This window comes from Primulina tabacum, chromosome 4 (assembly GCF_025594145.1).
Source record: "Primulina tabacum isolate GXHZ01 chromosome 4, ASM2559414v2, whole genome shotgun sequence".
Lineage (NCBI taxonomy): Eukaryota > Viridiplantae > Streptophyta > Magnoliopsida > Lamiales > Gesneriaceae > Primulina > Primulina tabacum.
This window is the reverse complement of record NC_134553.1, coordinates 6981931-7126109: the sequence shown is the minus strand read 5'-3', so window position 1 is coordinate 7126109 and position 144179 is coordinate 6981931. Positions and strand designations below refer to the sequence as shown.

General features: G+C 35.0%; 12 protein-coding genes and 4 pseudogenes across 16 annotated transcripts in view; 4 read left to right on the top strand and 12 right to left on the bottom strand.

Moving 5' to 3' along the window:
- LOC142542878 (tubulin beta-2 chain-like) overlaps positions 1-2315 on the bottom strand; it is a 2683-nt gene extending 368 nt beyond the window's left edge. Inside the window, exons 1-3 of the mRNA XM_075649761.1 lie at positions 1853-2315; positions 1382-1651; positions 1-474 (exon numbers count right to left, since the gene is read on the bottom strand). The exon at positions 1-474 is cut by the window's left edge and continues 368 nt beyond it. Coding sequence (XP_075505876.1) covers positions 1-474; positions 1382-1651; positions 1853-2246 — 1138 coding nt within the window. The 5' untranslated portion in view covers positions 2247-2315. The remainder of the gene's footprint in view (positions 475-1381; positions 1652-1852) is intronic.
- A 17300-nt stretch (positions 2316-19615) lies between these two features.
- LOC142542877 (RNA-binding NOB1-like protein) lies at positions 19616-22803 on the top strand. Its single transcript, XM_075649760.1, is given in 7 exon segments — positions 19616-20048; positions 20273-20745; positions 20747-20911; positions 20913-21361; positions 21596-21764; positions 22133-22249; positions 22365-22803. Coding segments are annotated over 7 exon segments (1872 nt in total). The 5' UTR covers positions 19616-19696; the 3' UTR covers positions 22512-22803.
- Positions 22804-23494: 691 nt separating this feature from the next.
- On the bottom strand, positions 23495-29067 carry LOC142542876 (putative LRR receptor-like serine/threonine-protein kinase At1g63430). Of its 2 annotated transcripts, none has more exons than XM_075649759.1 (13): positions 28536-29067; positions 28132-28270; positions 27898-27969; positions 27663-27806; positions 27409-27558; positions 26259-26339; positions 26102-26166; positions 25190-25441; positions 24901-25106; positions 24668-24800; positions 24408-24565; positions 24084-24299; positions 23495-23992 (listed from the first exon to the last, which is right to left on the bottom strand). In XM_075649759.1, the coding sequence occupies exons 1-13, from the start codon at positions 28621-28623 to the stop codon at positions 23750-23752; spliced, it is 1947 nt and encodes a 648-aa protein (XP_075505874.1). In that variant the 5' UTR covers positions 28624-29067; the 3' UTR covers positions 23495-23749. The 2 variants fall into 2 exon arrangements, with proteins under 2 accessions (XP_075505874.1, XP_075505873.1); XM_075649758.1 differs by having other exon boundaries at positions 26259-26375; positions 28536-29066.
- An 11352-nt stretch (positions 29068-40419) lies between these two features.
- LOC142541508 (protein LURP-one-related 11-like) lies at positions 40420-41279 on the top strand. The gene is made up of 3 exons (XM_075648034.1): positions 40420-40698; positions 40777-41010; positions 41106-41279. Exons 1-3 carry the CDS (start codon positions 40474-40476, stop codon positions 41235-41237), a joined length of 591 nt encoding a protein of 196 aa, XP_075504149.1. The 5' UTR covers positions 40420-40473; the 3' UTR covers positions 41238-41279.
- Positions 41280-44186: 2907 nt separating this feature from the next.
- LOC142542875 (uncharacterized) lies at positions 44187-49632 on the bottom strand. Of its 2 annotated transcripts, none has more exons than XM_075649757.1 (9): positions 49096-49632; positions 48399-48599; positions 48186-48308; positions 47828-47868; positions 47316-47376; positions 45178-47202; positions 44936-45091; positions 44674-44783; positions 44187-44601 (listed from the first exon to the last, which is right to left on the bottom strand). In XM_075649757.1, exons 1-9 carry the CDS (start codon positions 49171-49173, stop codon positions 44334-44336), a joined length of 3063 nt encoding a protein of 1020 aa, XP_075505872.1. In that variant the 5' UTR covers positions 49174-49632; the 3' UTR covers positions 44187-44333. The 2 variants fall into 2 exon arrangements, with proteins under 2 accessions (XP_075505872.1, XP_075505871.1); XM_075649756.1 differs by having other exon boundaries at positions 47316-47424; positions 49096-49631.
- A 28521-nt stretch (positions 49633-78153) lies between these two features.
- Positions 78154-82925, bottom strand: LOC142542873 (DEAD-box ATP-dependent RNA helicase 8-like). 3 transcript variants are annotated; one of them, XM_075649754.1, is made up of 10 exons: positions 82546-82925; positions 82200-82260; positions 80985-81219; positions 80035-80273; positions 79586-79837; positions 79323-79503; positions 79099-79187; positions 78916-78989; positions 78665-78765; positions 78154-78558 (listed from the first exon to the last, which is right to left on the bottom strand). In XM_075649754.1, the coding sequence occupies exons 1-9, from the start codon at positions 82797-82799 to the stop codon at positions 78687-78689; spliced, it is 1464 nt and encodes a 487-aa protein (XP_075505869.1). In that variant the 5' UTR covers positions 82800-82925; the 3' UTR covers positions 78154-78558; positions 78665-78686. The 3 variants fall into 3 exon arrangements, with proteins under 3 accessions (XP_075505869.1, XP_075505868.1, XP_075505870.1); XM_075649753.1 differs by having other exon boundaries at positions 78669-78765; XM_075649755.1 differs by having other exon boundaries at positions 78154-78492; positions 78669-78765.
- A 1994-nt stretch (positions 82926-84919) lies between these two features.
- LOC142541507 (LIM domain-containing protein WLIM2b-like) lies at positions 84920-87791 on the bottom strand (annotated as a pseudogene).
- A 1228-nt stretch (positions 87792-89019) lies between these two features.
- LOC142542872 (signal recognition particle 14 kDa protein) lies at positions 89020-92339 on the bottom strand. Its single transcript, XM_075649752.1, has 4 exons — positions 92189-92339; positions 90406-90499; positions 90172-90281; positions 89020-89338 (listed from the first exon to the last, which is right to left on the bottom strand). Exons 1-4 carry the CDS (start codon positions 92201-92203, stop codon positions 89174-89176), a joined length of 384 nt encoding a protein of 127 aa, XP_075505867.1. The 5' UTR covers positions 92204-92339; the 3' UTR covers positions 89020-89173.
- Positions 92340-93911: 1572 nt separating this feature from the next.
- On the bottom strand, positions 93912-95748 carry LOC142541506 (thaumatin-like protein). The gene is made up of 2 exons (XM_075648033.1): positions 95413-95748; positions 93912-94551 (listed from the first exon to the last, which is right to left on the bottom strand). Exons 1-2 carry the CDS (start codon positions 95651-95653, stop codon positions 94118-94120), a joined length of 675 nt encoding a protein of 224 aa, XP_075504148.1. The 5' UTR covers positions 95654-95748; the 3' UTR covers positions 93912-94117.
- A 12615-nt stretch (positions 95749-108363) lies between these two features.
- Positions 108364-109311, bottom strand: LOC142542871 (protein P21-like). Its single transcript, XM_075649751.1, has one exon. The coding sequence runs from the start codon at positions 109247-109249 to the stop codon at positions 108569-108571; it is 681 nt and encodes a 226-aa protein (XP_075505866.1). The 5' UTR covers positions 109250-109311; the 3' UTR covers positions 108364-108568.
- A 2481-nt stretch (positions 109312-111792) lies between these two features.
- On the bottom strand, positions 111793-112638 carry LOC142541505 (thaumatin-like protein; annotated as a pseudogene).
- A 4549-nt stretch (positions 112639-117187) lies between these two features.
- LOC142542870 (uncharacterized) lies at positions 117188-123967 on the top strand (annotated as a pseudogene).
- Positions 123968-127498: 3531 nt separating this feature from the next.
- LOC142541778 (uncharacterized) lies at positions 127499-129130 on the bottom strand. The gene is made up of 3 exons (XM_075648242.1): positions 129036-129130; positions 127666-128992; positions 127499-127549 (listed from the first exon to the last, which is right to left on the bottom strand). Exons 1-3 carry the CDS (start codon positions 129128-129130, stop codon positions 127499-127501), a joined length of 1473 nt encoding a protein of 490 aa, XP_075504357.1.
- Positions 129131-130709: 1579 nt separating this feature from the next.
- LOC142542869 (CASP-like protein 4A4) lies at positions 130710-132449 on the top strand. The gene is made up of 3 exons (XM_075649750.1): positions 130710-131199; positions 131535-131670; positions 132228-132449. The coding sequence occupies exons 1-3, from the start codon at positions 130952-130954 to the stop codon at positions 132411-132413; spliced, it is 570 nt and encodes a 189-aa protein (XP_075505865.1). The 5' UTR covers positions 130710-130951; the 3' UTR covers positions 132414-132449.
- Positions 131613-134935, bottom strand: LOC142542868 (DEAD-box ATP-dependent RNA helicase 47A-like; annotated as a pseudogene).
- A 1713-nt stretch (positions 134936-136648) lies between these two features.
- On the bottom strand, positions 136649-139032 carry LOC142542866 (pentatricopeptide repeat-containing protein At5g46580, chloroplastic-like). The gene has a single exon (XM_075649749.1). It carries the CDS (start codon positions 138903-138905, stop codon positions 136788-136790), a length of 2118 nt encoding a protein of 705 aa, XP_075505864.1. The 5' UTR covers positions 138906-139032; the 3' UTR covers positions 136649-136787.
- Between the last annotated feature and the right edge of the window lie 5147 nt (positions 139033-144179).

Here is a 144179-nt window from a genome sequence, read left to right as displayed (position 1 = left end):
TTCGGAACATCTCCTGAATTGATGTTGAGTTGCCAATAAACGTTGATGCCATCTTAAGACCAGTGGGTGGAATGTCACACACTGTAGACTTCACATTGTTCGGTATCCACTCGACAAAGTATGACGAGTTCTTGTTCTGGACATTGATCATCTGTTCATCGACTTCCTTAGTGCTCATCTTGCCACGGAACACGGCTGATGCAGTGAGGTATCGACCATGTCGAGGATCAGCAGCGCACATCATGTTTTTAGCATCCCACATTTGCTGGGTGAGTTCAGGGACAGTAAGAGCACGATATTGCTGAGATCCACGAGAAGTAAGTGGGGCAAATCCAACCATGAAGAAGTGGAGTCGCGGGAAGGGAATAAGATTGACTGCCAACTTTCGAAGGTCTGAGTTGAGCTGTCCTGGGAAGCGAAGGCAGCAAGTGACACCACTCATGGTGGCAGATATCAAATGGTTCAAGTCCCCAACTAGTGGAAAAAAGAAAAAGGTTAAAAACAAGTCACCCACCTCAGGAACACTGTAATCGTACATGGAAGAAACAATTAAAAGCTCTGCGTTGCAATTGCTTGATTTAGCTTATCAAATACAAAGAAACATGCGAGAAACCGGTCATTCAATTTGTATATGGTTGAATTAAAAATTAAAAGAGAGCCTAAACCAAATTCATTGATGCAAATTAAAGCATTCATTTTTTAACAAACATGTGAATGGAATAATTAAGAATAAATGACAAATGATTAGCCCACAAATACATGTATACTGTATTGAGGGGCCATGACAGTAGGTATATAACCATGCGTGAGAGAGGCACACCATCACAAGCCTCTCGGAATTTAGGTTTTAGTCAACCTAATACATGTATTCTAATTAACTATAAAGTTGATTCATAAGGAATTGTACTGGTGAGTGGGTATGTATGAGAGAGAATCAGGGTCATGGAATGGGCTGGTTGAGATGGAAGCACACAGAAATAATGTGCATTTTGCTATCTTACTGTTCAGACTTCACAGAATGGCAATACTTGTGGCCTGTGGGGTTAGTTAAGGGCCTAGAACAAGGAACCCCGTCAGTTGTACACGAGACATAAAATATCATATAATGCTTGACATCAGTACGGGTAAGAATCTAACAGCTTTATCATGATACCACAAAACTAGGTAGGATGCTAAAAAATGGATGCGTACTACAAATCATAAAACCTCCAATCCTTGGGCCAAAAGGCAAGCTCTTGTAACTCAGTACGGATAACAATCTAAAAGCTTTATCATGATGCCAAAACAAAGTATAAAAGGACAACAAAACAGAAATCACGATGCATGCTATTCCATTAATATACAAGGTTCATATTAACAAATCAAGGATACGAAGACTTACAACTGGGAGTTGTGAGCTTCAGAGTGCGGAAACAGATGTCATAAAGTGCCTCGTTATCGAGAACCATACACTCATCAGCATTCTCAACAAGTTGGTGTACTGAAAGTGTCGCATTGTAGGGCTCCACCACAGTGTCAGACACCTTTGGAGAAGGGAAAACGGAGAATGTCAACATCATTCGGTCAGGGTATTCCTCCCTTATCTTGGAGATCAGCAGAGTTCCCATCCCAGATCCTGTGCCACCACCCAAAGAGTGGCATACTTGGAATCCTGAATAACAGCACATAGAAATTTAAGTAAATCACATCACGGCCACTCACCAGCCACAAGTACCAAGCAGAAAAACAAACAAAAACGAATGCCATCGCAACTCAGAATGCTGCAACTAAGTTAAGGCAAAATGGCCAAAGTTACATAAATAGACCCACCGCAAACAACTGACATAGAAAGCACATAAGAAGTCCATTTCACCTTGGAGGCAGTCGCAGTTTTCCGCTTCCTTCCTAACGACATCAAGCACGGAGTCAATAAGTTCAGCTCCTTCCGTATAATGCCCTTTCGCCCAGTTGTTACCCGCCCCGGACTGACCGAAGACAAAGTTATCCGGCCGAAAGATCTGACCGAAAGGCCCGGAACGGACGCTGTCCATGGTTCCCGGCTCGAGATCCATGAGGACTGCTCGGGGTACGAAGCGCCCGCAGCTGGCTTCGTTGTAATAGACATTGACACGTTCGAGCTGCAGATCGGAGTCCCCTTGGTAGCGGCCGGTCGGGTCAATTCCGTGTTCGGTGCATACCACCTCCCAGAACTTGGCGCCGATCTGGTTGCCGCATTGGCCGCCCTGGATGTGTAGGATCTCACGCATTTTCGCTGGATTCTTCGTGCGTGCGTGCGTGCGTGTGTGTTTTAGGGTATCTCGGTGATGAAATGGGAATGGGAGGGACAAGTGAGAGGGAAAAGGTTACACTTTTTGAAATTGGGTTATGCTTCGGTGCATCAGGAATTGGCTGCGAAGTTTGAACCTGAATACGTGGCCTCAGTATAATCAAATCTTAAGATTATTATGCATTATTTTATACTTATTTTATTTGGGTTATATGTTAACCTTCACGTTATAAATTATAATAATAACAATAGACCACGAGGTATTTATTTTATTATTATTATTATAAAATTAGAGTAGATCTTTTGTGAGACGGGTCAACCTTACCGATATTCGCAATAAAAAATAATACTCTTAGCATAAAAAGTAATACTTTTTCATGGATGACCCAAATAAGATATTCATCACACAAGATACGACCCGTGAAATCGTCTCACTTGAGTTTTTACCATAAAATTAAATAACAAAATATTGTATCTAAATTTCGGGTCTTTTTTACTATATGTAGATGTTGGATTAAAGGTAGGCTTTTAGGCTTATGGGCTTTCCATGTGAGTGAATGAAAATTTGGAAATGTGGGTTTGTCCCACATTGAAAAAATAAAGTGGTATAGATAAGTTTATATTGTGTTACAATTTATGGAGGTATAACAATGATTGGTCAAGAGGTTCTCTCTCGCGCGCGCAGGCGCAGGGGGGTGCAAATCATGGGCCCGATTTGCAGTGGAATAAGGCTTAACTTGTGTGCAAGCGTACGAGAGCGACCTAGGTGCGTCGAATGTCGGACCGATCAAGGCAAAAAATCGCCTAGCAGTCTATGCCATCTTTTGTTAATTTTTTTCAGTTGAGACCTTTCACATGCCCTTGAGACCTTTCGCATGGCATGACTGTTGGTGCTTCATCTTCCCAACTGTTGGTGCTTCATCTACCATCTTAAAGGCATCTTTATGACAACCTTTGGTCTTTCGTATGGCTTGTATAGGTTTGTATAAATAGGAGATGTGCCAAAGTCAGAAAAAGAGACCGAAAAAATCCACTTTCTCCTACTGCTACAGTTCTTTTGCTTCAGTACTGCTGCTCGCTCTGCTACAGTACTTCGTTCTGCTACAGTACTGCTGCTCGTTCTGCTACAATACTTCTGCTTGTTCTGCTGCAGTACTGCTTCTGCTTCTGCTGCTACAGTTCTGCTTCTGCTGCTACAGTACTGCTTCTGCTTGTTCTGCTGCAGCTCCGTTCACTGATAAAGTTTAGGTACTGCTTTTGTTCGCTAGCATAGTGCTTTGTGCTGCAACTCTGCTGTTTTAAGGAAACTGTACAAGCTACAGGTCCTCGGTTTGATTTAATTAAGCATTATACTACTGTTTTGATTCACTATACTGATTTGTTGGTTTTACACATAGCTATCTGTCCTGTTTTTCCATATATTTTGAACAACAAACTTAAAACAAATTTACTCATTACGTGGTTAAAGTTCAGATATGACTACTGAATCCAGCGTGCAAAGGAAACTGGTCATGTTGTCCCTACTGTGCCTGCTCAAGTTGTCTCATGTGCTGCTGCGGTTACTGTCCCTTCCAGCCATGGTGAAAAGCCTGAGAAGTTCACTGGTGTGGATTTCAAGAGGTGGCAACATAAAATTTTGTTTTATTTGACAACACTGAACCTGGCTAGATTCCTATTCGAGGATGCTCCTAACCTGAAAGAGGGTAAGGGAGATGTTGAATCCGTCAGTGCACTGGAGGTTTGGAATCATTCTGATTTCCTATGCCGAAATTATGTGCTGAATGGATTGGCAAACTCGCTGTGTACTGTGAAAAGAAGACAGCCAAAGAGCTATAGGAATCCCTTGACAGAAAGTACAAAATCGAGGATGCCGGGGCCAAGAAATTTCTTGTAGGCCGCTTTCTGGATTTTAAAATGGTGGATTCTAAGCCGTTTATCAGTCAAGTTCAAGAAATCCAAGTGATTCTTCACGAGATTCACGCCGAGGGGATGACGTTGAGCGAATCTTTCCAAGTGGCTGCTATAGTTGAGAAGCTACCACCAGCTTGGAAGGATTTCAAAAACTACTTGAAACACAAGCGAAAGGAGATGAACGTTGAAGAACTCATTGTTAGACTTCTCATCGAGGAAGACAACAAGAGTTTGGAAAGACGATTGTTTTCTCCTATTGCCACTAAGGCAAATGTTGTCGAGCATGGCCAAAGCTCGAAAAAGAGAAACTTCTCTCCCTCCAACAAGAAGTTGAACCTCAGACCCAAAGGAGGTGTTTCAAAGAAGAAGTTCTCTGGAAAATGCTATAACTGTGATAGCATGGGTCACAAGGCATCTGAATGTAAGAAGACAAAGAGAAACCGAGATGTGAATATGGTGGAGAACATATCTCAAGAGGTTTCGAACATGAATATCTGTGCTGTAATATCAGAAGTTAATCTGGTGGGTTCTAACCCAAGGGAGTGGTGGAATCGACACTGGTGCCACTCGCCATGTTTGCTCCGACAAGGAGATGTTTGCTACTCTTGAGGAATCTATGAATGGTGAAAAGCTATTCATGGAAAATTCCGCCACTTCCGAGATCAAGGGTCAAGGGAAAGTTGTCTTAAAGATGACATCTGGAAAAGAACTGACTTTGAACAATGTATTGTATGTGCCTGACATCTGCAAGAACTTGGTGTCAGGGTCGCTTCTTAACAAGCATGGTTTCCGCATTGTATTCGAGTCAGATAAGGTGGTTTTGTTAAAAAGTAGAATGTTTGTTGGCAAATGTTATGTTTGTAATGGGTTATTCAAACTCAATGTTATGGCTGTTAAGCCTCTGATGAATAAAGTTAATACTTTTGCTTACTTGCTTGAGTCTTCTTGTTTATGGCATGGTAGACTTGGACACGTTAATTACGATACAATTCGTAGACTAATTAACATGAAAAATATTCCTGCATTCCAAATTGATAAACAACACAAATGTGAAACTTGTGTTGAGGCAAAACTAACAAGATCATCTTTTCGAACTATTGAAAGAAATAGTGAACAACTTGATCTAATTCACAGTGATATATGTGATCTAAAAAGTGTGTAAACTCGTGGTGGAAATAAATACTTCATCACTTTTGTTGACGATAGCACAAAATTTTGTTATGTGTATCTCCTCAAAAGTAAGGATGAAGCTATTGACAAATTTATCCAAGATAAGAGTGAAGTTGAAAACCAACTTAGCAAGAAAATTAAGGTGCTAAGAAGTGATCGTGGAGGTGAATATGAATCACCATTTGCTAAGTTTTGTGCTCAACACGGTATCAAACACGAAAGAACTGCACCTTATTCTCCTCAGCAAAATGGCATCGCAGAGAGAAAGAATCGCACATTGAAAGAAATGATGAATGCGTTGTTATTAAGTTCTGGTTTACCACAGAACTTATGGGGGGAAGCTGTTCTAACAGCAAACTACCTTTTAAATAAGGTGTCCCGAAAGAAGCAAGATAAAAGTCCATACGAGTTATGGAAAGATAGAAGTCCTTCCTACCAATATTTTCGAGTGTGGGGGTGTCTTGCTAAGGTAGCAATACCCACTCCAAAGAAAGTAAAGATAGGACCAAAAACTGTTGATTGCATATTTATTGGATATGCTCAAAACAGTAGCGCTTATCGTTTTCTTGTACACGGATCTCAAATACCTGATATTCACAAGAATACGATAATGGAATCAAGAAATGCTTCGTTCTTTGAACACATGTTTCCAGGCAAATCTAAGGAAGAACCAAGTTCATCCAAAAGATTATATGAAACAATTGATGAAGAACAAGAGCTTGATCAAGACATTGAACCTAGACGTAGCAAGAGAGCTAGGACTGAGAAACCCTTTGGTCCGGATTTCATCACTTTCATGATGGAAAGTGAACCTCAAAGCTTCAAGGAAGCAATGAGTTCATCTGAGGGACCTCTATGGAAAGAGGCTTAAATTCCGAAATGGAATCCATTTTACAAAACCATACGTGGGAATTAGTAAATCTTCCTCCGGGAAGCAAACCACTAGGTTGTAAATGGGTTTTTAAAAGGAAAATGAAATCAGATGGAACCATAGATAAGTATAAAGCCAGATTGGTAATTAAATGTTACCAGCAACGAGAAGGGCTTGATTACTTTGACACATATTCTCCTGTATCGAGAATAACCTCTATTCGTGTGATATTTGCGATTGCCGCCTTGCGGAATCTTGAAGTACATCAAATGGATGTAAAAATAGCTTTTCTAAATGGAGATTTAGAAGAGGAAATTTACATGGAACAACCTGAGGGATTTTCTGCGATTGGGCAAGAAAATAAGGTTTGTAAACTGGTGAAGTCTCTATATGGCTTAAAACAAGCACCAAGGCAATGACATGAAAAATTTGATAAAGCCATGATGCAAAGTGGATTTAAATTCAGTGAATGTGACAAATGTGTATACATAAAAAACACTGAAAATGGATATGTCATTTTATGTCTTTACGTAGATGACATACTTATCATTGGTAGTAATGATAAGATGATCAAATCCATCAAGAAGTTATTGAACTCAAGATTTGACCTGAAAGATTTGGGCTTAGCCGATGTAATCTTTGGAATTAAAATCCATAGAATATCAGAAGGGCTAGTCCTAAGTCAGTCACATTATGTTGACAAAATACTTGAGAAATTCAATAATGATGACTCTGCATTGGCTAAAACTCCGATAGATACCAGTCAGCATCTATCAAGGAATCGAGGTGAAAGTATGTCTCAATTAAAATACTCTCGAGTCATTGGAAGTCTGATGTACTTAATGAGTTGTACAAGACCAGACATAGCTTATGCAGTGACCAAATTGAGTAGATTCACGAGTAATCCAGTAATTGAACACTGGAAAGCAATTATCAGATTGCTAAGATACTTAAGGTACACTCGTGATCATAGGCTGCATTATACCAGATATCCTGCTGTTATTGAAGGATACAGTGATGCAAATTGGATATCTGATATGAAAGACTCAAAATCTACAAGTGGATTTGTATTCACTTTAGGAGGTGCAGCAATTGCGTGGAAATCTTCTAAACAAACTGTAATAGCCAGATCCACAATAGAATCTGAGTTTATAGCTCTTGACAAGAGTGCTGAAGAGGCTGAATGGCTGCGTCACTTCTTATAAGATGTGTCAGGATGGGAAAAATCAGCGTCGGCCATATGCATACATTGTGATAGCCAATCTGCGATTGGAAGGGCACAAAATAAAATGTATAATGGTAAGTCTAGGCATATACGTCGTAGACATAATACCATTAGACAACTACTCTCAATTGGAGTTATCTCTGTTGACTATGTAAAGTCAAAGGATAATATAGCGGATCCACTGACCAATGGGTTAAACAGAGAGTTAATTGCGAAATCGTCAAGGGGAATGAGGCTCAAGCCTATAGAATAAATTGGTGCGAAGAAAAACCCAACCTACGCTGACTGGAGATCCCAAGAACTAGGTTCAATGGGACAACCTAATCACACTAATTTGGAGAAGCACTGTGGGGGTTATCCCTAGTCCATTCCTATTATGAAACAGTGAATGTTGAGGATAAACTTACTGCTTTTAATGATTCTGATAAGAAGCAATATAGAATCACCTATGTGAGAGAGAAGTGGGGCCGCTTCGAAGGAATTGAAGGGCTCAATTCTAGACCCTCTTGCAGAACCTAGACGTGTGTTCATGGCCAAAAAGAACACAATTATGAGAACTTAATAGTATCAGGGAGAGTCTTGTGTGAAGTATATCACAATTCACACAAACGGATGTACAGTTCAAAGACAACACGTCTACTGTCAACCAGTGAATTAATATGCTTTCACAAAGAAATGTTCAAAGGGTAACACCTACCTATCATATGCAAGACTCAATTGTTGAACTTTATTAGTGGAATCCTTTCGTATAACTTTAAATTCCCATTCATGTGGGGGATTGTTGGATTAAAGGTGGGCTTTTAGGCTTATGGGCTTTTCATGTGAGTGAATGGAAATTTGGAAAGGTAGGTTTGTCACACATTGAAAAAATGAAGTGGTATATATAAGTTTATATTGTGTTATACTTGATGGAGGTGTAACAATGATTGGTCAAGAGGCTCTCTCTCGCGCACACATGCGCAGGGGGTGCAAATCATGGGCCCGATTTGCAGTGGAAAAAGGCTTGACTTGTGTGCAAGCGTACGAGCGCGACCTGGGTGCGTCGAATATCGGACCGATCAAGGCAAAAAATCGCCTAGCAGTCTATGCCATCTTTTGTTAATTTTTTTCAGTTGAGACCTTTCACATTCCCTTGAGACCTTTCGCAGGGCATGACTGTTGGTGCTTCATCTCCCCAACTGTTGGTGCTTCATCTACCATCTTAAAGGCATCTTTATGACAACTTTTGGCCTTTCGTATGGCTTGTATAGGTTTGTATAAATAGGAGATGTGCCAAGGCCAGAAAAAGAGACCGAAAAAATCAACTTTCTCTTACTGCTACAGTTCTTCTGCTTCTTCTGCTATAGTACTGCTGCTCGTTCTGCTACAGTACTGCTGCTTGTTCTGCTGCAGTACTGCTTCTGCTTGTTCTGCTACAGCTCCGTTCACTGATAAAGTTCAGGTACTGCTTTTGTTCGCTAGCATAGTGCTTTGTGCTGCAACTCTGCTGGTTTGCCCGTTGTATCCTGGGAAACAGACGTCCGCTGAATCCTTGGAGCATATACCGGAGGGGGCGAATCTGTTTTAAGAAAACTGTACAAGCTACAGGCCTCGATTTGATTTAATTAAGCATTATACTACTGTTTTGATTCACTATACTGATTTGCTGGTTTTACACATAGCTATCTGTCCTGTTTTTCCATATATTTTGAATAACAGTAGATTCTAGACTAAATGATAATGAATTTAATATTAAATTTTCGAGGTTTTGCATCATTTTTTTTATTATTGAATTAATGAATGTGGGCAGTTCGGGATTATTACATTATATAGAATTTAGTGTAGGTCTCGTATGTACTCGTCTTATATATCTATGTTTTTAAGATGAATCGATCGTATTAAAAATAATAATTTTGATATGAAAATAATATATTTCACTTAAATAAACATATATTTTACAATATTTATCAATAAAATATTTAACAAAAGTTATACTTTTACAATAAAAATGAATTAATATTTTTCATGTATCGGATTGAATTGGAGATCAATTTCACAAAATTTACTCATACGAGAATATTACATGAGTTTTGGCGTAAATTTTATTTATAATTAAAGTTTGATTGATTGTCATGCGATCGAATTGAACACTATTTTCTGATATCACATCAGTATTTTAACCGAAATTTATTAGATGAATTAATAAATTATTAAAATAATATAAATCCTAGTAGCACAAATTCGGTGGGTCTTTTATCAAATTATAGCACTTTTAATTTTCTATTAACAATCTACCGTACTTTTCAAAAATTTATTAAAATATGGTAAAAAAAATTTTAAAAAAAATAAATAAAACTTTTACACCCCCCCTCCCCCCCGGCGGGGGAGAGAGAAATTAATTTAAATTCTCTCCCGCCTTTACGACAGGCGGGGGAGAGTTATTTTTTTTTAAAATATTTCCCGTCTCTGCAGGAGGTGGGGCAGAAAAATTAATTTTAAATTTTACCCGCTTATTGCATAGGCGGGGGAATATATATTTAAATTATAAAATTTAAAATGTTTGCCCCCGCCTATTGCATCGGCGGGCAAATTTAAATATTTTTAAAGTAGAATTCTTTTGTTTTTTTATGACGTGTTCGTTTATGTTTTAGATATAATAATTTTGTTTTTTTGTGTAATTATTGGCGGGTAATGGAAAACGACGAAATTAATATATTTTATTTTATCTAAAAAGATGATTTAACGTTACTATACAAAAAGATGGATTTGAGCTCACGTGAAGAGATCATTATTATTGTCCATCTATATCAATTGATATTTTTACACACTTATTGATGTATATTTGATTGATAAGTTTGGCTGTATCTTATCATATCTTTTAATGTCGGCATGAATTTGTGTCGAATAATTAATGTTTTTGTATTTATTTGAATCACGAGTTGTCTTTAATTTTTTTTTAAATATAGGCAATAAAGAATTCATGTATTGTTTCTCTATATATGTCTGAAGTTATTTTTCTTGTTTTGCATATGATAATAAGTATTCTTTCCCGAGTTATTGTTCCGTCGGTGAATTTAAGGAGTGAAGAAATATTTGGCATCAATCAGTCCTGATTGAGGTATATCGCTAATTTTTCAAATATGATATATCAATTTTTGTTTTGAAAATTACGTCGATCTAAAAAATAATTTTCATACAAATAATTTATATTCATAATTATTTTTTGTTGTAGATTGTTCGACGAACGAAAGATTTGTTCACGATAAAGGACATCTTTTTCGAGATATATATCATAATTAAATAATTTAAATCTTATTAGATAAATACTTCTATTATTTTTTATTGAACGAACCTAATTATATATTCCAAAAATATTTATGATAATTGATAAACATTTTTTTTATATCTTGTTTATTAAATATATGTGTGCGTAATATTTATGTATATTAAATCATGATGTATACACAAATTATTATATATATTACACACACACACACACACACACACACACACACATATATATATATATATATATATATTATATTGTTAGTATTTATAAATCATCGTTTTTTTTTCTGGTTTATATCTCATAAAATTTATGAATTTCAATGTTATGAAGTACAAATCGTTCATTATTATTTTTGTGGTAGATTGTACGATACGAATTTAGACATATGAATTTTATTTGAAATGTTAATACTAGAAATGTTTTTCTTTAAATTGAAAATTTATTTTTAGATAAATTTAAATGCAGGTATGGATACAATTTCAGCCATTTTATATATTGGCGGTGATGTTATCGTAAGTCATGGAACAGTCAATTATAGTAATAAAAGGGTGAAGTTAATTCGTATATCTAGATCTATGTCATTATGCGATTTGATTGAAATAGTTCATCGGAAGTTAGATATCGATCCCAGAAAATATAGGTTGAACCTTTCAACCAAATATTCGTATATGGACAAATCGCGTTCAGTAGAAGTTCATGTTGTCCTTGACGATGATACTTTACAATTTATGTTTGGTTCTGGTTCCGATGTGCAGTGCATAGAGTTGTATATTGAATGTGAGGCCATTGAAGATAATGTAGTAACAAATGTTGTTGAGTCGTACATTTCATGTATTACCCAAGGTCTAAGTATGATAGGATTTGATCAGTCAGGTGGCACCTCGTCTGCTACTTACAATGAAAATGTTGATCCACCTTATTCTTCCATGGACAATAATATTGGGGACTGGGATCAATATATTATTGGATGCGCAGATAAAGATAATAATTGTTGGCCGAACGTGAATTCTAATGCATCAAGTTTGGCTCATGTAGTCGCTGCAGTGGCAACAGATGATGAAACATCACGTCAAATGTTTGCTGGCCGCACCACCCTTAAAGTTCTATTCAAATTGTTTTTTGAAATGACACTTGATATATGAGTTTCTTGTCTATATAAAACACTACCATCTATTGGTCCAGCGTTAAATTTCATCTGTATTTCATATATAAAAAATTACCAGTTAGAAATAAATACATATTTATATATAATTTCATTGTAATTTAATTGATATAAATTTAATTATTATAGTCCATCTTAAGACACTATTTTTTAAAATATTCTTGTTTGTTAAAGATTTTATAATATAGCATTGCATTATTTTATAATCTTCAACTACATTTTTCACTATTACAACTCAGTGAATTATTTTTGATCAAAAAACATTTGACCCATTTTATTCCCTAAAATTTTTCGAATAATAATTGAAATAAATATATTATATTACGTGATCATTAATTTAACACTAAAAAATAATAAACATATAAAAGTTTATCTCGATGATTAAATTCATGTCTAATAAATTTTTTAGATTTTATTTTATTATTTATGTCTAATATTTTAATTAAATGATACTACTAAATCATAATTTTTTCTCCTACATTTTACAAATTATTAATATTACAAAATATTAGATCTAATCTTAAAAAAAAACGCTACTACATACAAAGTAATAAATTTAATACGAAATATTACAAAATATTAGATCTAAATTTTAAATTCTTAAAGAATAGTTTGAATAGAATTGTGAAAATGATTATTTATATTAACAACGGTATTCATAAAAACAATGTAAAAAGCTAATTAACATATTTAGCAATTAACATAATTAATATGTTAGTTTGATTAGTTATTTAATCTAATACCAAATTTAATTATGATGATAATAGGAAATAATCCCTCTTATTTGACTTAATTTAACATGTTTTGTGTCATTATGAAAATGATTCAAAGGATATAATTGGAATTTAATTTAATTAAGTGCTAGTTTTAAAAACTAACTTAAAGTTAAATTTGATCATAAACATACACGTGTAGAAGGTCATTTTAAAATCCTTCTAAACAAATATATCATTTTTACGTAAACATAATAAATAAAAACACTTCAATAATATTTATGATAACAAATTAACAAATAAATATATCATAACAAAAATTAAGATAATAATTTTAACGAATTAAGATTAAAAATTTCTAAACATAAATTAAAATTAATATAATACAACCATCAAATAAATTAATTGAATACAAATAATTTTATCAACACTTAGAAATATTATTTACCTTTTAATAAGATAGACACGATAATATCAATATCTACACTTCCTGAAATAAATCAAGAGACAGAAGGTATAAAATTATTAGAATTCAAAATTTTATTAAAAAAATTTGAGACGAAAAATAAATCAAATCCATACCGACAAATTTTTGAACAACCTTTGAATACAAAATGCAAGTGAACTTCTGTGAACACAATACAAGTGAAAAATCTTTGAATACAAAATGCAAGTCTCGTGTATATATATAGAAGAATTCTATTTAAAAATATTTAAATTTGCCCGCCACTGCAATAGGCGGGCAAGCGAAATTTGAGAATTTAACTTAATTTCTCCCTCCCCCGCCTCCCCTACAGGCGGGGGAGGTGAAATAATTTGCTCCCCCCATTTGGAAGGGCGGGGGAGTAAAAGATTTATTTTTTTTTTAATTTTTTTTTACAATATTTTAATAAATTTTAGAAAAGTACGGTAGATTGTTAATAGATAATAAAAAATATTATAATTTGATAAAAGACCCCAAATTCGGTAATACACTCTTTTAAAAAAGCAAAACCAAAGTCGGTGCAACCGCATATGGCAACAACCATGTTACTTAATGTTAAAATTTGACTCCCACATGTTATCAGTACCATCTATTTTCGGACTAACAACTATGGTTTAACGAATCAATTTTTCGAGACATATATTTTATTTTAATTATGTATTTTTCATGGAAAAAATATTATTTTTATTGTATATATAAACAGTGTTGACTCGTCCCACGAATAAATATAATTAAAATCGTCTCATTAAAGACCTACTTTTTGTTGTAATACATATGTTAATTTGATTTTCATATATAAGATGTTTTATGTAGATTTTTTTTCGCTAACGAGATTATGATAATGCAAAAAAAAAAAATCTTTTTGGTAATCTAAATTTGTATGTATATTTAGTATTAATAATTATAAACTATAAATTTACTACTTGTATTTTCTCTAACCAAAAGTAAGAGGATGAGAGACTTGGAGTGGTCATCAAGTGCAGATTCCAGTGATAAGCTCAGACTTTACCATCACAGCAACCACAGCTTTAATTTAGACCAAAGCAAACCCCTTCTACTGTGCGGACTTGATCGGGTCGATTTTGAAGAATGAACTTGTCACCCACTACTTTGAAGTTGCCCTTTTTGTCTGGTTCGTTTTGGGTGAATTTATTGACAAGTTATCTCAGAATATCGAAGGAAGAGTAACATTGTATCTTGAGAAGGTCTTTTGTGAGACTGATCTCACGAATCTTTGTCTGTTAGACGGGTCAATTCTACCGATATTCACAATAAAAAGTAATATTTGTTCATGGATGACACAAATAAGATATCTATCTCATAAAATACGACTCGTGAGACCGTCTCACATAAGTTTTTATCTTGTATCTTTTAACTTATTTGAACATTATGTCTAATGGATAACATTGTCACGTATAAGCATGGGAAGTATACCATTTCCACATCGTTTGGTGTTATTGTGTGTGACGACTAAATATAATAATTTATATATTGTATCTGCATAAATTGATTAAAAATTAGAAATTCTTTCAAACTCATATATCATTAGTCATTTTATGGTTTGGGGTACGTTCAATCTATCTTATCTATTAGACACCACAATACAATAAGTTATTTTATCCATCAAATTTTTTTTAATCATCCATACTATATATATCGACATATTTACATCATCCCTTCCCATATCAGGCATCACTAGCATTTTCAAAAAAAATATATGCAAAAACAGTATCATAATGAATACGAAACACATAATGAATACATGTTAAAAGGGTGTTAGAACGATACTTTACTCGAGCATATTGTTCAATTATAATTTTATTGTAAACAATAGAATAATATAGCAAATCTTAAATAAATATCTTACTTATTTACACATTAGTTACACACTTATTTACATATTAGTTACACAAATTATGATGAATTGCAAATGTCATAATTATCAAGTGAATCTGAAATTCATCGTAATTAATATGAAATGCTACAAGTATACAAAATTAAATTTAAAATTTATGATTTTACTTATATAAAACAAAAAATATATATTTAAATAAATTTGAAATTAATCGATTTGTAGTTTCAATTGCAACTGTACACTCGATCGTCGCTTTTGCAATTTCTGTTAGGAAAAATGCTAACAACAGAAGCGTAGAAACAAACTCGTAATGATAAAATAGTAATCAAAACAAGTGTGTTGTCTACATTATGATTATTGTGCAAAGGAAAACAAAACCAAACCGAGGCCTGTAGTATGTACAGTTTCCTTAAAACAGATTCGCCCCCTCTGGTATGTGCTTCGAGGTTTCAGCGGACGTCTGTTTCCCAGGATACAACGGGCAGACCAGCAGTGATGTCGTACAAACCACTATGCTAGCGAACAGAACAGTACCTGAACTTTATCAATGGACGGAGTAGGAGCAGAAGTGCAGCAAAACGAGCATAAGCAAAAGCACAGCGAAATGAGCAGAAGCAAAACGCAGAGTAGTAGGAGAAAGTGGATTTCGGTGTGTCTTTCTTGGCTAGGCATATCCCTATATATACATGTCAATATCATCCATACGAAAGGCCAAAGGTTGCCTCAAAGATGGTAGATGAACCACCAAGAGTTGGGGAGACGAAGCACCAAAAGCCAAGCCATGTGAAAGGTCTCCAGGGCATGTGAAAGGTCTCAACCGAAAAAAAATAACAAAAGATGACATATACTGCTAGGCGATTTTTGCCTTGATCGGTCCGACATTCGACGCACCCAGGTCGCGCTCTCGTACGCTTGCACACACAAGTAAAGTCAAGCATTTTTCCACTGCAAATCGGACCCATGATTTGCATCACATGCGTCGGCGTACGCGAGAGAGAGCCTCTTGACCAATCATTGTTACACCTCCATAAAGTGTAATACAATATAAACTTAAGTATACAATTTTATTTTTCCGACGTGGGACAAACCCACCTTTCCAAATTTCAATTCACTTAGTTAGTTAGATTTTATTTTTAAAAAAAATTATTTTTTAAATGGTCTCGTCTCCCGGTTTCAGGGTTTCATTCTAGCTATTTTTGTGTTCCTCACAGCAATTCAAAACAAAATATAATCAAATATCATTTGAAAGTTTGAAGATTTGTGAAAGAAGTAAGTATATACTCGTAATGCTATTACTATTATCGTAATATTGTAGCAACTAGATTTGTTTCACTTTAGGTTTGGTCGTTCTTGGTTATAATTTTTGTGGGTGGAGTTAGTGTGAGTATTTACGGTAGAGCAATGTGATGTGGGTTGAGTGTGCTAAGTGTGTGAGTCGAGCAGGTGGGTGGAGTGTGCTCAGTGTGTGGGTCGTGTCCTAAGATGTCGGTTGAGTGTGCTAAGTGTGTGGGTCGAGCAGGTAGTGTGGGTTGAGCGTGGTGTGGGTCGAGCATGTGAGTGGAGTGTTCTAATTGTGTGGGTCATGTGTGCTGATATATGTTAGTATTGCCACATGTGATCCAGAGAAGACGTGGAAGAGAAAAAACAAAACAGATTTCCTTCTATTGAAGGATTTGGTAGAAGAAAGAGTTGAATGATATGTAATTTGTTTGAATTTAAAGACAATCAATTTTATTAATGTGTTTGTATTTTTCTTGACAAAGATTGTAATGTATTTGTGGTAAATTTTTTACTTTGTGATTTTTAAGTTTAGGTCGAGTGGCTGGTGAGTGGGTCGATTTTGGGTCAAGTGGGTGGAGTTTGGGGTTTGGTTTACGATTTTGTTTAGGGTTTGGGTCGAGTTTGGGTCGATTTTTTGGGTCGAGTTGGTGGATTTTGAGTTTCGATAATGTTGTAATATATCATTGATATTTATGATGATGAATTTAAATATAATTATAATGTATGAAGTATATAAAAAATTTATAATTATGTAACATTTTAATATGATTTACGTATTATAATTTAAGTGTGTTGTTAAAAAATTCATAACAATAGTGGAACCTAATGTTAAGAATGTATCATTTAGTCGAGCCATATGAGTTGAATATCCATTCCACTGAATGTTTAATGTATCTAAAATTCATAACAAATTTCATAACAATGGTGGAACCTAACAAATTCATAACAAATTTCACTCCAACATGTTCACTAGACTAAATATTTAATGTATCTCAATGGGTCGAGCAATATGAGTTGAATATTTAATATATCTCAATGGGTCGAGCCTCCATGTTTATTTTCTGGAGAAGTAAATCTGCAAAAAAAAATGTTACTAATTGTCAAAATTTAAAATTAAGTAGTGTTGTAGTAAAATATTGGGTGGAGTCACTGAAATTTGGGTGTAATAACAATAACTCGACCCAAATCTCGCCCCTCAACCCAAACATCAAACCCTCGACCCACAGGTGGGTCGAGTGTGAAAAGCTCGACCCACCTGGGTCGAGGTGAGCTCTTCACACCTGGGCGAGCTCGACCCAAGCTCTTCACACCTTTGCATATTTCAAATGATTGAGCCGTGGGTTGAGTGGGTCGAGCATGTTGCATATGTTAGTATTGGTTCATGTGATCAAGAGAAGACGCGAAAGGAAAAAATAAAAAAAATTTCCTTCTATTGGAGAATTTGATAGAAGATCCGGTTGAATGATATGTAAGCTGTTTGAATTTAAAGAAAACCAATTTTATTAATGTGTTAAGTTTTTGTTTTTTTCTCGACAGAGATTTTAATGTGTTTATGGTGGAGTGGGTCGAGTAGATTGAGTTTGGGAGGAGTGAAGTATTGTAATGTGTTTGTGGTGGAGTTTGGATGGAGTATGGGTATAGTAGGTGGAGTTTGGGTAGAGTGAGTTATTATATTGTATTTGTGGTGGAGTGGGTCGAGCAAGTGGAGTTTTGGTGGAGTTTGGATGGAGTAGATGCATTTTGGGTGGAGTGAACTATTGTAATGTGTTTGTGGTGGAGTTTGGATGGAGTGTGTGTAGAGTAGGTGGAGTTTGGGTAGAGTGAGTTATTATATTGTATTTGTGGTGGAGTGGGTCGAATAAGTGAAGTTTTGGTGGAGTTTGGATGGAGTAGATGCATTTTGGGTGGAGCTTGGGTTGAGTTGGTGCATTTTGGGTGGAGTGAAACTCTACCCAAAATATACCAACTCAACGCAAACTCCATCCAAATTCCATTTACTCGACCCACTCCACCACAAACAGAATACAATAATTCATTCTACCCAAACTCCACCCAAACATCAAGCCTCGACCCAACACTTGGGTCTTGTGTCGAGCTCGACTTAGATGTTGGGTCGAGTTCTTTACAAGCTCGACCCAGTGTGAAGTTTCTACCCAAAATTCGTTGTCTGTGTGCTGTGTCGAAATCGATCTATTTAGGATGAGCAACATGTCGAACAAGAACCCAACAAATAGATCTATACTCGAAGAACAATGAGTAGAGCTCGACCCAAACAAAAATTTAGTGGTAAAAATCAAAATAATAAGTTGATTGTCTCGTTGGATTTCTTCCGAATCAATATCTTGTAGACATATTGTTATACCGTGTACAGTGAGAAACCAAACAAATGCAACAAAAATAGTGATGAGAAGAATGGTACAAAAGAAATAAGAAAGATTGAGAATATCTTAGTGAGATGTTAGTAGTAGGTATTTTAAAATTTTAAATTTAATTTAATTTTAAGTTTTATTATAAATAAAATTAAAATTTAAATATGCTAATAGCCAAAATTAGATTTTAATACATTCCACCCCCTTTTGTTAATAAACATTTCCAATGACTTCCGATTTTCACATTTTCCCCCCATATATTACGAAACATCATGAATAAGTCAGCTCATCAAAATATTTAATTTTTAAAAAATATATATACACATTAATCTATTATCAAAATTTTGATTTATTGTCAGACTTGTATTGAAGAAACACAACTTGTTTATAATATTTTTAGCGAGAGTCGTAAAATTATTCGAATAGACAAATTTATAAATAAATTTCTTATTTTATTCTTAAAAAATGGTGAGATATATTAGGGAAAAAATATTATTAAATATAGAAATCGATATATGAAAAGAGTAGATCTCTTGTGATACGGTCTCACATATTTTTATTTATGAGATGGGTCAACCTTACCGATATTCACAATAAAAAGTAATACTATTAGCATAAAAAATAATATTTTTTCATGGATGACCCAAATAAAATATCTGTCTCACAAATACGACTCATGCGACCGTCTCACACAAATTTTTGCCATGAAAAAATAAGAAATTCTATATAATTGAGCTGAATGTATTAATTATTTACCGCTAATACAACGTAGAGTAGGTCTCTTGTGAGACAGTCTCACGAATCTTTATATGTGAGACAAGTCAACCATGCCGATATTCACAATAAAAAGTAATACTTTTAGGCGTTTAGGTTGAGAGCACAATTTATCTTGAATTATCGAGTTTATTTCGTTCTAGTCAAAAAATTACGTGAGACGGTCTAACGCGTCGTATTTTGTGACTCGATAATTCAAGATAAATTGTGCTCCCAACCTATACGCTGTCGTTTTTCAGTATTGGTTTGTTTGGAGGATCGTTTTTCATTTTTCAATATACATATTCCGTTTCCTCTTGTAGGGTTTTATATTCCCACTCTTGTTTCTCCATACAAGCACCACTGCCATGGAGGTAAAACCGCAGCCCACTGCTCCACTGTGTTGGAGCAACATCCTAAAGCAGCAACCAGAAAAACTACAGCATAGTTCCAGACTCGGCCTCCAATGCGCCGATGCGAATAACCAACAGAGCGGCGTTTTGGTTGGCAGCTGTAAGTCGTCGAAGGGCATAGCAGTGGCGGTGGTCGATGCCAATGCCATAATACAGGGCGAAGAGCGCCTTTCTCACGCGGCCGATCGCCTCGTTTCAGTCGCTGACGTAATTGATGAAATCCGCGACCCCTCCTCCCGCCGCTTTCTAAACTTCTTGCCCTTCCCTGTGGATACTCTGGAACCATCTCCTGAAGCCCTTAAGAAAGGTATTTTAACGCATTTTTCTGGTTTAACTCTTGTGTGTTATCTTACTTGGTATTTTAATTCATTAAAGAAAAGTTTGTGTCTTTGTTGTGCAATAAATTCATTTTTCCGATCTTACTCCCACTTTTACATGTTCATCGTGGAACTAGTAATGTTACATTTACTCGCAATAATGTTATTAGCTCAACTTTGATCTTAAATGAGTTGAATGTCCCGCGATTTGCAGTTATCAACTTTGCCAGAGCAACTGGTGACTTACAAACACTTTCGGATGTGGATCTTAAGCTCATTGCTTTGACTTATACATTAGAAGCACAGATACATGGGACTCAGCATCTCAGAGACAGCCCTCCTCCTATTCAAACAGTCAATGTCAAAAGGCTTCCTGAGAAAGACTTACCTGGATGGGGTTCGAATGTCCCTAATCTCGATGAGTGGGAAGCCCTGGGGCATGAGTTTGACAGTGTGTCAAATTTCAGTTCAAAAATTTTACCCGTCAAAGATTTGAACCTTGGGCTAAACTCAGCCGATCAACTTAGTATAGAAAATGCTCCAAGTCAAGATGGCAGTGTCTCACACTTTGAGAGTCAGGAGGTTGGTGATGATGGTGTTAGGAAACCTAGGAGATACTTTCCAAAGAAGATTGAAGTAAAAATTGAGGGGAAAAAGATGGTGGTGGATGGTATTGATGCATCACAGGGGACAATTTGATGATAATTCTGGCGATTGGCGACCCGCTGTGAGCCGGAGCACTCACAGAAGATATATCAGGAGGAAAGCCAGACGGGAAATGAGTGATTCACTTGACACATCCAGTAACGTGGAAAATGAAAACCTTGATGATTCTGAATGTCCAGAGCTGCTGACTGGAAGAAAGTTACGAGCAAGGGACAGATGGTAACTCTAAAGATGTTAAGGCCCACAACAAGAACAATGGAGATGTAGACATCTCTACAGATTTTAATATAATGAAACTGGAAGAGGAATCCTTGATATCTTTTCAGGACTGCAACGAACTGAGCAATCCTAGTGAGGGTTTTGGATCCAATAGTATCAAGCTGATAGATGCTGCACAGGAAGATGTTTCTATCATCGATGAAGACCTGCAGAACTTGGAGATAAGAAGCCAGATTAGTGAAATGGTTGATACATCGCATATGGATGATATAAGCAGTGAACAGAGCTGGACTCTCAGATCATTGTCAGAATCCAGTGTAGCTTGTATAACTAGTGACTTTGCAATGCAAAATGTGCTTCTACAGATGGGTCTACGACTTCTTGCACCTGGTGGGATACAAATTCGCGAGCTTCACAGGTACATGTGCAATTCTTAGGAGCATCTCCACGAGCAACCCTGATAATGATCTTGACTGTTTCTTGTTTTGTTATGTTTGTGTTGGACTATTTTATTCACATTGGTCTAGCTCTTTATCTGTTGTTATTTGTCTCCTTTATTTCAAGTCATCGAGTAAGATGTTTGGGTAATAACGATGTAACTTTGCAGTTTGATTTTTTAAGTGATTTCAGTGGTTTAATATTTTTTCTGTAGGTGGGTTCTGAAATGCCATGCTTGTTTTAAGGTGACCACCGACATTGGCAGAATTTTCTGTCCAAAATGCGGCAATGGCGGCACACTACGTAAAGTAGCTGTGACAGTTAATGAAAATGGTATCGTGTTGGCTGGTCGTCGACCTCGCATATCCTTGCGTGGAACAAAGGCAAGTATAGTTCATCTGTTGCTAACTTTGGAAGTAACAATGGAAGCTTTTGGGTTATTATTCTATTTTCCTTGGTCACTATCAATATCTGGGATCTAGTTTGTAATTTTTCTCCTGTGATATGCTTTCTTTCTCGTGATATTTTACTTCAAATTAGCTTGGTTTTGACTAGAGATGTTCTTGCTGAGGTCAATCTCCAAATGATTCACCTTTCTTTTACGTGTACCATTGTTTGCCAACGTGTTTGCCGAGCTTTTGAAAGTTTACGGAGCTTTTGAAAGTTCACGTACAACCAATTGTGTATGTCAGTTAATGAACGTTTTATCCAAAAAGGGTTGCTTAGCTCTGGTAAATGGTCCCTTTTGCAGTTCTCGTTACCTTTACCCCAAGGTGGTCGAGATGCGGTTACAAAGAACCCCATTTTACGTGAGGATCAGCTACCTCAGAAGTTTCTGCACCCGAAAATAAAGAAGAAAAATAAGCAGGTCGATTGCAATTATCTACAAAATTTATAATCAATACTTTTTGATGTTATTTCTTCATCCTGTAAATTACCCTGTATTAATATTCTACCCATGTTTTGAATTGTTTGTTTTGTAGGATGACGACTTCGTTGTGCCGGATGATATCTTCCGCCATCACACAGATAAGAAAGCTCCTCTCCAACCTCCAGTGAGGAAAGCTTTGGCCGTCTTCAGTGGAAAGAGGAATCCTAATGACAATCATTTTTCACGCCCTAAATGTTAAACAATTCATTTTGCTTCAAGATTCATACAAATGGTGGCGCATTAATTTCGTGATGGCCCTATTAGACGAGTTCTGATGTGATGAAACCAGGAAATTTTCATTTTTGCTTCCGAGTTATGATCCAGGATGATCTGTATATTTTTGTTTTCCCTTGCGGATGACTTACAAGGACTTTGAACAATTCGGTTTTAGGATGTTACTATTATGGAGTTAAATGGTACAAAGTGAAGGAGAACGTCGAGATTTAATTATAATTGGAAATGAAAGTTTATTGTTCTGGTTGGATCTTCAACTCGTTTTACTTTAGAAGTGCTGATTTTAAAATATGGTTCTTGCGATGACAAAATTCTAAGATATGATATTGAAATGTGTTTATCTCGACTATACTAGAAAATTCTTAGCTTAGGCTTAAGTTAATGTATTTCAAGTTTTACAATCAGTGAAACAATTTCAATTTATATCAAATTGACAATTTCAATGATAATTATAATAAATTTAAATATACTTGAATATCATCTAAAATTCTTGTTCAAAATCAAATATCTTACTATCAATCCATTTCAAAGTCAAATCTCTTCGATTAGATAAAACCAATCAATCCAGACCAATATAAAATCCTATGAACTTTGATCTCTGCTCATTTTTCATCGCACCTGGACATCAAATCAATCAGCCCACTTTAGTTTTTCAAGATTTTAATAAATTGTCTTTTCCAACTTATACCATTTACATGAAAAAGTCAGTAAAAAAGACAACAGCTTTATCTGCCCTTTGACACCATTTCCATGCAAAGTTCGAAATGCCAACTTGTAAAATTGTAGTTCAATTTAAAAGATAAATAGGTACTTTCGTGCAAAATGTAGAACACCCAACTCAGGGAATCTGTCCGAATATCAAAATCTGTCCAAGTAATCTCGAGTGAGGTCGATTTGATTTTGGCTGCTTGGTTTCTGGTTTTTGTTGCAAACTCTAGATAATTCGCAGAAGCGACAAATTTTCCCCCTTGAATTAACCCGCTCAACCTGTACTACCTACCACAACCTTAAAAAGGTGAAGATCGTACAAAGAATCGAGAGATTTGCCTAACCCACGATTCTTACAACACGCAAGATTTACGAGAACTTCGACGCCTCAACAAGATCATGAGAGATCAAAGAACATAAAAAAATGGGTAACGAAAAACATATTGCTACTCTACATTTATGATTATGATTTATGTTGTAGAGTTTGAATTGACATCAAGATAGAGTGAGCTCAGCCCAAGCCAAAGAAGACACCTTGAGCTCTGCAGATATAGATGTATCGATCCCGGTTTCAAGCATCGAGCATAGATCTTGCATCGATGTCCTGGTGCTGGAATTGGGACGGATGCATAGATTTGCCACTTCACAAATCACCTTCAAGTCATCCGAACTGAAATGTTTCAGCTCGGGGTCGACCACGTACGACATAACATCAGGCGATTCCAAGAATTCTTTAGCCTGCATGAGTTCAATTTTAAATAAAACAATTTCCCTTTCAAGAATCAAGATAATAATAAAGGAAAAGTTTAAAAAGTTGATAAATCCTTACCCAATCAACTAAGCACCCTTTATCTTTGCAGTATGGAGGTCTACCACTGACGAGTTCGAGTAAAAGAATCCCAAATGCGTATATGTTTCCCTGGGTATCAAGACAGCGTCTTTCTAAAGAACTTGGAAGGATACAAACATCACCTTCGTTACTTATCGAGCCCGAGCTCTTCTCAGATCTGGATAGAATCGTCTTCCAGCACTCAAAATCAACTAGCTGCAAGAAAATATAAGAGTAATCTAATAAGAAACGAATAATGGGATTTGGAAGTAGAAGAACAGACCTTTTTAATATTCATATGACCGAACACTGATCTATAGTCACCTTGGGAGAAAATTCATCGGTCAGATAGATAGAACCCGAGTTTAATTCAGATAAAGAAAATGGCGGATTAAGTTCCGTGTGCAGATACTTAAGCCCCCGGGCGATGCCGATAATGATTTTCATACGTCTAGTCCAAGAGAACTGGCATCCTTCTCCATCTGCGAGTTACCAGAAATAGTGTGATTTCTCGTCAGGCTGTTTAAAAAATATAAGAAGTTCCATAAAAACAGAGGAAAAAAATACATCAGAAATTAACTTACATTGAAGGTGCTCGTAAAGAGTCCCGTTCGACGCATATTCAAACACCAGCATCCTCGTAAATGGACTGCTTTCTCGACAATATCCAAGAAGTTTTCCCACATTCTCGTTATTTAACCTTGCCAAATCTGCCACCTGAACAATTAATAACATGACTCCAAAATCTTATTATCCACATGAAAAAGTCGAGAAAAAATCCATAAGTTGCTATTTACCAAAGAATATGATCGAATACCTCGTTCTGGAAATAAAGCTCGAGATAGCCTGCCCAATTCTCTTCTTTGATACAAAGGGATATCACAGCAATTTCAGATCCACCTTTCAAAGTGCCTTTGTAAACCACACTATCCGGAGATGATCCAATGATGTTGCTGAAATCTTCACAGGCTAACTCCAGTTCTTGTCTGCTATATTTTGGTACATCTTTCAGAGCTTCAGAATCTGTTAGCAAACATTTCATTCAGCCTTGGCACCAGCGAAAAATGACAACAAGATAATAAAATATACAGAGACACCTCATTCACCTATGTAAATTGTCATGTACTCCTTCGTACTTGAAGATTTCTTCCAGGGCATAATGATAGAAGGTTTGCTCTTCCATTTCTGAATGGCAGCTAAAAGAGCCATGACAAAGAGAAAACCTACCATTACTCCGGTGACTATTTCAAGAGCCAAGAGCCATACAGGTTTTGATGCATTAGCTATATGTTTTGTTCTGTCTTCAGTAGGCATGTGTGTTGTGTTAAGTCTTGGACGTGATTTGGAAGTTAGACGGCCTGCAATGAAAGTTTCATCAATACTAGCCACAACACTGAACATATAGTGACACAAACTCATGGCATTTTTAATTGATTTTCCTGGAAACATATCCATATCATTTTCAAATTTTTACCAAAAATATAAATTTATCCCACTTTCACGCTCCTCTATGTAATTATTATTAATTTAACTCATCACTCATAAAAGAAAATTCTATAATTATATGATATTTTAAGACAAAACATTATGTTTCAAATTCTAAAAGATTCACTTAACAATAATTATCAAAGAAATAAATAACCAACATATTAACATGATAAGTTATGAAATGGCATCTATTAGAAAATGACATTTTGGGAAATATGACCAAACGTAAACCACATTTCCAATATATCTTCCAGAAATATATTTCAGTAAACATTTTCTGCAAACAATGGAAACATATTCAAACATATACCTCCACCATTGCGCAAGAATTTTAAAGGATCACATGCAACAAAAACTCATGACACCTGCATTAAGAAATGCCGATGCAGAATTACGAGACTCTATGTAGTCATTTCATCTATATTTTTCGTTCTTCACCAAAAAGATCATTGAACTGTCACTATCTATATGTTTCCTCAATGGCAAAGCTAACATAGATTACAGTAACATTAATAAACAGGGTCACCTACCACATTGCGCAGGAGGCCTCTGTTTGGAATCCTTATCTTGAAGGCAATTCCCCCGAAAGCTTGATCTATATTGAAAGTAAGAATATAAAGTACCTCACATGAAGGGCAAGGGCAATAAGAAACTGATTAAGGGGGGAATGTAAAAAACACAAAGTACCTCGAAAGATATACCAAGCATTTGGGTATGGTTCCGATCAAAAAGTTATAAGAAAAGTCGGCCACTTTTAGCTGGGACGAACTACACAAACCCATAGGGTTGCCATTTAGAGCATACCTGGAATTATTTCGAAGAGGCAACACAAAGAAACAAGTTCTTAGATTGAGTATACTAGGTATTCATCGAAAGTGTACATGGTGAAGCAATCAGATAACAGTCTTCGAAAGTGTACATAGTGAAGCAATCAGATAACAGTCCAACACAGATACGAGTCCACAAATTCTTCATAGATAAATGAGGGGATTCTACAATCCTATAAAAAGAGATCCTTATGTAGACTTCATTAGGATAAGCTGACTTTTGGCAATAAACAAGTCACTACTACTAGGAGGAATCACAATAAGAATATAAGATCGCAGGTCAAGACAGCGAATTTCATGATACAAATATCGCCAGGAAAAAGTAATCAAGGGCTAGGAAGCTGCCTAAGCGCCTCCTAGGCGCTAGGCGTCGCCCGACCGCACCGAAAAGGTGCTAGGCGGTTAGATTTTTTTTGGAAATTTTTTTTTGGACTTTTAATTTTTGAAAGCTTAATTAAACCAAAACATGACATAAAAAGAATTATAGGTTTCTTCTTTTATTTTTTTGGGATTGAAAGCTCAGTTAAAACCATGATTTGTTGGCTTCCACTTATTCTAACACATTACTCTCTTCTTCTTTGTCTGCTTTCTTCTGCACTTATAAGAAATCGAAATAGGCCATAAAGGTAATTTTTCTCTTTATTTTGATTTCTTTTGCATTGTCTATTATCCTTACCAGCCTTAAGCTGAACAAGCATGACGAGTGAACCAAGTGTAAACTGGATTTTAGCAAAATTTGAGCTGAAATTTATTCTAACAACCATTATAAATATCTTGATAACGTGAAATCCGTTTAGCGGTGCCTAGGCGGTCTAAGCTCTAGGCATTGGATGTGGCATCCTACTAGCACCTAGCGAATTTTAGAACCTTGACACAAACATAAAGATTTTAGAACCTTGACACAAACATAAAGAAAATACAAGATAATTTACACAAGGAAATCAAATTCAATTTGAGTAGGACAGAGTATTCAAAAGTTCAAGAAGTCTGTGAGAGTATTTTCTACTTACGTCCCCTGCATAGTAGATGAAGATGCTGGGCCATTACTAGCAGGGATAGATCCCAAAAGCTTATTCCTATCGAGTCGAAGTTCCTCAAGGTATTTCAAGTTACCTAATTCAGAAGGTATCTTTCCAGTCAATCCATTGGAGCCAAGATTTCTGTAAAAGCAGAATATAACAGTTAATTAACAGTAAGAAAATGAATAAAAAATAGTATAAAACTCCATGAATGAGTTTCGATATCTAGAACTCAATCCACGAACATTTTCACTACGGCAGTTAAGCTTCCGATCTCAGGTGGAATCGTTCCGGTTAGCTGGTTTGAACTTAAATCCAACACCTTGAGTTCTTTTAAAATGCCGATTTCCTTTGGTATTGTACCGATCAATGAATTCCCACGCAGAATTCTATAAATGAAAGACAGAAACAACCAGTCAATATGACCCCAGCTTAACAATTATAAAAAAAATCCAATTTGATCGCACAATAAGAGCTTACAACTCTTGCAAAGCTGAGAGCTGGTACAGCTCTGGAGCAACAAAACCCTTCAATGATGTCCCGGATATGTTGCTGCAGTTTGAGTGATGTCACAAATGAGAGTTTAATTTGACAATAACATCATACTGCTATACACTCCCACATTCTCGCCATCAATCTCATTAATTGAAGTGCATAAATTCTTGCATCGGTGGCCACAAGTTTCTATTAAATAGAATCAATGGAAAAGCTTACATCTTTATTACATTATCCCCAGCCATAGAACAAGAAATGCAAGACCAATCACAAGGATCCGAATCTAGAGAATTCCAATTCGACAGAATCAGCAGCGGGTCCTCAATAATAGCTCTCTTAAAGGAAGTTAAGGCTTCAACTGAACAAACCAAAAAATTTCTGGTAAGAAAGTTTTCAAATATGAATTCTACTCAACAATTTGCAATAGCCACATTCTTAAATTCACTTGCCACGTTTCTCAACACCAAAATCCAAGATGTTTATACAATTACGTCAGATAATAGCTCCGAAAAAAATGATTATGTGTCCATCACATTACTTAAAAGGATAAAAAAAACAATGCTTCTGAAGTAGCAAGAATCAAGATCTGTGGGATAAAATACAAGTGAAGGGGTAAAACTCGCCTTCATTCTTCGGAAATGCAGCAACACAATCAGCAAGAAAGAGCCCTAAACTCAGCAAAAGAACTTGACATGAAGTAAAACATTCCATCTTTTTCCAAGATTTCACACACAGAAACACTCAACAGCTTGACGAACCACCCATCTACAACAGATTAACATAAGTCTTGGAAAGAAACAAAGAAAAGATTCTAAAGAGTTAAAAAGGAAGTGGGTCAAGAATTGGAGAAGTTAAAAAGAAATCTAAAAAACCAGAAGAGGATAAGCAAGATTCCCTCTTTCTTTCTTGGTGAAATGAAAAGGATTTAAGTAACCAAAGCGAGCAAACTTAACAGAAATCTGGGATAAAAGAATCAGCAACAACCCGTGAAAGCAAAACCACTGAAAAATGGGAGTGGATTTAAAAAAGGAACCCACGAAGAAGAGGAAGACTTTAATCCAAAGAGAGGTTTGGTGTCAGAAACAGAAGGAGACAGGCGGTGAAAGCAAAAGAAAAATGGATAAAATGATGAAAAAACCCTTGCAAATTGGAGTCGCGGAAAGAGCTGGATAGACTGTGACGGTCATGAATTTGTCTGTTTGTGTTTAAAGAGAGTAAATTTGACAGTTATTATTTGTTTACTCGCCTGTCGTTTTTGGTGGGGAATGCAAGGTCGGAGCACGAAAATGGTAGTGGTTTAGGGGAATAACAGCTTTAACATTAAATTCTAACTAATCTTTGATCAAATAAATTTATTTTATTTTTAACTCCTACATTTTTCCCAAAAAATTTTGGATTTTCAATAATCATTATGCTTTCCATTCCAAATCATAAATATTAAAATTTTATTAAAAAAAAGGGATTATTAAGGAGTTTAAAAAAATTGTAACTCTTTAGAAAAGAATGTGACTCTGCGAAGTTAATATGGTTATTATAGTCAAAACATATATTTAATTATGGTTTAAGTTAGAGAATTTCTAAAATCTTTAAGAATAATGTCTAGTAAGCTCGTAAATTTTCGAGGAGTAGATATCTTGTGAGACGGTCACACGAATCTTTATCTGTGAGACGGCTCAACCCTATCGATATTCACAATAAAAAGTAATACTTTTTATGGATGACCCAAATAAGATATCTGTCTCATGAAATACGACCCGTGAGACCATCTCACACAAATTTTTATCATTTTCGAGAAGTAAACGGACTATTAATCGATCTAGTTTTGTAGATAATCTAATTAGAATAAAATAAAAATATTTGCAATATATGATAAAAATAATTATGATATGTAAGTGTCTTTGAATGAGTGTGATAATTCGAGTTTGAAGTAGAATGACTAGATCAATGAAAACATATATTTGATTATACTCACATGAAAAATCACTCAATATAAAGTCGGACATTTTTTCCCCCTAAAAATACATATCTTGTACTTATCAGAAAATTCACAGAAACTTTTGTGAGATGATCTTATGAGTCTATTTTGTAAGACGAGTTTTCTATTAGTCGTCCATTTAAAAGTATAATTTTATGTAAAAAAATATTACTTTTTATTGTAAATATGAGCATGGTTGACTCAACTCATTGATAAAAATTTGTGAGATCGTTTCATAAGAAACATAATCTAAACAATTTTGTTTAATGGTTTTCTCAAAACAAAGAGAAACATACATTCTATTTGTATTGAACGGTGTTCTAATTATTGTGTTTTTTTTTTCATTGGCTCAATTATTGCCTTTTATTTGAACTTGATGTATCATTTTGCACTAGATAAACACAAACATACGATATGCAAGATTCTCGTAGGAAAATAGGTTGACCAAAAACAGGTCGATATTCATTAATCACACATAAAAAAATACCGATAAATGTTTTTTTTTTTAAAAAAAAATTCCAGTTTTATAATCTATCTTGCTAGCCCTAATTTCACATAACTCTAAAATTCAATGAAACAATATTTTTTAAATTTTTTTGTGAATTTCAATATGTTTTCTCTTTATCTAATCATCTATTTGAATTTATAAAAAAAAATGCTAATAATATATCGAGTAGGTCTCTCGTAACTCAAGTAAAATAATCGTCTCATAAAATTAAAATATGAGATTATCTCAAACGAGTTTTTTGATAATATATTGTCGTAATATATTATAATGCACAAAGAAGACGTTATATTGTTTAAGCTTGAGGGGTCCTCATGACAGTGCTTCCAAGCAAGACATAACAAGATTCATTATTATGAGTTTGAAATTATTTAATTTCATTAATTATATACTCCTAATTTCCAAGCTTCCTATCATGATTTTAAAGAACGACATCCGGATAATGTGTCGATCATTGATAGGTTTTGATAAAAGAAAAATTGTGCTTTAGTTTTAGAAGAATAAATTAAATTTTCTTTCTATCTAGTCTCTTCCCAAAAAAAATATTGTTGAAATAACAATAATAATGCATTTCGTTATGCAAGTTATAAGGATCTCATCATGTTGCCATTTTTACCGAAATAATCTTTGATAAAAACTTGTATGAGACTGGTCTCACGGATCATATTTTGTGAGATTGATATCTTATTTGAGTCATCCATGGAAAAATATTACTTTTTATGTTTAAGAGTATTACTTTTTATTTGTGAATATCGGTAGGATTGACCTGTCTCACATATAAAGATTCGTGAGACCGTATCACAAGAGACCTACTCATAATCTTTACATTTTTATACTTTAGAGTCTAATCTTTTTAATTTTTTTTAAAAACACTAATGATGTTTAGTTTACACTATAATTAATTCAAAATGGATACTTTGTAATTATTATTATTATTTTTGAATGAATTGCATTGGCAGCTGGAAAACATTAAAGGTTGTTCTTCTATTGGGCCCTTTGATCTTAATTTTGTTTTCAACAGATAAGAACTCAACAAACCATAAATTATCTTCCAACATTATGAAGTATTTTATTCAGTGTTCTAAAAGGTGATCGTCTAAGACCGCTTATATGGTTGTTTATCGTCTTGATTTTCAAAAAGACGATGTTTTTTAGCTCTGTCGATAGCTGCTTAATCTAATAGATGTTTTTTGTTTTATTTATTTTTTTTAAATCTGTCTGGGATATTTTTTAATCAATTTATTGTATAAGATAAATTAAAGATGATAGATATGTCATTGATTTTGAGTTTGAATATAATATAGCAGAATTATCGGAGAAATATGAAGATAAAAAAATATTAAATATTTAAGTAAAAAAGCCCTCTATGCACTATAAGATGCGTTGTCGTCTGTATATCGTGTTTTAGAATATTGATTTTATGAAACAAACTCAAAAAATTGGTAATTACAAGTGTGAAATTTGTAAACATTTTTATAAAAACCGAATCTAAATTTATTATTAATTTTATATAATATTGACAAAGGCTATACTTATTCGATAGAGCCAAATATTTCAGAGAACTTAACAACGAAAAATTATCAAGCATGCATGTTCTCTGATTATTCCATCATTTCTTAATGTAATCCCAATAACCTAATTTCTGCTGTTTCTTTTCCATGCTAAGTCAAGAACACACGAAGAAATCAAGAATAAAATAAATTAAATTAAAATCACATGGTTTAAAAAATCACTCACTTAATAATGTAATTATGGAATTTTAACGAGAAAGACTAAAAGCCACATATCTTTCCAGCTAAGGAATGAGAAATCTTTCAACTGTTACATGAATATAGTTTTCATTTCATCCGGGAAAAGCCGTCTTGTTTTTTTTAACAATGTCTTTATTGCGCGTAAAATCTTTTTGTAGAAATTTTGAACTAAGTACATTATTCCCCTGATTGATTTGGTTATGAATCCACAACTTCCAAGTATAGCACATCCCGAGAGTGTGACCCAGACGTTTGTGGTAAGGGCAGTAGTTTAGGTTGTCCGTCGTGTTCGCTGATCATCGAAACATAATTTCAGAATTATAATTATATTGATTAAAAGAAAAATATAAAATTAAAAATATTACAACCAATACATACATAATTAAAAATGGATATTTTGCTTAAACTAAAATGACTTGATGTCTAGATTTGAGAAATTTGCGGGTAAAGAACAAAAAGCGCAAGATATATTTAATGGTTGAGTCCAAGAAAACGTGCATTAGAAGGCTGGATTGGCAACATTTGTTTCCACGCTTTTTCTAGGGCAAAAGTCTAATCATCGACCACTTACTTATATATCATCCATATTTATTGTATTACAGTTTTCATGCTTTACATATGACATAAATTATATATCGAATTAAAATTTATTGATACTCGAAGCTCTTAAATTTATGTCACGATTTTAACGATATGTATCTATTTGAACTCAAAAAATACCGTGAAGATGAAATGATACAAACATGTCGGGTGGAGGAGCTCAAACCTAATTTTTCTAGCAAGTGGATTGAATCTGAAGTTATGTTTAATGCCTCGGACTGAATTCCAAGTTCTCTTATCACTAAATCACAAGATTCAAAAGAGATCGGGCTTCGGCCTAAGTGATCAGACCTATTTTCACCCTGTAAGTGGCTGAAGTTCGAGACCTTCCCACCCCATAGTTTAGGAAATATTAAAAAAAAAATACAAGATTCTAAATGTATATTTAACATTTTTTCCAAAAATAATTAAATATCAATAATTTATTCTATAATTTTCCTAATATTATGAATTAGGATATATCCGGAATATTAAATCGGTATGTCTTTAATGATATTTATACTTCATTTTGTGTATCTACACTTTATTTCATATGTAAAATATGTATCAAATTTATTCACAAATAGAGTGCAAAATAAAAAAAAATAGATCGTTTGAAAAATTCTCATTTTACACGGGTCGGATCCACCCCTAGATCTTCTGGGTTTACTTCAACAAGTGAGTCTCCCGTGGGCCGTGTCCATAACTCAACAAACCAGAAGCAACTGGGCTCATATGTGAACAGATAACATGAAATGGGCCACATTTAATATTTTTTTGTTGGGCCGAGCCGAGATCAAGTCGTATTGAACCTACGGCTGCGAGCTAGTGTTGGCTTACGAGGAGAGAAGATTGAGTCAAATTTTAAACCAGAGTTACATTAAACGCACGTTTTGTAAATAATAAAATCCATATAAAATAATTAATAAAAAATAGAATAATGTCCTAATGAGATCATAACAATCTAGACATAATTAATGGAGATATAATATTTATGTACGTATGATGATAACAACAAAACCAGTTCCTCCAATTGAGTTGACGGATATTGGCTAAGTACATACATTTGAAATATTGTGCTGATTAAAGCTTAAATAATTAACGATTTAGTTAAATAAAATGACAAAAACTTGTGTGAGACGGTCTTACAAGTCGTATTTTGTGAGACATATATCTTATTTGGGTTTGCATCCATGGAAAAATATTACTTTTTATTGTGAAAATCGGTAGAGATATTACATTTTATGCTAATAATATTATTTTTTATTGTAAATATCGATAGGGTTGACCTGTCTCACAGATAAAGATTCGTGAGATTGTCTCACGAGAGACCTACTCAAAAAAAAATATGTCCTAATATACCACGAAGCTGCAAAATGGTCCAAACTATAAATTATTTGCTTGTGTATATAATAATTTAATCACTCTAGCAGTAATTTCATTCTTGATAATAATTAATTATTATGTATAGATATATTCCACATGCACCTGTAAATTAAACAATCGAAGAAAATTACCCACGCAATGTTTATTTTGGTCATCGCACATACTTTAAGAAAACATTTCCTCAGTTTCAATAATGCAATATCAATAATTAATGCACAACTTATATTAAAATCTACTTGAGTTAGTTGATTATACTTTCACAAAAACTCACATGAATCAGTCTTACGGGACAATTTGTGAAATAAATATGTATCTCGACTCAATTCATGAACAGATGTTACTTCTATGTTAAAGATATTACTTTTCATTTTTATTATGTATCATGTTGACTAATCTCATGGAAATAGATACGTGAGACCGTATTAGAAAAAAACTACTCTTATATTTTTATAGACCATAGAAATATTAGTTTGTGGCATGATAAATAATTTAATATAATGGATTTCTATGGTGCATAACTTAATTAATTTTACAATCGCTTGCTATTCACCATGTTATTTCATGTATATAGGGATGTTTTCATGCTTGTAACCTGAAATCGGCGATGGTTTAGGCTTGCTAAGTCAAAAAAGATTTTTAAACTCAGACTGAACCGTCGACTCGTGAGATTTAACGGCTCGACTCGTTTATACCCGTTTGTCGACAAGATGGAGTGTCGGCATCCAAACCTATAATCTTCATCTTGCTTGCGATATTGTTTAATTTTCTATTATAATATATTTCACAGGAAACTTCTCAATAATACTCATTTCCAATGTGCTTAATGATCATAAAAATTTAGGTCAAAACTTGCTTCGTATATGACAAAATATTTTTATGCGATTAAAAAAAATCCATAATAATTACGGTGACGATAATATTGGAATATTTATTAGCACCAATTGCACGCATGTGTATTACCAATTGTATGGTTGTTTTTTTGTTGGTTAGTTAGATTAGTTAGCTGGTTTTATCTTAGAGTTAATTAGTTAGAGTTGGTTAATTACTTCGTTAGATATAAGTCCTCGATTAGCATATATATACTGATTGTACAGACTCAGGAGTTTTGATGAATGAGAATATAGAATCTCATCTTCACGGGAAGTCTTTCTCCCATGATTCAATATGGTATCAGAGCAAAATCTCGCTCCGCTCAATCAATAATTGATGCTTCGATTCAGAGCTTCATCACCAGCACATTCTGGAAATCGGTGTGCAATTTTTCATTGATTCGATTGGATCTCACGGATTGAGGATAAGCTGGATCTCACTGATTGAAATTGACGGTAATAATCTGATCGATATCTTCATCTCCAGTAATGGCACCAGTGACCAATGCATCTGAAGATTCCATGAGTCCCTACTACATACATCACTCCGATAGCCCAGGGCTTGTTCTTGTTTCTCAACTGCTAACCGGCGACAATTTTACGTCTTGGCACCGAGCTATGATTATAGCCCTATCGGTAAAGAACAAACTAGGCTTTGTTGATGGATCAATTCCGAAACCAGATGATCCAGTACTGTTAAACTCATGGAAACGCAACAATGGAATTGTGACATCGTGGATTCTCAATTCGGTCTCAAAGGAAACATCAGCAAGCATAATTTTCACAGACTCTGCTCTGGACATTTGGCAAGATCTCAAGGAACGATTTCAACAGAGCAATGGTCCAAGGATTTTCCAGTTGAGACGTGAACTGATCAATCACCGACAAGGACAAATGACGGTAAGCACATATTTTACAAAACTTAAAACTATCTGGGAGGAACTCAATAATTTCAGGCCTCAATGTATATGTGGAAACTGTTGCGAAGGAGTTAAGAAACTTGAATCACATCATCAAATCGATTACGTGCTCACATTCTTGATGGGGCTCAATGAGTCATTCTCTCAAGTTAGAAGTCAGATTTTGTTAATTGATCCTTTGCCTTCAATCAATAAAGTGTTTGCCATGATAATTCAAGAAGAAAGACACCGTCAACTTGGTTTGCAATGTGCGACCACTGAATCAGCTGATGGAATGGCATTTACAGTTAAAGGTGAGGCCACCAAGTTTTCACCCGCACTCAGAGGCGAAGTCACCAAGATTTCATCTGGAGGCATGGGATCTGTACTCAGAAATCAGCCAAGTACATCCTCTGGTAGGCCTCGTTTCAATCCAAGGACTTACCCGAAAGAACGTCCTTTTTGTTCTGCTTGCAACATGAATGGGCACACCGTGGATACATGTTACAAGATACATGGGTATCCACCAGGTTTCAAGTTCAAATCTCGCAACCAATTTTCGACTCAATCCAACTCAATCAATCAAGTTTCAAATAAGTCCGATATATCTGATGGTGCGATTGATGATGTTGGAAACAAGGCTGGACAATTTTTTCAAAGTCTAGATAAGAATCAATATAGTCAACTCATGAACATGTTCGCTAATCATATGTCTTCTACCATCTCCAAAGCACACGAAGAATCTGGATCATCACATGCTTCAGGTACATGTTTTTCCATATCTACACCACATCTCTTACTGTCTTCATTGTGTTGGATAATGGACTCAGGAGCATCACGTCATATCTGTTCGAATATTAAAGATTTTATTTCCTTGAGACCTGTGCAACACTCAGTGGTCACATTGCCAAATCATACACAAGTAAATGTTAAGTCATGTGGGGATGTCAAGATAAACGACAGATTGATCATTCGAGATGTTTTATTTGTCCCGGAATTCAAATTCAATCTATTCTCTGTGGGATCTTTTCTTGCTGATACTGAGATGCTTGTGAGCTTATCCCAGGACCAATTTACGATCCACGATCCCAAGCTCAGGAGGACAATTGGCAAGGGTAGACGTGTGGATAATCTATACGTCCTCGAAGCTGTCATTCCATCAGAATTTCCAACAAACACTATTTCTGTGCAAGTGTGGCATGACCGTCTCGGACATCCTTCTAACAAGGTTCTGGAATGTATGCAAGATCAACTCCACTGCCAAAAAGTTAATATGGATAACAATAATCCATGTTGTATATGCCCTCTAGCTAAACAGAAACGATTATCTTTTGTCTCGAATCGTAATATGTCTTTACTTCCCTTCGAGTTGATACACTGTGATATATGGGGACCTTTTGCTACCCCCACCGTACATAATCAAAGATTTTTTCTTACCCTTGTGGATGATTGCACGCGTTTTACTTGGGTGTTTCTTATTCAAAACAAATCTGATGCATCACAACTCTTTTCACGGTTCTATGCTATGGTAGAGACACAATTTAATACCAAAATCAAAGCCATAAGGACTGACAATGCCCGTGAGTTAGCATTCACAGATTTAGTGCATGCTAAAGGAATGATACATCAACACTCTTGTGTTCAAAGACCGGAGCAGAATTCTGTGGTTGAAAGAAAGCATCAACATTTGTTGAATGTTGCAAGATCACTGTATTTTCAATCGAGAGTGCCTATTCATTTTTGGGGAGAATGTGTTTTGACAGCGGCATTTTTGATCAATAGAATTCCTTCTACTTGGCTCAAGAACAAAACGCCATTTGAGTTGCTGTACAAGCATTCTTTTGATTATTCAACACTTAAAGTGTTTGGTTGTTTGGGATTTGCTTCCACACTCCCAGCTTCAAGGGATAAGTTCCAACCGCGAGCAAGGATGTGTGTTTTCATGGGATATCCTCCTGGTATGAAGGGTTATAAGATGTATGATCTCAGTAATTCAGAGGTATTTGTGTCAAGAGATGTGATATTTCATGAAAGTATATTTCCCTTTCATTCGGTCAACACATCAGAATCATTTGTGGATGTTTTTCATGATCTTGTGCTGCCCACACCAGTTAGTGATCCCACACCGGCTCCTGGAACCATTTCTTCTTTGAATGATCATGTTCTTAGTCCTATTGCGGTTGAGGAGGTAGACACTCGAGCCACCCAATCTGTATCTCCATCCACACAAGATGTTGTACTAGTTCGAAGATCATCTTCCAGGATTCCTCATCCTCCATCATATCTTCGAGATTATCACTGTAACTTGTTGACAACACACTCCTCTCCTGAAGTTTCAATCACATATCCATTAAGTGAATACTTATCGTATGACATCCTGTCTCCACAACACAGAGCCTTTGTTCTTAACATATCAACGCAATTTGAACCAACATACTATCATGAGGCTATCAAATACTCACATTGGAAAGAGGCTATGAACGATGAACTCTCGGCTCTGGAAGAAAATTGCACGTGGTCCATTGTACCATTGCCTCCAGGCAAGCATACCATTGGATGTCGTTGGGTATATAAAATCAAATATACCTCAGATGGCTCAGTTGATCGTTATAAGGCTCGGCTAGTGGCTAAGGGATACACTCAACAAGAAGGCGTTGATTTTTTTGAAACATTTTCCCCGGTTGCAAAACTTGCTACGGTTAAGATTCTCTTGGCCCTTGCTGCTGTCAACAATTGGTGTTTAGTTCAGCTAGACGTTAATAATGCCTTTCTCAATGGAGACTTACTCGAAGAAGTCTACATGGACTTGCCTCTCGGATATTCAACAGCAGTGTCGAAGTCTATGGTTTGTAAGCTTCATAAGTCCTTATATGGACTCAAACAATCATCCCGACAATGGTACTCTAAGTTTTCTCATTCCCTCCTTGAATTTGGCTTTGTCCAATCAAAGTCCGATTACACATTGTTCACTAAAGAATTCGGCTCATCTTTTATTGCATTACTGGTATATGTCGATGACATAATCATTGTAGGCCCGTCTCAGACAACAATTGATTCCATTAAGGTCTTTCTCAAGACTCAATTCAAGCTAAAAGATTTGGGACACTTGAAGTACTTTCTAGGCCTGGAAATTGCTCGGTCTAAGGCCGGAATTTCCCTTTGTCAGCGTCAATATGCGTTGCAGCTCTTAGAAGACACGGGCTTCCTTGCTGGAAAGCCAACCACTACTCCTATGGATCCAACACATAAGTTAGCAGCTGATGATGGAGTTCCTCTTGAGGATGCTTCTGTCTATAGGCGTCTTATTGGTCGTCTATTGTATCTCACCATTTCACGACCCGATATCACTTATGCTGTCCATAAGTTGAGTCAATTCGTTGCTCACCCTCGCTCCTCACACCTGACAGCTGCTCATCATCTCCTTCGATACCTCAAATCATCACCGGGACAAGGAATTTATTTTTCAGCTCAGTCCTCATTACAGATCAAGGCATTCGCTGATGCTGATTGGGCGTCATGCCCTGATACTCGACGCTCCGTCACGGGCTTTTGCATCTTTCTAGGTGATTCCCTTATCTCCTGGAAGGCCAAGAAACAAACCATCACATCTCGCTCCTCTGCTGAAGCAGAGTACAGAGCTCTTGCCGGAACCACCAGTGAGTTGGTTTGGATTTTACAGCTGTTGAAAGACTTTCAGGTCCACATATCTACTCCAGCAATCATATTTTGTGACAATCAAGCAGCCATCCATATTGCCAATAACCCGACATTTCACGAACGAACCAAACATATTGAAATCGATTGTCATTTTGTACGAGAAAAGATCGTTGCTGGCCTCATCAAACTTCTTCCTATACGTTCGCATTTACAGCTTGCTGACATGTTCACAAAACCACTCCCTTCTTCCTCCTTGTCCGTGCTCATGTCCAAGATGGCCATCAAAAACATTTTCTGTCCATCTTGAGGGGGGCGTATTAGCACCAATTGCACGCATGTGTATTACCAATTGTATGGTTGTTTTTTTGTTGGTTAGTTAGATTAGTTAGCTGGTTTTATCTTAGAGTTAATTAGTTAGAGTTGGTTAATTACTTCGTTAGATATAAGTCCTCGATTAGCATATATATACTGATTGTACAGACTCAGGAGTTTTGATGAATGAGAATATAGAATCTCATCTTCACGGGAAGTCTTTCTCCCATGATTCAATAATATTTTTTTATATGTGCGGACAATTTACTTTAAATTAAATATTCCACGCCTGTTCTCTTCAACCAGCGGTAGCCAGTGAAGTTGTGGGCTTCATATATAGATAACCACAGTTTAAGCACTATTGCAAAACGTGAGCACTCTTTATTCAATAAATATAATAATACTGATGACAAAATTCAATAATTCAGAACTGATTAATAATTAAATAACTATATAATATAAAAATGTTCTGATCTAATCAAAATTACCTACTCACTGAACATGCATGTTTGTGTGTTTGTATATATATATATATATATATATATATATATATACATCCTTATCGGTTCTTTGAACTCTCAAACATTTAGAATCAAGAGTTTTCAGTAGTTGTCCACTGTTGTTCAAAATGGCAAAAATACACCCTAAAGTAGAGCAAATTACAAATAATCTATCGGAAAAAGAAACATACACTATATGGATGAAATCCCTTATGTTTCATGGAAATGGTTGCACTATTTTCAATTCCAAAGGTGAAATCGCGTTTCGGGTTGACAATTACCAGCAAAGATGCAGTACCAAAGTGTTTTTGATGGATTCCGAAGGCCAAGTTTTGTTTTCTTTAACTAGAAAGGTAAGCACGTACGTTTCAAATATACAACAATCACTCGTGTTTGGTGTTATTTAGTTGGAATCGGTTCAAAATTTGCAGAAACTACGAATTTTCCCACGTTGGGAAGGCTTCAAATGGATTTGTTCAAAGGGAAAAACTGAGAGACTACCATGGTTTCAAGTTAGAAGAAATCACATTATTTTATGCCGCGATACGTCTTTCCAAGTTAGTTTCAAGTGTGATGAAAAGATTGGAAGTTGCTACAAGATTTTAGGGTTGGAAGGGAAATCCATACTCAAGATTATAGACTTCTCAGGCCAAGTTTTGGCAGAGGTCAGCCTTGTTAGTTTACATACACACAGTAACATAAATATAGAAACTAAATTCTTGAAGATATAGTGATCAATATCTTTGCATGATGCATGCAGGCAATACAAAAACAGACATCAGGAGTTGCCTTCGGAGACGATGTGTTGACTTTAATGGTGGAAGCCCATGCAGATCAGTCACTTGTAATGGCTCTAATCACAGTCTATGGTTTAATCAACAAGAAACTGTAGTTTATTATCCAATGTAAAAAAGATCTTTGATAGACAATTTAATATTTTTGTGTACTGCTGCAAATTTTTGGATCTGACATCTGAGCTGTTGTTGCCTGTATATGCACTTCAAAAGTTTTCGTGCAAAAAAAGTCAAATCTGAATTCTAGAAACATCTAATATAAATAATTTGAAAGTAGGACTATTATGCTAAACTCAATCTCTGTGAAACACTTAATGAAAGAATTTAGAAAGTAGGATTATTTAAATACAGTGGCTCAGCTGATTGTCCGATTCAAACAAATATTTAAAGATACATTTTCCACTATCAATTTCAAGAAATTAATTAATTGTTTTCTAATCGATTCTTAAGTACACAACTTGAAGTATATATAAATACTTCCTCTGCCGTCGCTTAAGAGACGTTTAGGTTGTGCTTCGAATGATGAATTTCATCAGGTTGTGCTTCCCCGGCCGCCTCTTAATAGACGTTTAGGTCGTTCATCCAATCGCGATTTAAAGAACTTTTGACAGTCTCTTGTGCTGAAGTTTCTTTAAAATGGATAATGTACATAATTATGAGATTTTAATATTCATGAAAAATTAATAATGAAGCATTTAACAATTGAAACAAAAATAAATGTTAAGATCTCCTAATTTATTAGTGTAAGCAATTGTGATAAAAATTAAGAAAATCCAAATGTAAAATTAATTACGTACACACTTCCAATCATAAAAAAGCTGACACCTTTTTCACTTCATCTGAACCGACTGTTCCCATTAAAATTATACAAATGACGGTCGTCTTCACCTAATACGTATACATTAACATGACATGACACCGATTTAAGAAGATCAAAGGGCATCCCATAATAACAATAATAATATACCTCATTAGACTTTTGAGGATATCCGAATGGGTATGATATATCAGTGTTTGATCGATAGTCAGTTGTTTAATTACTTCTGAAGGAAAATATAATTTTTTAATTTAATTTATTTCGTTAATATTATTTTTTCCTTGTTGGTTTGATTACGAATAATATTTAATGAGATTTTGCTTTTCTAGATAATGAGATAATTATGCAAATAATATCATGATATGATATCAATGTTCAAAAGAAGTTTGTTCCTAATTAAACTTCTACTTTCCTTGTGTAATAAGTTTTTTTATGGAGATAAACTTTAAGAGAGATGAAGTTCATAAATAAGAAGAACAAGGACATTGTTGCTGGCTCTTGGATTGATCATTCAGCAACTTTGCACGACACAAACTTTTCAGAGAAAATTAATTCACAACATCGCTGCTGATCGAAGAAGTGCTGATACCACGTGTTGCCTTGATTGTTGGAGACATCTACAGACAACATCTGTGATGAAGTTGACTGAAGATCGTTTTTGTTGCTCCAATTTTGGGCATCACGTTTTTGCTTTTTGAATAAATTTTATTCTGATTATTTAAACTCATTAGTTTTTATAGTGATTAATTTTTGCTCTGAGGCACCGCACAAGTATTTATATTTGTGCAAATTTAATCTTGTCCATCGTATTTATTTAAAGTCAATTTGTGTTACAAAATTTAGTATTCCGTTGTATGTTGTCTGAAATGTTGTAACATTCAGCATATCACTTAATTCTGATAAAACATAAATTTACAATCTTATACCACTACTGTTATATACACCACCATCTGTCAAGCAATAACCCTTGCAACTTCTACCAACATTTTTTAAAGGCGAGAGTCTCTCAAATATTGTATGTCAAGTGCATTTTATCTAATTAGCGTGATTTGCATTTTATTACATTAGTCTCAAAATTTACTCAATAATCTCGATCAATTAGATCTTTTTCCAAATAATTACATCGATATAATGATAAAAAGCAGAAGAACCAAGTATATCAACATTTTTAATAACTCCGAAGTGCAATAATATACTTGCGATCAAGAACTTTTTGGATGAGTATCTTGTGAAGACACGTCGACTCCTTTATTATTCACCATGAAAAATTACACTTTTAATATATTTTCATAAGTTGAGTCGGGTTAGAATCCGTCTTTGCAAAATTGATTTGTGCTTTTGGATTAAGATGCCTAAATTAATGATTATAAACCCAAACTAATAATTAATATTCTCTCATTGCATGTATTCTGAATTAATTGTACTAGCGATGGGAGTAAAATATACTCCGTCAAGTTATTGGAAATCTGAGTTGTTCGATAAGTTGAAATTTGGGAATTAATATCTCTAAACTGATATTTATAATAATTTACAATTGCATTAATTTGACACACGATAATATATATTTTAAAAGTCTTGCAATGAATTACACTCTATATACGAATTTCAGTAAACAAGCTCAAATTTGACTAGAAACAAAAATAAACCTATTTTAAACTTAATTCTACAACACCAATTGACCTTCATTTATATGACTTTTATCGGCAAAAACACCACCTAATTCTACAACAAAGACTAGAAAATAACTTGTGGAAATAAAAAATTTGCAATATAATAATTTTTTATTTTTTATAACATTTTTTTTATTATGGATAAAAAAATGTTAAATATATGGAAGGTGTAATTTTTAATATGCAGAATTATTGCAATTAAAACTCACATTATTATATTCTAAAACATGGAAGATAAATAATAATTAAAAAAACAATTTAGTCCCTGTCGCCCACAGTTACCTCCACATATATACTTGGTCAAATTTGTCTTCCATTCTTGGTTTTGGACGTTTTAGGCAACACTTAGCTCGAGTTAACAGAATAAATTTCAAAAGTCTTTTAAAAAATCCATCGCACTATCTCATAAACCATTCAGATACAACAACAGATCGTGGATGTGGAGTCATGATTTCACTCATGCAAGAACTTTTTTTCTTTTGTTTGCATTAAGCATACACATCTGAAAAATGTTTAGCAAATAGCAATATTAAACTTTTACACAATTGTACATTCTGTGATCACAAATAACCTTCAATATTTCCTTTGGTTTTTTGTATCATATTCAATGAAACCAAGATATATCATAACATCAATATTATGCAGAATCAAGAAACCAATTACACTCATTTACAAAATTATTATTCTGAAATTACCACTCGTGAAATCTAAATTCGTATTCCGGTTAAGTCACTTATATACACCAAGTCCGTAGCCGTTTGTGAGTTCTTCCTGGCGTTCTTGAGGTTGCGTAATTTCATTATTAGCTGTTGCCTTTCGCCCTCCACCTCTGCAAACTTGAGGCTTATTTCTGAATATCTGCCCTGCATTTCCTTCAGTTCTTCTTCCATTTCTATGTTCTTCTCTTTCAGCAATGCCACTTCGTTTATTGTTTCACCGTCTCCACCATTAGTTGCAGCATCTTTTAGCACCTCACTGCCATAGCAAATGCATCAAGGCTTAGCTGAAATATCAAATAGCTAGAGTTACATTTAGCTAGTATCATACCCCTTTATCGATGGTGTTGTAGAATCCTTTATTGTTGAGGTTTTGATCGTGGAATATAAGTGTTCATCACAACTTCTTGATTCATGGTTCGAATTAAAATTTGGAACCACCTGCATCTCAAGAGGAATCATATTCGATTCAAACTCTGGAACAGTTGTTTGTGTTAGTGTTTAATATGTTCTAAAACTTACAAACCGCACAAACGGAAATTTACGGTGTTATTTGATCACTGATCAGGACAATCAAGTGCTAATTTACAAACCTTTCTGACTTTATTTTCAAACAGATGACCTCTGCTTCTGTTGAGCACTTCTAGTGTTGCTTCTAACTCCTCGATTTTGCCATGAAGTTCTTTTTCCCTCTTCGAAAACAAGTTACTCGATGTTTGTAGAGCGTTTTCCTTTGACAAGATCCGACCCTGTACATCATGGAAGCAAAATCAGTATCTTAACTTCCACAGCACAAAATAAAATTTGGGAGTGTTCCAACAATATGCAGATTGACCTCAAGCAACTGTACTCTCTCCTCGAGATTTGTGACCTCTTTGTTTCCCCGATGAGGCGTTGATTTTCCAGTTGATCCACGACTAGAGCTATCCTTTATCTTCCTCTCCATGCTATGGAATGCATCTTCTTTTTTCTTCATATCACTTTTTAATTGTGATACTTGCTTCCTCAAGTTGTCTCTCTCCGACTCATCCTCTGATAAAGAATGTTTCAATTCCTTGTACTGTGATTGAATGGTGTGGAGCTGGGACTGCAAATTCTCGATTAATACTTCTTTTTCCTCCAAAATATGTTTCTTTTTATTTAATTCCTTCTGCCACTCTTCAGCTTCGTTCTTTAGCAATGTGACCGAGCTTTCCAGTTTAGATTGTTCGCTATCACCTTTCTGCATAAGCAATGCCATTTCTTCGCTTGATTTTCTCATTTGTCCCAATTCATCTTTTAAGGTTAGAATTTCGTCTGAAAGAACCCTCTGAGTTTCTTTATCTCGTGTTTTCTGTTTTTCCAGCTGACCAATCTGATTCAAATTTAATACCATTTGCCTGGAAAGCTGAGCCAATCTATCCTCGTAACAACCTTTTACCGATTTGTGTTCCTCCGAAGCATTTTGGATAATTTCTTCCAGGCGGGTTTTTTGCATGCGGAGCTCGTTTGCTTCTGCCAGTGCTTTGGTGGCAAGTTTCTCATTGGTGTCAAATGTTGAGGCCATCTGCGCAGAAAGCCTTTTAAATTCCCCTTGAAGCCGTTCCGCCGAACTTGCATTTTGACATCTTGTCTTTCTCAATGTTTCCTCAGCTATTATTGCTCTTTTCTCCTGCTCGATTTTGGTCCGTGTGAGAGCTTCAAGATCAGCTTCGAAACCTTGTGCCTGATTTTCAAGTTCTTCCTCTAAGCTCTTTACATGGGCTTCAAGTTCACTTATTGTAACCAAAGAATCTGCAAATTCTTTTGATCGGCTTTTCAGTTCATTTTCCAGATTTTCTACCTGGCATTCGAGGTCATGAACAATTTCAAATGAAGATGAACATTCATACTGAATTTTCAGCTGTTCTTGAAGTTGGCTCTGCTCTAGCTTATGCGAAATCTCGTGATTCTCCTGTTTCATAATCTCATAATCGAGGGCAAGCTGCTCCATTTGCATCTCCAGTTCATCTTTATCTCTCGTGTAGATCTCAATCTCACTACGCAGGTCGATCATCTGCTGTTCAAGAAGATATGATTCCTTTGCACCGCTGTGCTCCTTAACGAGCTCTTCAAGTGCTTTCTGTTCTTCATCATTTGTTTCACACTTGGAGTCCACTTCGCTCAACTTTTTATCCGTGTCAATTAACGCCAATGATACGTCACCAAGATTCGACATTTCCTTACTTTTCTGATCCAACATCTCCTCCAGATCCTGAACAGCAAGAATTAATTCAGAATTAGATTCTTGCGTCTTTTGAAGTTGGATTCGAAGGTTTGAATTTAGTTCTTTCACATGATTTAGTTCTTGTCTGAGTTCTTCGACGAGCGCCTGAGAATCTCCTTCAAAATGCCTATAAATTTTATTTTTCGATTCATCAGAATGTCTCAGGGACTCTCTAAGTTTTTCACATTCTTCCTTCAAGGAATCTTTTTCCTCTTTCAAGCAAGCAATCTCCTTTGAAAGATCCTGCCCCCGTTTACTCTCTTTCACAATTTGTTTACGAAGAGTCTGCAGTTCTAATTCAGACATCTCCAACTTCCTAGATAATGCAGCAACCTCGGATTTGGGATTCTCGATCAAAATATCTGATGCCACTTCAGAAGGCTGCCGTGAAAATCTTGCTCTAGGAGTGCTTGAAGAGTCATCCGTACTAGCTTCAAGAGAAGCATTTCCAAGCCACTCCCATTGTGATTTCTGATTCTGCTCATATATTTCCATCAGAGTATCAGATTTTGACCCACTGTCAGAACACGACATTGTAACATCAGATTCACTAGATGCTCGACGATTCATGTTCAAATCAGACACTTTATTGACGGCCACATTAAATTGCATGTCCTATTTATAAGAAAAAACACCAAGGGGAAAATGTTATCGGTGGGATATGTTTTAAAACATTGTTGCCAGAAAGGTAAACAGGTCAAAGAACAAGAGCCTGTTGGCGACATTACCTCGACGGCATCTCTCTTGATTGTTCCATCGTTATTCCCATTGCCAAAATGTGTCCCAAAACTGTAAATTTTGGGATTCGATTTTGAATTCTCGATTTCTTCAACGTCTCTAAAGAGAAGGAATCAACGGAGTAAATAATGAAGTTATAGATTAAGAGCTATTGATATAAATTTTTGATACACACACCAGTAAATTTTATACAAAAACGCTTGGCTTAAAACAGCTTTTTATTAAGCATGACTTTTTAATATGATTTTTACAAAAAAACCAGAAGCAGTTTTATATTTATGTATGGTAGTTAAAGAACACTGTCGTTTTATTCTCTTGACGAGAAATCAAAGCGGAAGCAGTAAACAATAAAATTTGATTTCATCCTTTTAAAAAATGTTTAAGCATTGAAAAAGCTGAACCACAAAATCAATATAAATCTAAAAGAGCTTTTTTTTAGCTCAACACTTCAACTTCTTTATCCAAACAGACTCAAAGACTTAATTAAGGTACTGATCAGCACCTTTGATCAGTCGACGACTTCTGTATCCTCTGAATTGATACCTGTTCAGACACATTGATTCAAATAAAGATAAAATAGTGATAACAAAAATGTAATCGGTCAATCATCTTCAAAGCTGCATAGACATTAGAATTCCAATGAAACTAATCTCTATTACAGATTTGTGTGTGCAGGTGGGAAACAGGATAGATGACAGAACCAAGATTTTTATTAGGATGCAGAAGACGTTCCTACACGCAATACCGAATTAAAAGATTAAACAAATAGCAAGGATATTACATTTGTAAATGTAAATGAACCACACAAGAAAAGTGTCTGTTTTATTTTTATCTGACGATGGGGCAGTTGACGAACTTACGTGCAAAACTGCTTCAGTTTGTGATTTCTCAAGAGGAAGAGACACCAGGGAGACTTTAGTTGCTTCAGCATAACTCGAAAAATCAAAGGATGCTTCTCCAAAAACTCCACCTTTAGATGCCCCCTAAAATGCACCATTAAGGAAATTTAACATACACAGATCACTTGGGAGCAAAGTAAAGTATAAATTCCATTACCGTATAGCATTTCTTACCGTCCCGACAACAAAGTAGTATATCCTCTCAAGAACCTTCCCTGATTTAGAATCCCGATTAAACTTCACAGTTTCATACAAGGGATTCTCCCAAAAGCAGCTTCCATCTCGAACCACCGCCTTGTCTGATTTTATGGATGGCTTTCCAGTATCAGCAGGAACAAGAGAAATCATCCATGTCTCCCCTCCAGCTTTGGTCAACTAAATTTTAAAAGGTGGATCAGATGACAATTGTAAACACAATTTTGCAGAGAAATATATCCATATTTTTATGATTTTGAAGAAGACAAATCAAATGTGAAACAGGATGACAACAATCTTAAACTACTTTCTACTTTTTTTTTCCCAATTGTTTCCCCCTCCTTTCTTTATCAAATTACACAATCTTAGTAGATTGACATAATTAAACATAACCCTCCCCCAAAAAAGTACTACTTTAAATTTATTGTAAAAAGAAGATTGAACAAGAGCAAATACAATCTCACAGATTTGGATGCATAAAAAATCTGGATCACATTCATCAGTGTCTATCTTTTCAGTGACTCCCAGTTCACATTGATGTTACCAGAAAGACAAAAATTTTCACATCAGTAAAGTAAAAGAAATCCAATCTTGAAATCCATTTCTTCACCAAACCAAGAAGAGAAAAATAAATTGCACCAACAAAATATACAATAAAATAAAACAATCAACATACCTGAGCTGCATGAAATTGCAACTTGAAAACAACTCTGACTTTGTTCTTGTCGCTCCTCCATAGAGCCGACTTGAACATCCCTCCGGCTCCCGCCGGAGCTCAGCTCATTCACTCACCGGAGCTCCGGCGTCCACCCCAATAAAACCACCATGCAACTTATAAAATCCACCATCCCCCCAAATTCCCAAGTGCCCCCTCCAAATTTCAAGATAAAAATGTCTAAAACAATGATACAGGGGAGAATTCAACCGAGCCCAGTAGTTGACTCTTTAAATCAAGGCCGAGTTATTCAAAACAATGAAAACCCAGTAATCAAACACGAGAGTGAAATGATAGAGTTAGCTCCAATTGATCCAAAGATAGTTTCTTTTCCCTTTTCTTTCTGCTCTTTTAAGCAGCCTGTGCTCTGACTGCAACTCTAAATGCCTGCACCTCTCTCTCTCTCACTCCCTCCGTACATCTCCTCCTTGCGTAACTAATGTATCTACACACAAGCAGTACACCGACGATTCCACAAATTTTTGTATGTGCACGTCAAATCCTGGTTTTTAATCTCAATTCTTTTTAGAGATATTATACTAAAAGCCATATTTTTATAAATAAATATTTAATTTTTGGTTTGATGTACAAATAACGACTTAAAAATTTTTAATTAATTAATTAATTAAATATACCATTTAAGGGGGTGGTCTGAATTTATGTTGCTGGTATGTGTGAAATGACATAATTGCCTAGTATTTGAAATTTTCCCCTTGGCCTATTCTTATTTATTACCATACAAAAATTAAATACATGATTTTATTTTTTTTTTGAGACTATAAGTTAGCATAGGATCCCATACGCCAAAAGAGGAAAAATTAATTTATATCAAGATTTTGCGTAAGGCTGAGGTCTTGTATCTAAATAACTACTTTTTTTTTATCACAAAAATATGTGTCACACATATACATATAATTACGATTAATGTTAATTATGCCAATAACTTGTTTATATGACATCGATATGTCAAGTTTAAGACGAAATTTCAAAATTGAAATAAAAAAATATTAATTATTCCAAAACTCGAAATTTATGAATTTGACCAATCAAGGTGACATAAAAGTTAAAAGAAGGTTGACTAAAGATGTAACACCTTTCACAAAATTATTTGATTCCAGCCAATAATTAGTGGAATTCTAATGATGGAGGCTAAGGGAATAGGACGTGTTTAAAAATTTTATGTAATTATCGCATGTCGCTTTGTAATATATAGAAAATTTGATCACATACGACTTTTAAGGTATTATTTGAGATCAATAGTCATTTCGACTATTTCTTCGAATGGAACGGAGAAGACGGCCAATTTTGTTGACATTTTATCTTCTTTTATTTCTTTTTCCACTTAACCGTTTGAATGTGAATTGGGTAAACTAGACAAAAACTTGTGTAAGACGGTTTCACAGATCGTATTTTGTGAGGCATATATCTTATTTGATTCATTCATGAAAAATTATTACTTTTTATTTAGAATATAGGTAAGGTTGACCTATCTCACAAATAAAAATTCGTGAGACCGTCTCACAAGAGACCAACTCGGTAAAAATATTAGACTTATTGTAATGGTATCCAAAACGTTCCAGCCGATTAAAAGTCACGAGACAAAAATAACGATACTAATTAATTAATTAATTCTGGCGAACTTGAGCCTCCCATATCACTTTTTCTCATTCCAAATCTTGCCCAATTATCTTTTACACTTAACACTAATTTTCTTGGCATAGGATATCAAATATATAAAACTTGATTAAATTAGAAAAGAAATAATAAAAAGATAAGATTAGATTTTATAATAAAAGTGAAAATATAAATTTAGGTTTCTTTGTCCTAACGGAAGGTATACATAACAGAATCAGGAATACCTAACGGTTGTTGTAGGTTGTGTCAGTGTGTGTCGGTGTGTTACTAATTTAATCAAATTAAACAAAATGCTGTTTATTAAATATAATAAAGAGAACTAATTAAATGGTTATTTACTTATTTAATCTGTTCATTCCTATTGATTATTACTGCACAAACCTTGGACTATAAATTCGAAGCACTTAAATTAAATTCTAAGAACATGTTCCAAGTTTGACTTTCCTTTCTCCTGTATTATTGCATCAATTGTACGTGCTAAAACTATGCAAGAATAATATTATATTGATGAAATGGTATTTTTTTTATATTTGTAGTATATTAGTGTAATGCCCGGTTACTCGTACAAATGATAATAATGCGTTTATGTCGTTTATTATGTAGTTATTTAGCTCATTAGATTTCATGTGATGATTGAAGTATCAATATTGAGATTGAACATGACTTTTATATTGCCCATGGTATATTGAGAATGAATATATGTCTAAATAGTTAGAGTAAGATGTGTAGGTGATGATAGTGTAATGGAAGTTGTGGGAAATGAGATGTAGATATGGTAGTTCGTACGGGTTTTAGTATAATGATTTGAATATTGATCCAAATTGTGTGAGGCCTTAACCATTAGAAAGCTAAGATATAATGCTACAACTTTCACGTTTTGGGTTTTGTCCAAATCATTGTGGAAGACAAGCCAAAAGTGCCTCGAAGTGTGTCGTGTATACCGTCATTCCCTCACTGACACATGTTAGGAGAATGTGTATAACCTTTTACTCCAACCTCCAAATGACCTGAAACCAGTTGGAGATTCAAGCCAAGACATAGGGCTACAACTTCGTAGTTTACCATATTTTCAGATTATGAACGGAAGATAAGTTTCCGGAGAGATCTTTGACGAAGTAGTGCGCAGAGGCAGAACAGGTGGCGCCCGAGCGGTAAGATTTTACCGCCCGAGCGCCCGTGCATTATCATTCCACAAATTTTACAGAACATGTGGCGCCCGAGCGGTAGAAAATGACCGCCCGAGCGCCAGTACACGAAATTTTTACCTTTTGGACAGAACATTCCGCGCTCGAGCGGTAGAAAACTACCGCCCAAGCGCCGCCTAATATATAAGAAGATAAGCATCGAGTTTCTAAACCATTTCTTCAGTATTTTCCATTCCTTAACAGCAAAATCTCGAGAGAAAAATCTAGAAAACATCCTCCAAAGCTTCTTTCTTCATTCCTTTCAAAGTTTTGAAGTTAGATTTTAGTTCTCCATCACAAGAACTTCATAAGGGTGTAAGTTTTCTTCTCTTTTAGTTATGGTACATGTAGGTGACAATAAAGGAATGATTTTAATCTAGTTAATGCAATAGTGACTGAATTATTGGTATATTTGACAGTATAGGAGCAAGAAACACCGTCTCAAACCAGTGTTCTTAAGCTTGGACAGTAAGTTGGCATGTTCTTGAAGTAATACATGAGTAATATTATGAATTTCAAATGCTTCTCATTTTCTATTGCTATATGTACATTGTTAGTATGTTTATTGATGAAAACATAGCACCATATTCCATTGTTATGTATTAAATATGTAAGGAACTCATGAATATTGAAGATGGGTGCTATGTCATGAACATGAACATGGACATGAAAGGAAAAGGACTGATTTTTACATGATATAGAGCTTGTTGACATCATGGGTGGTTTTAAGTCCACCAAAGCTATTGGCCAATATATGTTCATGGGGCGTGGGGTTGCCAAAGGTTGCTCCCTGACGTCCAACACAGTAGTAGCTATATAATAAAGCAAGCACAGTAGTACAGGTCAACTAATGAGGCTCAAGTACAAAAATGAACATTGAATATATGCTACGGTATGACATGTTTTTAAGATTCATTGTTGTCACGACTTGATATGTATGTTCCTTCGATGCATATTGATACATATAAGTGCCAACTTATTGAGTTTTATAAACTCACGTAGCTCATGTGTTACAGGATCAGGTAGTGAAGAGACATAGGATGCCGGTTCGCCAATGGATGCTTGTGACGTGCCCTACCTCGACAAGAACCGAGACTTCTTATTGTATAGCTTCCGCATATGTATTGTAGTAAATTTTATATGAGGGTTTGAAACAAGTTCCATGTTATGTATGATGATACAAAGTATGTTGGTATATGAGAATATGTTTATAAATGTGTATGAATAGTATTGCTTGAGTTTTGGTGTATACAAAATATAGGGACATAATGCCAAAATTTTTATAAACCATCAAAGTGATGCCTCTTGTTTGATTTGCTTCATAATATAGTTATATCATTCAAACCTTCTTTTAATTATGGTAATTATGCTAAGTATAGAGTAAGGGTGTGACATTTTTATGGTATCAGAGCCAGGTTCTTCGACAGGAAAGACACTGCACTTCATCCACATGGAGAACTCGGCAAGTAAGTATCTTTGTATTCCATATTTTATGCTAAGTTATGTGTTTCTACGTGACCTACATGTAGGTTAAGATAAGCGACGATGCCACCGAAACGTAAAGTACATGAAGGAGAGTCATCTAAGGGCAAGGCCCCAGCAGTCGAAGGTGAGGGCAGTGCGCCACGACCGATAGATGACTTCGCTCAATTACTCCAACAACAAGCAAAGGTCCATGGTGAACAAATACAGCAGCTACTGGAAATGCAACGGACTACTCAAGAACAGGCACAAGTACAAGCAATAGTACACCGACATGGGCCTGTTCAAACCGTCGTGTATGATCGTTTTCGACGTCTAAATCCTCCGGAGTTCATGGGAAGCACTGATCCGACAGTAGCAGAGGAGTGGATTAAATCATTGGAGTCCATCTTCTCCTACCTTCATATGGATGATGCTGACCAAGTAACTTGTGCCATCTTTCTCTTAACAAAACATGCAAGAATATGGTGGGAAAGTGCAAGAGTTGCATTACCGGTTGGACCATTGACATGGGGAACTTTCAAAACTATGTTTTACAACAAGTATTTCAGTAAAGATGTACGAGCCAAGAAAGCCAGTGACTTCCTGAATTTGAAGCAAGGGACCATGTCAATGGCGGACTACATACAACAATTTGAGGTCGGAGTCCAATATGTACCGTATATTGCACAAGATGACACAAGTAAGGGCGAACACTTCATGCGGGGACTTCGCTCTGAAATTAAAAGAGATGTAAGGATGTCGAAAGTTGCTACATACGGGGAGATAGTAGAAAGAGCACTTATGGCAGAACAAGATGAACATGACATTGACATAGACAGGCAACAACGAAGGCAACAGTACTTTCAAAAGAGCCAAGGAATAGGACATGGCAAAAAGACCGATAGCAAAGGTACTTGACCAGAGGAACCCCGTAGCAAGGGTCCCCCTCCACGTAAAGAACAGGACATGCCACCTTGTCCTAAATGTGGCAAACTCCATGGCGGGGAGTGTATGCAGGGTTCTAATGTCTGTTATCGTTGCAAGAAGCCAGGACATCTCGCCAAGAATTGTCCAGGAAGTTCTGAGAAAGTACAGGGACGCCTTTTCTCCATGACCAAAGAAGAAGTGGATGCGGATACATCGATGATCACCGGTATGTTCTTGATTTCTGGTATTACTGCTATTGTTTTACTAGATTCAGGAGCCACGCATTCTTTTATTTCGGAATCGTTTGTAAAGAGACTGGGCATTACACCAAGTACAACAGAGACACAACTCGCCATAGCCTTACCTTCCGGGCAAGAATTACAGACAGATCAGATTGTGCGAGGATGTCCAATATATGCCCAAGGCCATCAGATGTATGCTGAATTGATTGTTTTGAAAATGACCGATTTTGATGTGATATTGGGAATGGATTGGCTCTCGAAGTACAGAGTTACTATTGACTGTGGCATAAAGATGATCAAGTTTGCACCAGTAGGAGCTGAACCATTCACCGTAGCAAGTGCATGTATATTCTTACCTCTTCGGATAATCTCTTGTATGAAGGCTTGTAAATTACTACAGAAGGGGTGTCAAGGATATTTGGCATCTGTGTTAACTAGTGATCCACATGTTCGTGAATTAAAAGATACAGATGTTGTTTGTGAATTTCCAGAAGTATTTCCTGATGATGTAACAGGCTTACCCCCAGATAGAGGGATCGAATTTGTAATTGATGTTGTGGCAGGAACTCATCCGATCTCAAAAGCTCCTTATCGATTAGCTCCTACAGAAATGAATGAATTGAAAGAACAGTTACATGAGTTGCTTGATAAAGGGTTTATTAGACCGAGCTTTTCACCGTGGGGTGCACCTGTTTTGTTTGTGAAAAAGAAAGACGGTACTCTTCGTCTATGCATTGATTATCGGGAGTTGAACAAAGTGACAATCAAAAATAAGTATCAACTCCCTAGAATTAATGATTTGTTTGATCAACTACAAGGAGCTGCTATCTTTTCGAAAATTGATCTACGATCAGGCTATCATCAATTAAAAGTGAAGTCAGATGATATTTCAAAGACTGCCTTCAGAACCAGGTACGGGCATTATGAATTTCTTGTAATGCCATTTGGACTAATGAATGCACCAGCTGCATTTATGGATCTAATGAATAGAATTTTCAAGCCATTCCTAGACAGGTTCGTGATTGTGTTTATAGATGATATTCTCATCTACTCACGAACTGTAGAGGAGCATAGAGAACATTTGCAATTAGTTTTGCAGACTTTGAATGATAAACATTTATATGCAAAATGGAAGAAATGTGAATTTTGGCTTGAAAAAGTATCATTCTTGGGTCATATCATTTCAAAAGAAGGCATATCAGTGGATCCAAGTAAGATTGAAGCTGTTAATAACTGGCTACGACCTACCACTGTTACCGAGGTACGTAGTTTTCTTGGGCTAGCTGGTTATTACCGTCGGTTTATAGCGGGATTTTCTAAGATAGCATTGCCTTTGACTGCTTTAACTCGAAAGAATGTGAAATTTGTATGGGACGAAGCATGTGATCGCAGTTTCCAAGAGTTAAAGGTAAAATTGACCTCAGCACCGGTCCTTGCAATTCCAGAAGGATCAGGAGATTTTATAGTGTACAGTGATGCTTCGAAACAAGGTTTAGGAGCAGTCTTGATGCAACACGGGAAGGTGATCGCTTATGCCTCTAGGCAATTGAAAGAATATGAAAAGAACTATCCAACACATGATTTAGAACTGGCAGCAGTGGTATTTGCATTGAAAATATGGCGCCATTATTTGTATGGCGAACGATGTGAAATTTATACGGACCACAAGAGTTTGAAATATTTATTCACGCAAAAAGAACTGAATATGAGACAACGACGTTGGTTGGAATTGGTGAAGGATTACGATTGTGTTATTAATTATCATCCAGGCAAAGCCAATGTCGTTGCAGATGCGTTAAGTCGAAAGTCCAGTTCTATTGCTGCAATGCAAGTACAAGAACAAATTTTATGGGATTTGCAGAATTTGAAGATTAATGTTATGCCAAAGGGCACTGCAATCCAATTACCATCTCTCATGATTCGACCAACACTTGCAGACAGGATCAAGGCCGAACAAAATACAGATACTGAATTCCAGCAATTGAGACAGCGAGATGAGGATAAAGGACATTCGAACTTTGAATTGAATGGGGAAGGAATATGGACATATCGGGGTAGATTGTGTGTGCCAAAACAAGGAACGATCAGGAACGACATTCTTATTGATGTTCATGCTACTCCCTATTCGATCCATCCAGGAGGCACTAAAATATACAAGGATTTGAAACCATTATTTTGGTGGCCAGGTATGAAAAAGGACATTGCTCAATTTGTTGCACAATGTCTAACTTGTCAACAGGTCAAGACTGAACATCAAAGACCAGCAGGACTCCTGAAACCACTACCCATTCCTGAATGGAAATGGGAACACATCACGATGGATTTCATTCTTGGTTTGCCAAGAACTCAAAGAGGGTTCAATGCTATATGGGTTATTGTGGATCGACTTACAAAATCAGCTCACTTTCTTCCGGTGAAGACCACATACACGATGAATCAATATGCTGAAGAATACATCAAAGAGATAGTGAGGCTTCATGGCATCCCAGTGTCCATTGTATCAGATAGAGATCCCAAATTTACATCTGCATTTTGGAAAAGCTTGCATCATGCTATGGGAACTCGATTGTCATTCAGCACAGCATTCCACCCTCAAACTGATGGACAATCAGAAAGAGTGAATCAGATCTTAGAAGATATGTTGAGGGCATGTACTATTGACTTCCCAGGTAGTTGGGACAGTAAACTACCGTTGGCTGAGTTTACATATAACAATAGCTATCAGTCAAGCATTGGAATGGCACCATATACTGCATTATATGGTAGAAAATGTCGATCTCCAGTACATTGGGATGAAATAGGAGAAATGAAATTATTAGGCCCTGAATTGGTACAACAGACAGCTGAATTGGTAACCAAGATCAGAGAAAGAATGCACACTGCCCAGAGTCGACAGAAAAGCTATGCTGATGTGCGACGTCATCGATTGGAATTTCAGGTTGGTGACCATGTATTTGTAAAGATATCACCATTGAAGGGCATTTTGCGTTTTGGTAAGAAGGGAAAATTGAGTCCAAGATATATCGGTCCATTTGAAATCTTGGAAAGAATAGGAGATAGAGCCTACCGAGTTGCTTTACCTCCGAACTTGTCAAATGTGCACAATGTTTTTCACGTTTCCTTGCTACGAAAGTATTTGGCCAATCCTTCTCACGTTCTTCATTATGAACCATTGGAGCTTGCATCGAATCTCTCATATGAAGAACGACCGGTCCAAATCCTCGATAGGAAATCAAAAGTGTTACGAGGCAAGGAAATACCCTTGGTGAAATTATTATGGCGCAATCATGCGATTGAAGAAGCAACTTGGGAGCGAGAAGACGAGATCCAACAGAGATATCCTGAACTATATGGTACGTCAAATTTCGAGGACGAAATTCTTTGAAGGAAGGGAGAATTGTAATGCCCGGTTACTCGTACAAATGATAATAATGCGTTTATGTCGTTTATTATGTAGTTATTTAGCTCATTAGATTTCATGTGATGATTGAAGTATCAATATTGAGATTGAACATGACTTTTATATTGCCCATGGTATATTGAGAATGAATATATGTCTAAATAGTTAGAGTAAGATGTGTAGGTGATGATAGTGTAATGGAAGTTGTGGGAAATGAGATGTAGATATGGTAGTTCGTACGGGTTTTAGTATAATGATTTGAATATTGATCCAAATTGTGTGAGGCCTTAACCATTAGAAAGCTAAGATATAATGCTACAACTTTCATGTTTTGGGTTTTGTCCAAATCATTGTGGAAGACAAGCCAAAAGTGCCTCGAAGTGTGTCGTGTATACCGTCATTCCCTCACTGACACATGTTAGGAGAATGGGCATAACTTTTTACTCCAACCTCCAAATGACCTGAAACCAGTTGGAGATTTAATCCAAGACATAGGGCTACAACTTCGTAGTTTACCATTTTTTCAGATTATGAACGGAAGATAAGTTTCCGGAGAGATCTTTGACGAAGTAGTGCGCAGAGGCAGAACAGGTAGCGCCCGAGCGGTAAGATTTTACCGCCCGAGCGCCCGTGCATTATCATTCCACAAATTTTACAGAACATGTGGCGCCCGAGCGGTAGAAAATGACCGCCCGAGCGCTAGTGCACGAAAATTTTACCTTTTGGACAGAACATTCCGCGCTCGAGCGGTAGAAAACTACCGCCCGAGCGCCGCCTAATATATAAGAAGATAAGCATCGAGTTTCTAAACCATTTCTTCAGTATTTTCCATTCCTTAACAGCAAAATCTCGAGAGAAAAATCTAGAAAACATCCTCCAAAGCTTCTTTCTTCATTCCTTTCAAAGTTTTGAAGTTAGATTTTAGTTCTCAATCACAAGAACTTCATAAGGGTGTAAGTTTTCTTCTCTTTTAGTTATGGTACATGTAGGTGACAATAAATGAATGATTTTAATCTAGTTAATGCAATAGTGACTGAATTATTGGTATATTTGACAGTATAGGAGCAAGAAACACCGTCTCAAACCAGTGTTCTTAAGCTTGGACAGTAAGTTGACATGTTCTTGAAGTAATACATGAGTAATATTATGAATTTCAAATGCTTCTCATTTTCTATTGCTATATGTACATTGTTAGTATGTTTATTGATGAAAACATAGCACCATATTCCATTGTTATGTATTAAATATGTAAGGAACTCATGAATATTGAAGATGGGTGCTATGTCATGAACATGAACATGGACATGAAAGGAAAAGGACTGATTTTTACATGATATAGAGCTTGTTGACATCATGGGTGGTTTTAAGTCCACCAAAGCTATTGGCCAATATATGTTCATGGGGCGTGGGGTTGCCAAAGGTTGCTCCCTGACGTCCAACACAGTAGTAGATATATAATAAAGCAAGCACAGTAGTACAGGTCAACTAATGAGGCTCAAGTACAAAATGAACATTGAATATATGCTACCGTATGACATGTTTTTAAGATTCATTGTTGTCACGACTTGATATGTATGTTCCTTCGATGCATATTGATACATATAAGTGCCAACTTATTGAGTTTTATAAACTCACGTAGCTCATGTGTTACAGGATCAGGTAGTGAAGAGACATAGGATGCCGGTTCGCCAATGGATGCTTGTGACGTGCCCTACCTCGACAAGAACCGGGACTTCTTATTGTATAGCTTCCGCATATGTATTGTAGTAAATTTTATATGAGGGTTTGAAACAAGTTCCATGTTATGTATGATGATACAAAGTATGTTGGTATATGAGAATATGTTTATAAATGTGTATGAATAGTATTGCTTGAGTTTTGGTGTATACAAAATATAGGGACATAATGCCAAAATTTTTATAAACCATCAAAGTGATGCCTCTTGTTTGATTTGCTTCATAATATAGTTATATCATTCAAACCTTCTTTTAATTATGGTAATTATGCTAAGTATAGAGTAAGGGTGTGACAATTAGTATGTAAGGCTGTTAGACTCATGAGTCCAGAAATATATGTGTGTATCTGTTGGTGTTGTCTCATGTTATTTAGATATCAGTTTTATCATTTCTCCACTGTCAATCATGTCTCCTACAGAGATAGTGTTACCCGTTGAGTTCTGACGTTACTTTTTTTTATCACTCACCTAGACAATCAGATCAAACAGTGCAACATCAGCGGTTTGACGCACGAAAACTTCGCAATAGTTCACATATCCCAAGACTACTCTCATGCATACACATACACTTAACTAAGAGTCAATTTTAGCTAATAAAAAGAAATTGATAAATATAAATCAACCATATGAGTTTTCTCTTTCAATTTCTGTTCGTTCGTTTTTATGCAGCTAGCGCAAAATAATGAACAAAAGATGAAACTTAGATCATTTTTTTCCCCAGAAAAACTACTTATGAAGTTGAAGTTGGTTTGTCTTTACTAGGTATGTCTCAGAGCAACCATCGTCTTCCACTTGAATTTTGGTCCATCAGATTCGCACAAACCTTAAGAACTCGTGGACTCAGCAGTATCACCCAACTAGAGTGATTAGTTTTTTCTCTTGTTTTAAATATGTAAATATGGACGGAGAAAACTAAGGTATATATACATACATATACATATATATATACATACATATATACATATATATATATATATATTCTAGATACGAATTTTAAATTTTTATCTTCTAACATTGCATGCCTGATTCCCACGCTAAACTCAAAAAAAAAAAAAAAAAGTTTGAGTTGAGAGTTTTTGGGTTCGAGTCTGATCGAGTTAGACCCGATATCTGAACATAAAAAATAATCGAGTTCAGGTCAACAAGTGTCCCAAAAATTTTATTTTTTTATAAAATATATAATTAATAAATATTGCCTGCATTTTTATATATTGTATGCTTGAAAAAAAATTATATATTTATATAATAAACTTTCATCATTTATTATTTATTTTGTAAACAATTGTTTATTTGATTTAGTAAATATAATTTTAATTTCTATAATTAGATTTTGAAATTTAAATTATATATGAGAGATTTTGTTATTATATGTTTAAATTAAAATAATAATAATATTATTATTTTTAAAAAGTTAAAAATAAAAATCGAATTGAGTCGTGTTGATCGGATTGAGTTGAGTTAGTCGGATTCGGGTTCTTGTTCGGGTTGAGAGTTTTCGGGTTCAGATTAAACAACTTTTTGATACTGTCATGTATCAACCTGGCCGGAACCCACCCGACCCTTGACATCCTTAGGCCTGCATCCGTGTATATACATACCTTGTTCATGGAAATTTTAATGAAAATTTTTTAACCTTATAGTTTCAACGTTCAAGTAACATACAAAGAGTTAGGAGGAAAAAGTTTGTTAGTGGAGAAAGGAAGATAAAATATAGACAAAAGGCCATACCTTTATATATATATATATACACACACACACACACACATATATATAAAGGTTATATATATATATATATACTGGTGATACCCCCATAAGGATCCGAGTCATCATTAACCCGGTTTGTTACTTGGATAGCCCAGATCATAGCCAGTATGCCGGTTACTTTCCTAAAGACCCGGACAAATATTCTCTTCCCGGGCACTGCGGCTCTTCCCGGGCAATCATCATCATAAGCCCGGGCCTTCCACCAACCACCCGGGTACTCTACTACTCGGGCCACCTCGAAACTTACACCATACTCGAGTGTGATGGATACAGGCCGTCTATTCTGTCAGAACCACTTGGGTTTGGAGTGTCCTAGAATTCAACAGAAGCTAGAGTATGGGCAGCCGCCTTGCCATACTTAGTAGGTGGCATTGGAATCGAGGTATCTACCCCATTTTTTACTATAAATAGCAGGTATTAATGTCATTTAATGATCATGAATCCTTGAACTTTCAAGCACTTACATATTTTCTCTCAAATATTGCTTGTGTTCATCTGAAAACCTGCTGACTTTATCATCGGAGTGTCTACGCCAGACACCCCTCCGGCGCCCATTCACGAGTTCTTTTCATTGTTTGTAGGTGTTATCACAGTCATTATCTTCATTCAAAATTCTCAAACACTATAAATTGTTGATTTGATACGTTAAAGCTCCTTACCCGGCTCATCTATTTCAACGCGATCACATCATTGGCGCCGTCTGTGGAAAATTGAGATTAAGACGTTGATATGGCTCGTACAAGAAGAACCAATCAAGATAATTCTCGAGCCCAAGAGGATGGAGGGCAGACTTCAAGACAAGGTGGTGGTAATAACACCGGACCAAATCTCATACCATGACCCCGGAAGAGTTGAAAAAAATTGTATCTGATGCAAAAAAGCAAGTTATGGCCAGGAAAGAAGTTTCTCAGCATGTTACACCACCCGGAGATAGACAGGAGCATGAGGAGGATCAGGAGCAGGAGCAGGAGATGAGGGAGGAAGAGTTGAGAGGAGAAGACGAGGAGTCCAGCGCCGGGTCCAAATCTCCGACTGTGGCAGAAGAGTTGCTGGAGCTGAGGCAGAAGATGAAGGTCTTGGAAGGACAGTTGGAGAGCCGAAGTACTTCCCGGGCAATCACCAAAGGATGCCCATTTGCTGACATTATTGTCCGGGAACCCCTTCCCGGAAATTTCAAGTCTGCCAAAGTGAAAGATTATGATGGTAATGCAGACCCGGAGGAGCACCTGGCTAGGTTTGAGAATATGGCCATGCTGCATTGTTACACTGATCGAATCAAGTGTAAGGTGTTCCTGACAACATTGGTGGATTCGGCTCAAAGATGGTTTGAGGGTTTGGCTCCTCAAAGTATTAGTTCTTTCAAAGACTTTCAAAAGGTGTTCTCGCACCATTTCAGCAGCAGCAAAAAGTACAAGAAGACTGCTTTTATTCTCTTTGAAGTTAAGCAGAGCCCTGAAGAGAGTTTGAGGGCTTACATCAAAAGATTTAATAGAGTGACTCTTGACGTTCCTACTTTCGCCACCGAGACAAAGACGACTGCATTCACCCAAGGCTTGAGGGAGGGTGAATTTTTCAAGTCATTGACTAAGAAAGTGCCCGGGAACTTCGAGGATTTATTGTCCCGGGCAGAAAAATACATCAATATGGAGGAAGCTCAGAAGCAGAAGAGAGAGGCTGTGAGGAAGGAGAGAGGAGACCGGGTATCTAAGCCCGAGGAGAAGAGACAAAGAAGGGGTAATCCAGGGCATTTTTTTCACCATGTGCCCCTAAAGATTGCCCGAGAGAGGGAGATACAGGAATGCAGTAGAGATCTGACCCCGGATTAACAACTATCCCGGCTCGAGAAGAAAGGATTCTGCACTCTACACAAAGTATGTTACCACAACAACGAGGACTGTAAAATATTGAAGAGAGACTATGCCCTGCCTCCCGTCACGAGACCCATTCAAGCCAACAAGAGACCGAGATTGCTACCTTGGACATCTCGGCAGCCAGGATCTAGTGTCCGGGGAGGAGATGTAAGGGGCAATGTAAGAAATGAGCCCGGGAGAAGGAAGGAGCCCGAGCCCGAGAGAAAGAAGAATTCGTCCCCTGCCATGGGGTTAATCAAAATGATTTCGGGAGGATCCACTGATGGTGACTCTAACCGGGCGAGGAAATCCAGGAGTAGGAGGGACTGCATGGAGGTGGAAGGGATGAGAGGAAATGAGACGGTAATCAGTTTCGGCCCGGAAGATTTAAATGGGGTGAATCTACCGCATAATGATGCCCTGGTGATCCAAGACCGGGTGGCAAATTATGACATTTTGAGAGTCTTTGTTGACTCGGGTAGCTCTGTAAATGTAATTTTTAAAGATGCATTAGTGCAGATGGATTTGCAGGGCCACCACTTGGAAGATGTGGGAACTGCCCTTTTTGGCTTTGCTGGCCATGTGATTTACCCGGAAGGGGAGATTGTCTTACCACTAACTCTAGGCTCCCAAGACCTCAAAAAGACGGTGATGACTTCTTTCACTGTGGTGGACTCCCCATCCTCGTATAACATCATTCTTGGGAGGCCGGCTATGAATGAGTTGAGGGCTGTGGCATCCACTTACCATCAAAAGATAAAGTTTCCTATGGGAGCCCGGGTAGGAAAAGTCCGGGGAGATCAACCTTCTTCCCGGAAGTGCTATGTGGAGGCAGTCCGGGCTGATCAGAGTAAAACCAGAAGGGAAGAGAAGAAAGCAAGAGCTGATAAAGTGGGAGGAAGAGTAGTGGAGAAGGGAGATGTTCATTTTGTTGCTGAAGAGGAGCGGGAGATGATAGAGGTCAGACCAGGGCACCAAATCCGGGTGGCTCGGGACCTCAGTGCATCCACCCGGGTTAGTTTGATTAACTGTTTGAAAGCTAATAGTCATGTGTTTTCCTGGTCCCAACAGGAATTGACAGGGATTTCCCCCCTGATATCGGAGCACCAACTGAACATTCTCCCGGGATCTCACCCGGTGAAGCAAAAGAAGAGACACTTTGGTCCTAAAAAGGACAAAGTTATTGATGAGCAAGTGAAAGAACTTTTGAAGGCCGGCCACATTCGGAAAATCCAATTTCCTACATGGCTTTCTAATGTGGTGTTGGTACCTAAGTCCACCGGGAAGTGGAGAATGTGTGTAGATTTCCGCGACCTCAACAAGGCTTGCCCTAAAGACCATTACCCCTTGCCCAGGATCAACCAGCTAGTGGATTCCACCTCGGGCTTTGAACTGCTGAGTTTCATGGATGCTTACCAGGAATATCATCAAATTCCCTTGGCCAAAAATTATCAAGATAAAGCCAGCTTCATCACCTCGGGAGGTACATTTTGCTATATTGTAATGCCTTTCGGGTTAAAGAATGCAGGGGCTACTTACCAGCGTCTCATGAACAGAGTCTTTGAGAAACAACTGGGTCGGAATGTGGAGGTATACGTGGATGACATCTTGGGCATGTCTAAAGAGGTCGCAAATTTCATTATTGATCTGGAAGAAACCTTTGCCACTCTAATGTATTACGGGATAAAGCTCAACCCTGCCAAATGCATTTTTGGTGTCAAGAGTGACAAGTTTTTGGGTTTCATAGTGACCGACCGGGGGATTGAGGTAAATCAGGAAAAAGTCAAATATGTGTTGTGCATGCCATCTCCCCGATCTGTCAAAGAAGTATAGAAGCTGACCGGGAGGATTGCTTCCTTGTCTCGATTTATATCCCGGTCAGCACACAGGAGTTATCCCTTTTTTCAGGTTCTAAGGAAGGCCCAACAATTCGGATGGGATGAGAAATGTGAACAGGCCTTCCAGGACTTGAAGATTCACCTTGCAGAGCTCCCTGTATTGGTGAAACCGGTGCCCGGGGAAAAGCTATTCGTTTATCTGTCTACTACAGAGTATGCTGTCAGCTCGGTTCTAGTAAAAGAAGAAGGCTCTGATCAAAAGCATGTCTACTATGTCAGCCATGCTCTCAGAGGCCCCGAGCTCCGTTATAGTGAAATAGAGAAGATTGCTTTAGCCTTGATCATGACCGCCAAGAAGCTACGACCTTACTTCCTGTCACATCAAATCATTGTTCTTACCAATCGCCCTCTTGGCAGAATTATGACTCATTCAGAAGTATCCGGGCGAATGATCAAATGGACAGTAGAGTTGGGAGAATACGACATTGAATACAAACCTCGGGTTGCCATCAAAGCACAAGCCTTATCAGATTTTTTATCCGAGATGATTCAACCCGAGGAAGAATAAGTATGGAGAGTATTTGTGGATGGGGCGTCTAGCCTTGCGGGTTGCGGGGTAGGGGTTGTAATAATATCTCCCCGGGAGAAAAGATTAAATTGGCATTAAGGATTGATTCCCAGGTAACCAATAATGAGGCCGAGTATGAAGCTGTCCTCACCGGTATCCGAGCTGCCCGGGAAGTTGGAGCTTCTTGGATTATCCTGTATTCTGATTCACAGCTCATCACTCAACAGGTAAAAGGTGTTTATGAAACTAAGGATGACAGGATGCTCAAATATTTACAGCTCATTCGAGCCCGAGCAGAAATCTTTGCTGATTGGAGTATTGAACAAATACCCTGGGAGGAGAATGGCGAAGCAGACACTCTGGCAAAAATGACTGCTTCTTTATCAGAAGTTAGCACTCTATCGAGGAAGAAATATTACCAGTACCCGAGGAATCATGGATGACACTTTTGATCAAGTTCATTGAAAATAATGAACTACCCGAGGACAAAGCCCGAGCTCAAAAGATTAAGAGACAAGCTCCCAGGTTCGTTCTCTTAAATAAAATCTTGTACAGGAGATCATTCCAGGGACCTCTTTTGAAATGCTTATCTGAGAAAGAGGTGGATTATGTCCTCCGAGAGATTCATGAAGGGTGTTGTGCTGAGCACCTCGGAGGAATATCTTTGGCCCGGAAGACATTGCTTGCTGGGTTCTGGTGGCCGACTCTTAGTCAAGATTTTGCTCGAGTGGTCCAGGTTTGTGAAGGCTGTCAACATCATTCAAATTTTCAACACAGTCCGGCTACTCTCATGAAGCCTATTTGGGCATTTTGCCCCTTTGATCAGTGGGGCATGGACATTGTGGGTCCCTTTCCAATTGCTCGGGCTCAGAAGAAATTATTGCTAGTAGGTGTTGATTATTTTTTCAAGTGGGTAGAAGCTGTGCCCTTAGCTAAAATCACTGAGCATGAAGTTTTGAAATTTCTGTGGAAGAACATTGTGTGCCGATTTGGAGTGCCCAGAAGACTGATCTCAGACAATGGAAGACAGTTTCAGGGCAAAGGAATTATATCGTGGTGCCGGAAAATGAAGATCACTCAGTCTTTCACCTCTGTTGCCTATCCTCAAGCTAATGGTCAAACATAAGTTGTCAATATAATCATTGTACAAGCACTGAAAACCAGACTTCAGGGCAAATGAAAGGACTGGGTGGAAGAATTACCCAGTGTTCTCTGGGCTTACAGAACTACTCCCCGGACACCTACTCAAGAAACTCCTTTCAACTTGGTATATGGTTCTGAAGCAGTCCTTCCAGTTGAGATCGGACAAACTTCTTCTTGGGTAGAATCTTACCCGGACGATAATGACCAAAGCCGGGCCATGGAATTGGATTTGGTAGAAGAAAAGAGAGACCGAGCATTCATTCGAATGGAGGCATACATGAGCCGGGTTATGAAATCATATAACAAAAAGGTCCGGATCCGAGACTTCCAAATAGGAGATCTAGTTATGAAGAAAGTTAACCGTGCTGGGGATGTGGGGAAGCTAGAAGCTCGTTGGGAAGGACCTTATAAAATCATTCGGAGGGTCAGCTCGGGTTCTTTTTATCTAGAAGATGTACAAGGACATTATCTCAAAAGGCCCTGGAATGTATTTAATTTAAAGAAGTATTATGCATAACAGATGTAATTAATTGGTTGAAGATATAATGAAAGATCTATTTTGCTCAGAGACAAGTGCTATATATTGTTGTTTGTATCTTAACTCGGGAGGTACCAAGCCCTGGTTAATCAAAAAACCCAGGGCACTACACCCTGGCTAGGGGAACCACACATCGACCATTCCCAAGTCTCGAGACATGTTCCCCGGCCCAAGGCTCCGTACCTTGGTTCTCAAAAAGCCCAGGGCACTACACCCTGGCTCGGGGAACCACACCTCGACCATTCCCAAGTCCCGGGACATGTTCCCCGGCCCAAGGCTCTGTACCTTGGTTCTTAAAAAGCCCATGGCACTACACCCTGGCTCGGGGAACCACACCTTGACCATTCCCAAGTCCCGGGACATGTTCCCCAGCCCAAGGCTCCGTACATTGGTTCTTAAAAAGCCTAGGGCACTACACCCTGGCTCGGGGAACCACACCTCGACCATTCCCAAGTCCCGGGACATGCTCTCCGGTACAGGATTGACACACCCTAATTATTCTTAACTCGGCAGGATCTACACTGTGGACATTCGTTCATTATGAAAACATGGTTTATTATCTCAATTGTCTATTAAGAAATCCCGGTCAGTTCTCAACACTTCAAATATTTTCTGGTTATCTGCATAAAAACAACTATGTTACCCGGGTCTTTGAAGAAAAATCAAACACCATCAAAGAAAAAAGAACTTTTCATTAATAAAAGCTCGGAGGCTGAAGATTACAAGACGAAAGAAAAAAAATGAAAAGAGTACAATCCTAGTCTATATCTATGTGTTCGAACCCTAGCTGGTCTTCTCGGGTTTTCTCCTCCTCCTCCTCACCCTCCTTGGGAAGGGATGCAATAGCCAGGCCAAAATCAGGAAAGTTTACCTTATCTGTGGGCAAGAGTCCGGCTTCCTCAAATTGTTCCAGACATTTATCAAAGTCGGTCTGAAAAAGAGGATATGCCTTATCTACCATGGCCTTCTTGAACTCGGGAGATTGGAGGAAGAAAGCCTGCCACTTGTCCTTATTATATTCAACCAGGGCCAGGGCGCTCTCGGCCCTCTCTGCCCGATATAATTGCACCTCTGCCTGTTCGGAAAGGGCATGGATCCTCGATTCCGAGACAGACAGAAAGCACTTCCTCCTCGTGAGTGGCTCGAGCCCGGGATAATTCCTCTTCCAGCCTCTCCTGAGTATCTTGGAAATGCCGGGCTCGTTTGCCAGAAACAGTGGCAGCCCCCGCGACCTCCTCGAAGGCCGAGATCAGCAGGTGAGCAGCCTGTTCAAAAACAAAGTCTGCGAGAATAAACAATAATCAGAGCAAGAAAAGAATAACGAGAAAACTTACCGCCAAGAGCTTATTCGAGCCCTCAAAAAGTTTGGCCGAGGCTCGGGAATTCTTCAAACGGGACTCCTCATCAGGAGTAAGGAGTTGTTTGAGAATCTTGAGCCCCCTTGCCGAGGATCCCTCCTCAAGAATGTTGATTCGGGGAGGCTGCTCGAGGAGGGGAGGCTCCAATTCTGCTTGTTCCACCGCCTCCTCGGCCCGTTTCTTCTCAGCAGCGGCTTTCCGGGCTGCCAGTTTTTTCTCTTTTGCCGTCTTCTCGGCCGCCCATTTCTTGGCAAAAGCCTCCTGCATTTTCGAGTTAACTGCACAAAACAAGGGACAGTTAAATGACAGTCGGTAAATATTAACAAGTTTTGAAAATAATATGCAGATGTTGAGAATTACCAGGTTGAGCGCCCGAGTCAGCAACCTCGTCAATCACCCGGTCTAGAGGGTCCTCAGCCCGAGCACTCAATCCGTAGGCAATCAAGTTCTCATTTGTAATAAGAACAGAGGAGGAGAATTTCTTGCCCTCCATCAAATATTAGCTTCGGGTATAAAATTCTTCGAATTTATAAGCACTAGGAAGGGCAGGTTGTGGAGGAAGGGAAGGAAGAAACTCGGTTAAACAGGAAAGAAGACCCGGGGAGGCTGTTGGTTGGGTTGTTGCCGGGAGGGGGGGGGGTGACCGAGTCGCTTGAGAGGAACTTTGACCCACCTCCCGGCTATCCTCGACCAGAATCTGCTTCGGGCTTGTGACAGCCTTTCGTTTCCTCTGGGTCAGAGGGACATGATCCTCAGAATCCTCCCGGGATTCATCTCGGGTGGCCTCCTTCTCTCGTTGGGCCTCGACCCGAGCCAATTCTGCTTGTTCCACCGCCTCCTCGGCCCGTTTCTTCTCAGCAGCGGCTTTCCGGGCTGCCAGTTTTTTCTCTTTTGCCGTCTTCTCGGCCGCCCATTTCTTGGCAAAAGCCTCCTGCATTTTCGAGTTATCTGCACAAAACAAGGGACATTTAAATGACAGTCGGTAAATATTAACAAGTTTTGAAAATAATATGCAGATGTTGAGAATTACCAGGTTGAGCGCCCGAGTCAGCAACCTCGTCAATCACCCGGTCTAGAGGGTCCTCAGCCCGAGCACTCAATCCGTAGGCAAACAAGTTCTCATTTGTAATAAGAACAGAGGAGGAGAATTTCTTGCCCTCCATCAAATATTAGCTTCGGGTATAAAATTCTTCGAATTTATAAGCACTAGAAAGGGCAGGTTGTGGAGGAAGGGAAGGAAGAAACCCGGTTAAACAGGAAAGAAGACCCGGGAGTTGAATATAAAAGAATCTTCCTTTCCACCCCTTCTGGGAAGAAGAAATGTCATCAAGGAATCGGGAATTGAGACGGGCGGTTAAGGAAAAGGCATTGTCTCCAAGCCTACAAGTGAAAAAGTAGTGGAGGATAATGGGGTTGATGATAAGATTATTCATCCTAAAAAGAACGTAGGCCGAGGCCATGATCCTAACAGAGTTGGGATGAAGTTGATTAATAGGCACGCCGAAAAACTTGGCGACCTGAGTATAGAAAAGAGGGACATGGAATCGTAGACCATTTCTAATTTGATCCCGGAAAAAGGTAGTATAGCCCGGGGGAGGGTTGTCTGCCCTGTCAGAAGCCCCGGGAATTATGATAGAGTAGGAGGAAGGAATAGACCCCATAGTTCTGAGTTCCTCGTCCGCCCCCGAGCGTAAAGAACTGTTCATTGAAGAGAACCAAGGAACTCCCGGGGTCTCCGTGGAAGGGTGGTCAGAAGCCCGGGCTTTGCCCTTACCCTTGTCCTTTTTAGGGACGCGGGAGGTGCCCGAGGAGGAGGGTTTTGAGAAGGAAGGTTCTGAAGAGGAGGGTTTGGTTTGAAAAGTTTTTGATTTTTTAGAAGTTTGGTTAAGAAGGCGACGGCGATGGGGAGATGAGGAGGAGTCGGAGCGCATCGTGGTGGACTCGTCACTAGGCAAGCCTCGCGCATTCGCTCCCAACGTAGAAGAGGTGGAATTCGACATGTTAAAAGGATATTGAAGGAAGAAAACTTACGATTTTAAAAAGAAATGGGTGGTTGCAGCGGCAGAAGTTCACCGGAGATGGAGGAGTTTGCGCGGAGGAGCTTCGAGGAAAAATTTTGCAAGGGCTTCATCGAGGTTTTGAATTTGTAAGTGATTTTTCGAAAATAGGAGGTCTAATATATATAGGGGGAGATCTCGGCCGTTGATCTAAGTACACGTGTATGATCAAGATGTGCCTTGTACATTGTACCGGGCATATGAAAGGACGTGCACGAATATCAATGTGTCAGACTTATCGGATTCTCGGAATACGAAACGATTTTCGGCGGGAATTTAATGTTAACGCATGCGTCATAAAGATATCCCTTGGACTTCCCGAGAATACTAAAAGACAGAATATCCAAGCCCGTGCGATGCAAGGTCCCGACATGTTATCTTAAGCACGGGTAGTATCAAACCCCGATATCTTATCCATCTATGGGATATTTGAAGCCTTCGATGTACACTCTGAATTATGTTCCTACAAAAGAACAAGTATGACTGATCGGGACAGCGAGTCAAGCTCTAGCCCGACTATTTTAGGGATGGGTGGTGATACCCCCATAAGGATCTGGGTCATCATTAACCCGGTTTGTTACTTGGATAGCCCAGATCATAGCCAATGTGCCGGTTACTTTCCTAAAGACCCGGACAAATCTTCTCTTCCCGGGCACTGCGGCTCTTCCCGGGCAATCATCATCATAAGCCCGGGCCTTCCACCAACCACCCGGGTACTCTACTACCCGGGTCACCTCGAAACTTGTACCATACTCAAGTGTGATGGATACAGGCCGTCTATTCTGTCAGAACCACTTGGGTTTGGAGTGTCCTAGAAGTCATCAGAAGCTAGAGTATGGGCAGCCGACTTGCCAAACTTAGTAGGTGGCGTTGGAATCGAGGTATCTACCCCATTTTTTACTATAAATAGCAGGTATTAACGTCATTTAATGATCCTGAATCCTTGAACTTTCAAGCACTAACATATTTTCTCTCAAATATTGATTGTGTTCATCTGAAAACCTGCTAACTTTATCAACGGAGTGGCCATACCGGACACCCCTCCGGCGCCCATTCACGAGTTCTTTTCATTGTTTGCAGGTGCTATCACAGCCATTATCTTCACTCAAAATTCTCAAACACTATAAATTTTTGATTTGATACGTTGGAGCTCCTTACCCGGCTTATCTATTTCAACGCGATCACATCATAAACATATACACGTGTGTGTGTGTGTATATATATATATATATATAGACATGTATATATATATATACACACACACACACGGTTTTGATATCATGCACAGCTATCGTGCACACCTTTGTGAGCACCGGTGATATGTCATTCACCCATTGGATGCACAATTTTTCTATATTTCATCACATCCAATGGGTGAATGACACATCATCGGTGCTCAAAAAGGTATGCACGGTAGGTGTGCAGAATATCAAAACTATATATATGTGTGTGTGTGTATGTGTGCATATATTATCTTAGCTTGCAAGAGGATCATATGTTATCAAGGGCTCTGAGACTTGCCCATTCTACTAAATTTATTCCTACCATTTTTAAATTCAAAACCTTACTTTAATTATAGTTTTGCGTTAAAATAATGCATTTTTTCCCATCAAATACAAAACTATTATTCAATCCATTGCTTCAAGTTCAATTTATTTAAATAATAGACTCGTATTAACTAAGTTCTATAGTAAATTAAAACCACATATAAATAAAATTAATAATTGATAAAAAACTTAAAGCACAACTTAAAATCTTTAAAACGTAAAAATTTCAATCATCAATGTTCGATTGTTCTTCTAGCGATTATTGCACGAAAAAAATTTCATAACACGTCATCATAAAAAACTGATATTGTATTCAAATTATTCGTATAAAATAATTTTATATGTTAAATTTCATGCCATCATTTCTTGTCGATGACCAACTTTTTTTATATCTTAATATAAGGGTGAAAGAACTCGAACTTAGCAATTATAAAAAAGAAACCAAATGAGATCATTGGAAATAAAGCCCCGTCATGTTATGATCAACTTTTGAACTCATAAACAAATATGAGTACAGATGAAATGACGCTCACTTATTGGGCATGATGGAACATAGAAAAATTGTATATACAATAAGTGAATGTCACTTCATTGGTACTCACATAAACGTACACGATATATATATGCCACAAGCCTCCTTGATCAGTAGATTAACAAAAAGGCCTAATGCATTGAGAAAAAAAGCCACAATATTAATCTTTTTGGAGGAGAGGGACCAAAATTTGTCACACTAAATCACCCAAAAAACAAGTGGTCGCACCACCAGAGTTGCTTAATGTGCACACAATAAATACAAATAGTTCACCACTGTCGGGACATTAAATCCATGCTATATTATGTCTAAAAAATATTAATTCGTATAATGTCGATGAATTTTAAATTAAAAATACAAAAAATAAATATTGCTACTCAAATAATCTCATAAAAATTCGATGTTTTTTCAATCCGCCAGACCGTATTTCGTTGTGCTTCCCTCTTTCTGAGCCCATATAATTAATTTCAAATCGAATTGGGATTAATTTGTTTCGAAAATAAAATAATAGATCTTTTAACATTATTTTGAGTTAATTATATTTATTAAACAATGCTAATTTCACACTAGTTTTTCTTTTTTAAAAAAAAAAAAACTCATTATGTTGAACGTGGGAATTTAAATATGTTTGAAAATTAATACTGGTTCCCTTTAAATCCAAGGACATACTTACCATTAATAGTTTTCCATTGCAACTCTCCCAATTCTTTAATGAAAAATCTCATGCAATTGCAATCCTAATTATAGGTGTTGTCTATGTTGTCGTACAAACTAATTAAGATACATATTATTGGCGTATGTTAATTATAGTGACACAAAAATTTCATAGTGAAAAATATGTATGATCTTCGTATAATTTATTTTTTCAGGTACAATAATTATTTTTATTGGAAGAGGGATCGAACTGTGGTACTTGAGCTTCTGTACGATTTAAAAAAATCGAGTTACACCGTTACCACCAGCTATAATTTTTGATAAAGTAGCAAACGCTCAGTTTTACAATTGATATCAGAGCCAACATCACGAGTTCGATTCTAATTGATTGCAAGTATCACAATTTTTGTGAGGAAGATTGTTGGGTGCACTAATTGTCTTTGTTGGAAGAACGATTGAACCGTTGTGTTTTAGCTGTTTTACGATTTACAAGATCTTAGTCATACCGTTACTGTGACAAACCAGTCCACTTTTGATATTGTCTCATTTTCCCGGGCCCTCACGGGTTTAAAACGTGTCGCAACGTGCGGCGTCCACACGCACAAGCTCTGATACCAAATAGGCCGTGAAGGCCCTTAGGTGAAATCTCACATCGCCAAACCACGGGAGAGATGATGAGTATTTAAATGAGTGTGTGCAACCCCTTGTGACGCGTTTTAAACCCGTGATGCTCCGAGCCAAAGCGGATAATATCACAATTGGGCTGTATTGTTGCATTTGGTATCAGAGCGACCCTGCGTCGGTTTGGGATGGTGAGGTAAACCACAACGAGGACGCTGAGTCCCAAAAGATGGGGTGAAGACCCTTATGTGAAATCTCACATCATCAAACCACATGAGAGATGCTGGACATTTAAATAAGTGTATAGCAATCCTTTGTGACGCATTTTAAAGCCGTGAGACCCCAGTTCGAAGACAATATCACAAGTGGATCGGGCCGTTACATTTAGTATCAGAGCCAATGTGTGTTGACGCCGCACATTGTGAGACATTTTAAAGCCGTGAGGTCCTGGATCAAAGCGGACAATATCACAAGTGGGCCGAGACTTTACATTTGGTATCATAGCCATTGTGTGTGGATGTCGCACGTTATGACGTGTTTTAAACCCATGAGGTCCCGTGCTAAAGCAGACATTATCAAATGTGGGCTGGACCGTTGCATTTGGTATCAAAGTCACTGTGTGTGGACGCCGTACGTTGTGACATGTTTTAAAGCCGTGAGGCCTCGTGCCAAAGCGGATAATTTCACAAATAGAGTGTGTCATTACGATTATTATTTGATATAATTTTTTGTAAAATGATAAACGTTAAATCCTACATGTATATATATTTATAATATTATACTCAAATACTGTCACATAAAATATCGCAATAAAGATAACGTGATTGGTGGGTAGAAAGAACAACTATTTTCGTAATGAGAATCGTTCCATCAAAAGAAAGCAATAATTAGAAGGTTGTTGGTCTCACAATCAAATTTACCATGCACTAATTAATCAGTCAAATCATAACTCACGTAAAAATAGAAAATAATAATCGTAATGTAATATTTTTTTTAAAGAGAAAGTAAGAATTAAACCCAGCAACTGACCATTATTCTTTTCTATCAGCGGATCATGACACAAACTATGTTAATGTTTCATAAAAAAAATATAGAACAAATTATTATTTTTTTCCAAATGAAATTGCAATGTGTGGTGATGATTATCTTTCGAAAGTCATTTCTTGATAGTAAAAGTTGCTGAAATTATAAATTAAGTTTGCCAAATTAATTGTACTAACTGATGTAATCGAACACCTATTTTCATTAAAAACATTGAAAGGGGTAATAGTAATAATTCTTATTTTCTAGCTAAATAGTTAATTTGAGGTGAGGAACTGAACATGATATTAGTCAAGTCATAACCTAATATTCAATTTGAAATGTACTCTAAAATCTGACAATCATTTTTCAACCATTTCGCCAATAAAAAAGGGAAACTGTCAAGCAAGTTTTAAGCCAAATATACGAAGTTTTCGAAGAGAAAATGGACAAATTATATTTTTGCTCATGTATATTATGCTTCACTGTGATTTTAGTCATCTATGTTATCAAAATTTAATTTTAATCATATATATTCTAATTTTTATAACTTTCGCTTTTTTTTTAATCGAAATGCTGATTTGATGCTACACACATCAGCATCATATTGTTGCTATGTCAAAAGAAAAGACAGTGAACTAAAATTGAAATTATATAGATGATCAAAAATCGCAAAGATGTAGATATACAACATAAAAAATATAATTTTCATGAGAAAGAACTCATATTTGTTAAAGGGTTTCAGGAGCAACAACTTATACTATTTTGCAAAAATTTACAAATAAAATTTGAATATTGTTTAAACATTGAAAGTTACTTGTATCTTGTATGTAAGATCACTTTGTATTTCTTTAGGTCACATGATGTCAATTGTTATTTATATTCATAAAATAATAAAGAGAAAGGTACACAATCGGACAATTTTTGGTCCATAATCCATCATGCCAACTAATGCACATTCTGCCTTAAAATTTCCGAAAATTTTATTATTAATAATTATTAATTTTTTTCTTAATAATCACACTTTTTAATCTAAATTACCAAGAAATTTGTAAAACGCCGAGACAAAGTCATTCATTCATTTTTCTGAAAATTAATTTTTACTGTTAACTCAATAAACTTAAAATGATTAAAAGCTATGGCCATGGAATTTTTTTTTAAAAAAAATAATAAAAGAAAAAAGAAAAAAACCAATCACGTGATAAAAAAATATATGCATTAGTTTTGTAAAATTTTAATGATGCTCATTTGTACACTTGCATTAGGTTTAATCAAAGGATTACATCCAAATTATTAGGCTCCATTTCGATTGGAAAATCTGATTTCAAATTATGAATTTGAAAAAGCATAGATTCAAATTGGATTAAGAATTTGAAATCCATCGTTGTTATTAAGAATTAACTAAGAACTATAGCCAAACAATTTTCTTAGAAATTAAACATGCAACCTGAGCAGGCATATTTGCAAGATTTGAAATCATTCCAACTGCAACCGTCCAAATGCAACCTCACGTCGCCAAATGGATCAAAATAAATTCGAATTGGACTCAGATCCAATTCGATTTTTTAGAATCTTTACTAGATAAAAAGAATATAAACAAGTTATTTAAGAATAGTTTTGTGTTGACTAATAAAATGTAAATGTGAAAAACATCATTGCTAATTTGAAATATATAAAAGAACATAATTATCAATAATATTTTGAAGAAATATTATTTTTAAAAAAAAATGCATTGGTTGAGAATTTTGATATTAAGATGGAAGCTTCTAAAGAAACAATTTGTGAGCTTTCCCATCTGAACATATACACCTGTTGGAATAATTGCTATTCAGATTTCTCCCTTAGAGGCCCAATAAAAAGGTCCAGTGAGTAGTGGTCGGCCCAGCGTAGCGAAGCCCAATTTAGACTCTTCAAGCCCAACTTTATTCTTCCTGCTTCTGCGGCATCTTCCCTCTCTTCCTTCTCTCGTGGTTCTACTTTTAAAATCATAAATCCTTCTAAAGGAAAGAAAAGAGAGAACCTAGAAATGGAAACAAAATATCATGAAGGTTTTTGGCAGAGATAAAATCCCTCTGGATGTGAATGTTATGTTTTCCAATTTTTTTTTAATATCCTTCTTATTTGGAAGAGGCTGGATTTTAAGGCAAAAACTTGTATGAGACGGTCTCACATGTCGTATTTATGAGACATATATCTTATTTGGGTCATCCATGAAAAAATATTACTTTTTTTTATAAGAGTATTACTTTTTATTGTGAATATCGGTAGGGTTGACCCGTCTCACAGATAAAGATTCGTGAGAACGTCTCACAAGAGAACTACTCGAATTTTAAATCATGGATTTATAATTTCATTTTGGTTTTGGACGGAAAAGTTAAAATATTATTTAAGAATTGGATTTGACAATTAAAAGTAATATTATTCAATATAAAAAAAAATCTATAACACATTTTTATTTAAAATATCTTGTTTATCAACAACATTTATGCAAATATTCATATATTGTGAGATGAAACAAATGGAATAAAATATTTTTAAAAAATAACAAGAAAAAACCATAGTATTATTCAATATTTTTTAAGAATTAGAAAAAATTAAAGTTCTGCATGAAGTTTTGACCAAAGTTTCATAAATTAGACTTCTAATATTAAAAATAAGGTTTTTACTAACTTATATAAATTTTGAAGTATAAAAATATTTTATTGATTTTTTCTGTCAAAATAATAAAATGCGAAGTAATTGTGAATGATTTTAAGATTATCATATTTTATCACATTTGAAAACAATTTAAAATTTATGAAATAGACATACAAAATTAATATTAATAATAATATTTTAGTTTGGAAGTTCGACAGAGTTCTTACACACCCAATGGTTGCCCAAAGATTTATGAATGAAATAGTTTTATAGTAGAAAGAGGAAAAAACACGAAACCCACTCAATCTTAGAATCCGTCCCCATAATCATAATCCATTCAAGATTATTCCAACTGTTAGTTACAATCTGAATAACGATACAATTAAGAACTACGTCAGAAAAACCTACTCAAACTTTTGCTGATAAGGAAAACACATTATAGCAAGAGAATACAAGTAAAGTCGTAAGTAACAGCTTCACATAATTAAAAGAAAAACTATCAAAAAAACATGAACATCTCGCAACGAACACATTGGATGCAGTGATGGAGAAAACCCCAGATTTTTGGTTACTCGTGCTTTCAAAAAATAAAGCAGTGTCCCAATTACCCAAGTCATTCAGATATCCAAGCCTCCAAGCAGGAACTGAACCGTCAGTTGCACAAAAAAATAATCAAGAACATGGAAACCCCTCAATCTTTATTTGGTATCCTAAGAACATACATGAAAAATTAGATAAGAGAGACAGAAGTCTTGATAGAACCACATTGACAGACTAGGAAACATTACACATCTTTATAGCAAATGCTTGAGGAACTCACCACGATATGGTTCAGGTATCACTGACAGTAGACAGCTTGATCAATAAAAGGGGGAATTTGTTTTATTTCTGTACCAAGATCCTGCTCAATCCTGTACCTGAAAGAAAGGGGAAGCCAAGCAGAAAAGAAAAAGGAGAATGGTACAAAAATTTAGTCTTACTATCAATGCGGTGAACTTGTTTCGAGTGCAAAGCAAAACAGAGAAATCAAGCAAAAGCTGTTTTAGGGAGAAAGATAAGACACATACAATTTGAAGCGGTCTTCATAAGTGATCAAATTGACAGCCAATCCGAGATGCCCAAATCTCCCCGAGCGACCCACCTAAACAAGTAGACATACCAACATTAATTCACTATATCAACTTCCGGTCTTTGATCAAGTCCCAATTTTTCTTTGATGAGTTGTTTCTTCAAAAGTTAATTCCACATACCCTGTGCAGATAAGTTTCTGAATTCTTAGGGAAATCAAAATTGATGACAACGTTGACAGCTTGTATATCTATTCCTCTCGTAAACAAATCTGTATAATACACGAAAGTAAATCTTGATACTGCCAAACATTGTGTTTATATACTATTGTCGTTCCGTTACATTTATGTAACTCACTTTGAACAATAGAATTTCATCAAGGCAGATCAAAAAATCAGTAGTATACCAGTGCAAACAAGATTCCTGCAAGCACCATTTCGGAAGTCATGAAATACCCTGTTACGATGATCTTGCAGCATCTTAGCATGAATATAGAAGCAAGAATAACCCAACTCAGTGATTTTCTTCGCTAGCAACTCCACTCGATTCACAGAATTGCAAAAGATTATTGACTGGTTAATTTGCAGCTGTAAAGAGTAAAAAAGTATTACACATTTCCCAAAAAGAAGAAGGCTGCCATAATCAAGACTTGAGAAGTTATAATCAAACCTTAGAAAAAAGTGTATTCAGGCAATGAACTTTCTGTCTTTCTTCTACGAAAGCATAATACTGGGTAATACCTTTGAGTGTGAGTTCGTCCATTAAATTAATGACATAAGGTTTATGCAAATATCTGTCTTTAAAATCTTTCACGGTCACCGGGAATGTTGCTGAATACATCAAAATTTGCCGATTCCGAGGAAGAAAATTTATCAGCCGCTCTATGGAAGGTTGAAATTCAGGAGACAAAAGCTTATCCGCCTGAAACATTGAATCCAAATGATATTTAAAGCTAGCATATTTTAAAAACCAGAATAAACAAAGGAGATAGTCGCAATAATTTTGAAACTCTGGTTTGGGAGATACATTGAGAATGATACAAAAGCACCAGAAGTCTACACTAGAGAAATACTAATATTAAATAGCCAAAATGGGGGAAAGAGTAAGAAGACACGAACCTCATCCATAACAAGCATTAAACAATCTTTCAGAATGCATATCCCTTTATTGCTGAGATCAACTATCCTTCCAGGAGTTCCAACCAGTAAATGGACAGGTTGATACAACCTCATGATATCATCCTTCAGACTGGTTCCTCCTGTGGTCACCATCACTTGAATTTCCAAGTGCTTTCCCAGTTCCTTACAGACTTGAGATGTCTGAAGTGCTAATTCTCTAGTTGGTACTAATAGAACAGCTGCATTCATCAGTAAAAACACACAATTAGATGCTTAAAATATGGACATGACAGAGCAGTTAACTGCATCAGAGTTAATTGATGAATTTTCACAATTGATGATGAATCCGGTAAATTCAGATTGATTATCTGAGTAAGCATCTTACTATTGACTTTTTTAGTAGATTCAAATTGTTTATCATTAAATCAAAATTTGGTTAAATTTTGAATTAGGTTCATAACTTTCGAATTGATATTGAATCCGGTAAGAGTGAGCAGCAAGTCTTGACCTACAACTCATATGATCTTTATTTTGACTCGAATTCTGTATTCCTCCCTAGGAATAATCAAAAATTCAATTTATAATAGACTAAACAAGTTCACAGCAAGTTTCATACAATATACTAGTTTATGAGAAAATTGCAATATTTCCTCAAACCATACTGGATTGAAAAGGCAGACTTAATGCTCATTTACTCAAAGATTCACTAGTTTTGAGGTATTTTAATAAAGCGACGGAAATTTCTCACACAAATCACAGCAGCAAACACTTTCAAAGGTTAAAACGAGAGATTGACCATACTTATTTTCATACACAGGTTAAAAAGAGAGATTGACAATATTTATTTTCATACAACTTTTTGAACGGCTACCCATATGAACAACAAAGAAATTTTTTGTACAACTGGATAAATAGTTCTTTCGACCAAATAATAACAGGTGCATGGATACCTTGAATGACATTGTTATCCGGATCAATTTTTTCTAATACGGGAATGCAGAATGCAGCAGTTTTCCCAGTACCATTTTTAGCACGGGCAAGGATGTCGCTACCAGTAAGAGCAATAGGGATACTCTCTTCCTGGATGGGAGAAGGCCTCTCGAACCCCTTCTCGTATATTCCCATCAACAGTTCACGTTTCAGAAAGTAATCCTCAAACTCGTTTCCTTTTGTTGCAGTTACATCCTGTATGGAAGAAAGCATATTGGGTAATGCAACAAAAACACAAGCCAGAGAAACCAGCTTTTTTCGTTGGATGATTTAATTAAGAAAAAATATGCATATTAAGAGGGGAAAAAAAGGAGGATGAATGGATGATCTCATTTTAACCTGCCACACGGGCTTTTATATTCCACGTGTCCGCATGGGCATTTATATTCCGCGTGTCCAATACAATGCATGTATATATCTACGTGCCATTAAATGTGCATGCGCCTTGTATATGAGGCATGTGTGTGTGTTTCCATTCTACTACAATGGAAGCTTAACAGAAAGTGTGACGAAGGAATTATCGTGCAGCAATCAGTTGGAGCAAAATTGTGCGTCAGGGCCATGTCGAAAATGAGGAAAGACAAAGGTAACATGAACTTCCATCATTCTCAAGATCATAACCACCACCCTATTGCAGATGAGAAATAGAAGTGGCAAATCTTATTACTAGTGCAGTTATACGCAAGCAATCAACTGTTAGTGATATCAGATGACAATGCTGGTGGCCTAAGCACATATAGAGAGAAAAAGCAGGAAATTGAAGAAAGAGAGAGTTTATATACCAGCCTTGATCATGAATGCCCAAGATTTCTATATTGATTGAAATTTATCATAACCAAATATGTGATTCGATCCCTCTTCGTTTTTTATGTCACAAATTCTTAACTTGGAAACAGTAAAATCGCTAAATATTATTTCCCTGTCTAGAATAAATGTCTGCTAGTTGTACTAACGAGGATAACAAAAGTTTCACTTCCTTGCTATATTTACATTCTAATAGCAGTCGAAACTTCTGATATGACACCGAAAACCCCTTCTTTTTGCTGTCAAGTACTCCACCAGATAAGTACTTGACCAACTTATCTCGGTTAGTAAGACAAAAAACATAAGGCTATCAAAAGAACGTAAGCAACAACTCCCAACCATAACTAGTAACGTTCACCTTACAGGCTTACCTCAGTCTTATACCGGGTATCAGGTGGCGGAATCATCAATTGAGCCTTCCAATCTCGTGAACTAAATGGCACGACCAAAGTATAGAAAAGTAAGTTTTCGAGCACATTCGAGAACAAAAAAATGGTAGAAACAAATATTCTCGATCTCTTCGATTTTAAGAGAAGTGCAAACTTGTCTTTTCGGTAGTAGAAGTGAAGCTCGTTAGGTAAGAAAAGTAAAAACAATAATAACTAAAAGTAAATTATGTGAATTTAATGATCCCGTTCTTCGCACAAGCATTATTACAGATATAAAAAAAACTGAAAAAAATACCTCCTAATAGACAATGAAATTGAAGAAACGTACGTGGAACCGATGGCTTCACCCTGAACAGTTTTTTCGATTTCATCAGAAGAATAAGGAACAGTCGAGACACCATGGTTTCGCCTCATCCACTGCTGCGGCTGCTGATTATAACCCGTTCGTTGAGGGTATGGTGGCTGCAGCTGCGAGTAATGCGGGTTCCTGTTCTGAAAAACAGGGTTCGGGTTTAAGGCTCCGCCACCACGGCCATTGCCGATCCCAGGTGGATACCATCCTCGCGTGTTATTGTGATTCATCAGAAATTACACCGATTAACTGACTTTAAAATCTAATCAATTACAAGAAATGAAAAGAATTCACCCTAAAATTTTAAATCGGTTTCCTTTGTAAGAAGATGAATGAATAAACTATCAAGTGAGAAATGTGAGTGAAAATAGAATTACAGAAAATTTATTTAAAAAAGAGCAACCCCTTATATTTTCCTTTAAAAAAAAAAGAAAAAGAAAAAGAACTAGATATATATTATTATTTTAAAAAAATTTGAACTCTGTTTAATAAATTATATCACTAATAATTTCATTTTTAAGGTAAAAAAACATTAAAACACATTATATATTTTGATAGTGGATATAAAATAACTTAGTAAATTTGAAAAGTTATAAAGAGTTTAATATTAATTATGGATCTTATATAAATTTAAACTATATGAACAATGGAAATTCTTGATATTTTAGTTAAATATTACATTTAAACTCATTCATAATGTACTGTAATCTATATATTATTAAAGTAAAATCTATGTAATATTTTAGTAATCAAGGCCACTTTATAAATAAAGATTATAAATATAACACTTTTCTTCTCTAATGTAACAGACCGGCAAGGCAACTTTCTCCCTTTCATTTTATATTCAAAATAACATACATTTATAATTCTCCATTGTCATACATAAATACAATTTGTTCCAAAATTTTAAGGTAATTCCCAAGAAAATTTTTCTTTTCAATTAAAAAAAATTATTTTTTCAGTTCATTTATTGATTTACCTAGTTTAGGGGTGGAGCCACTAGGGTGGGCTCCAGCTTCACTTTTTTATTTTTTTTTAGATTATTAGTTTTTGTTATGATAAGCACTTACCATAGGCCAAAAGTTATAAATGTTAGTTAAGACGCAACTTTATTTCTTTGTACTTGTGGCAGCGCATAGTCACCTACTTGGGTGCTAAGGTGTCGGGTTGTTAGGCCCATGAGTTCGACGAGATGCATTTCTATCTGTTGGTGATGTCTCATATCCCTTAGAAATCAGTCTTATCATTTCTCTACTGTCGGTCTTGTCCCCAGCAAAGACATTATTACCCGTTAAGATCTGGTGTCACTCTTTAGCCTACCAGATCAAGCGGCGCAACATCAGCAGCTTGACGCATGAGAACTTCCAAAGAGGTCATTCATCCCAGTACTACTCTCACGCATACACGGCACACGCTTAACCCAAGAGTTTTGGTTTATTTATTTTCAACTCATGTTATAAAATTGAAAATAGAACAATCCCCATAAATCACACTTTGTTCCCGTTTATTGGTTTATTTATTGTCGTAGGTTCAAAAAATATATGACTTTGAGGTAAAATTCAACAACTCTAAAACTATGTCGGATATTTAGTTGCGATTATTTGAATTGTGAATATTGACATATAATGTACATGAATTTTCGATTTTGATTTTTTTACTCTAAAAATCTATTTTTGCGATTTTGGTAAAAACAATCAATTGATTGAAATATTTGAGAATTATTTACGAAATTTGAAAAATAATTTTGTTGGAAATTTTTAGGATGATTGTATTTTCTAGTTAGGTAACTCAGATAATGAAAAAAATATAAAATTATTTTTAAATCAAAAGAGTAGACTATCGGCAAGTAAGAGACACACCTCAATTACAATATAGAGTTTGATAAAATATCGATTTCAACCAAAATAACCGATTGAACTAAATTAATTTGAAAATTCGGTTTGGTAGGTTCGGTTTTAATTTTTTAAAATATCAATTAGTTCGCTTCGGTTTCAGTTTATAATATGAAACTTCGGTTAACCAAACAAATCGAACTTTTATAAAAAAAATTAATATTATTAAATTTTCAAATAAAAAATATTACAAATTTCTAACAAAAATTTATTTGAAATAAAAATAGACTTAAAAATTGGTTTGGTTCGTTGGATTTTTGTAGCAAAGTTCGGTTTGACGAATTTTTTTTCGTTAATTCGATTTTAAAAAGTTCAGTTTGGTTTATCCGTATGCTCACCCTATTACGCGGAATCAGCTCCAGATACTTTTGAAACTTAAATCCGCCCCTTTTATCAGTTAATTTCTATATCATTTACTCAGTTGAATTCATCATAAACACACATCGAATGTCCTTTAGTTTTACATTATTACAAAGCAATTTTGTGCTGAAATCCAACTAAAATCAACTTCCTCCAAATACATTCATTACGTTAACATACGTGCAAAACTTAAGAAATTAAGCTAAAAACTCCAGCCAAAATAAGACCTACATATCTTGTATAATATTCAAAAAAACATTAATATGTATGCTAACAGTTCAATGAAAGATCAAATCATATATGCATTAATATTACTCCTGAGCGACCGCGGACGAAGGCTCCTCGTGCAGAGGCTGCTGTTCCTGTTCCTGTTCCTGTTCCTGTTCCTGTACCTGTTCCGGCAGCAATGCATTTTTCTTGAGGGAAGTAGTCTTGGTGAGATGAGAGTAGCTTCCCTTCTCCTTGAAGAGCTGGGTGAAGTGGGGCTTGCAGTAGAGGATCCCGTCCAAAGCGGCGTATGATGAAGGTGTGAGGAAGCAGCCTCCATGAGCACATCTGAAGCATGATTTGTGGTAGAATTCTCCTTCCACTGTTACCTGCATGCAGACGTAAATAATAATTCATTTTGAAACTGGGTAATGAGCACATATTTTGTCAACAATATATATAATTTAATTAGTAATATTAATTATTTTTTAATGCCCGAGAAAATCGTTACCTTCTCCAGTGGGTAGACGGTCTTCTTGCATACTGCACATTTTTCTTGTGTGCCTGAGAAAAAAGATGACACTTTACTTGGTGTCCTGTTCTGCAACACACACACACAAACACACGCACACATGTATGTATAAGAAATGGCAAATTAATGAAAGAAAAAAAAAAATCCATCGATCGGTATAAGGTGTGTGGATCGATATATATATAGAATTGTGTTTGAGATGTGTACCAGTTGCTCTCCTTGCTTCCCAGCTGATTAGAAAAAAATGAAATAAAATAAGAGCCCTATTGTGTCAATAATGATAATAATAAATTAGAGGATCACAAGAAAACTTAATTAATTACATGGTGGAACAAGCTTTTTAGAAGTGAAGCTTCCAGTTTCTCTGAAGAGTTGTTCAAAGTGAGGTTTGCAGTATAAGTTCCCATCCACGGCTGAATGAATAGTTGCTCATCTAGGTAATAACCATATTTCAACATAATTAATTAAAAACAAATTTGTTAACTTAATGGACCCGGATCACCTACTGTGCACAGCATCTTGTTGTGCACACAGTTGAAATTTTTTTTTTAATTTGTCTTTTTTTTTTTCCCACTTTTTTCCCTCTCTTTTCTTACTTTGTTTTCCCTCCATTTTTTTTTTCTCTCTTCCAAAAACATTATTTAATAATATCTAGAAATTTTTTAGTAGTTAAAAATTTTAAGCCAAAAAAATATTAATTCTTATATGGTAAAATTGATTTATAATATTTATTCTTATTTAATATAGGCACGATTTGATCATCTTCACCATTCTCTTGAAGTCATGGATTTCAATGAAGATATATCCAATAATGTGATGAATTATTTATTTTTGATGGAAATGTGGTGTTGAATTTTAGTTTTTGATATTGCATGATGGAAATGTTCTAAATTTTAATTTAAGCATTAACATGTTAATAGTTTTATATTGTTAAAAATTTTGCTCATTGGAAAAAAAATTAATAATACTCATCAAATTCGAAAAAAATGATACGATTTTTCACATGTAAAAATTTAATATAGTAATTTTTAATTGAAAAATTATTAATTTAACATAAAAGAATTAAAATGTTTATATTATTTCATATAAAATTGTCTGCTAATGTTTGTGGAAGATGGAAAAAAATGGAGGAAAACGGAAGGAAAACATAAGAGAAAAAGAGAGGGGAAAAAGTGAAAAAAAAAGAAAAATTAAAAAAAAAAAAAGATGCTGTGCACAGTAGGTGATCCGGGTCCTAACTTAATAGGTAATTTTGTGCGATTTATTTTAATGATAAAAATACCACACTATTCACTTTGTCCCTCTCTTGCACATTTTTCTCCTTCCACTCTCCGCTCTTTTTTGTTCAATCACATGATCTCCAACCTTGTTAAGATTGGAACTTGAACTTAACTCAACCCCAAAAGCTAGCTCAAGGGGGGAGGATTGTCCAAGCCAATATATACAACTCCAATGTTATTTATCCAACCGATGTGAGACAATTAACACACCCTTTTCACACCCAAGAATGAGCATCTGGAGCGTGGAGTTTACAAATGACCCAATTATGGGCAGAACATGTGACCCAACTATGGGCATTCCAACACATAACGGTGGAATCTGAGCTCTGATACCATATTAAGAATGGAACTTGGACTTAACTCAACCCAAAAGCTAGCTCAACCCCGCAGCTGCTACCCTCAAAACATTATCCAGCTCTACTTTCAGAAATTTGCAAGTGCTGAAAATTCCACTGAGCTCCTCACACACAAGCTCGAATTTTAGATGAAGGATTGATTAAAAAATAAATAAAATTTGTTTAATCTTTCCTCATCCTTTAAACCAAACATGCTCTTGGAGGATTATTCTAAGGATATGGTCCAATAAATATTCCTAACGCGATCATCTGACTCATTACGAAAAGGTCGTCACCTCACTTGTGGTACGAATATAATAATAAAAAGATATTAAAAAGTAAAAAAAATAATTACCGCGAGACTTCCATTGCAATGACTGCATTTAAAACAAGTCTTATGATAAGCAACTCCGTCTGCAGACATCATCTCAACGAAATGTACAGTCTTATCACATGCCTTGCATTTATGCGTCGTCCCATAACAAGACATTTTTTCTTGATCCCTTCCCTGATTAATTTTTCAGACTAAAATTTACTGTACTTTTTGATATGTTCAGGTAAAACAAAAATAAAGTTTAAGTGCTAATTTTGTGCCATTGGAGACAGAATTTTTAATGTAATTGTTAAGAAGGGAAAGTTAGAGGCTGGAGATTTAAAACCAATTTTATATTAATTAGTGGAGGAGATGAGTTTAGCCTACAACTAAGGATAAGCTGTGGAAGATCGCTAGTTTTGCAAATCACGTTTAATGATGTTTTGAATGAGATATACTGTACGTTGTGAGTGGACCACAAATTACTGAAATTAAAGATCATTCATTAATCGCAGTAAGTGTGATCAGTAAGATAGTCTTTGAATGTATGACACCTCATGATACAAGGAATTCAAGGGTTTTGAAAATAAATATCACAAATTTTATAAATATGTAATTTTTTTAAAAAAAACTTTATAATAAATGAGCAAATGATAAATAAATCAACATCTCAATAGTTAAATGTATGCTCAGTCTCTGTCAAACTTATTCTACAGTCCATGGGTTCATATGAAATTCGGTATAAAACATTGAAAATATGGAACAAATATATGATATTTCAGAACTAAATATTTTAGATATGACATTAATATGTGATTTTAGATACGATTGATGAAAAAATACACATTGAGTTATTATATTCACAAAAATTCATAGCTCTTGTCGCATGTTTATCATTTTATTAGAGTTTCTAATTTAAAAGAATGAAGAACAACTATAAAACCTAAATCGGCCACATCCCCAAAAAATTGCTCCATTTTATTTTATTTTATTGGGGCCATTTAACAGCATACATTGGTTTTCATCAATTTTTAATCATATGATTGTTGTATTATAGCAACTCACTGATGGGAATTTATAAATTAATTTATATTTTTTAAATTCCTTATTTTGTTTTCTTTTTTAATTCTTACCATACATATAATGAGAAAACTTTTAGTTTTATCAATGTACTAGCGTTTGGGGAATTAAATATTTAGTTTTTTTTTTTTTTTTGGGCATCTTCTATTACAATTTTTTGGGGGAATCAGTATAATAATGAGCAATTTTTTAAAGTTAATGTTTGAATAGCAATTTTTTTTATATTTTGTGTTCTTCTATAAATTATGGTATTATGAGAAGGGATTTATAGAAGAGAATTTTCTATTTGACAAAGTTAATATTTTAAAAATCTTTATGATATAGTGTATGGTATGGAATAATAAGACAACATATAAAAATATGTGGGCTTGATTTTAGACCAAGCTCCCCCAAAATATGCCCGTAGGCATAGTTGAGTATTCAGACCATTGTTGGAACTTGGAGCAAGCCATTTTGTCAAAATCTTCATAAATGATGAATCTATAGCAAATCACAATGCTGTGTAATTTTTAAATGTTCCACAAAATGCTGGACCATCAGGTGTCGATTAACGTTACTAGCTTACTCCAGATTTAAAAGAGAACATACGTCAAAAAGACATTAAGCTACGAGGCTTTAGCAATAATTGATTGCTTCTTTGAATCCAGTTTTTTATCAGAATCTGCCGCCTTCCTCTTTTCCTTCCTCTCTCTCTTCTTCAAAGCAGTCATCCGAGCTTTCAAAATAGTTGCATAACTTGATTGAAAACGTAGGTGATCTTTCGGACCCACCTGTCATCCCGAATTTAAAACAAACCTGAGTCCATTCAAATATGTGCCATTATAAATCTTACATACATACACGGGTGTAGTCTATCCAATTGCAACCGCCTATAAAAAAATTGTTTCTGACAGAAGTCTGTCACAAACCTATCTGACTCGGAAATTTTTTGTATCAGAAGTGGGTAGTGAAAGAGATGTGGGGGGGGGGGGGGGGGGGGGGGGATGGGGGGATTGAGGTCCTAAATTCAGAGCTCCATAATGACATCCAATAACTGGAAAGCACAAATGCCGCCACACCTTTCATTTCAAATAACATTTATTTTGTTGCAAAGAAACTAGGAAGAAGCACCCTAAAACTCAGGATAAGAAAAGATGGCCTGACACATCAAGTGCCGAAGCACTAAAATCCTATCCTATTTTTAAAAAAGAAAAAAAATTGGGGTGTTCCCAAGTTAACATAGGATATTTCGCTCTCATAAATCTCCAATGACTGGCTTGTTTAAAACCATAATGTTTTTTATCTTGTTAAAAAAGTGACAGATACATCAAATGGATTGATCAGTCATCAGTTATGAACTGGTGAAGGCAGACGGAAGCTGTAGGGATGGGGTCACCATCTTCAATCTTAAATTTTTCTATTATACATTTAAAAGCTGCCACCTAAATTTTTCTATTTTTTGTTTTGCCCCCCTTCAGGCTCTCTTCTGGCACTGCCACTACTTGCATTGTGCCTGGCTCAATACTGTTTACTTCACATGACTTGATCCTTCGATAGCCTTCACCAGATTGGCTAACAGATGGAAATGAAATGTAAAAGAAAAGGAGAGATAACTTGAACATACCATAGTGGAAATGGTCTTCTTTCCATTAGTTGCTCGAATAAGGCACTTATATTCAAGATTTTCTCCAGCAGTGTTAATCTTATTCCTAATAACCTTGGATTTTCCAGAAGCTGGATACACACGAAAGCACAAGTAGGAGGTCGTCTCAATGTTAACAGAACATCATGCATTGTGATATTGAATTATATCAAGGTGTATACCATGAATGGACAGAGATAAGGGGGGAAAACTCACAGTATTTCATTGTAACCCACACAGATCCCTTCTCTTCAGTTCGCTCAAACATGCTGGTAAGTTCATTTAGGAAGGGGTCGGGTTGTAATCGTGCCTAATCATAGAAGAATAAATAAATAAAGAGTAATTGAAAGCCATACGCTTCAAGTAAAAAAGTAATCTCATTTGCATGCTACCAAAAAACCTCAAGTTCAACTCACCTATTTTCTCATGCAAACAGAAAATATACGACAATATAAAGCAGGAAACATTACTTAAAAACCAATAAAGATATTTCCACAACCAAACACTTACTATTATTTTTTCCCAAAAAAACGTATACTACTATTTTGCAAATTTGAGTTTCTTGGAATGCAAAATTATACAATGGGTCTTTAAAAGCGAAAAATAATCAATAAGGATATTCTGGATTAAAACAAAACATTTCTAGAAAATTTTAAGCAATTTTTCCTATCATGGATCGTACTTAGGTGTAGTGTCTACACGAAAGAGTTGGACAAGTCATGAAGGCATTTTTTGCAGTACAATATGGTGATCCAAAGAAATAAAAATTCTAAAAAAAACTTATAGTCAGTAAGCTATCTCAGTTTTCCATACATCCACATCGAGCATCCAAGTCACCTGCAAAGCTGAGTGCACAACCAAATCTAGAAATTAGAGCTCAAGATTCCGTTACAATGTGAATATATTAGGCTGATACCATCACTAGGGGTTCGTCGTTTAATTCTGCTAATGTTTTAATATAACTCATCGCAGCAATTTCAATTAAACTAAGTAATTTTCTGTGATGCATATAATATATTATTCAAGAAGTATATAAATCAAAAGCCAAATCCAAAGGCAATAAATCAAGACATCAACTCCACATTATTATTCTGAAGTTTTCTTTTTGCTTTTCTTCCCAGAAAATAACTATACGTAAATCAAAATACCACAACTGGGTTCTCAACAAACTGTGGATTGGCATATATTTCCGAGGTTTTCACTTAATAAACTAGTCATTTGAATCTTATTTCAGGCATTTACAATCCACTGAAAAATGATGCAGTTGAGCAGATGACATGAGAAAGGGCTCTTACTTTCGATTCAATAAAAAAAGCCATAAAACCGAAGTTTGAGTTGAATTGGAAACTTTTTTTATTATTATTATTTTGAGCGGTTACATCCATCATTCAACATTACAATCACTAATCAATCATAATAATAAAATCAATCTAACAAAGTTATCTAATACAACAAACTGTTTTAGAAGCTCATATAACATACAAGCGCTACAAACACAATATACTTCTAATAATATAATGTCATTGACGAAACCAACGATATAGTTGAGACACTACCTTGTCTTCTTCACCACAATCATCTTCCCTAAACAACCTATTATTGACCATGACTTACCTTATCTATAAGAATTCTTATTATTTGCTTTGGATTCTTGACTGCCTTAAAATAAAATTACCTCGGAAAGTTTTATCCATATGGGTGTGATCCAAGACCAAACCCACACAGTTCCCTCGCCTGCATTGTCAAATTCCGGTGGTTTACCCCCGATTAAGACATTGAATCTGACACTGAGGCAACAAATTGACTGCAAATCCCCCCTCTAATTTTAATTTTTAGCTTTTGTAAACTGGCCTTCAAATCTAAAACTTGTGTTGCAACCTCTTACTTCGGATAGTTAACTCATCTCATATTCTGATCCTCGCACAAGGTAACTCTCGTTCGTAGCACATGATTTGTAAGTAGATCGTGAAAAATTAAACGAGTAAATAAATTCAATTACCTGAGATGAAGCCATGCCGGAATTCAGAAATTTTGAAAAATCCTTTCAATCGAGAAAATTTCCGAATAATTTCTCTGGATTTTTCGGGAATTGTATAGTATAATTCTTCGCGACGCCGGACTTGTGGGGGTTTAGGGTACAAACTTTTAATACCGAGTCATCGCTGGAGTTCGAGTTAAAAGCACTGCATTCGATCAACGGCGGACGTGATGCCACGTGGATCACAAGGTATTTTTTATTTTTGGGAATTGGAGGAAAAAAAATCTAATTTAAATTGACAAAATGATAGGTAAAATTAATTCGAAATCAAAATTTACATTTAGATTTACAAAATTATAAATCAATATTATAAGTAAAAATTATTTTAAAATTTTATTGATATGTATATGTAAAAACATAGTAGATAAATTATTAAATTTATCGATAGTTACTTAATATAAGACTCCAACACATATATCAAACACAATGCTAGTAGTTGGAGTACAATAATTGTCTATATTGGACAGAACGATCGAACCATGGATCTTAGTTGATGTACGATTTAAAAGATTTTAGTTGCACTATTACCACAAAGTTATAACTTTTGGTAAAATGACAAACGTTTTGTCTAACTGTTGACATTAGAATCAAACATTAGAATCAAATTCGCGATTTCAATTCTCATTGATATGTGTGCAATTATTGGGATGGAGGTTGTTAGAGTGCAATAATATTTGTCTCTAGGTAGATAGATCGAACCATAACGCTTGAACTATTGTACCATTTGAATTGCACTATTACCCGACTATAACTTTTGTAAAGCGACAAACGTTTGATGTTACAATAGCGGTTCGATATGATATGTAAATCTCATACCCATCTCTAAATAAATAATTTTTAATCTTTTTTGTCAATTAACTCTATATCACTAATAAGTAAATTTAGTTGTGAATCTATTATGCAAATAAATTCCAAAAACAAAAAACAAGAAGAAAAAAAATTTCTCATGATGTTTTGATGGAATGTTTCACGACTGAATACGATAACCTTCTTTAAAAAATTCTGCATAAAACATAAATATTTATCAAATGGAATTTTATCTGGAGGAAGGACGATGATACTTTAATATATATACTCATCGTATACAGATGTAAAATTAAATTATTTTAATTTTTCAAAAAAAAAATAGAATTTTAATCATTTGTGTTGTTTTACGCTCTAAAAAAAATCGATAAATAAATAATTTATATGCACATATATTTTCGGTTTAAAAACAACTGTTGGGTGGTCAAAATCGACCATTAGTTTTCAAGAATAAATTTATTTGCGTAATAATTGCACCAGTATGATAGGGTCTTTTTTATTATCTGCATTACTTTCCAATTTGTATACTAATGGATTTTGCATATTTATATCCAATGAACGATTTCTAGATTTCGTCGTAAACTTTTGATTATTTCGAATCACGTAAATCGTCATGGTTGTTAAAGCGATACGATCATCTCTCTATTGTTGGATATGCCATGATTTGAATACAAAAGCTTGTGTGAGGCGGTCTCATGAGTCGTATTTTGTGAGACAAATATCTTATTTTGGTCATCCATGAAAAATATTACTTTTTATGCTAAGAGTATTAATTTTTATTGTGAATATCGGTTGGATTGACCGTCTCACAGATAAAGATTCGTGAGACCGTCTCACAAGAGACCTACTCTGGTTTGAATCTTGATAGTTGCAAATAATCTCATTCTCATGGTGTAATAAAGTTTATTATTTTCGAAACTGATACAATTATTGTACACCGATGTAAATTTCAGTGCATCACTTGCACGTTCACAACAAAACACACGCAATTTATTTTGTCAAAAATCCTATGATCAATTCGAGAAACAAACATTTGACCCTTTTTTAAAAAAAGAATATAATAATAATAATAATAATAATAATAATCTATGGGCAAAATATCACTGCGTAGTTGGTACCCGTCGAGCAAGAGAACATGCTCGTTACATCGTCCTTGACATAACTGTAAGCTTCCGGACACTTTTCTTTAAAAAACTTCGAGTAAACCGTCGGCCCACAATACGCCGGTGTGCAACAGTACTTATCTTCCTTTAAGCTCGAGCACGCATCCCTGCACCCGCCCGGTGCCTGCAGCTCTTTCGGGCACTTTTGGATGATATTCGCTTTGCAACGGGCAGAGTGGCGACAGTACCCTGAAACCGGAAAGAAGCTCATTCCTACATTATAACCGTCGATGAGAGATACGTCGAAGAAATCCAGGTTGTTGAAGCGGTCCAGAGCATATCTGGCGGCTGTGAGTGGGGCGGTTCCGAAGTCTTGACACTCTAGTAGTCCTTTGCAATCTCCGGTCTCGCATTTACCTTCAGTAACGGAGTCGAGAATCTTAATTAGAAGAACAAAATACATGTTTTATGTGATTAATGATTAAATTAATAAATATTAATGTTTGAATAATTATTAATATAATTTAAGAAATATATTCAGATTTTAAATATTATTATAAAAATTTAATATATAAAAAATATTATTTCGTTTGAAATAACGTTTAAATGAGGATAACAGTCTTTTTCGTTAAATTGACTTTTTATATAACTTGAATGAAATTTTTACTAATTAAAAGAATGAAAAAAATATCTAAAAAACATATATCAAAATCTTAAATAATAAATAAATATTTTTAAAAAATCATTTTTCCAATAATTAGATCAATATATTTTGACTAAATTTTTAATTATTTTTTATCACATGGTAAAAAAATATTTATACTAAATCACCAATTAAAATAAATAATACAAACAATAATAATAATAGAAATTTATGGACAACAAATATACCAAAATTCACAACGGAATTTTTTAAAAAAATTGAAAAACGTAACGTTATATATAAAAAATATTTTTTATTTAGTATGATTGAGAATAACGAGAACTAAATATATAAAATAACATCAAACTCAAAACCATAATAAAAAATCATTTAATCAATATAGCCACTTAAATAAAAACCGTTAATTTGAAAACCATATTCTCAAATTTAAATGACCGTAAAAATAAGATCATATTTCCCATTGTCCATGAGTGATGCCAAAACCAGAGGTCAAAGTACAAAACTTCAATTCATATTTATAGATGATAAAAAAATAACTTATATTTATTTTTTTAAAAAAATTAAAATTCATATCAATCTACACCCTAGCTCCAACATATATAATACATATATACCTTGGCCGGTTTTGTTGAATATGCAACCGGTTCGAGCCCAAATTTGGCCTCTGGTAGGTTCCACGTCTAGGACCCATCTCTCACCGCTTCGGAGCTCTCGGCCTCCACCAGGTACTGCTGCAGCCCAGACCGCGAAACTACATTTGTTTCGGACGTAAAATTTAGTTGAACTGGTGTAGTCAAAGAAAATGGTGATTATCAAGAAGGAAATGAAGAAGGGTTTGTATTTCAAGGAGCTCATTATGCTTTGTGAAATAATTGAATATCTGATTTTATCAGTGTATTTTTTTCTCCTTTTTTTTTTGGGTGTGGAATTATATGTTTGTGGGGAAGAAATGGAAAAGGTATTTATAGAACAAATAGTGAAAATTATCCCTTCGCATTTGAAATCTTTGTCTGGATATGTGAAGTTTCTTACATATGAGCTGGATTGGACAGTTTGAAATGATTTAAATGGTGTATTAGAACACCGACAATCGGTAGGGTGTTATAATATCCATCAACTTATCAAAAATTATGAGATCTACTATCACATACTCATTATAACAACATATTTCTTTTACCCTACATTTCTTTTAACATTCAAACTCGTTATTTATGGGTCTCACTGTCACATACTCATTATAACAACATATCTCTTTTATACACATTTTTTTTAACATTCAAACTCATTATAACAACATATTTCTTTTAACATTCAAACTCATTAATTAAATATTTAAAATAAAAAATAAAATATATACAACGGTTTATAAATGAAAATAAAAAAAAAATTATAAAAAGACCAATCCGAAAGTCAAAATTTAAAAATTAAAATGATTCAAAACACGTGGAGCCTGCGTGTCAGCAAATCATCGACGTCGGTTTAAAAGCCGTCGCTATTTGTCTAATTTTTTAAAAAAAATAAACTGACTAGTCTTGTGAGTGGCGTTGGTTGTAAGTGCCCTAATTGATTTATTGGTTAGTTTTGAATAGTCGCTTTCGGTTAGTTGCATAGTCACATTTTCTTGTCAGATTTTACAATAGAGGATTTCGTCCAGGATATCGATTAAGGTAAAGTACTTAATCATGTATTGTAAGAATAAATATATTATAAATATTTAATACATTTTTTTGACCAAATATTTAATAAATTTAGCACCTTCCGACGACTAATGGAGATAAATGGTTATGGAAGCTCCCGCCTTCCTTGCCTCTCGGGGTTAAACATGAATTTGGAATTCAAAAGTAAAACATGAAATTGGAATTCAAAAGTAAAAAAATGTGAGTTCTGGTTATTCTATTTTTTTTTTTTGCAAAAACTTGTGTGAGACTACGTCACGAGTCGTATTTTGTGAGACGGATCTCTTAGTTGTGTCATCCATGAAAAAATATTACATTTTATGCTAAAAGTATTACTTTGTATTGTGAATATCGGTAGGGTTGACCCGTCTCACAGAGATTCGTGAGACTGTCTCATAAGAAACATACTTATTATTATTATTATTATTATTATTAATTTTAGCCCATCAAAATACAAATTCCTGATTTCTCCCATGTCCAGGTCAAAGCAAAATTGGACTTTGTTTTAAATATTTGTCTCGTAGTTTTCTCAAAGAGTGCCAACGAAGCGTCAATTATATACGACGGTGTGAACAACTATATATACGGTAATTGAATAATGAAAATCATTGAAGGTACCCAGTTAATTAATTGCACATGGATCCAATATATATTAAAAGATCCAAAAGATGATATAATTAATTAAGAGTTTCCAAAATATTAAATAAATTGGTATGATCTATTTTATGTGTAGAACCTTAGCTAAATTAAGCCTTCTATGATGGGTCGAAAACTGATAATGTTGTATGAGGCTATAGTCTCCGAGACACAGATAATAACATAGAATATAATCCGCACACATATTATGGATTCATCTTCATCTCCTATTTAAGGCAATGATAAGATGATCAATTTTCTGTTGCATTGGAAGATTCATAACTACAATGTTATATCAATCAATATATTCTGATATATTTTAATTGTTATTTATATTTTCTGATGATTCCACGCGAATTTATGACTTATAATGATTTATAAATTAATTTTATTAACATCCTCTGGTTAATCAATATTTTATAGGACCCCAAACACCAAAAGGCTCCCGACGACTCCCGAAATTCGTATCACAATTTGACCCTGCTGGATTGACTTGGGATATTTTAATCTATAGAGGAACTACATTATTTAATATTCTGTTGCAAGTCAAAAACGTACAGCTTTAGACGTGCAAGCCAAAAGTTTGACTTTGAACCTAATGTTTAAACCTATATTACATGATTTTGGATAAAAATATCGATGAAATAATTGTTGTTATCTTTTAAATGTGTCCAACACGTATCATGTCATAAAATTATTTATGAATGAGAATTCCAACACGTATCATGTCATAAAATTATTTATGAATGAGAATTTAGACGAAGTTATTGAATTTCGAAAAAAGTAATTTTCATTAATTTTATTGGATTTGATTTAAATTTTTTTATCTATCTCATGTTAAAAAACAATAATATATATAAATTCTCAGAAATTAAAGAATTAAATATTTATTTAGGTTGGTGGTCGACATCAATATGCTAAACATAATAAGAATCATGTCATTGTTTTAGACTAACACAATCTAAATTATATATGATAATGATTATCAGGCCAAAAAATTAATCGACGTACATTGTATTTAAGAAAGTTTTTCAAAATTAGCGAAAAAAATAGCTTCTTATTTGTATTTATTATAATTATATTATTTTTTTACAATTTAAATATCTATTCATTTTTTATAATTAATATTTTTTAATAATACCGTCTCGTACTGTTGGGTGCAATAATTGTCCTTGCTTGGTAGAGCGATCGAACCGTGGTGCTTGAGCTGCTGTGCGGTTTAAAAGATTTGAGTTGCATCATTACCACTAGCTATAGCTTTTGGTAAAGCGGTAAGCACTCGGTTCTACAATTGGTATCAGAGCCAAGGTCACGGGTTCGATTCCCATTGATTGCAAGGAGTACAAGAGATTGTTGGGTGCAATAATTATACATGCTTGGTAGAACGATCGAACCGTGGTGCTTGAGCTGCTGTGCGGTTTAAAAGATTTGAGTTGCATCATTACCACTAGCTATAGCTTTTGGTAAAGCGGTAAGCACTCGGTCCTACAATTGGTATCAGAGCCAAGGTCACGGGTTCGATTCCCATTGATTGCAAAGAGTACAATTATTGGGAGGGAGATTGTTGGGTGCAATAATTATACATGCTTGGTAGAGCGATCGAACCGTGGTGCTTGAGCTACTGTGCGGTTTAAAAGATTTGAGTTGCACCGTTACCACCAGCTATAGCTTTTGGTAAAACGATAAGCACTCGGTCCTATACGTACATCGCATATGTTAAATACTAATATATTATAAACATGAATTCGGAAACACATTTTGAATTCATAATTTGCAAACATCATTTAATTAACATATAAATGTGATTAGAAAATAAATAAAAGTTAATTTTCTATTTAAATTTAAAAAATCTTAACTCTTCTCCAAAAATAAAAAATAATAATAAAAATAATAATAATAATAAATCGTGTCGTAATTAATTAATAGAATATGATGGCTCCAATGAATAAGGAGAGCAGCAGCGGATAGCTTGTTTAGGAATTCCAATTCTAAAGAGTCGGCAGGGCCTTGTTTGGGAGCACGGCAAATTCCCAATCTAATTCCTCTCTTTATAGTTGACACATTCAATTCATCCATGGGTGTCAAAATGCAACACGACCCGTCAATCCGACACGACCCAATACGAAAAAATCAGGTTCGGGTTGGTGTTTTAGGGTTCGGGTTGGGTGGGTTTGGGTAAGTGTCAGGTTAGACGGGTTTCAGGTTGGGTCGGGTTGGGTCGCGGGTTGACCCGAAAACTTTTTTTTTGAAATTATTACCTATATTTTTATATATGGTATGTTTGAACAAAATTTATTGTATATTTATATGATGAATTTTCATCATTTAATATTTATTTTGTATATTTTTTATTTTTTTAACAATTGTTTATTTGATTTAGTAAATATACTTTGATTTTCAACGATTAAACTTTCAATTTAAATCGAAAATTTTGTTATTATGTGTTTAAATTAAAATATTGTTATTATTTTTTATTTTTTCGAATTTTTTTCATTAATTTTTTTTAAAAAATAAATAAAATTCGGGTTAGGCGGGTTAGACAGGTTGAGTCGGGTTAGATGAGTTCGTTTTCGGGTTGAGGGTTTTCGGGTTGTTTCGGGTTCGGGTTGAAAAAAAAAATAAAAAAATTTCGCGGGTTGACTTGCCACCCGACCCGATTGACATCCCTAAATTCATCAATAATTTGAAGTATTTTCAATATAGATAGGGTCGAACAAACCCCAATATGCCAAACAATCGTTGTTTCCGAACGTCTCCGAGCATCTCACGTAGCAGAATGTGTCCACGGCTTCCTTAATACCACACATAAATGTTAAATTAAAAGTAAATCATAGAAAAAAAAACAGTGTCATAATCTGGCTCTTAATAAAATCTCATAATCATGTTAAAGGGAAATTAATATTCGATTAAAAAAGGGAGGTGATGATTTTGTAATAACTCAATCAGAATTAGCTCTCCTAACGTAAATTACGAATATGTATCTTGTGAGACGGTCTCATGAATCTTTATCTGTAAGACGGGTCAACCCTACCGATATTCATAATAAAAGTAATACTCTTAGCATAAAAAATTATATTTTTTCACGAATGACTCAAATAAGATATCCGTCTCACAAAATACGACCCGTGAGACCGTCTCACACAAATTTTTACTTAGAATTTATACATCAATTAGGATCAACAATAACACGTGCTCATAGGTGTGATAGATGCATCATTGCCACCATTCATCAAAATAATCATAAAACAGACAAGAAAAGACCTATAATATTTGTGAAACCACGATGATTATAAGAAATTAAATAACTTTATGTGATTACGTAAGTGTAGGAATTCAAGCCTTTCTAATTAAAAATTAAAAAAAAAATCAATATCTAAAGTAATTTGGGAATTCTTCTAACACAAAATTTTGTAAAACCGACTTACCGATCTCCAATTTGATTTAATTAATGAAAAATATTATATTTATGCTGAACATATTACTTTAAATTTTAAATATGTATCGAGTTTATCATAATCACAAAAATAGATCTATGATAACGTTTCATAAGAGACATACTCAATTACACAAAATTTTTTGTGAAACGATATCACATGTCAATTTTGTGAGCTGGACCCGATTAATGAAAAATATTATTTTTTATGCTAAAGTATCGGGTTGACCCGTCTTACGAAAAATAAATCCATGTAACTGTCTCACAAAAAACATAATCTTATAATTATCAGAAAGAGTTTGATCATGCAATGCTTATCATACTATCAGAAAAATATTTCACCAAAAATAAATATAACATTAACTAAATTCTGGGCTTTTGTTTTAGCCATTTTTATTCATGTTAAATTAAAATACCCGGGGCTGCAGCCTGTCATATTTGCCGTTTTTGCTAATTATGCGTGATATTCACGCCCACCAATTTATTTTCTCTTCTGTCCAGCCCAAAATATATATTAGCCCAGGAAAAGTACTGGCTGCACGACCAAGTTATCGGCCAATAATTGTATATTTATGATGTAATTAATTATTAAAAAATTACAATTTCAGTTTTGTAATTTTATTTATTTTCTATTTTAGTCATTTAATTTTTCAAAGTTTGTTTTCCATTTAATAAGTTGAATTTTTTGTTTTGGTCTTTTTTTTACCTGAAACTATTAAATCAAACGGATATTGTTTATTTTACACTGATATTCTCCTATAGGATTCCGAAACTATTAAATCAAATGAATATTGTTTATTTGACACTGATATTCTCCTATTCGACTCATATGACAATAATAAAGCTCATAGTATACACATTAAATATACATAAACAAAAACAATGATAAATTACAAACATTTTCCCTCCTATTTTTAAATATTGAGGGTCACTTTGTTTGTTTTTTTTTTAATGAGATGAATTTTAATTTGAGTAATATGAGCTTAATTCTCACGACATGTGTAATGCCCGAGATTTTGATTCTGTTAATCCGAGATTATTGATTAAGAATTGAGGTGATTATATCCGGGCCATTTCGAGACCAGATTGGGCAAAGAATATGAATGATACAAGTTTTGGACAGAACTATTGGCGCCCGAGCGGTAGAAAGTAACCGCCCGAGCGCCAATGTTCAACAAAGTATGCTTCGGACAGAAGATGTGGCGCCCGGGTGGTAGTTTTTGACCGCCCGAGCGCCAATGGGTATTGTGGAGGACAGAACCTCCTGCGCCCGGGCGGTAAGTTGTAACCGCCCGAGCGCCGAGCAAGCGCCCGAGCGGTAATTCTCGACCGCCCGAGCGCCGCCTGAATTGTTTGAAAATGAGCCACGTTTCGTAGACATGCAACGTGATATATATAAGTTAATCCTTCAGTAAACAATAGGAAAAGAAAGAGAAAGGTCGAGGAAAAGCTCCAGAGAATTTGTGAAAGAAATCCTTACGCCTTTATATTTCAATCCGTCCGTCTGATTTTAAATCCGACTTCAGTACTGTGTTCCTATCAACACAGGCTACAACTGGACGTAAGTTTTGATACGTTTTGATATGATTTGAAATTATGATGTTGAAGGAATCGGATATGATTCATATATGATGTTCTTGCGATATTAGACATTGTATAATCGAAACCGGATTGAAGAACGGATACCGTACAGAATTGTTATGATTTTCAGAGTTGATTTGAATGGAATTGATATCAGAATTGAATTGTTATCGATTATGAGATATTGGAAGTGATATCTGACTAATACGGCATTGTTGGGTATATCGATATTGTACCGTTATGCCATCGATAGTGAATTAGATTGAGTATTGAGCAGAACAGATTTGATTGGAGTAATGTATTGATGTTATACTCCTCGATATTGTTACTGTCAGATTGATATTGTCAGGCTTTGAGTTCGAGACTTTGACAGAGTCAGAGTGACAGAAAGAAAGGTATAAATTAATGTTGAGTTGGGATTGCACAACTCGAGTGAGGTTTGACTCGAGTTTCCCTAAATCACATACCTAGTTTACTGCATTGATATTTGTAGTTAATGAGATTGATGTTTGTAGTCTATTGATTTATAGCCACTGCATGTTTTGACTACTGATTCGTTTAGTCATAGACTGATTCGTCTAGCTATCGGCCGAGTTGCCTAGCTGCTGGCTGATTCGCCTAGTCATCGGCTGATTCGCCTAGTCCCTGACTGATTCGTCTAATTATTGGCTGATCCGCTTAATCCTTGACTGATTCGTCAATTCTGTGGCTGTTTCGCCCAGACACTGGATATAGGAATTATATCGATGCCGTTTAGGGTTGAGTCATTCCTATCGACTGAGATTCAATATAATTCTCAATATTCAAAACCGGGATGCCTAGATTAGGAATGAGTCGAGTCTGAGACGACGCGTTGTTTGAGTCAAGTCTGATACGACTAGTTGATTTACAGTTTTGATATCATACATGTTTGTTGATTGGCTGCATGTGAATGATAATTGTTATATGCTTTTGTATATGTTTTATATGATTGCATGTTTACATTGTTTATACTGGGATTTATTCTCACCGGAGTTATCCGACTGTTGTCTTGTTTTGTATGTGTGCATGACTACAGGTGGGACATGTTCAGGGTCGAGGAGATGAGGAAAGATCGTGATTAGAGTGGAGGCTCCGGACTTGGATTAGAGATAGGGTTGGACACTTGATATTAGCTGTTAAACCTTAGTTGAATAAATGTATGTAGTACATGACTTGTACTTTTATACTGAGATGTATATATGTTTTATTTCACTACGTTCCGCATTTTAAAAAAATAAAATTTAGACCCTGTATTACTAATTGATTAAATTAGTCCCAATGATGATTAAGAACTTGATTAGCGTCCGGGTCCCCACAAAATGTTTCACGTAAAAGAAAATAAATCATATTCAATAGATTTAGTGGTTTATAGACAAAAAAAACCAAAACAAAAAATACAAGTTATTGTACAGAAACCAAAATTTGACAAATTATTTGATTAAACCTAAAACTTGTCAATGGTCGCATAAACAGTGTATTTTTTAATGTAATTACCGAGATTTGTGTACCAGATTTTCTTTTTCGCTAGCCAACCGACTGTACTAAAATCCCAATTTTTCCTTTAACTATTATTTGACTAAACTTGTAATTCTTTTGCCAATTTTTCTTTAAGCTATGTCTAGAAACATATGGAAGGACAATAAATATCCGTGGAATTAAGACTTGAATATAACGAGGAAAACAGAAATAGCATTGAATTTTATTAGATGACATATTACGTATGGCGTCTTGTGTTGTGAATATTTATCGCTCAAACTTGCATATATCTATCTGAATATGTCTCTTGTGAGACAGTCTCACGAATCTTTATCTGTGAGATGGGTCAGTCCTATCGATATTCACATTAAAAAGTAATATTTTTAGCATAAAAATTAATAATTTTTCGTGGATAACCCAAATAAGAGATTCGTCTCACAAAATACGATCCATGAGACCGTCTCACACAAGTTTTTGCATATCTATCTATATTATATGTTTATTAAAGTTAACTCATAGGGTTACAAATTAGAAAATCAAACTTAATCAGTGTCATTGTAAGTTTTTTTTATAAACCAAAATTAACTTTATTCTCAAATTACAAAAATTATTTTTATTTAATAAAAATATGTTAAACCTATTTTAGTAAATTTATATTTAATCTATACCTAATATATCTTAATGAGTTTTTTTAATCTCTGTATTTTTTTACATTTATATTATCTTACACAACAAAAATGTAATATGTATTGTTAGATGTCTCACATCGATTGTATTATGTCTTTATAAATTATATATATGGACTTAGATAATCTTCTCTACTTGAGCTAGTTTTTGAGATTGAGTTATGTATAAATCTCAATCTTAACATGATATATATAAGAGTCTAAGTCCACTGGTCTGCTTTTAATTGCCCAATCAGCCACCAAATAATGTATTATAAAACTTCGCGATCCAATTGTTCGTTTCTGGTCGCAAGAAAGTGTGTTAGATGTATGGACTTTGACAATCATTTCCCTTGAACTGGTGTTTATGGTTGAGTTATGTTCAAATTTTAATCTTAACAATATGCACATCGCGCGCTAATAGACATTAGTATATGAAAAGTTATCGCATAGTATTATCCAATTTGATTCAAATGATTACTACGCAAATCTTTTACGAAAATACAAACAAAAGTAATCGGTCCCGTTAATTCAGTTTTATATATTGTTTTCTTTCATTAATCTAATAAACGTTACACCAGGCACTGCAGCACCCCAGATGGTGTAAGAGCAGTTGTTTCGAATGTCGAATACGGCTGCAATGGCTTGGTTCAAGAAAAGAGCAACGAGAAGAAGGATAATGCAAGATGGGAAAGAGTTTAGGGATCCCATTTTTAGGAAGAAATAAGGCAACCTTAATTCTTGCTATGGAGCGTTCTATTTTGTGAACAAATTGTTAGCTATACATTTATAGGTGGCATTTTTAACCCATTTGGTTCTGTGAAATTTTCGTTAGATGACCATGTACTGAAGATATATTGTTGGTAAAAAAGAGTGAATAATTTATTTTTATATATTTTCGAAAATATTAATATTCAATGAGAAAAATCAAAGTCAATTTTTAATTTAGTGTCACACACAAGGTCTTCATTAGAAAACCACTAATAATATTCGAGAAGCTAATAAATTATCCTTGCATGTTACCTCTTTTTCACGTTTAATTAGGAAAAAAATCGTGGAATTGGCAAATCGGAAAATAGCATTAATTCGTTTTGAAATCCGGGGACCAATATGTGATTGAAGTCAAATCATGATTATAGGGCTTGGCTTGATTGGATAGTCTTGTTGAATATTATTCCCCGGAACAACTGAGGCTACGAATACTGTGAATGGTTTGTTCCATTGACAGAATCTTACATAGACAACGATTTTTAAAAAAACGTTGTTGCAGCCCAAAAAAACCATCCGAAAAACAAATGATTTTTAAAAAATCATTCTCTATCAGCGTGTTTTTTAGGCTACGACAACGATTTTTGTTAAAACCGTTGTTAAAATAAAAAACACAACGGTTTTAATAAAAACCGTTGTCGTATGAGTGTTGTTGATTTGTATTTTTCTTGTAGTGATTTTTGTTTTTATGTTCTTATCAGGGAACAAAGATAGTTTTTTACTGAAATTTTTTATTTAATAATTCGATGACTTACACTCACGACTGCAATTCACATCAAATTATAATAATACACTTAGGTAATCTTGATATGTTGGAATACAATAAATGAAATCATGAAATGAATTTTTTTTTTTAAAACCAAGACAATAAAAAATTTATTATTATTATTATTTATAATTAATATGATTATGCTACCATTAAATAATTATTATTTCTATTTTATTTGATATTAGTATTACTTTTATATTATATATTATAAATAATTTTTATAATTAAGTAATAGTTTTTTTTTATTATTATCATGTGAATGACTTGTAGCTCATCACACACCAAGATACTAAATATAAGATGAGATTTCGTGTTCGAGACTCGATTGTAACAAGACTAACACTCCAGTGGCCCTACAAAACTCAAAAATATAATAATAAATGTCACTATAAATTTATTATTCTTTTATAATTAAAATTAATATTAATTTCAGAGTAAGAGTTTTTATTATAATTATTTTTATTATTTTATTTATTTATTTTCTATCATTAGTATTTATAATTTTTAATGTTGCTATTGTTGAATAAATTTAAGCATTATGATTGTTATGACAATAAAAATTCTCTATATTAATACTCAATAAATTAATATTTTCTCTAAAATAATATTTTGACATTATTTCGACTTGAACCAATATGTTAAATTAATGATTTCAATAAATTGATAAGAACGTGGAATAGTCATAGATAGACCAACGTGTAATTGAAGTCAAGTCACGATTAGAAGGAGGAAATCTTGAGTATGTACGTACATTTTCTAATACTTCATATTATTTCAAATTAATCTAAGAGAAAATTTCGAAAAAATATAAACTTGAATACTATATTCCAAATCAAATTGTATTGTATGCAATCATTCATATGAAGAAGATCAATTAGTTGTTTTAGGATTAAATGATTTGACTAAAAAAATGAAAACAACGAATAATAATAATATCAAATAGAGAAAAAACGGCTACCACAATAACGATAAACTCATAGATATCCCTTTAATTTAACTAAAACATATAATATATCTGTTTACACCAAAAATTAAATTTTGTCCAATTAATTGTATAAGTCCAAAAGTTTAAATTAATAGAGAAAAACAAGAGGTTTATTAGTGTATTTAAATAAGCAAATAGCGTCCAAGCAAGGAAATCGTGGAAAGAAAAAGAAATCGTCGGAGAAAATGGGAGAAGATCGTGAGTCATGGAGGGAGTAGAAGAAACCGCACTGCATAGTGAAGAAAAGGGAGGAATCGGCCAACACAGGACACACAACAATCTCCCGCACAACTGCAGGCAATTCCATGCAGAATTCTCATAAATTTAGTCAAGCTTTTTCATGCTTTTCCTCCAGTCATATTTTAGCATCATCATACATATTCTAGCACTATTTTGTTATATTTTTCATATTTTTGTGATTTACTACTGATTTGTTGATACACAATCATGTTAGGGAGTTTATTTCATCAATTTCTATTGTCTTTTCTTTCGTTTTGGGTTGTCTTAGTTTAGGAGATTATAACGAATGGTGAAATTTAGCATCCATAATTGTCACTATTTTTAGAAGTTAGATTTTCATAATTTTTACACCATATAACCATATAAGTGTAAAATATGGTTATATTAGTTTATATAATTTATTTACTCTAAGGCATAGTTTGGAACACATGATAGGAATAAACATGTGATATATAATATAATGATAAGTTAAGGATAAATAAGATGTATGATATTATATTTAATGTTTGATATGATTTTAATAAGAGTGATTAAATTTATATATTAGATTGTAATAACAAAATTAACCTTATCATAATAAATTTTATAATTTCAAAGTTGTTGCTTGAGTTCATATTTTTTGCTTGCATGCTTCATTTATTTTTACCTAATTTTATATATTATATAATATGATAATTGAGTCCTTGATTTTGTAAGTCAAGTTAAATATCAATTTTTAATGTTAATCGAGTGATACTAATAATTTTATTGATATTTATAAAAACTATTTATATAATTATCTCGAATTCATTTATATAATTATCATATTATATAATATATAGAAATAAATAAAAATATTTATTTGATTTTAATTTCTACCTACTAGCATAGATTTATAAAAATCATTTATAAATCGAGGGCAATTAAGTCATTGGTAGTGTATTTTATCATTAAATTAAAATTATAACACTTAATAGAAGGGACATTTTATCCTTCTAAAAAATTATTTATCAATATCATGAGCTTTTTAAAAAGGTACCAAACTTTATAATCCTCCTTATCCCATGTACCAAACTATGCCTTAAAAGATAAACAAATCATTGAGAATTAATGTTCATGACATATCTTATTTCATTTTTTCTTATGCAAATTAATATAACTAAGTTGAAATGTTTTTATTCGAAGAATTTAGCAGTTACGTTTGGTTGCGACAAACTTGATTAATACCAAAACTAATTGAGAAGCCATATTTTCTCCTCTTAGGAATAAGTAAATAGATACTTTCTTCAAATAATTTTCAGCCTTAAACTCTTGTTGAACAAAACTACATCATATATGACTTTTCCTTTAATTTATATTTATTCATGAACTCATTCAAAGATTACACATGTAAGCTTGAAGTTGCAAAGAAACATACAGTTCGATCATATATTCCCTCTGCACATTTATTGTGTTTACATATTTGTAAAATGCGAAGATTTTTTTATTAATTTATTGGAGTCCTCATACTTTATTTGTCACTATCTTGAAAATAGTGGCGATCAAGGGCAAAAGACCACTCTGTAGTTGGTTCCTCCAGGGCAAGTAAAAGTGCTGCTCGGATCATCCTTAGGATAACTGTAAGCATCAGGACACTTACCCTTGAAATACCTCGAGTAATCCGTTGGGCTGCAGGTCCCCGAATTGCAACAGTACTCGTCCGTTTTGAACACAGTGCATGGATTGTTACATCCTCCTGGTGCCCGCAGCACGGCTGGGCATTGTCCGTTGACGTCTGCGGTGCATCTGGGGCCTCTGGTGCAGCCTCCTGAGGTAGGAATGAATTCCAACGGAATGTTGAATCCGTCGACGAGAGAGATGTCGAAGAAATCCAGGTTGCTGAATTGGTTGAGGGCGTATTCTGCTAGGGTGTTCGGGGGAGCACCGTAAGCTTGGCATTGTAGGAGCCCGCCGCAGTCACCGGTTTGGCAAGTGCCTCTACCTGCTCCATCGAAGGAGCAACCGGTACGTCCCCAGATTCTGGCTCCCGTGGTGCCAGCTGCGACGTTTATGGTCCACGTTTGGCCATTGTTGAGCTGCCTGCCACCACCAGGAACGGCCGCTGCCCATACGGTGTGGGGGCAGTTGTTTCGGATATCGAACGTGGCTGCGTTCGCGTGGTTCAAGGAAAGGGCGATGAGAAGGAAGCTAATGCAAAAGGAGAAAGAGTTCAAGGATTCCATGTTTGGGAATCAGAATTAGCTCAAGTTTTTGCTATTTACTGTTATATTTTTGTGAACAAATCGTTGGGTATTTATAGGTGACAGTGTTCGGGTTAATCGTTTTTATTACAATTGATTGGACTTGGACATGTATAATTTTTGAATAGTTCAATGACTAATTAGTACTTAGATTAACTGAATTGGGAGTGGCGGTCTTCAATTTGTGCTCTAAATTTCCACAATCCGACCGGTATACTTTTCAAAGTTTGGCATTATCAATCAAATTAACTAAACATAGTGGTATACTTTTCTTTCTGTGATTTTTTCCCCGGAGGAATTTTGGCTTTGTATAAGATCTTGCTATCAGTTCGAGAGATTTAAGTTGAGTGAAGCAATTAATCATCTTTACGGGGGATTTTTTAAAAAAGAAAATTTGAATTTTGGCTTTGTATAAGATCTTTCTATCCACTTTACGAGGTTTTTTCTAAGAACTCACGGGACAAATTTAAGTTAAATTAATGATGAATGATAAAAACGGGTGCATGGAAAGGTCGATCGAATCGATGGGTATAAATTTTCTCTGACTATTGTTGTAGGAAAAAAGTGAATATAAATTTCCATATATTTTGTAAGAAGAAAATTTATAAATTTGTTAGGAACAATTAGCCTAATTTCAGTTTTAGCCAAAAACTTGTGTGATACGGTCTCACGTATCGTATCTGTGAGACGAATCTCTTATTTGGGTCGTCCATTAAAAAATATTAATTTTTATGCCAATAATATTACTTTTTATTGTGAATATCGGTAGGATTGACCCGTCTCACATAAAGATTCGTGAGATCGTCTCACAAGAGACTTACTTTCGCTTTTATTCCTTAAGGTATGTTTGGATATAGAAGTTGAAGCTCAAAAAATGACTTAAGTTCAGATTTTTAAACTGTTGTTATTAAAAGGAAAAATTACAATTTTAGTCCTATAAATTAATATGCATAGTTTTGGGTTTAATCACTATGACTTGATAAAGTTTGGTTTGCATTTAGAAACTTGATTTTTTTTTTTGTTTTTTTTGTCCGAAACTACTAGATACATCGAATATGATTTATTTGACACTGATTTTCTCCTACGTTGCACATATGACAAGAACCAAGTCCATATTACTCAAATTTAAAATCATTTCATAAAAAAATAAAGAAAAAATAAAACAAAACAACCACAATACTTCGAAACGAGAGGAAAAAAAATTCGTTTGACATTATTTTTGTTTGTGCATAATTAATGTGTGTAATATAAGTTTAATTGTCATTTGAGCAACTTAGAATAATATAAATATCAAATAAGCAATATTTGTGGTTTCGGGAAAAAAAAATTAAAACAAAAAAATCCAAATTATTGAATGAAAACTAAACTTTAGTAAGTTAAATGACTAAAATCCAAAACAAATCAACTTAAAGGACTATATTGCAATTTTCCCTTATTGAAAAAAGCACAAGTGTTTTTGGCATTTGGATAAATGTAAAAAATTGCTTTTATTTTATTTTTAAATTGAAGGGCAAAAATTATTACTTCTAAAAAAATATTGTTTGAAGTGTTTTTTTAAAAAAGAGGTTTTATAATCAACTACTCTAATTTTTTTAAAAAAAACAAAATTGCTTTTAGCCCATTAACTTCTTTAATCAAACATACTCTTAATCAAACTCGATTTAGTTCAACAAATTTTTTTATTTTTGAATTTTAGTCAGTTACATTGTCAAAACAAAAATTATTACCAATTATTCTAGAATACCAAGTTTTATCATTTTCCCAATAAACAGATATGCCAATATTTAAAACCCAGGACGCCACTATTTTATAAAATTCAATCTCCATCATTATTTAATGCCACACGCAGTGTCCTCTATGAAAAGCCATTGATATTCGAGAAGGCAAATGAAATATTTTATTCTTTTCATATATGGAAATTGAGTAATCCCTGAATTCGAAAAACAGAAACATTAGTCATTTTAGATCGGGGACCAAAATGTAATTAAAGTCAAATCATGACTAGAATTTAGAACGAAGAATTATTGGCCTTGTTTATGCACATTTTCTAAGAATTCATACTATTTCAAATTAATCTTAAGAGAAAAGCTTGAAAAAATATAAACTTGATTACTATCTCCAAACCAAATTATATCTCGTGAGAATTTCTTTCAAACCATCATATCCAATTTAACTTTATTAGTTAGGGCTAGTGTGTCGTATGAACTCAATCATAAGAAGTTACGTCAAGTTGTTTCAGGTGGCTGTATCCGATATGAGCCGACCATCGATCGAGTATAGCTTGCCAAATAGTATGTATCGGCGCTAGGAATCATAAACAGGAGCTGCCCCGAGACGGGTCTCGCGGACCGCCTTCTTGTGGTCTCATTATGAGGTGATTTCGATCCTCATATACAGCAATATCAAGTATAAGACAACCTTTGATTCGAAACATGAATACAAGGAAAGAAATTTTAAAGTATGTTCGGTTACTCTTGATTAAATTTTCATTTATTGCCAAATCTATACCTTTCACACACAAGGAAAGACGATATATATCTTCGTTTCGTAAATATGCAGCCTTTATTTATTACAAATTCTCAAGATTCCTTGAGTCCCCAAACTTATTACAAGACAAGGCAGGCTTAAAATGAAGGATCGAATTCACGAAGGGCAAAACACGACCCTATAGTTGGTTCCTCCAGGGCAAGTAAGCGTACTGGTTCCACCATCCCTCGGGTAACTGTAGGCGTCGGGACACTTATCACTAAATAACCTCAAGTAGCCAGTTGGAATGCATGGACCCGAATAGCAACAATATTGGTTCGTCCCGAACACCGTGCAGGGATGGTTACACCCTCCTGGCACACGCAACTCATTCGGGCACTCTCCATTGATGTCCCCGGTGCATCTAACACCTCGATTACCACTGCAAGTTTCTGAGTTCGGACTAAGTCCCATCGATACGTTGAAACCATCGATTAAAGATAAGTCGAAAAGGTCCATGTTATTGAATTGGTTAAGGGAAAACTCGGCTAAGGTGTTGGGAGGTGTTCCATACCCTTGGCATTGCAGGAGCCCTGTGCAGTCACCACTCACCAGTCTGGCATTTACCTCGACCGGCTCCATCAAAAGAGCAACCGGTTCGGGCCCATATACGGTACACTCCGGTAGTTCCATTTCCGACATCTAGGGTCCATGTTTGGCCACGGTCGAGCTGCCTGCCACCACCCGGCACGGCTGCAGCCCAGACCGTGTAGGAACAAATTGTTTATAATGTCGAATATGGCTGCATTTGTGTAGTCCACGAAAACGGTGACGATTAAATAAATGAACAAGGAGAAGGGTTTCAAGGGTCCCATCATTTTTCTGCTGTTTACGTGTTAAATTTCTCGAAGAAATGGCCAAGTATTTATAAATTATAGACTGAATTTAGTGGCAAGATTGCAATAATGACGAAGTTAGGTTGATTTGATAGAAACAAACGGTTGGAGTTTTGGTCAATAGTTCGTGCCGTTACGTGTCTAAATACGTAAACATTTCAAGTTTTGCTAGACGTAAATTGTCTAAACTCATTGTGTGTGGAAAACTTGTTCTCTCTTACACAGGGTCAAGATCAGGCAATCCGCCATAGTAAGAAATGTTTCGGGTAGATCAATCAGACCGGTGGATAATTTAAGAAAGTGAACTCTAAATTTTTTGGTAGTAAATATATTCTACATATTACTATTTTTTTTCTTTTACCTTCTGAACAGTACTATTTCATATATCCATTGATTGCAAATAGGGGTGGGCATTTATTTTCGGGTATCGGGTATCCGATCCGACCCGATCGGGTCGGGTATTTTTTTTATAGAAATCGGGTTCGTCGGGTACTTGACATTATCGGGTACCTTTTTTCCTTTCTTTTTTTACTTTTTTTATGGGTCTATTCGTCTATTCAATTAAAAAATATATGTATTTTTTTGTGACTAGTTATAACCATATATAATAACAAATGACTAATCATAAAATGATATAATGACATGATTTTTTGTGAAATGTGAAGAACACAGTATGTTTTTTTAATTTACTATTATGATATAATAAATAGCCATAACTCGATATAATGACATGATTTTTTTGTGAAATGTGAAAAATACATATATTTTTTCAAAAAAAATTTAAAAAAATGTTTATTTTTCGGGTACCCTACATGATCGGTTTGGTATCGGGTAGTAAAAGCTAATTATGAACCACACATATTTTGGATTAGTCCAAGTAACGACTTGTTGTTTAAAATAATTACTTAAACAATCAAATATTTTTAGCTATATAATTTTTACTCCGACGACTTGTTTATTTAAATTATTATTTAATATCTGTACTTTTTTAGTTTATTCATGAAACGTACCTATAGTTGGATCAATACAAACTGTTGTTTAAAAAAATATAGAATCAATCTGGGCCTGATATTATCAACGAAAAAGATATATTTTAGTAAGCGAGCCCAATATATTTAATAATTTTTTTTTTTTATTTCAGTTAGCCTTATAAATAGACTGAGCTAAATATATATAACAATTAAACTCATAACCATATTATATTATATATACAAATATGTTAAGCCCAATGACCTTAAAATCCATAACTATCTAGAGTAGGTCTCTTGTGACACGATCTCATGAATTTTTATCTGTGAAACGGGTCAATCTTATCGATATTCACAATAAAAAGTAATACTCTTAGCATAAAATGTAATATTTTTTCATGGATGACCCAAATAAGAGATCCGTCTCACAAAATACGACCCGAGAAACCGTCTCACACAACATTTTGCCAACTATCTATATATACATTAAGTCCGGAAACTAGAAACTCACTCTAAGATAGGCCTCTCGAGCCACATTCCATGCACCCACATTGTAAATCCTATATCAAAACCAAATGTTTTCGAATATATCTTTTGTGAGACGGTCTCACATATATTTATTCCTAAGATGAGTTAATCATGTTCAGATTTACAATAAAAACCAATATTTTTAGCATAAAAAATAATAAATCTTTTTATATATGACCTACATAGAAAATATGTATTACAAAATTGACACGATATCTTGATTGGGGAAAAAAAGAAGAGGAAACATTTCCTAATTTCTTGTGTATCTTTGGACTTCTTTTACATTACTATTTACAGTATTTAAATATGTCGGTATATGATAATTTTCAACTCAAATCCTATATTTTTCATTAATTATTTTTCAAAATAGAGATTAATAAGCTTCATTTTCAAAATTATTATTTAACTCTTATCCTCTAAATGTAACCAACTCCTCCATTTTTCTATTTCTTCGTTCTCAACCATCATATAAATATACATAATTATATGATGTATTATTAATCGAAATTTAATTCGATGAGTGTTTGTAATAAATTGTATATAAAATGTATTAAATAATCATGTAATTTATTATTAAACTGAATGTTTAATTCATATCAACTTAAATTAAGTCGATAATTGTCTATTTTTCTATCCCGATGATCTGACATGTTTAATTCACATCGAGTTATATTAAGACGATAATAAGTGTTCGTAATAAATTATGGAATGTATTTTTTTATGGCTTTATTCATTATTTTCCTCTGGTTTTTCTTACAAATAATAAAATTACAATAAATTAATGGAAGAAAACACTTGCAAAAAATAAAAAATGAACAAAAAAATTAGCACTAAAATTAACTAAAGGGATTAAAAATAAAAGAATGAAATGAACCAAAACATTAATTTAAAAATAAATAAGACCATTATGCAATTTTTGAGGATGACATCTTCGTAATTTACGTCATCCTCCAAACTCATACTTAATTGATACAGTGATTCTCCGAATATGATTATTGTAGCAATCTCGAAAACGAACAAAATTTATCTTTTTTTTATTTTGAAGAAATCTTCTATAACGGAGGACGGTTGGAAATGCTTTAATTTTCAGCTTTATAATATTTAAATATTTACATAAAATAATTTGACAATTCTTTTAGGATGAACTAAATTTAAAACTCTTAACATATTCAAATCAAATCAAATCAATTTTTTTTACAGAGAAGGGTTTCAAAAATTATTTCTTTCTTCTCATAAATAATATGTAATGATATAAAAATATTCAAATAGTTATCATAAAATTATTCCTCTTATATTAGGTATTTTGTGACATGATATTATGGAAGTCCGTGAGAGTATTACAGATATCTATAAGACATGTCAATTCGATCTATATTTAAATTGAAAATTCATATTTTTAGCGTAAATATAATATTTTTTATGGATCATGTCTAAATAAAGATCTGTTTACTCACAAAATAATAATTCTTTTAATTTTTTTACAATATCTTTTTTAAAACTTATAAACTCTCAAATTATTCTAAAACAATGTTATAAAAAACAATTTCTTCTATATCAAATTTAAATTCAAAATAATGTCATATATATATTTTTTTATTCGATAAAAATTGATTGAAAAATATTTCGAATAATCAATTTTTAAAATTAAATATTTATAAATACAAAAATCTTTAGGCGACCGCCTAGGCGTAAACTAGGTAGCTTAGGCGGTTGATTTTTTTAACAGCATCCATAAACACGGTCTTTCTAAAAATTAGAGCTGATGGTTGCCTAACGTTAAGTAGTCCTAGATGGTGTCTTTTGAACGGTTTGAACATTGTTCTAAAGAATATATAAATCCAACCAAATAAGTCCAAATTTATTATTGGGTTGGGGAGAAAAACATGTTGTAACACTCCATGACAACATGCAGTAGAATAATATAATACACGAATAAATAACTCAGAGATAATTATACACAAGAGAACACACTCGTGCGATTTCTCATATCAAAATAACCATTAGAAAATAAATCGAGTTTCAAAATAAATACTATTGAAGAAGCGAAAAACTATATTCTTCAATAAGTGAAGGAAGTAAATTGTATTCTAAAATTTCAATGACAAAAATAACCAAAACACAAAAACGCAAATAAGTTTGGCCGAAATTCGGAGCAACAAAAAATTCTTCAAGCAACACATTGTACGAGTGGTGTCTTTTAATGTCTCCAACATGTCATGTCAACATAGTGAAACAACGATGCTTCGTCTTTGTGAGTTTTTTAGAAAATTCTTTCTTTGTTCTCTCCTATCCTGATTTGTCTCGCTTCTTTTTAGTGCAACAATTATTATTTAATATATATAGATTTGTGCTCATCTATATAAGATTTTTTGAATATATTTCTACAAAATAAGGAAAGTAATATTTACTTAGTAAACAAATTCTTTAAATATTAAAGATCAATCTAAATTTTAAGAAACTAAATATTTAAAAAGACAAAATCTTATCGGAATGAAAAAAATTTAAGAGATAAATTGTGTTTTATTCACACATTCCTTTCACACGGTATTATATCACTGAAACCTCAAATTGTGCAATAATTTGATTTAAACTATTTCAAGGCAGCATATTAATTTTTTTAAAAAATATATAAAAATAATAGTAATTGAGAAAATTTGTAATTTTAGTTTAATATGTTTGTCTATTGCTTGTTTTGTAATGTATAAGGACAAATTTCAATTTTGATAACGTATTTTCAAAGTTTTGACATTTTTAATCATTTTTATAAGTGTAATGACGTACTATGCAAATATCAACACTATATTAATGTCACACGAAGAATAGATTAAAACTACGAAACATTTAAAAAATAATCGGATTATAATTGAAATTGGATAAAAAAAAAAATGGGAAGATCCAAAAAGATATCAAAATTATATTCTTTCCTAATAATGAATCACACGTGTTGCATGGTTTCGGGCTAATATATTCACAAATTATGCGACGTTATATTAATTGAGAGGAGAAAATAAAGCAAAGAAAGGAGAAGAAAAAATATTGCTTTTAAAATCGGAAATAAATGAAAATCAGCACACGCCCGTTGCAGTATCCACTTTATTCCTCTCTCTCTTAGCTGTCTGTTCAATCTTCGTTTCCCGCTGCTCCGTGTCACTCACTCTTTTAATTCTTCCTTTTTCGTTCTCCCTCTCCTCCGCCTGTGTGTGTATCTACTACCACGCTTCTCTTTTTGTTAAACCCTAACTCCCCCCACAGGTCGGCTGTTTCTCTCCTCTCTCGCTCTCTCGATCTGTATGTGTGTGTTGTGTGGATTTGGAGTTGCGTTTTTCCCTTTTTTTTTGGTTTTGTTTTAATTTCGGTGAACCGATGCTTTTGTTGTTATTTAATTTAATTATAATTGGCGGTTACGGATTGGAATTCAATGAATTAAAGTGGAGTGATAGCAGCAGCTAGGATTATTTAGCACCAATGTGTTTGCTTCTATTGATTTATGGAATGAAAAGCTTGATTGTTTCGTTTGCTTTTGTGAATTGCGTCAACTGGCTTGTGCGAATTCGGGTGATCTGATTACCGTCGATGGATTATATTTCGGAAACTTGAATGAGAATGTCGTGGATTTTTATAAAGATTTGGCCTTTTTTTGGTTTTTGCTTGAAATGACTTGAGGAACTCGAATTTATGTTGGTTTTCTCCATTTATACTCTGATCTATCTTGTAAAATACATCTAGTTGCGGCTGATTAGGATATCTTTTGAACTTCTTTTTTTTTTGGGCATTCGAGAGTGATTGTTTAATGTTTACGTTGGTTTGTATGATGAAATGATAATATATAGGATTGAGATGTTATTTAGGCCAAATAATATTTTCTCATGACTGAAAATTTACTCTCTGGATAACTTCATTCATTTTATTATGTGATCCGTCATTAGGTAAAATATGTTTCAGTCGGTTTATTGTTCGAAATTACTTTGATTACTTGAATGGGATCATCGAAAATAACCCATTGTTCATTACTGAACTTGGGGGATACAATTCATTTGTAGATTAATATCCTAGCATTAATTTATTGTAGATCGGTAAGCGCTATAGGATAGGAAACCATGATTCAGGTCAAGGAGGAATCATGTATCCTGGATTCAACTAAAGAAGTCCGAATAGCCTCGTTTTCTTTGATCTCTGAGAGCAGTTGTGATACTGTTACTCCAAGATCTTCCTCTGACTCTAGGTAGGTGATTTTTAGTTATTTTAAATTTATGCGCTATTCTTCTCTCTGATGCTACAGCTATGGTAGATTAATCAAATATAAAAGTATATTGTTGGTTTTGCATATAATTTAAACTTTTTTGGCTCGATTTTTCTTTGTAGAAAGGTTTATAGCTGTTGAGGTTGTTATTTATAAGGACATGACTGAGGCAGTGCAGTAATAACCTTTACAGCTATTTGTCCTTGTAGAGTGTGAGTCTGTGTTGCCTGGCCGATAATTTCATTACTCAAGACCTTGGTTGTAATATGTTTAGATAGTTAAACCATTTTCCAGTACCAGTGTTCGACCGCCCCTACCTTTGTCTAAAACAATCTCTATAGGTGGTCCGACGCTATCTGACGGGCTAGACGGGCGAGCAGGCGGTGGAGGCGGGCGAGCAACGGTGGAGGCGGGCAAGCAGGCGGTCGAGGCTGTCAATCAACTGTCAAAGTCAAATAATTTTAAAAATTAGTCAAAGTCAATCAGTTTAAAAAAACCCTAAATATAATAAAAACATCTTTCATTCTATTTTGTATTTACTGTAAGTTTTAAGTGTCCACCATCAGTCACAACCTGCCTCAAACCACCTCCAAGAGTCGTCCCTATCAGCCACCACCTTAATTATCTTTTTAGTTTGCATTTATATATTTATTTGCACTTTGTCTAGATTGTATTATATTGTACGAATTTTTTTTATGCATAAAAATTATTTAATTACATATATACATAAAAAAATGATGAATATTTGTATTACATTGCATGATTATATATAATTACTTATAAAAAATGATAAAAAAAATTCAACCGCCTAGGCAATGGGCAGTCAGTGCTCAGGCGGCTGAGGCAGTAAGCGGTCACCGAGCCTCTCGCCACCGCCTCTGGCCATTTACAAAATTGTGCAGTACTCTGTAATTCTATTGATATGGTACATGGAGAAATTGATTGAATAGGTCAATTGCCATCAAAGTGCTGCACACCTATTGGTTGATCTTTTTGCACCATTCTTTCTTCTTTTTCACATGGTCCAGTGGTCGAAGAAGTTCTGGTTTGACAAGACGACGCTTCTCACCTGCAGGCTGGACAACTGATGAGGTTTGCAACTAGACTCTCGAGTATCAACATTTAAATAATTTTTCCATAAGTGCCCAAATCTTTGAGTTTTAAATAGGCTAAGGATTATTGGTTGTGGGTTTTACGAAGTAAAAGTAATTGGAAGCCACTTATCATGGATCCTTGGCTAGAAGAATTAGGAAATGAATATGGACTATCTGTTTCTTCTAACCACTGTAATAAAAGTATGTGATTTTTCATTTTGTGCTGCTCTTTAAGATTGTTGATGCCACTATACAGTCTGGCAAGTGAGTTTGCAATCAAACAACAGGAAACATCCAGAGAAAGGGATATATGCACACAAAATAAAAAATTTGTTGCAGGTACCTAAGAATTATGCTTGCAAGCAGCTGACATGATTTCATATTTTGACAGGATAAGCTACTAGCTGAAGTAGTAAAAAAGTACAATGGAAGAAATTGGAAAAGAATTGGTGGGTGTTCATCTTTTCTTTTTTTGTTTTATTTTTTTTTTCTGCATGTATTGTGGCACTAATCCTTACACCTGGCCTTTGTAATCAGGTTCGAATTTTTTGGAATTTTATTTATTAAAACCTTTTATTGTAATTTGTAACCATTGAATTATTGTCTTTTCGGCCTTTTTAATGGTGGTTTGGGTTTTTTTCTTAATGCTCGAAAGAGATGTAGGGTTAATAATTTATTTTGTTGTGATATAAGTTACTACATAATTGGATTTTAGGGATTAAAAAATGCTATTTTCTGGGGAAATTCAGCAGCAAGTGGCTGATCTGCTTGGACGATACCCATTTCTTGGGTATTTAATGGCACTGGTTACTATCTCTTGCCAGTAGCTAAGCCCTAATAGTATATTCATATGGTGAAGATACATCTATATGCAATCTATTCAGTTGTCGCTCCCAACGTTCCTAGCTTATTGATCGAAATTTCTCTTTTGCAGCTGAATGCATTTCCGGAAGGACAGATGTTCAGTGTTTGCATCGCTGGCAGAAGGTTCTTAATCCCGATCTTGTCAAAGGCACATGGACGAAGGAGGTTAAACAATTCTCTTGACTGGCTGATTATGAGTGAACTCATGAACCCAAAACCCTTGCTTATTTCAAGCCTGTGATAATTTATATTTTATCATAATGTGCATTATCTGAAACTTCAGGAGGATGATCTCATTATTGAGTTAGTTGGGAAGTATGGCATCAAGAAATGGTCAGCTATTGCAAACTGTTTACCAGGTCGTATTGGAAAGCAGTGCCGGGAAAGGTGAGTGACACTTATGATTTAAGACCGTTCAAAATAACTAACTAAATAAATCAATGAACAGTTAAGATCTTGTTATTTTGTGATTAAAAGCAGACAATTTCTATTATTAGCATCCCGGTGTCTTTTAAATACATCTCACGGTGTACCAGGTTTAATTTGCAAACACTTCCCAGGGCAGGTGGATGTGCATGCATTGAAATGTGGTGATCCAGCTTTGAGATCTTCTGTTAGGCCCTCATCTAACCAAAAAATTTAGTGCTTTCTTTTAAAAATCATTGACTCCCTCATTGTAGTAAACATAATCGGTTTTTCTCTGTAGTGAATAATTGCTTGTGAATAAATGCTTGCCATTCTTGTTTTTATGCATCAGAAGTCAAAGAAACTCTTATTATTTTGGTAAAAAAGTGTGTATCGGCTTTGGAAATGGTAAATTAGTAAGCTAGCCTATGTGCACCTTGTTTCGAATTTTAAACAGGTAACTGTTTGTACCTAGCTGTGCTATGATTCTTCAGGAACTATGTTTAAAGGCCCAATTGCCATAAATAACATCTCTTTTTATTTCCTTCTATTTCTTGTCATCTTGTTCTGCTGGCGAATGTGAGACTTTTTCACTCAACTTGATTGTAATTTGTAAGGTGGCACAATCATCTGGACCCGGCAATAAGAAAGGATCCATGGACTGAAGAGGAGGAAGCAATTCTTGTTTGTTGCCACCGAGTGTATGGTAATAAATGGGCAGAAATTTCAAGGTTTCTACCGGGAAGGTATCTATATTTCCATAGAAGTTATTATGGAATATTTGCAACTTGCTCAGCAGATTTCGCTTCCGATATGTATACCTTGCGAAGAGAAACAATTGGGTTGAAATATTCAATACTCAATCCATAAATCTATTAAATTTTCAAGAAAAAGCACACACGTAATAATAAGAATTGCCGAAGCGTACCAGAATCCATTGTTTGTTGTCAATTTTGGGCAATGTTCTTCAATTTGCGGGTTTCCTTCTTAAACCAGAAAATTTTGTTGATGGGGTACGAAACAAAAACAATTTTCTGCAAAGTCGGACCATAACCAGTGTTTTATAACTGCATAAGTTTGAATATTTCTAATTTGGCCCCTCAACAAATTAGAAATTGCATATGTGATATCCACACAATAATATCATGACAAGTAAGCCCTTAAGTCAATTCTTTAATTATTAGTTATGTCGCATCAATTTATGACTTAATTAATTGATGATATTTAAACATATATAATTACAGCTATCGCCCCAAAAATTCCAACACCTTGTGGCTCTAATCTTTCTCACATTGTGTCTTGATCGTCATCTTATCTATATTAAGGATGATGTCTGCTGATTTTTTAATTTGCTTGTAGCTTTTCATTTCTTTATTCTCAATTGTTTGTTTATCAAATGTTTATCTGTGCAGGACCGATAATGCTATTAAAAATCACTGGAACTGCTCTGTCAAAAAAAGACAGGATTTAAATTTTCGTAGTTTCTCTGCCCTGGAATTTCTTGAGACTTCATCTCCTAACAACGGCAATCATGAAGAAATACCAGGATCCAAAAGTTATTCTAGAGTAGCCCAAACTCATGGTAAACAAGCTGGATATCCTAATTTTTGCAAGGGTACATCAGATACTAGTCCCACTCACCAGGGACATTGCAAATCTTCAGAGGGGTTTAGAAATGTAACACCCCTAAATTGTGTTGAATTTAGTTTATTAACAAATGTTAAAAGTGACAAATCTGGAAAACCATGCGCTGGAAGTGTCAGTTCCGCGTGGCAATCGAGAGATTCTCTGTCAACCAACTCGTTGAACAGTATTGCGGATTCATGTCATCAAAGTGAAAAATGTCATGCTATTCTTGAGGTTGATCATGCAAACAAATCTGAAAGGATGTTTGGACCTCCTAAAAGACCTAGGTGTAGCCCATGTGTTACGGATATGAGGTCTGAAGACTCTCCACTTGATACCATTTTAAGTCTGTCTATTGGCGCGTTCGAAGAAGTGAATCGAGGGGCTGGAAAAAGAAACAAAGCATGTGAAAGATCTCAATTTGCTGATCATAAGGAGAATGACCTGGGTTGCAGGCCATCGCAAGTGAATGATTTAGTTGTTTCAAATTCAACTGGCAAGAGCATTGGTGTAGAAAACAGCTACCAGCATGGTCATTCCTGCCTTGCGAACCTGTCATTAAGTATCTCTAGCTGGCACTAGTTGTCCAGAGTGTATGCTAATGAAGTCAGCAATTACTTATGAAGGCACTCCTTCCATCATAAGAAAGAGAATTTCTAAGGAAATTCAGTATGCAAATGGCCTCAGCACACCAGTTCATATCATTTCAAGCGCTTCCTTCAGTAATGATGCCAATGGCACCGACTCGATTACTGAGAAGGATTTTGTGCAATCCATGGTATCTGCATCTGGAAAATCAGTTCCCAAACAAGCTTTGGAAAGGCGTCTAGAATATGCATTTGATTTGGAGTGGGATTCAACCACTGTTGGACGTGTCCCTGAATCTACAACTCCATCCTCGAACCAAAAATCTGGCGAGGATATTGCATTGCCTCCAAGAAATAAGTGAGTTCAAATGCTCATTTTTTATGTTTATCTTTCCAAAAGGAATATTACTCCATCCAACCTCGATCTGTTTTGCTTACTGATTCAATTTATCCTACAGGGACAAACAAACAAACTCGGGTTCCAAATAGTTTTTAAGGGAGTACTATTATCTATGTATTCTGATGCATGGATATGTAGATTGAGCCTATATTCTCGTTTCTTCAGTTATTGCCTCTTGTTTTTGAAGTTTCTTGTATCATTCACTTGCCCGCCACAGACCTGACCTCTGTAATTATCCTTTATCAACAGGATATGAAAGGTTATTCATAAGTGAGACGCGATTCAGCTACAGATCTACCTTCGGTAACTTCGCTGAGGAATTATCTGATCTGCCTTGATTTAGTTCATTACTGCTCCGTTTTAATTCTTCTATTATATAATATTTTTCAGCCTCATAATGGAAACGATGATACAAAGCTAGAGACTTCACCTGTTCGTTGCCAGTAATTTCAACAGCTGAACTTATAGGGTCAAGTACTAGAATTTTCGTGTTTGCCTATATTTCATTAAGATCCTTGTGGGAAGCATGTTGATATTTGGAGTCTGTGTCAATAACAAATAATTTCTGGCTCGAGATGGTGTGCTAATGATCAATAGAAGGTGAGATCTAAAGATTTTGGTGGAAAGTTGTTTGAAGATATAAACAGATTTGTTTGAAGAAAGTTGATAAAATTTTGCCGACGCTGATTGCTAAATCAAATATATTGTACAACTCTGCTCGAGGAAAAGTTTTTGTTTTATGTATTTGCGCTTACAGAGAAATTAACTTTCTGAATAAAGAAAAGCCAATGATTTGTAGCATAGTAAAGAAAAATCAATTATTTATAGTTCATGTAGCATAGTAAAGAAAAATCAATTATTTATAGTTCATTTGGCGCTCGTGTATCAAATTTGGATGAGATTTTTTGTTCAATAATCACTTGGTTTGGATTCCAAATTGTAAAGCTCGATTTTAGTTTAATTTTTGTCTTTCTTTATTAAAAGTTTAATTCTTTCCCTCTTTTTACTCAGATTTGAATATTAGTCAAGCTAAGGCGAACTTGAGATGTATGATTTCATAAAAATTAAATGATTGAGTTTGTTGGAAAAATCGAATTATTAAGAGTGCAAGTACAATTGGAATGATGCACATGTTGTATCAGAGTTTTTATAAAAAGAAAAAAAATTATAGATAAATTATCTCTTTGAAAGATCTTCCAAAATATAGAGTTACATGTTTATGGGCATCGTTTATTTTAATGACTTGATTACGTGTCTCGCCGACCACTTTAGATTTAGACAAAAACTTGTGTGAGACGGTTTCACGGGTCGTATTTTAATAGACGGATATCTTATTTGAGTCATACATGAAAAAATATTACTTTTTATGCTAAGAATATTATTTTTTATTGTGAATATCCATAGGGTTGACCCGTCTCAGAAGAAACATGCTCTTAGATTTATCGACGGTTTATTTCATTTGGAGGATCCCATTATTTGTTCGATTAAAGTATACTTTGAAGTTAAAAAGATTAATATACTAATATAATAAAATTTAGTATTTTTATGCCATTATAAGACGAAGACATATTTAAGAAAATAAAAAATATAAATCAAATAGATAAAAAAAAGAAAAAGAAAAATGGATAAATCAATACACCATGTGAAGAAATTATATTTTACCAAGCTTAATTTTTTACTGGAGATTGCAAGTAATCTCTACGGAATTGGAGTTGATATATTGTAGTAACTTGGCCACGGTTTTATAAAAACCGCAAGAAAATTACTATTTATTTAGTCGCTAAAAAAATCGTGTTAAATTAAATTTAAAAACCATGGGCAAATTAGATTAGCGACGATTTCAAAATAAAACGTCACTAATTTGCCCACGATTTTTAAATTTAATTTTTAGCGACGAGATTATAAAAACTGTCGCTAAAATTTGCGACGGATCTAACATTCCGTCGCAACATTAGTGACAGAATATCAAAACCGTCACAGTAATTATATAACGGCGATTTTGCCAATAATTCCGTCGTCAATTACGGTGAAATTATTTAACCTATATTCCATCACAATTTTGAATTTTGAAAATCATATTCAAATTAGTGACAATAATCGTCTATATATATCCCTCATTACACTTCATTTTTTTCAGGGGTTTTGAAATATTTTCTCTGGTATGAACGCTTTTTGACCTTTTCCCCCCAAATTTCTTGATTTTTAAATTACTGTAAATTGTTTTTTTGTTGTTTAATTTTGCAGATCTAGTTCTCGGCTTCAACTTTCTAAGCCACGCTTAAAAAAATGTTTTCTTTCATATATATGTTTGTAGATATATAGATGCATATGTTTTGGAATATATAGATAGATATATGTATTTATTAGATGTATATATGTAGTATAAAACTTTTATAATTGTGTTAGATGTGTACATGCAGTATAAATCTTTCATGTCATATATATTTTATTGTTAAGATGCATGTGAAATTCTACCACTTTATGTTAGATTATTTAATATATGTAGTATTTAATTGGATGTTAGATTTAACTAGTCTATATAGATAGATACATGTGTTATAGTGTATTTATTTACGTATGTATTTAATTTAAATAATAATAATTATTATTAATGTACTTAATTTATATTATTTGCAACAATTTTGAACAAAAAAATTTAATAACAACCTAAAAATAATTTTATATATTTTGATCAAATATTAAATGGCAAAGTGTGTTGCTTGTGCAACCACAAAAAATGTCAAAACAAAACTTATTTACACGACGATACAATTAAAGTACACTTAGGACGATATGTTCGTTGATGAGCGATCACGACGTGTGAATGTAAGTTTCATTTTCAAAATTTATTGAAGTAATTTTATGTAATAATTCTTAAAATAATTATAATTCAAATAAATAATATAAAGTATATTCATCCTTGCAGGAAGTTATGTAGACATATATAGCTGAGTCGTTGACGTCGTACGAAGATGAGACGATTCTGGAGGCTCCTAGTATACATGATGTCAACATAATGTTCAAGTTGGTGACCGAGGGGCCCAAAAAATGCATGTATGGTTGTGGATCCATGACTTCCACGATTTATCCTGAAGATAAATCTCCATATCAACGTGAAAGTTCTAGTAGCACTGGAGTTCAATGACAGCTATGAGTGAAGATACCCAGAAATTGAGGGAGGATTTAGCATCAGCAAATGCACGGTTTGATGTACTAGAGATGAAGTTCAACGAGTCCAAGAAGGAGAACGAGTTGTTGAGGACTCGAATGCCTTTTTTGGAAGAGTAAGCACGTCTACTGGTTGATGGTGTGTCTCAAAAAGCACCTATGCAGCTACCCTTGCAGCCATACGACAGTGCCTTCCACCCACGCAGCTCCTCCGGCAGCGGCCACTTCACAATAGGAGGATTACACAGCGGCCGCTTCGTCACGAGACCATCTCAGGACACGAGGATGGTGATGGCGACGACCACGATGATTACGACGACGCGGAGACCAAGGCATCATAGGATTTTATTATATTTTGTTGATGATATTTATTGCACATTTTAGTTTAATATCAATCGATTTTGAATTTTTTTATATAAAATATCAGTCGGATTCAGTTTGATATATATTGGTTTATTGTTATTTTTTAGATTAATTTTAATTTAATTTATTATGTTTGATAAATATTTATATAAATTATAAAAAAGTTTCAAATATCAATAATATAAATTCTATATATAAAAGTATTGTTTATACAAAATTTAAATATTATAATTTCATTTAAAAATAAAAAATGTAGCGACGTTTTAAAAAAAAATCGTCACTACTTTGATTAATTATAAAAAATTGAAATAATATTATTTCATTAAAAAAATTATAATAAATACTTTAGTATCTAAAACCGTCGCTAAAAGTGGTGACGATTTTTCAAAAACCGTCGCTAATTTTAGCGACGAAATGGTTTTTTAAAAAATCATTACCACTTTTAGCAACGATTTGTGAAAATCCATCGCTAATTTTTGCGATTGTCGCTAAAATTTGTGACGGGTTTTAGAAATCCGTCGCTAAAATTAACGACGTAATTTTTAACCGTCACTAATCGATATATTTAACAACAATTTTTGAAAAACCGTCATTAATGATCGGTCGCTAGCTTCTTTTAGTGTGGATTATTGGAGGGTGCAAGCAGGGACGGATCCAGGAATAAAAGTTGGGGGGGGCTTGAAGTCAATATGATAAGTTATATATTATTAAAAAAAAATTTACATTATATCGTTCAACGAAGTTGTGCCCTACGAGATTTTAAAACATAAAATTCATCAATAATAGAATTTACATCAATATGTTTAGCTAAATCTCGTTCAATACAGAGTGTCAAACAATCGGCAAGAAAGTCATCCTCCATTTTATTGCGAAGTGCCGTCTTCACATGCTTCATTGCTGAAAAAGCCCGCTCAGTAGTGACAGTAGACACAAGTAATGTCAAAACAAGATGAATCAATCTAGTCAACATAACATAAACACTTGACCGTCCACTCTCGGTCAATTGCTGACACAACTCAACAAGTGTAGAAACCTTTAAATTCTGCATCACATCAAGTTTATAATGTATCAATTCATACTCCAAAGCAACAATTTCTTGATCTGTGAAATCTCCAGGATAAAACTTCTTCGCAAGCTTGCAAATATCATCACTGTTAAATGAGTCAAATGAATTTTTAGGATCTAAAGCTGTACTAGGAGAAAGAAGTTCCACTGATGACTCATTGAACCGAGTATTTAACTCCATCAAAATGAAATCTATTGCTGCATTAAAAACATCAAAGTGGTAATGATGTTCTATTGTAGTTTTCCGACAGGAACGTCCAATCTTATATAGACAATCAAGGTCAGGTACATCAATTTCATTTCTTGAGCAAAAAACTTTAACTTCCTGAAGAAATTCATTCCACCCACATTCTCTAAATTCTTGAAGGCAAGTTTTGGTAGTAGTGACAAATGTGATAGCAGTCAAAATGTCTTGAGATTTTCTTTGAAGAATTTGACAAAGAGTATCTGTTGTTCTCATAATTTTATGCATTAAGTGCAAAATAAACAAAAATTCAAAGCTTGCCATGTTTCTGTAAATCCCCCGAACTTCAGCCTTAACTCTTCCATTTGGAGAATAATCACTGAGAACTTCAAAAACTTTGCAAGTTGCAGTGTACATACCTATCAAGCTTTTTACCGAATCATAGTGAGAACTCCAACGAGTAGCTCCTGCTCGTTGCAAATTACCAATCTGGTTTGCACCACTTCCGGAAGCACGTTCTCCAATTGACAACATATACTCAATTTCATTTCTTTGTGCAGTATGTAATTCAGCAATGCGCTTAGTAGAAGAAGTGACAATATTAACAATATTGTCCAAATGAGAAAAGAATTCCCAAATAACACTAACATCCTTAGCTGCAGAAACCAGTGTCACTTGTAAACGATGTGCAAAAAAGTGGACACAGTATGCATAGGGACAATCTTTGAGAAATAATGCTTGAAGTCCATTCCACGCTCCACGCATATTGCTAGCACCATCATATCCTTGGCCTTTGATTTTCTTAACATGGAGATCATGATGAACAAGAACATTTGATATCTCATTTTTCAAATTCATTGAGGTAGTGTCACTAACACTTTTGATGGCAAAAAATCTCATGATTGTTCACAAACCTCAATATAATGGCCATTTGCTCTCGTTTAGATATATCTCGGGCTTCATCAACAAGAATACATAAGTATTTATCTCCAACTTCTTCACGAACCATCTGTCGTACTCTATTGGCCATAATATGTAAAATCTCTTTCTGAATTTCTGGAGCATATATTTGGCATTTTTTGGAGCATTCTCAAGCACAACTTCATCAATTTCTATATTCATTTATGCAAAAGCCTTCACCAATTCAAGAAAATTTCCACGATTAGATGAAGATAGAGATTCATCGTTACCTCTAAAAGCACAACCTTGAAGTGCTAGCCAACGAACAGCTACAATTGAGGTGCTCAAACGCAGACGATTTTTCTCTTTTTCCTCTTTAGATTGTGCATGCATCACTTTATCAATATGTTGTGAGAGCCTCATCAAATTTTCAGCCCTTCTCTCACACATAGTATGAGATGAAGAAGCTGCAGAACCAATATGGGCAAGAAAAGCACATGTTTTTCCTTGGTTTACCCTTTTCCAATTGTCAAATCCTTCATTGACCAATGCCGAGATATTAGATGAATTAACATCATTCAGGAAAAGAAAACAATAGAAACAATATGTCTTATTTGTTGAAGGCGAATACTCCAACCAATAAAATTTCTAAAACCATTTTTTCTGAAAACGACGATTCTGGCTTCCAAATTTTGTACCTGGATACTCCAACATATCTGGTTGATAAGGCCCCATATTTAGATATGAACGTCTTATCTCATCTCGTACATTAACATGATATTCACATATCTGTTTTCTTTTTCCCGGATCTCGTTCAATAAAAGTAGACGAAGACTATGATCGTCTCTAGGAGAGGAACATGAAGGAATTTGGATATTGGGAAATAGAAGACTTTCACTGGATTGATGTTGCATTATAACGACCGTAGGAATTGAAGTATCTTCACTAGCTTGAAGATCTCTCTTCTTAAAGAAAGAGGATATCAATGTTTTTCCTTTCTTTGCAGCAGATTGATATTCCATTTTGAAATAGTTCAATTTATAATCCTAAACAAGAATAAAATAATTATTAAACAAATAAACAAGTAATAGTCAATCAACAACTCAACAACAAACAATCAAGAAACCACAAATCACACACAGAGAAGCTATAAAAAACAAAATAAAAAATGTATAGCCGATTCTTACCTGGATTGTTGCCTTGCCGATGAGCAATTCGATTTCTTCGGGAGTCCGCAATTCTATTCTGTCGCTAAAGGGCTTGGGACTTGGGAGAGAAATTTTGTAGAATTGAGGTGGGACGGATCAGAGGATATGGGATGAATTTGGTCTCATCCTTGTAAATGGACGAGACTTGATTGGACTAAGACATTGATGTACGACGGTTTTTGAAACAACCGTCGCTATTAGCAACGGTTTTTCAAAAAACAGTCGCTAATAGCGACTGTTATTAGCGACTGTTTGAATAAACCGTCACTAGTAGCGACGGTGTAATTAAAACCGTCGTCGATCCACATCGGCGGCGGTTTTACTAAAACCGTCGCTAAATTATTAAAAAAGTGGGCTGAGCTACAGTCCAGTACAGCCCTAGAATACATCCGTCTCTGGGTGCAAGCCACACCTAATATTCTTAGCATTTTTACAGTGTCAGCAAACCATACACAACAAATCAATAATAATATTTAAAGAAATTAAAAAATTAAATGTTTCCACATCGTTGACTGCAATTATGTAGAAAAAAAAAAGACCCCACATTGTTTGGCCAACCTATCCTTAAAAATAGAGTTAATTTAACATGAAAATTTGAGGAAATTGCCTACGACCCTTCGTTGCAAGAAAAAGGTTATGTATGCTACAGAAATGAAAAAATCTGACAAAAGACAGTCAGCAGTTGCAGAGATAGCCAACTAACTGTGGTCCGTGGAAGAGTTATGTCTAATGCTACAGTTTCAGCCTATACATCGCCACAGCCACAGCCACCAACACCGTCACCTTACTCATTCTCAATCGCTTCGACCAGATGGAGCTCCAGGCCTCCTATTCAGGTCATCAATCTGGTTCTTCGGTTTCTGGCACTCGTTTTGGCCTTCGGCTCTGCGCTCTCACTAGCAGCAATATTTCCGAGAAATTCCGAGCTCAAAAATCAATCCTCCAGATTCTGCAATTATCCTGAATTACGGTAAGCATCAGCAACCACTGCAAAAAGCCATAAATCACACATGACACATACAAACACAACTTGCACAAACATGCGCAAGATTCTTTTCATTGTGTTAGCATTCACTACATAGATGAACATAAAATAGTATTGATATCATGATAAATATATATACATATATATTGACGTCGATATCAAAACTATGGGCTAAAATCTTTATTCATGTATTAAATGCAAGCAATTTGAATGACAGTAATAGGAAAATAAAATACTAAACATACGAATATTGATAGCTTAAAATCCTATGAATCTATGATAAATAAGTTTTAACAGTTATTTGGTTTAACTATGGGTAGGTACTGCTTCAGTGTGAACATCCTTTCATTCCTTTACACAGCTTATCAGCTCTTCAAATGCATTTGTGATATTGCCCATAGAGGCATTTTCATCTCGGATATGGTATCTGACTACATCAGCTTCATTTTTGATCAAGTAAGTGTACTCTCAATGAAGACCATAACTTCATTAATACGAATTCATTAGTCTCCGCCTCTGCCACTTTAATTGTACGCCTGCACACAGAAAAGAACACATTAAATTCAAGTTTTATGTTGGGACATTTCAAACCAAAGAAATATATCAGTTGGCAACAGATATTTTCAAAATCAAAAGACTCATTTTCAGGACTAACGTAACCTAAAAATATATACAGATAAGTACCCTCATGTTGTCCGTATTTGCCAACTTGTATGTGTCTTTTCAGAAGTTGGACTGCACGTCCTGAGTTCAATTCAACATCTTATGTTTAATCCAACTTCAAAATACTAAAAGCTCAGAAGGAAAAACAAACACTGTCCATTAATCAAATCCTCTATTCATAAGAACATCTTCCACCACAAAAACCAATAAAAATAAATATAAAAACCCACCCAATGCAAAAAATACTTAGAAAACGAAGGCTTTATGAGAATAGAAACCACCCAAACTTGATGTTCTCTCTCTTTTTACGTGGAGTGTTCAAAATAATTATCTCATCGCCCATGTAATAGTTGGCAGGGTATCTCCTTATATCATCGTCTTCTGTAGCCGTACCAGCCATACAACAGATGGAAAATGGGAATTCACTTAGGAACGCAGCTGTGGTCTCTGTATCCATGTCTTTCGTTTCATTCTTAATTTTTGTAGCCAATGCATGCCTTTCAGGCTACAAACTTTGTAAGAGGATTACATGGTGATTCTGCATTATGCAGGGAGCCAAGTACAGTTTTCTACATCATGTATATCAATTTAAATGTTTAGTGGTTGAACTATGCAGCAAATGCGTTTCAATTTCATCCCCCTTCAGATTAAGCTAAAGACATCGACATGGAATGAAATTTACCAAGCCAAGTTTGCAAGCTGTCAGCTATAAAAAAAGACTGACATTTTACATTAACGTTGAACTATTGGAAAAATCACGAGTCGATTAGTTGCACAGATAATCAAACCCAAAACTGTGGTCTGGATAGGAAGAAACTTAAAAGCCACCATATATCACAAGATTTAATCAAAATAATATCATTACCTTGAAACATCTACTGTGATTTCAACTTCAGTAACAAGTTTTCCCTCTGTGAACTCACAAGACTGGATTGTAACCCCAAGCTGCTTCTGCATCCTTTTCACTACAAAGACTTCTCACTCCTCACATATGGTGACTACAGTTCCTTTCCTGCCTAGGCGTGCTGTTCGACCAGCCCGATGCGCATAATGAATTGAATCAGTCGGAAAATCTAGATTAACTACAAGATCACATTCTGGTATATCTAATCCTCTAGCAGAAAGTTCATTCGTCAACAACACCCTCACATCCCCATGTCTGAACCTTTTTAAGATGGATGACCTTGCGAGCTTTCCAAGATCTCCGTGAAGTTCCACTGCTTTCATTCCACGAGCCTCTAACTTGAACACGACATCTTTTAGTTGTTTAGAGTAGTTCATGAAAGCAATCACACATTTCGCCTCAAGGGCATGTATACATCTTCTTAACATGTCCACCTTGTGCTGTATCCTTGTGACAGAGTAATAGTGTTTTAGTGAAGGTGGTAGACTCTGAACTGGAGCTTGAGCTTGCAAGTTTAAACCTGGGCTGGAATCAGAAAGCATTCCTGACAACTCAATCGGAGCAGGACTAGGGGATGATTCAAGTGGGACTACACTTTAAGCCCGGAGAAGAAGTGGATTGCACCCCCCACTTCTAGCCACTCTCATCACTGAAAATGGTATTGTTGCAGATATCATTATAGTCTGACGCTCCACTAGCCTTGCTTCGGGACCATTCATAGCATGCAGACCAGCACTAGATCTCCGACCAACATGCTCCAGTATATGATGCATATCCTCCCTAAAATTGGTCTAAAACTAACTAACTGCAGTTGTGTATGAAGCTTTCCTCCTGCGCTTACTTCCGCAATCCTACCTGGTGTCCCAACAACAATGATTGGCTTATTCTTCTTAAGTGCCTCTTCCTGTCTCAACTTGTTTGCACCTCCTACAAGCTGTTGAACCAACCTCTTATCCGCAGGTCCAAGTAGCTTCTCAACTTCTCTCACAATCTGCATCCAAGCTCCCTAGATGGTGCCACAATCACTGCTGCAATATTCATCTTATTCTTATGTCCATCATCCTTCTTTGGTGCCCCCACTTTAGAAAGTATAGGAAGAAGATATGCCAGTGCTTTTCCTGAACCTGTGTAGGACTGAATCACAGCATCATGATTATGAAGGATTACGGGAATCACTGCAGCCTGGACATCTGTGGAACTTTATAACCTTCATTATCTAGCCTCTCAATTTATAAAGGGGGAAGGTGAAGCTCTGAGAAAAATTTTGCAACAAAGGGAGCCAATGCCTCTATATCAACTTTCTTTTTCATCTGCACCGCGTTATTTTCTCTCTGGCCAACTTTCTTTTCTCTCCTCTTGGGGACTTCAATTGTGGAAATCCCAAGATTAAGTTTATTTTTCTCATTTCCCCTGGTTGTCTCCGCTTTATCACTCAAACCAAGTGTTTTAAGAGTTAGAGGCTCATTCCCATTACCAACCGACAAATAAAACGCACGCTTCTGTACAACGGTGCTACCGATGAAAATCCCGAAACTTTTCCAAGAGATAAAGAATCACCATAAAAAAGAAGCACCCTCTTCGCAGATAAAGAATGCATTGTTCTTCGTGACAAATTGATCAGTAGCAACGAAATCTACTCGACGTTGCAGTACAGGCCCAAAGATGCAACAATTTCTTGAAAATTTGCACAATAAAGTTGCAAACCAATTCTTACAGTTACCGTAGCGTTTGTATTGATTCAATCTCTAGGCATTCCGTCGACTTACAATTAAAAAGGAAAGAAAGAAACGAACTAAACTTAAGATTAAAGCAACGACTAGGCCATGAAAAACGATTTTATGTCAACTAAATATAATGAATGAGTTCAAAAAGATAGTGCTGGGTAAATTTTGTGAACTAATTCATGACAAAACAACTGAGTGATGCTATCAAACAGCTTGAATGCAATCCACGGTTCCACATATTACAACAACATAATTCATTTGTTTGTATTCTGACGCACTCGAGCTCGCACAAATCTACGTACATTCACAATTATATGTTCGTGTGAGAGACAAATACCTAAGAAGGAAGATGATGGAGTGCAGATAACAGCAATGGTGAATGGAAGGAAGCCTGGTAAGCTCAAGAATTCAGAATAAAGCCCCAAATTTTAGCTAAAAGATAATTCTGCAGTAAGGAATATTTTTTAAAAAAAGACCTTTTGTTCGAACCAATTTTTAAAATTGAGTTTTTTGCTTTAAAAATTGTTTTGCTATTGACATTTAAAAAAGTACAAGAAGAAACTAAATTCAAATTTTTATTTGAAGTTCGAATTACTTATTCTTATTTATTAATTGAGAAATATTATTTAATTATTTAATGATAGAAACGAGTAGCAAAACAATTGAAAAAATTAGGGATGTCAAAATCAGACACGATCCATCAACTCAACACGGTTCAATCTGAAAAAAATTAGATTTGAGTTTGGGGTTTCGGGTTTAGGTCAGATCGGGTTAGACCCAATAGCTGACCTAGAAAAAAATGATTGGGTTGGGTTGGGTTGAGTTCGAGTCAACCCAGGTTGACCCGAAAATTTTAATTTTTTTAAAAAAATATAATTAATAAATATTGAATACATTTTTATATATTGTATATCCGAAAAACTATTTATTGTATATTTATATCATATATTTTCATAATTTAATATTTATTTTGAATATTTTTTTATTTTTTAAACAATTGTTTATTTGATTTAGTAAATATATTTTATTTTTCTATAATTAGACTTTCAAATTTAAATCATATATATGAGAGAGATTTTGTTATTATGTGTAAATTAAAATATTATTATTATTATTATTTGAATTTTATTTAAAAAAATTATAAAATTAAAAATCGGGTTAACGGGTTGATTCGGATTCGGGTTGAGAGTTTTCAGATTGGCTCGGGTTGGGTTCATGTTGAGCAATTTTTGAATAATACTATTGCTCAACTCGACCTAGTCCTCACAACCCTCTCGAATTGACACCATTAGAAAAAATTGTGATTTGGGTAATGTAAGTTGATATGTTTTTTGTTATTTGTCAATGTTTGTTTTTATCTATTAATTTGGATTTTTTTGTGTTGATCACTTTTTCTGCTCGAAATCACTAAATCCACTAAATGTTACTTATTTGACACCGATGCATGTTGCCAGAATAAATTTATATTAACATATTAAAATATATCTCAATAAAAATAAAGAGAAACAACAAATTTTCTACGATTTTTAAATATTGAGTGTCGTTTTTGTTCTTATTTTGTCTTTTATTTTTGTTGAGGTTTATTTAAATGTATGTGATATGGATTTATTCTTGCTAAAGAAGCTAAGTAAGAAGGCGCATTCGATCGTTTATTTGGCTTATAGTGAAAAAAAAATAAATAAAAAAAAATCAAGTTATTGGATGTAAATCAAACATCGACAAATTACATGGCTAAAACACAAAAAATTAACTTACAAAACTAAAATTATAATTTTCCCAAAAAAATTCACCGACATTCGGAGTGATCATGATTTCAATTTTATTAAAATAACTATATCAATCGGTCTGGTTAGCCCGGTGTAATTGTTAAAACATATCAGTTCTCTTAAATTGTTCGACTAGATTTGCTCTATTTTTTTCAAAATCAACTTGACTAATCAGACAAAACTCAAAAGGATTTTTTTAAAAAAGAATATCATTTTGGCTACTTTGGTTTTGTGAAAATTCCGTTTAGTTTAACACCGAGGGTCCCAAATTTGGACGAGAATTGAGATTCGAGACTTAATTATAACATCGTCCAGTTGAAAAAAAGTCGATTGTTGTACTATTTTAAATATTTAAGTTGATAATTTGAGAAGCCATTATTCCAATTATACTCGGTGCAAAAATATAATTTGTTATAGTTTGGGTCTAACAATAGTTTACAGTATTCAGAATAGAAATCTCAAGCTACAATTGCATGTACACATATGCATTGACAGTAACAATTTATCTGCTGATGCTTAAGCTGCTGCAGAAGAAGCCTTCGATTGAACCCATTCCACCAAAGCTTCTCGAGTCGCGAAAAAGAAACCAGCTTTCTCCTCACTTTCCCTAAAAGGGACTCCAAGTTTCTCCACATGAGAAGCAAAGGCACTCCCTAAACCTTGAGAAAACTTGTGAGTTCCAGCTCCTGTGTTGGCCGAGAATAAAGCGGGTAAAGTTTCTTGGTGTTCGATACTTTTAGCCAGAGTGCCCATCCATTCTTCGAATGCTGTATGAGCTGCACCAACAGAGAGAGATCGAACGTTTAGTCGCCACTCTTCTTCGGTTTTCGTATGCAGACCAGGATATAGTCCATACACAGATCCCATATACAAAAGCTCGTGTGCTCGTACATGGAGATTTCTGTTTCGACATATATCAATCAAACAGTTGCAGAATGGTCTCCTAGCTTCGACTAACGTGCTGTTTAGTATGCTTTTGAACTCTTCTCTGATAATGTCCAGGTTAGTGATCTTTTCATTTGACATTAGCCTGACTAAAGCAACCAATCTCGGGTTTGCTAGCTCTAAACAAGAAAGGACCTTGTCGGCATCGTCCCCATCGCAGTATGACACAACGGATAGCAAGCACCCACACAACCTATCATCTGGCTTTACGCCTGAGTCCACTGAGGTTTTGAACACCTTAACCAAATCATCGATCTTCTTTGCACGTCCCAAGCATTGGATCAAACAAGTGCACCCCATGACATTGAGATCCACACCAGCCTTGGACATTTCCTTGAACAAAACCATGGCCTTATCAACGTTTCCTCCACTTCCATAAATATTAAGCATGGCTGTGTAGCTCCAACAATCCGGCTTGCTTCTCTGGGAACCTTTCATGTCCTCAAACAGTCTCTCGCCCTCTTCTACCAACCCAAGATCCGCACACATACTCAACAATGTATTGTACAAAATGAAATCGACCGGCCATCCTTTCAACTTCATTAGTTCCCAAAGCTCCAATGCATCTCTAGCCCACCTAGCCCTCCCATAAATCTTTATCAATGCAGTCAACGTCTTCTCATTGGGGGCGATCCCCAATTCCACCATTTCCTCAAACAAGCTTCTAGCCAAGCCGGGCTTTCCAACCTTACCCATTGCCTGCAACAATGTGTTGTACACAACCAAATTTGGTTGCACTCCAAGAGACTTCATTTCCTGCAAAACATACCGAATCCCATCGTAATCCCCTGCCTCGCCAAACATCTTACCAAGAACAGAAAAAGCAATGGGATCAGGCGTCCACCCACTAGCTCTTCCTTTCTCATACAGACTCAGCACCTCCTCAACCTTACCCAATTTTGCATACACGTCCAAAACAGCAGAATAAGTAACTTCATCAGGCATCAGCCCCGTCTTGTACATCCTCTCAAACCATTCCACTGCCTTGTCGAAAATATTACATCTTTTCGCACAAGTAATAATAGTTGAATAGGTAATGTTATCAAGCTCAATTCCTTTCTCGATCATTTCAAGTGCAAGATCCTCAATATGCTGAAACTGTCTGCCAAACCTCAAAGACTTCATAGTAACATTGTAAAATATTGTTTCAATGGGAAACAAATTCTGGGATTTCACCCAATTGAAGAAAAGAAGCGACTTTTGCCATGGCCTCAAGCCATTCAGCACTAAAAGCGTATTTTCCCTACTGGGTGCAGTTGGAATTCCCTCAACAACAGCCAAGAATTCAGATTCCTCACATTCATTAAGTTTCTTGGAAAATTCTCTCAAGTCTTTGATCTGTGGATTGTACGAATAAGCAGAGCGTTTGTGGCGATGGAGAGAAAGAACAGAAGGCTTAGGCTTGGTGGGGTTAACCCAAGTGGATTTGGGCTTGGATAAAAGCAGGGTTTGGTTTGGATTATCAGAAAGAAGTGTGGTGGATAAGGGCAAAAGCTGCTCCACCAAAGATTGATTCTTTTGCTCTTGGGCTAAGGCGGAAGGTGGCGGAGGTGCTCTCTTGCTTGAGCTGCAGAAAACTGTGAATCTTTTCTTATTGGGAAGTTGAGAAGGGGTGGTGAAGGGAGGAGGTTGACGGTGGTTGGCCGCAGAAGAGTGGTGGTAAGGTGATGTAGAAATTTTTGTGGCCATGGGATGGAAGAACAGAGGTTTTGGAAATTGGACTGGTGAGCATAATTATAATTTCCCCATGCTTGTGGATATGTTTGTTGTGCGAGATGTTTTATCAAGCACCTTCCCTTATCTGCATTGGAAGGAAATAAAGCAAATATATGAACACACTGAAGATAGAAAAGAAGTGGAGTGATGTGTGTGATAAATTGCCATTTAATAAATAAATAAATAAATAAATGGTAATTTGATACATTAGCACAAATCTTCTTGTAGAGCAGCTTGGAATGATACACGAGGGAATTGATTCAACAAAATCTATATGAATATAGATCTTTTCGAGAGATGTCACATGTTTATTTTCGTGAGACGGATCAATCTAATATGCACTTATGAAAAATAATATTTTAAAAATAAAAAATAATTTTTTTCATAAATCAAATCGAATAAAAAACTCGTTCACAAAATAACATATGTGTCATTCTTATTGTTATTTTAGCTAAGTTTGTCAGTTGCACTTACATGACTGTCCGTTGCTTTTCAAAGAATGGAGAAAATTTTGAAAAAGTAAATGACAGAACATGATTTTCCTAAAATATTTCATCCAATTTATTTATTTATATATATATTTGAAAATAAAAATATTTTTTACTACGTTATAGTTATGAATAATTACAATTTAGTCACAAAATGACAATATCACCCTCGATCTAAAAAATAATTAGGCCAACACACCATAAATTTTTTTTTAAAAAAAATCTTATTTAAATATTTATTTTAATTAATAATAAAAAAATCCTATGAAAATCATATTTAAGTTATTAACTAAAATATAATCTCTAAAATTTTATTAAAAAATATGCTTTTTTCCTCAAGAAATGATAAACTGATATGACACTAGTGAGTACACGATTATTACATAGCACATGCTAGTGATGTTTCTACGAGCACTGGCTCATTTGGTGGCTACGCTAAGGGGTGGGAACTCAAGATTCCAAAAAAACTTAAAATTCATCTTCGGAGTACAATTTTCAATGTCTTACAGTACGTGCAAATCTCATGTGAAGAGGAGTCATAGTTGACATGAACTGCCCAAGATGTGACACACCCGGAGGATCTGGTCCTGCAAATATGCCCACCAAATTTGGAAGAAGACATATTTATGATCGAGTTTATGCGATTTCCATTTGGGATCTTTTGGGGACTTATTCAAATAGATAGTGGAGAATGGCACGGGGTGTGATTTGAAGAGGTATCTATTGATATGTTGGAGCTTGTGGTTTGAATTTATTCCGAGCTTATGTTCGTCACCGGAGGATGTTCATGCCTGAGTAGATAGGACAGGGAAATATTCCAACCATGACTCATAGTTCCATCCCAACAGAGCTAAGGAAATCCGATTGTTACCTTGACAACCGCCTCCGATAGGTGTTTTGCAAGTGAATGTGGATCTTGCAGTTTTTTAGTCTCATGATCATTTTGGTATTGGTATAGTTAGCAAAGATAACTAAGCTAGGACTTCTACTTTTTGAAGGAATCAACACTACAAGAAATTCCACATTCAACCACACTCAAAAGACAACGGTTTTATCAGAAACCGTTGTCTTTTTCCTTTTGACTATGGTTTTAACGAAAACCGTTGTCTTTGTGATTTTTTTCCTTGTCAAAGATAATAATTTTTTAAAAACCGTTGTCTTTTATGGGTCAACGACAACGGTTTTAGCAAACCGTTGTCTATGGGCGTGCTTTTTGGTTGCTAAGATAACGGTTTTAAAAACCGTTGTCTTTGTGCTGGTTTTTTATTAGCTAAGACAACGGTTTTTGTTAAAATTGTTGTCTTTTATGGGTTACGACAACTGTTTTTATACCGTTGTCTATGAGCGCGTTTTTAATAATACCGTCATTAAATTTAGCGACGGTTTAGACCGTCGCTAAATATAACGACGGGTTAACCAAAACCGTCACATGATTTAAATTAGCGACGGTGTATCTTAAACCGTCGCTAAATTTAAATTAGCGATGGATTTCGTTAAAACTGTCGCTATTAGCGACGGTTTGATCATAACCGTCGCCAATATCAATGGTTTAATATACAATCGTCGCTAATAGCAACAGTTTAGGATTAACTGTCACTAATAGCAACAGTTTTACCAAACTCCGTCGCAATTTGTCTATAAATATCCGCATTTTCAGTCCATTTTCCTCCACACCTCTTCACAACACTTAAAATTTTTCTTTCTTATACGATTTTAGTAGTTTTTTCGCTTCAATTTTTTGTAAAATTTGAAGTATTATTTAAGATCATGAATATTATTAACATGGTCATATTGTAATTTTTTATTAAATTATAAAATCAATTTTTTTTAATTCTCCTGAAAATGTCAGCGACAAATTAAGTTTGTTTACCGTCGCTAAATTAACGACGGATTTTCGAAAACCATCGCTAAAATTAGCGACGATTTTCAAAAATCCGTCGCAAATAAAACCTATGACAACAGTGAATAACTGTTGTCTTCGATCTTACTCTTTAACCACAGCGCCTTTAACAACGGTTTTACAAGACCTACGATAACGGTTTTCACCGTCATCTTTTACTACAAGAAAAACACGGATTAGAGACCGACAAATCGGTCTCTATTCGGTCTCTACAGCAAAATAGAGACCGATTAGCGACTGATTTGGTTGGTATCAATAACATTAGTCGCTAAATGTGAGAGACCGGTACGATTAATCGGTCTCTAAATTAGCGACCACATTTATTTCATTGGTCTCTAAAATAGAGACCGAAATATTATATGCGGTTTCTACTTTAGATACCGACTAATTAAAGTTAGCCTCTAATATAAAGATCGATAAAGTAGTTCGGTCGCTATATTAGAGACCGATGCAACACAATCAGTCTCTAAGTTAGAGACCGAATTTATGAAATCGGTCTCTAATTTAGATATTGTTTTTCCTTTCCAACCTCTGTTATTTACACCAATCCAGGCACAACACAATATGCGAAATCAATCAATATAACCCTCCAAAAAGCACAACAAAATATTAACATCAATACAACTATTTCAATTCACAACTTATCAACATCAAAATCAATACAAATATTTATACCAACTATTAAAGTATCAAATATAAAAAACAAATGTCCATTCATTCTACAAAATGTTCAACCACTTCCAAACATTTTCAAGTCAATCTAATCGAAACTCAAACTTTAATTACTGGGACGGTGTCTAAGGAGCTTGAGTCTCATCAGAATCTATAATGAGTGAAGAAAAGTATGAAAAAGCAGAAGGACGGTCTAGTGTTTGAGAAAACACCATACGAGCCATAAATTCACGTATCTTTTTCTCCAATTCAGTAACTCGAGTCTTCAAATTTGCATTCTCTGCTCTCAACTCTTGTATCTCAACACATGAGCTACTTGGACGAACCCTTCCAGTAGAAGCAGACGTCGCATGAGGAAAGACAACTTTTGCTTGTGAGCCAAATCCATGAATGCATCTTTTCTTCATCCCTCCAATAACCTCGTAATATATGTCTCAACATCCCCCAACAGGTTTTTGTCCTAAATAAAGGTTTTGCAAAACTCCATGTGAAATATAATTTTCTCTTTTCGGTGATCCCTTGCTTTGGCTTTTATATACATTGTGGAAGCGGCAACATGAATAAGGATTTTCATTACAAGAATTTGTGTGTCAATTTCTCCGGAAAGAACTCAAAAGAGGGGGGAAAAAATCTTAAAATTGAGAAAATTACCTCTAATAAGAGAATGGAGGACACTGTTGTAGTCGGCGACGACAGTAGGCGGCCGACGATCGCCGATGGTGTTGGAGGAGTTGAAATCGCAAGTTTTGAAAGATGACCAGAGCGAGAGTAGGGGTTTAAAATAATTTAGGTTTTATTAGAGACCACTTTCAGATTTCGGTCTCAAATTAGAGACCAATACAATATCTCGGTCTCAAGTTAGAGACCTAATAAAAAATTCGGTCTCCGATTGAGAGATTGATAAAATATTTCGGTCTCAAATTAGAGATCAACACAATATCGGTCTCATATTAGAGACCGTTACAATATTACGGTCCCAAATTAGAGACCGCGGGAATATTGTGGTCTCCAATTAGAGACCGACTTAATATCTCGGTCTCAACTTAGAGACCTTAGTAAAAATATTGTCTCCAATTTGTGAGTAGAATAAAAAATTGAGGTACAAAAATAATTTTAAATTATAAACATGATGAAAATAAATTTAGCGATCGATATTGAAAGGAATTTTATTCCTTGTTATAGTTTTCTTTTCTATCTTTAATATTTTGCCTTTCTAGACATGAGAATAATCTCGAAATTGACAATATGATCTCATGTAAATCTAATATTTGATATGAGACTACATTTGATATGACTCATAATATCCTTAAGATGTGATATCATAATATCTTTGAGATATGATATCACAATATCTTTAAGATATTATACTTGTTTTAAAAAGAGTTTGTTTCCTAATGAAATTGTGTTTCTATGTTAAATAGGACTCAAAGGAGAAGAAACATGCGAGAGGACGATATAGAGCATAAAACTTTCGGAGAGACAGAGATGCATTTGTACGAAGAAAATGTTTTCTGATTGAAGCAATCTCGCATCGTTGATAAAGTGTTGCTGTGAAGTGCTGACAACATCTGAAGACAACACCTAATCACTGTTTTGATTAGTACGCTGATTTTTGAAGACTTTTTCACTTCTCAGTTGATGCATCCTATGTATTTTGGTTATACGGTTTGTTAGAGGTTTAGGATGCAATTTGTTACTCGCCTTAATAAGGGAGTTGTTTTATTCTTTCACTAGTATTGGTTTTTGTAAACTTACAAGTTTTTCTAGTGAATTATTTTGCCCTGAGGCACCGCACAAGTATTTTATACTTGTGCATAATTTATCTCTCGTATCTCGTATTGTTATCATTCAAGTTGCGTGTTAGTGTGTCAAACTATAATTTTCCGCTGCATGTTGTCGTGGGTGTTACAACACCTACGCACAACACCTACATTCTGATACACACAACACTCACCCTCGTCACATTCACTCTGTGGAAACGGAACTTTCAGATATTACTAACGTCAGTCTCAAAGTTGAGATCGAAATTATTGTCGGTCTCAAATTCGGTTACAAATCTCCGTTTTTTTTGTAGTGTTTAGACGTCTACGACAACGGTTTTTCACCGTTGTCTTTGAGCCCACCCTTTAACCTCATGGCCTTTAACAACGGTTTTACAAAACCTATGACAACGGTTTTTCACCGTTG

Coding starts and splice junctions, on each gene's coding strand:
- LOC142542876 (XM_075649758.1), bottom strand. CDS start 28,623: ATGGAATGTTTTACTTCATGTCAAGTTCTTTTGCTGAGTTTAGGGCTC. Junction 25,107..25,189: donor GTACATGACAATTTACATAG/GTGAATGAGGTG, acceptor GTTTGCTAACAG/ATTCTGAAGCTCTGAAAGAT. Junction 23,993..24,083: donor AAGGGTGCTTAGTTGATTGG/GTAAGGATTTAT, acceptor GAACTCATGCAG/GCTAAAGAATTCTTGGAATC.
- LOC142541508 (XM_075648034.1), top strand. CDS start 40,474: ATGGCAAAAATACACCCTAAAGTAGAGCAAATTACAAATAATCTATCG. Junction 40,699..40,776: donor TGTTTTCTTTAACTAGAAAG/GTAAGCACGTAC, acceptor CAAAATTTGCAG/AAACTACGAATTTTCCCACG. Junction 41,011..41,105: donor CAGGCCAAGTTTTGGCAGAG/GTCAGCCTTGTT, acceptor TGATGCATGCAG/GCAATACAAAAACAGACATC.
- LOC142542875 (XM_075649756.1), bottom strand. CDS start 49,173: ATGTTCAAGTCGGCTCTATGGAGGAGCGACAAGAACAAAGTCAGAGTT. Junction 48,600..49,095: donor TGCAATTTCATGCAGCTCAG/GTATGTTGATTG, acceptor TTTAAAATTTAG/TTGACCAAAGCTGGAGGGGA. Junction 48,309..48,398: donor ACTACTTTGTTGTCGGGACG/GTAAGAAATGCT, acceptor GGTGCATTTTAG/GGGGCATCTAAAGGTGGAGT.
- LOC142542873 (XM_075649754.1), bottom strand. CDS start 82,799: ATGAATCACAATAACACGCGAGGATGGTATCCACCTGGGATCGGCAAT. Junction 79,188..79,322: donor CAGGAATCTTGTTTGCACTG/GTATACTACTGA, acceptor TGTATTATACAG/ATTTGTTTACGAGAGGAATA. Junction 78,990..79,098: donor CAGAAACTTATCTGCACAGG/GTATGTGGAATT, acceptor CTACTTGTTTAG/GTGGGTCGCTCGGGGAGATT.
- LOC142542872 (XM_075649752.1), bottom strand. Junction 90,282..90,405: donor GTGGGTTACAATGAAATACT/GTGAGTTTTCCC, acceptor GTGTGTATCCAG/CTTCTGGAAAATCCAAGGTT. Junction 89,339..90,171: donor AGAAGACCATTTCCACTATG/GTATGTTCAAGT, acceptor TCGGGATGACAG/GTGGGTCCGAAAGATCACCT.
- LOC142541506 (XM_075648033.1), bottom strand. CDS start 95,653: ATGAGCTCCTTGAAATACAAACCCTTCTTCATTTCCTTCTTGATAATC. Junction 94,552..95,412: donor ATTCAACAAAACCGGCCAAG/GTATATATGTAT, acceptor CCGTTACTGAAG/GTAAATGCGAGACCGGAGAT.
- LOC142542871 (XM_075649751.1), bottom strand. CDS start 109,249: ATGGAATCCTTGAACTCTTTCTCCTTTTGCATTAGCTTCCTTCTCATC.
- LOC142541778 (XM_075648242.1), bottom strand. CDS start 129,130: ATGGTTCGTGAAGAAGTTGGAGATAAATACTTATGTATTCTTGTTGAT. Junction 128,993..129,035: donor CAAATGGCCATTATATTGAG/GTTTGTGAACAA, acceptor CAAAAGTGTTAG/TGACACTACCTCAATGAATT. Junction 127,550..127,665: donor ATTTAGCTAAACATATTGAT/GTAAATTCTATT, acceptor ATTGACTTCAAG/CCCCCCCCAACTTTTATTCC.
- LOC142542869 (XM_075649750.1), top strand. CDS start 130,952: ATGTCTAATGCTACAGTTTCAGCCTATACATCGCCACAGCCACAGCCA. Junction 131,200..131,534: donor TGCAATTATCCTGAATTACG/GTAAGCATCAGC, acceptor AACTATGGGTAG/GTACTGCTTCAGTGTGAACA. Junction 131,671..132,227: donor TCAGCTTCATTTTTGATCAA/GTAAGTGTACTC, acceptor CCCATGTAATAG/TTGGCAGGGTATCTCCTTAT.
- LOC142542866 (XM_075649749.1), bottom strand. CDS start 138,905: ATGGCCACAAAAATTTCTACATCACCTTACCACCACTCTTCTGCGGCC.